Genomic DNA, 107,472 nt, shown 5'->3' on the forward strand with positions numbered 1-107,472 from the left:
ATCGCTTTTGTGATCAAAATTACTAATTTCCATACAGTTGCAATTACTTTTTCATTAGTAATACCATGGTCACATTTTGTTCTACGGCGGCCGTACGGCAAGTCGAAAACGGCCGTTTTATCAATTTTCATTCAAACCACCTATATGTATTTGGACAAAAAATGTTAAAACGGCTGTTTTCGACTCGCCGTATACGGCCGCCGTAGAACGAATGTGACCATGGCATAAGTTGGGAATATTTTTTGTTATCACCGGAGCGCTCAAAAAAATTGGCATATCTTTTTGTACGCCCTCTATTGGTGGAAAGAAATATAACAAGAATTTTTTTTTTTTCAATATCTATTTTTAATCAAGAAAAAAATAAAAGAATTAAATTTACATAAGAGCCAAGTAATATGATGAATAGCTGTAATGAAAACTGACATGGTAAGAAAATCAAGCATTTATCCCATGGAAAAAGAGAAAATAAGCCAAACATTGCCATCCTTATTTTGCCACACATGGAGATGTAACTGAGAACAAGGTTATATCATAACCTTGTTCATTGCTAATTACCCCATTACCCTTGTATTGGTAAAACACGTTCTATCGCATTAATGACAACTGCCTTGATTGCATTAGCCAGAATGGCTATATAACCGCGTTCGTCTATGGGATGAGTGAACGGCCGGACTCGCATCCTTGAAGCTCTTATGTTTTTCAAATTACCAAATCAAAATTCCTATTCTGGTGTGGCAATGAGATACATGTACTGGGGATTCGTATGATGACGAGTTATCCGCATTTTTCATATTATCTGCTCCCAAATTACTGACAAGTCTCGGCCATTTCCCGGGTCGTTTTTTGGGAGGAGAGTAAGAGACAGTCATAAAAATATCATCATCCAAATCGGGACCGTGGTCTTCAATGATCTCCTGCGCTGTTAACGAAGCTTGGGCCATTATTGGTGGGGACCAATAAGGCGGGAAATACAAAAAAAAATGAGTGCGTTGTGTATTAGCCTTAATAAAAATTGCCTTACCTTATTTTTCTTTGCCCGTTGAGAAAACTCCTACATCATGATACCCCTGAATCCAAGTGTAGATCTCCTCGAATAAAGAAAACAACAGTTTGAGGCTCAATATTTGGGTAAAGAAGCAGATTAAGGCAGATTGTAAATCGAAACGGGTGCCCGGATAGACGTGCCTAGACGCTTCGTTATACGATAGATCTATGTTGTTGTTGTTTTAGCGTATACGGCGCGTATCATTCAGCAGTAAATATTTCCGCCAGCATAAATTGCAGTAAATTTCTTATAATTTTTGTTGTACAATTCAATAAATATAAGGTATAGCGCTGCATTATTCGCGCAATTTTGGGGGAATCACAACAGACTGTCATCACTGATTACTTAACCACTTTAGATGTATTTTCTGGCCAAGCCTGGATCGGTACGTTTATCAGATTCTCAGTTACAGCATGGGGCGCATGCGTAGCCTTAGGTCCCCGATACCAGCCAAGCTAGTGTGATGTCTGTTGGCAAATCTTCATCCGAGTTTCTAAATATATAATATAAGTTACTGTAGTACGAAAATGATAGGTTCAAAGCAATGCAGACGTTCTGGTTCTTGTGCAGTTATCGTGTATTTGGTTAATTTTCACATATAAATAATAAATAAATTAATTAATAATGTAATCGAGACCTAAACATTTTATGATGATTTAGACCTATATGCATAAGTAATGTTCTTTTATCAACATTGATTTTAAGAAGGGCATTATAAAGCTTGTTTGTAGGAATTCACCACGACCATACGCATGATATGTATTTCACTAACCAACTGATGCGAGCGCGAAGCGCTAGCTGATTTTTTTTTATGTTCAGATCAGAAAAGGGACATTTTTAAGGACTGATTTTAAGAATTCATGGAGAGCAGACATATCTCACTAATGCTCTAATGCAAAGGTAAGTACGGATAGGAAGTGTTTTATATTAAGACCTTAAAATAGGTTAGCAATCTTAACAATCATGTTAACACTTAACACTCCTATCCGTGCTTACGTTTAACAACAATCATCTTAACACGACTTAACAATCATGTTAAGTCGTCATGAAAAAGAAGCATACTATTGTACGTAAAACAATAATAACTCGAAGTGCGAGGAAATATATTTGGTGTATATTGACTTGAAAACGGGAGGCTCAGCGACAATAAATTAGGACACAGTTGCAACTTTGTAGTTGTAGATCAATACTTTTATTAACCGTAATTAACCGAAGTGTAGGACAGACGAGTTGTCGCATGACAGACGCAGATGGCGCTATAACACTATAACACCAAATGGCGTAACCACTTTTTCCTTATGTAAACGAAAAGAATTTTGCAATGATCCAAGGCAAAAAGCTTTGTATAAGTATTGTCAAAATATAAAAGTGTAAACTCGCAAACAACTGCAAAGAAAATACGCAAACATTAGCGCAAAGACATACCCACAGATGGGACATCACACAAAACCGAAAATAATAACCAAAAAAAATAAATGCGCAGCATAACTTATCACAAGCACAAAAAATGAGCAGCAATTGGTAGTAGGCGAATTAGCTGGAGTGAGAAAAGGTATTCGTTTGGTAAGGTGAGGATCCTGACAGCAATAAACTATCAAATTGGAATCAAAATCTTTAAATAGAGCTGGCTTGCTGTTTTCGTTTGTTTGGTAGCTGAAAAAAAGCTAGACGCAGTAGCATGCATAAGTACACCCAAAAAGTTAAAGCTGCAAAAATGCATAAAAAAACAAAAGATATACACCAAAAAATAGTGTCCATCAGCAAAAGTCCATCAGTAAAGGGCAAGCTGGACAAGGCACAGGCAATGGGGAGGGGGGAAGGGACATAAAAGCAGGCCAAAGTCAATCACAAACGTAGTCGCTAAAATACGAAGGGGGGACACGACGGCGTAAGGGATACCGCCGGCCATTATCGGGGGTATTGATGTCAAGAGGCCCTGAGGGATCTGACTGACCAGAAAGTGAAAGGGGAGGACTAACATCAGGGTGAGAAAGTTCGTGGGGAATATCAGGGGGGTCAGGAGGGGGGCAAGGGACATCCGGCACATCAGTAACGTCAGAGGCATTAGGCAAGCATTGTGAGTCATCCGCCGAGCTGGGACTGGGGAACTCCTCATCACGGTGGTCGTCGTCATCGTCATCAGAAACCCTCGGTCGAGTAGGATGGGAGGTAGGAATCCCTGGGGGGACCTTCAAGCAATCCGAGCGCCGGACACGGTATGACGTAGAACGGAGTTGGCTCCCAACAAACTTGCGGATGTTGCACCAATCGTTGTCGACACTGCAGACAAGGTAGCGAGGTCTGGCCTGGGTCTTAGTTCGGTCCGAGCGCAGGTAGACAAGGTCACCAACATGAACAAGAGACTCACCCATCGAAGATAGGCGTTTGGGTGCCTTCGATGCCATACTGGGCCCATGGTTGGAGAGCCGTTTCTCATGTTGATTGGTAATAACGTCCATGTCATGCAACGGAATCTGTTCACTGGTGAATTGGTCACGCTGGGTCCAAAGCTCACGAGCAGAGAGACCAACGCCACGGATACGGCTGTTAAGACGAGCGGTGGCCAGAGCAAGTGCAAGTGGAGTAACAGGACCACCACGGGGATCATCACGAAGCAGCTCATCTTCCAGCTCACGGACAGCCTTCTCAGCGACAGGATTCTTGTTGATGTTCTTGGCACGGCCAACCTCCAAAGTGATGCCCTGACTGCGCAAAGACTCATCGTGTTGTAGAGCAGAAAATCCAGGTGCAGGGTCGGTGCGGACGATAGATGGAGGGCCATCAAGTGGCCTGAGAGGTGTGCATAGCTGAAGGAGGGCTGCGCGAAGAGTCTCCTTGCGTTCATCTGGGATCAAAGCGCTTACAGTGTAAGAAGTGACACTCTCCCTGAGGATGAAAATGAGTTGGCGAGAACGCTTGATGACATCCGCAGCAAAAGACACCCCAATGACACATGGAGGGTCACCTGTAGACTGGGGAGTAGCAACACGAGGAACATTCTGGAGGGAGAGACAGCTATGACATCCGACAGTCACCTGTTGAATTGCTGCATCAAGATCCAGGGCATAGAAAAACCGTGTGACAACCTGCTTGAGTTGGTGTGATGTGGGGTGACCAAGTTGAAGATGCAGGGCAGTAAGAATCCCCTGGAGTACATTGCGAGGAATGACGATACACTCCTGCTGTGGCAAGAATGCATGATCCCGGCGGACGACCAGTAATCCATCACGAGCGATGGTGGCAACCTGGAGATATCGCTTCACATCACGGATACCTGTCAACTTCTTCGACGGGCGAGTACCCTGAGTAAGGTGGGCATGGGCACGGCGGAGGGCTGGACAATCAGACTGAATCCTACCCCACGCGTGACGAGATGTGAAAGGGAGGCGTATCTTTCCTGAGAGGATGTCAGCAACAGAAGTAAGATGGACAACAGAGTCTTCCATCCGTGAAATGAAAGTACAGATCTGGCATCGAACATCATGGCATGGAGGAGCATTCCTACTCGCAAAGTCAGCTGGGACATTGGCGGAGCCCGCCAGGTGACGTAAGGAAACCTGGTATCTGCTAATGGTGGCCAAAAAGGTAGAAACCCGAGGACTGGCAGAAAACTCACCACGACACAATTTCTCATAAGCCTGAACACAAGGTTTGCTGTCAGTAAGAATGCAGACAGGGTGGTGAGACTGGATGATGTATGGGCTGAAATGCTTGGTGGCAGCAGCGATGGATAGTGCTTCTACTTCACAAGGTAACCATGTGATTTGACGACCACGGAGCTTCGCGCTGAAAAAACCTGCGACGAAAGGCGTCCTGTCTCTCGTGACGTACATGGTTGCGCCAAGACCATGGTTCTTCACGGATCCATCAGTGACAACCCATAGCTGATCAGAAGGCCGGGGAAGAGTAACCGTACGAGTAGACTTGATGCCGGACTGGGCTTTGTTGAAGGCATCATGAAGCTCATCCGTCCAGCAGATGCGGTCTTGAGATTTCATACCTGCAATCGAATCATCCAGGGGGCCCAGATAGGATGCGCAATTTGGGAGAACGCGAGCAAGCATCTTATAGGCTCCAATGAAAGACCGCATTCCCTTCACGGTTGAAGGGCGTGAGCACGTTGACAAAGTTGTTATCCTGTGAGGACTTGCTTTGAGGCTCCCTTCAGACCAAACCCATCCTAAAATAGTGGTTGTTTTTGGACAGACGGTAGTCTTAGATGGAGACAGGTGAAGACCATTGGAGGCTAGTGCATGTAACACCCTGGACCAGTTATGCAAAAGGGCCTGCCAGGTGTCAGCACCACAGTACAAGTCGTCTGCAAGCTTGACAACAACACCTTCAAACAATAGATCTCCAAGCACTCGACACATCAACTCCTCCAATGCCGTCTCTGATCCCGGCATACCCATAGCACAACGGGTGTAAACCCTGATGCCGCGGAAAGGGGTAGCAACACCACAATACTTCATTGAATCACGAGAGAGAGGTATTTGATAAAAGGCACTTGCAAGATCAGATGCAATAATGTACTTCCACTGACCTATCTTTCTCAGAGTGGAATCAACGTCTGGCAAAACTGAGGGCTGGGGCTTAGAGTAGCGCCCAACATCAGCAAAGGCTGTGACAAGACGAGAGCCGCCATTCGGCTTCTTCACAAGAAACGACGGGTTGACATATTCAACCGTAACACCAATATCCTCAGGGCGTGCAAAGACGCCAAGTTTCTCAAGGTCATCAAACTTACGCTGCAACTCAATAAGCTTCTCTTGGGAATACAAGGGAAGGCGACCCTTGCGTTGTGGGGGCTGAACAGGACCCATGTTCACGACGGCCTTGAATGGACCAGATGCACCATTGTAACCCTTAAATGAAGGGCTAAACACACAATCATGTACTGCATGAAGAGACTGAAAATCACCCCTTGCCTTTGGGGGGAGGATATTATCAGGATCCACAATAACAGACTGAGAAGGCTGTGATAATGACGGCCCTCCCTGCACCGCTGAGGGGAGGGCAGTCTGACTAGGAGGAATTTGCGCAACCTGATCGCCATCTGAGGCAACCACTGGACAAACCTGACAAAGATGTTCATTGCGACGGATAACACAAGGACCGCAAGAGAGGTTTGGGATGCGGATCCTACCAGCAACACTAGAGACAACACCTGGAGTCGGAAAGAATTCTGTGATCATTGGTGTAGGAGGGGAATCTGAGCGAGGCTCTAAGACAAGTGTCTCATCAGCAGAAAACTCAGGAGGTAGGGAAAACTCAAGGAATTCACCTGGCCAAATAGTAGTAGTTTGAGAAGGGGCACGAAGGACAAATGCGCGACGCACTGCATGACCAGCCTTAGGCTTACTACAGGAACCGTAACTGAACACAGTACCATCAGCCAAGGAAATCTCCCTCCTTGCTGGCCTGATGGCCACATCATTCCTTTCCATGAATGGAGTACCAGCCAAAACGTCAACATCAAGGTTCTCAATGACCAATCCTTCAAAATGGAACTCATGATTGCCACGACAAACGGTGAAACGGGTTTCACCACAAACCTGCAGCGGGGAGGACCCATCAGCCTGATGAGCTGACTGGGTGGTGGAGGACACGTTACAGCCTAATACTCGGGCCGTAGAAGCACGCATCATATTCCCAGTAGCACCACTGTCGAGGGTGATACGAACAGCATGATGATCATAAAATGCGTCAAAATAAGGAGACTGGCGAACTTGGACACGCAGTGTGGAAGAGGTACCTCCACGGCCAGGGTCTGGTGACAAACAAGCCTCGTCACATGACTCCTGGGGGTCAACCTCACCGTCAAAATCATCGGAACCACCATCATCGAAAATCTTGGCAACCTGCCTGGCCTTAGCCATGTACTGCCGATCGGAGTCTGGAAGGTAAGGACAGACACTCAAAAAATGGTCACTAGGACGGCCAGCCTGAACGCAGAGTGGACAAGATTTGGAAGGCCTGGGACGGAACTTCGCCGGGGTTCGAGACTGAGTACGCTTGGGAGCAGTCTGACTACGACCACGGGGCGGAAAAGCCGCTGTACGCATCGCCCTGGAACATTCAACTGACTCCAAAAGACTAGTAAGAGCCTGAGAAATTTCAGGTTTGAGGGATGCAAGTGTACGTGAACGGAGTTCTGTGCCGTACCTTTGCTTCACCACCTGGGGGAGGTCAGGGTGCAAAAGGCGAAGCCACTGCAGAACAATGAAATTCTCAATGGAAGGCGAAAGTTCTTCATCATCCAAGATGGGATCACCGTGATGGGTAATACCACTACCAACTGTCAACAAATTGTCCTCGACAAAGGCAAGTAATCTCTGATATAAATCTTCTGGCCGCTCATCAGATTCCAGCTTGATCTCGCAAAAATCCAAAAAATGAGCGCCTGTTGCCTGAAAGCCATAGTGAAGTCTAATAGTGGCCCAAATGTCGTTCAAAGAAGTGGAATTGCGGACAATAGAATTTCTAGCAATGACAGGACAAAAGTTAGCAATCTGACCTAGCATAAGATCAAGTAGGTTCGCTTTCTGTTGAGCAGTTTTGCGTAATTCTGAAGGAACAGAGGGATTGTCATCTATGAAACCCCTTGTAGGGTTAGCTTTTGTTTTCTTACCCCATGTTACCGACTCAGAAAGGAAGAAAGCAAAGTTAGGATCAAGATTCAAAGTGTACAAAAGATTCTGCCTCCATCCTTCAAAGGATGTAATGGATTCAATTTTACCCAAGCACCATTGCTTAGGTACTTTCGGCATACTACACGCCATTGTAAGGCTGTGGGACCGACACTACTTACGGCTAGATCTAACCAACTACTCGTTCACGGTAAACTTACTTTTACGGTGCAACCGGCTGTTTTCCTCTCAGCAAAGCCCTTCAAACGTGGCCTGAGAAAAAAAATCAGGCGTGAGTGAATCCCAATAGCGGCCAGCACGACAATAAATTAGGACACAGTTGCAACTTTGTAGTTGTAGATCAATACTTTTATTAACCGTAATTAACCGAAGTGTAGGACAGACGAGTTGTCGCATGACAGACGCAGATGGCGCTATAACACTATAACACCAGAGGCTCAGTACAACAGTATTATATATATTGTTAAACAGAGAATGCGTTCACTGGGAACAATGAAGACATAGGCCCTGAGCAAATTATGTTTCATAAAGCTATGAAAAGGTGTCCTTTATGTAATGTAACATAACATAATTATATAATGAACATTATTTTTTTCTTTCCCACAACGTTTCTCTTCCTTTCTCCCTCTTTTTCTCCTTTTCCCCGTTTTTTGTCTCACCTGCGAAGCAAAGTGAGACTATAGGCGCCGCTTTTCCGACGGCGGCGGCGTCAACATTAAATCTTAACCTGAGGTTAAGTTTTTTTAAATGACGTCATAACTTAGGAAGAATATAGACCTAGTAAATAAAACTTGGCCATAAGATTAATCAAGTATTACTGAACATCCTATTAGAGTTTCATGTCACATGACCAAGGTCAAAGGTCATTTAGGGTCAATGAACTTAGACCATGTTGGAGGATTCAACATCGAAATCTTAACCTGAGGTTAAGTTTTTGAAATGTCATCATAACTTAGAAAATATATGGACCTAGTTCATGAAACTTGGACATAAGGTTAATCAAGTATCACTGAACATCCTGCATGAGTTTCATGTCACATAACCAAGGTCAAAGGTCATTTAGGGTCAATGAACTTTGGCCGAATTGGGGATCTGTTGAATTCCCATCATAACTTTAAAAGTTTTTGGATCTGATTCATGAAACTTGGAAATAATAGTAATCAAGCATCACTGAAAATTTTGTGCAAGTTTCAGGTCTCATGATTAAGGTCAAAGGTCATTTAGCGTCAATGAACTTTGGCCGAATCGGGGGTATCTGTTGAATCACCATCATAACTTTGAAAGTTTATTGGTCTAGTTCATTAAACTTGGACATTAGAGTAATCAAGTATCACTGAACATCCTGTGCGCGTTTCAGGTCACATGACCAAGGTCAAAGGTCAATGAACTTTGGCCATGTCGGGGTTTTTTGTTTAAAAACCATCATATCTCTGTAAGTTTATTGGTCTAGTTCATAAAAAGTGGATATAAGAGTAACCATGTATCACTGAACATCTTGTGCGAGTTAGAGTAGTATTCAAAGTCAGCACTGCTGCTTTATTGAACCGCGCGTGATGCAGGTGAGACGGCCAGAGGCATTCCACTTGTTATCATTTTTTTGCGACATGCATAGAGCAATAATCATTTCAAACGTGAAAATAAGGCTTAAAACAAATATACCTGCTAGCATATCATCTAAGCATCGACTCAGTACTGGATCCTATTCCCACCATTTTTAAATAATAAAGCTGCACTTATATTATACCCGTGGTGAGTTAAACAACAAACGGTGATCGAAGCGGCGGAAAATAATCACCCGGCATTCGCTGCGTGACAGAAAGTTTTTTTTTTTAATTAGATTTGTTTTGTCCTTAAAGGGATGGTCGGGCTGAAAATATTCATATCTAAATAAATAGAGCAAAATTCACAAAGGAAAATGCTGGAAATTTCATCAAAGGGCGGATAACAAATAACGAAGTTATTGAATTTTGTCGATATTTTGTGAAAAAAGTAATATAAACATCGTCATGAATATTCATTCCCAACCAACGCTGATACCTGCAGCGGCTGCGTCGGCATCTCAAACACGTACAAGTTAGGATCCTTTTTTCCTTGTTTTCTTTTGCTTTTCAAATTTTACCTGGACGTAATGATTTTTTTTGTGGGTGAAAATCTTTTTTTTCTTCTTTTTTAGATGTCAAATTAGGGGACATCCCGATAGACCGCGGGTCCGATAGACCGCGGGTCCGATAGTCCGCGGGTCCGATAGTCCGCGGGTCCGATAGACCGCGGGTCCGTTAGACCGCGGGTCCGATAGTCCGCAGTGCGTGTAAAATTATGATCAGATATATCAAATGTCATCGAGAGGTCCAAAGGTCAAATGATACGAGACCATGGGGTTCTATCAGGTGCGGATCCATGGGGGGACGAGGGGGAACTGCCTCACCCAACCCGCCCCCCCCCCCCCCCGCTCAAAAAAGAGGGGGAGAGGGGAAAAGGAGAAAATAAAAAGAGAGAGGAAGATGGGAAAAGAAGATAATAGAAAAGAGAGTAAGAGGGCCGGGAAAGAACAGACAAAGAAAAAGGGAGAAGAACAGGGGGAAAGAAGAGAAAAAAGAGAGGAGGGAAAAGGAAGAGAAGAACAGAAAGCTAGGAGAAAGGAAAAGGAGGAAAAAGAAAAAAAAAGGAAGGAAGAGAAGAATATTTAAATAGAGAGGAAGATGGGAATAAAGATAAGAAAAAGAGAGATAGAGGAAGAGGGGAAAAGAAGAGAATAAAAAGAGAGAGAGTGGAAGGGGGAGGGAGAGAAGAAAAAAATAAATAAAAGAGAAAAAAAGGGGAAGGGAAAGAAAAAGAAAGAGGGATAAGTAATGGGGGAAAGAGAAAAAAAGAGGAAGAGGCAAAAGAAAGAGAAGAAAAAATAGGAAGAGAATAATATTAAAAAGAGAGAAAGATGGGAAGAAAGATAAAAAAAAGAGAGATGGAAATGAATGTCGAATGTCCCATTGGGGGATTTGAAATCTCATCTTTTTAGGTTGGAATATCAAAAGTTTTCAGTTTAATCGTTGAAATATGTATCGCCTTAATGACTAACTTTATCGCCTTAATGACTAACCAGTCCATAATATTTAACATTTCTGCTCGCGCTTCGCGCTCGTGGTAATTATCTAGTTACATACGCGTCCTGTTCAGGTTCACAAACATTGCCCAGAATGTTAAATTTTCAGGGCAATATACATGAAATTCAATTTTTAGCTTGCATATTGCTTATGAGATTATAACACATTTATGTTGCTTATAAAGTAAATCTAGGAAAATGACTGTTAGGACATGGGCGTTTGCCCACCCCCCCCCAACAAAAAAAGAGAGAATGAAGGCTAAGAAAAAATAGAGAGAAAAGGAAAGGGATTAGGATGAAATATACTATTATTTTCCAAATATTGTGTCAAAATCTATCACAACATTGTATTTTTTATAATAAAAGTGTCAACATATATATTTGCTTGCTCGCTTCGCTCACTGCAAACTTCTTATTAATTTTATGCGATACGCCATATCGAGCCCCCTCGAAATTGTTGGCTCATTACGGCACTTGGACAAATCAACTTTGAGCGGCCGATCGGGGAAAATATGGTGAAAAAAATGGCCCCTCCCCCTATTGGCGGAAGCTTGGTCCGCCCCTGACTTAGGCTTTCAGGATAAAATACAGGAAAATTCTTTTAAAAAAATCAGATCGCGCTTCTCGTTCTCATTATTTATTTAGGCCTTGTGAGATACCTCAATGTGTTTTTCAAGAATAAAATCTCAGATTTTCTTTAACGTCTACTCCCCCATTTCATTTATTTTTTTCTCTTGGTGCCCTCGCCCCCCCCCCCCTGCACCCATGCTGAATAAATACGCAACTGATGAGGATAATTAGTCGAGATTGCATATTTCCTAGAGGTTATCATTAATAATATTGAAGGGTATACTAAAACAAAAGTACAGAAACTACAGCTCCCGTTCACAATATTCTAGTACGGCCTACTCTGGTGAGAAGTTAGACCAAATTGAAACCCCCCAAAATCACTCGTGCTTCGCGCTCCCATTGATATTACATCATGGGCGGAAATCTCAGGGGCAGGGGGACGTGTCCGACCTGCTCAAAATAGTAGGGGGGCACAATATCAAATGTCCCCCTACTACTTTGGTCTTTGATAATTACAGAAATTCATCATTCGAAATCGAAATAAAACATGTATTTTGGGACGAGATGACCTTACTTTGGCGATGATAACCTTTATTTTTTGCTTGTCATATTTTCCCGCCCCTTGTCCCCATAGGCGGATCCAGGGGCTGAGCTCCCCCCCCCCTTGGCGGAGCAAAAAAAGAAAACAAAAAGGAAAGAAAGAAGGAAAAATGGAGGAGAAAAGGAAGAGAAGGACGACGAAGGCATAAAATAAGATGAGGGGAAGACTTGGAAAATAAAAAGAATCTTTCGTGCAACTATATAAAACTTTCGCTCGCGCTTCGCGCTGACATTGCCTATTAGGGGATTTACATATCTTGTTCAATATGGAGTTCGAATATCAAGTATGGAAGTGAATATACAACACATATTTCACCTCGGAAATCGAACTTTCCTTATTTTGTGTAATTTACAAATTGGTTTTTAAAAAGTGCTCTGTAAAAATGTCAATGTTATGGTTTGAATATTAACATTTGCTGCTTGCGCTATACGCGCTCGCAAATTTTTATATCAGGTACCTATATTTTCGTGTATTCCATAAAGATTTCAAAATATCCCTTTTCTGGTCTGATTGTTAAGGCGCATCTGCTAGAGCGCTGCACGCTCGCATTTTGATTGGCGAGTTATATAAATGTTTCAATATTGTTTATACTACAAACTACTTAAAATCCCCTTTTCATGACAGTTTATCAAAAATTATAGCTCGCGACTTGCGCTCGCATTAATGTTTAAAAATGTATAAACTGATGCATCCTATTCATAATCACAAAAGTGATATATCCAGTTTTATGACATGATATCATCAGATTTCGCGCCCTTATTAGGCATTAATTATGATATCAATTTAATAATTAAATTGTCCCTTTGTTTCTTCTTGCGCTTAGCAAGATGAATAGGAAGATAGTCATCATTTTCATATGATGGCATGTCGTAAGGATGTCCCGGTCCTCTGTCAAAACTCAAAGTAATAATAATATCAGCTCTTTTTTAAGTGGGATCCATATCCACCTTACAATTTTTCTACAAAGTGCTAGAAATATACAGCTGATATTGACTCCTTTTTTCAGATCGGACTATCAAAGTTTCATGATTTTCATGATTAAAGTTGTATTTAGAATGCCTAGATTCTAGGTCTAAATATGAAACATGCTCGCACATGTTCATTCAGTTCCCCATGTTGTTCTCTCATTTAAATAATTATCCAGTTTCAGATCACAATTTCAAAAATTTTCTGCTTGCGCTTTGTGCTCGCATTATTAATGTAGGAAGACCCCATATTACTCATCATTTTGATGATTTACAAAACATGAACAGAGTGGCCAACTTTTAGGTCTAAATCTCGATTTTTTTCTGCTCGCGCTTCGCACTCGCATCAATCGTTAAATTAAATAGCTATCCTGTTCACGATTACAAAAACTGATTGAAATTTTCCATTCTTTCTTTAAAAATGTTCAAAAATGTTCAGCTCGCGCTTCGCGCTCGCATTTTTTGATTGTTGAAATATGTGACGCCTTCATGGCTAAGTGCAAGCAGTCCTTAACAGGTACCAGTTTAAAACGTATAATTTTTTTTGCTCGCGCTTTGCTCTCGCATTATTAATACTCATATTTTTTAGGATTTACAAATCATGAATAGAGTGTCTCGTTCAGTAAATATTATAGGACTAAATCTATAAATTTTCCGCTCGCACTCCGCGCTTGCTTTAATTGTTTACTCATATACCTATTCTGCTTGAGTTAAAAAAAGTGCTTAGAATTTCCCTTCTTTGGGTGAAAATTTCAAAAAAATTCTGCTCGCGCTTCGCGCTCGCATTATTTGATTGATAAATGCTACTTTAACAGGTATCTTTTTCATCAGTTCATTTCCCCTCGCGCTTTGCGTTCGTAGTAATTATTAAGTTGCATACATGTCTTTTTCAGGATAACAAACATTGCCCAGAATCAGTTCAAATTTTAGGGAAAAAAATACATAAAATTTCCCCCAAAATTAGCTCGCGCTTCGTGCTCGCATTATATAAATGAGGATTATGATATTATGTATTAATTTATAAGAATAAAGCCAAGAAGTTCTAATGAGGACTACCCCTTCAAAGAAAAAAAAAATTATCTTCGAGCTGCCGATCGGGGAAAATATGGCTGAAACAAATTTCCGCCCCCCCCCCCCATTGCCGAAGACTGGAACCGCCCCTGTGTCCCCTACCTTTTGGTATTTATGTATTCATGGATTTTTTTTAAAAGAACACATTAAAAATTGGTCTTTATTTTTGTTTTAATGTGATTATTAGATAATTTAAGTTAGCCTGGCCGGGAGGGAGTGGGCGCCATTTTCGAAGAGTACACATGGGCGCCAAACATCAGGTCAAATTTGCTCCCCCTCCCTCCCCTCGAAATCCTGGATCCGCGCCTGGGTTCTATAACAATAACCCAATTAGGGCAATCACCCCCTGACAACTACTTCAAGGAAAATATTATCTCCATATTTTTACCGCCGTTGACTGTTACCCCCCTCCCCTCCCTGAAATTTACTCTCCAGACAATTACCCCAGATAATTATGAATATAATAATTGTGAAAATGCCTTAACGTGACGACATGGCGTGGTACTTTATCTTACCATGTCTTAATTAATCATTGGCGGCCGAAGGCAAAACATTAAGGGGGATCCACCTGAAATTTTGGGATGGACACAGGTAAAAAATTGACAAGCAAATCAACCAAAATTTTAGGAGGGACCACCAAAATATTTTGACAAGAAAAAAAAGGGTTATCAACCAAAATTAGGGGGAGGGGCAAAAATATTTTAGGGTGGTCTACCTCAATTTAGGGGGGGGGGGACGTAGAAAAGAAATTGACGACAAAAAAAAGTTCTCAACTAAAAATTTAGGGGGGACCGTCCTCCCACCTCAAATTTAGGGTGAAAGCCTCCCACCCCCCGCTTCCGCTGACTAAGTAATTAATAAGCTTATTATTTCATAGCGATATATTCTATCTTGTCAAGTCGATATGTCCACATGGCGAGATATGAAGTGTACAAGTCCCGGCAAGAATCCCGATATATCGCCATGTTGACATGTTACATATTTAAGTCGACTTGGCAAGATAAAGTATCTCGCCATGTCGTCAAGTAGATGGCATTTTAGAGGCTCCTTATGGCGTCTAGAGGGCATATTTCCGGGGGGGGGGGGTACCAGTCCCCGACGATAAAAATATGGAGATAATATTTTCCTTGAAGTAGATGTCAGGGGGCGATTGTCCTGTGGGTCATCGTTATAGAACCCCATGGACTCGTATCAATGACCTTTTGACCTCCTGATGACATGGATTTCACTATATTGTCCTGATCATAATTTTACACACACCGCGGACTATCGGACCCGCGGTCTATCGGGCCCGCGGTCTATCGGGCCCGCGGTCTATCGGACCCGCGGTCTGACGGACCCGCGGTCTATCGGACCCGCGGTCTATCGGGCTGTAACCTCAAATTATACCCTCGTATAGTGTGCCCCCTTTTGGAAATCCTGGATCCACCAGAAAAAAGGGGCTGCACAGTAAAAAAAATATACAACGCTGTTTACTATATGAATTAACCTTACAATAATTGTTTAAAGGTCAAGTCCACCTCAGAAAAATATTTATTTGAATCAATAGAGAAAAATCAGACAAGCACAATGCTGAAAATTTCATCAAAATCGGATGTAAAATAAAAAAGTTATGACATTCCAAATTTTCGCTTATTTTCAACAAAATAGTTGTATGAACGAGCCAGTTACATCCAAATGAGAGAGTCTTTTGTTTTTTATTGCTTGAATTATACAATATTTCAATTTTTACGAATTTGACGATTAGGACCTACTTGCCTGAAGCACAAAATGTTAAAATAATGGAATTCCACGTGTTCAGGGAGGAATGAAACTTCATTTCACATGACAATGACGAGAAAATAACAATATTTCATATTTCATATAATAAAATACAAAAGAAATAGTGAGTGAGTGAGTGATGTCATCAACTCTCTCATTTGGCTGTAACTGGCTCGTTTATATAACTATTTTGTTGAAAATAAGCGAAACTTTGAAATGCCAAAACTTTCTTATTTTACATCCGATTTTGATGAAATTTTCAGTGTTATGCTTGTTGAATATTTCTCTTTTTATTCAAATCAAGTTTTTGTTGGGGTGGACTTGTCCTATCTTAAGCAACAAAGATTAATTTTCATGTCTAATTTTCAGTAAATTAAACATGATTGTTTAAACGGTTATACAAATACTGTATGGTTCATATAGTAAACAGCGTTGTATAAAATCTTAAACAACATAGGGTTGGATAAAGCGTAGCCAAATCTATGGGCTACAATCAGCTCAAGAGTGTCATTTTCGCGTTCCATACTAGCTCGCGAGCGATACCTCTCCATTCATGCGATATCGAGCTGACAAAAGCCGTAGCTAGCTAGCGTATAGCTGGAGCGCTCGAGCCTACGGCCTACTGTGATTCAGTTCAAACACTCATTCGATGCATGAATGCACAAAGTTATGATACAAACAGCTTTCTGACCCGGACCCCTGGTTTGTGACAGTTACAGCCTCACGTCAGCGCCAGGACTTGTTCTTAAATCTGAAAACTCTTCACGAAGATGGTAAATCTTTATTAAGAATTAGGCCTAAGCCTTTAAGGTTGTGTTTGGTACGGTAGGCTAGACATGCTAGATGATAGACAGCTGGCAGCCGTCTGTTTCGAGGAGTTTTTTAACATTTTTTTTTATTCTCGTACCTGTATTTGGTGAGTAAAGCCAACGAAGTTCAGCTGAACAACCAACAAAACAGAGACCAAAGCTTTTGGTCTAGCTAGATGATAGATCTATAAATGTTAAATTCTGTGGCTTTTGTGCTTAGAATCTTAACTTTGAGTGGCATTATCATGATATATAGGGAACCACCGTTCACTTCATACAGCAGCGCTTTATTCAGTCACACGCACGGTTCCCTAATTCCACCTCCATTCACTTTGTACAAAAGTGCGCGTACACAAATCTACGAGTGGTTCCCAAAACCACGATTTGGCCCTTTGAGTTTGAGCTGCCAACTTGCTTGCTTGTCATGCTTTCTCGATATCTGCTTATTCACTCCTAGACAGCTGGCAGCCGTCTGTTTCGAAGAGTTTTGTAACATTTTTAAATTTTATTTCTCCTCGTACACAGATGGCTCGCTATCGTGCAGCCAGCATTAGGGGACTTGCAATGCAAAATCCCCCCGTCGGGGCTCTTCAATTTTTGTCTTTAATGTCAATAAATAAAAATTTTGAAAATTAAGTAGGCCTAGGGGGCCTATTAAAGCGACCAAAATGCAAATTTATATTCCCTCTTGGCATTAATTGCCCAAAAACGGAGAAAAATGAAGTTAAAAGGAACAAAAACAGTGACTTACCTCGGCTGTCGCGCAAATTCACTTCTCCGTTTTATCCGATCTTAAGTACATAAACATATGACCATTGAGTCCCTGTACAGATCGCGCTAGAACTTCGGTCTCTGTATTTGGTGAGTGAAGCTAACGGAGTTCAGCTGAATTGAACAACCAACAAAACAGAGACCGAAGCTTTTGGTCTAATTCACTCCATGTACCGTAACTAGGGCACTACCGTAGTAATTTAGTATTCAACCCGTTTTGAGAGTTTCCTCAAATACCGCAAAGGCACTAGTATTCAACCCGTTTTGAGAGATTTCTCAAATATACTAAAAAAATATAGAATTTACCTGAATTTCAGACCCATCTTATTTCAAAGAGCAAATACTGGTAATTCTTTTTCTGTTATTTTTTTCTTCAAGTCAACCAGTCAACTGTGTGCACGGGCGATCGAATTATACGATACGGCAACGGTTTTTGGAACTAGTATTCAACCTAGCGATGAAAGATGGCCCTGTTTCTCAATCTGCCCTTGTCTCATCCGAATATGGACTAGGGCCTAGGCCTAGACCATTTGAGATGAGACCAAACGGAATTAATCGAATCCAGAGACTTAGGCCTACATAGATCTAGATCTAATTTAGCAATCTAGGCCTAAACCCTTTTGAGATTTGCTGTCTATCCTCACTTGGTTGAATACTAGTGCCATTCAGTGCAAAAGGCCATCGCCGCATAATTCTATCCTCCGCCCATACAGTCGAAAGATTGAAAAAGAAAATACCGACAACAGATTACCCTGGAAATAACAAACGTATGAAATTAAGATAGATTCCATATTTCTAAGTATTTTGGAGAATATGTCAAAATCTTTTAATTATGCCAGGTTGAATACTAGTGCCCTTACGGTATATGGAAATATAGAATTTACCTGAATTTCAGACCCGTCTTATTTCCAAGAGCAATGCTGGTTATTTTCCCATTATTTTTTTTCTTCAACCAGTCACGGGCGATCGAATTATACGGCGATGATTTTTGGCACTAGTATTCAATCCTAGTGACCGATGAAAGATGGCCCCGTCTCTCAAGCTGCCCTTGTACCATCAGACTATGGACTACACCATTTTAGAAGAGACCAAAGAGGGAATTAATCAAAGCCAGAAGCTTACATAGATCTAATCTAGCAATCTAAACCCTTTTGTGCCTTTTGAGATTTGCTATCTATCCTCACTAGGTTGAATACTAGTGTTTGTACTAGCGTTGAGTGATCCTCCGTGCATACAGTCGACGGATTGATAAAGAAAATACCGACAACAGATTACCCTGGAAATAACAAAGGTATGTAATTGAGATAAGTTCCCTATTTCTAAATATTTTCGGGAATATTTCAAAATCTTTGAATTATGCTGGGTTGAATACTAGTGCCCATACGGTACCGTACCGTATGGCCTATGGGCACTTAACCCAGGAAGCGCGGGCGCCCAGGAGCTCACCGTGTATTTACCCATACTCACGGGACAAGGGTAGATTATGGTCAAAATATCTACATGTAGCAAGATAAATTATGAAAACAGAAATTATGCACTTACCACGATTATGGATGATGGTCTAACGAGTGGTAGTATCCTGACATCAAGGCACAGACTGGAACCTCAAAAAAACGAAAAGTTCTCTCCTACCCTAGTTCTACCCCAGTCTTGATCGGCCCATTTTGTTATGATTCATAACAAAAATGGCCGATCGAGACTGGGGTAGGAGAGAACCCTTTTTTTAGGCCCTACATTGCATCCATTCATTGTTGAACTACATATATACATGTAGGCAGGTAGGATGTGTGTAGATCTCCCGGGGGGGGGGGGCACTCGACCAAAAAAGTGGTGGGGGTGTGCCGCGGGCGAGACAAAAAACGGGGGCCTTGGAGCGGGCTTATAGTAAAAAGGAGGGTCCTCGGAACGACAAATGTTTGTGAAAACGGGGGTCCTTGGAACGGTTCGCCAGCGTGTGAGTGCATATGCATCCCTATGGAACGGTCATGCGTGCATGATTCAACTAGCGCGAAATCCGCCGGGTGAGCTCTGCGGCCGCTATTTACCAAAATTGCAGCTCATTGTAGCAGATCGATGTGATCGGAGTGGCGTAACAAAAAATATGCGAAGCGTTGGAGCGGATTTCTCTCTTTTTCTCAACAAGACAAAAATGCTATGCCTCGGAACGGAAATTTGAGTGTAAAAATGGGGGGTCCCCTCCGCGGCACATACCCACTATGCATTATATACTGAGTGCCACCCCCCCTGGGTAGATCAATAGGGCACTAGAATGGGAGTAATGTTAAAATTGGTCATTACATAACACATATGTATCTTTCATGCATTTCTTTGTGATAAAGTGAGTGTACCTCTACCTATAGTGTAGATGTTGAAGAAAAGCCAGGAAAGTAATTTGAAAAGAAACCTTCATGTACCATATAACCTTGACTATAGCCTACAAGGGGAACTCCTAGTGGATGAAATACCAACTCTTCAGCAGCAAATTATTTGCTCTTGTAGGGAAAGGCGGGGAAACTTCAGCATGGGGACAAGTTGAGCCACCAGCCCCAGGCAAATAATGAATGATTCAGAAATTGTGGTGGTGTCATGTATTGATGACTCATTGCATAACCCCCTTACCCCACCACATTGTTTTCAACTTTGAATCAAAAAGTACTTTTTAGAGGGTAAAATACAAATTTCAGGCAAAAATGTAAAAAAGGGTATAAAAAAGATAAGTATTTTTACCCACACAGGTCTTTAAATATAATAAAGAAAGAACAATATTGTTAGTCCAGGTATGGATCTTCGTTCTTGTCATAGTCTTTGACATGATGGATCTATAAGAAATGTGTGTATGCGAAATTATCGCATTAAAGGACAAGTCCACCCCAAACAAAAACTTGATTTGAAGAAAAAGAGAACAATTCAATAAGCATAATTTCATCAAAATCCGATGTAAAATAAAGTTATGGCATTTTAAATTTTCGCTTCATTTCACAAAACAGTTATATGCACATCTCGGTCGGTATGCAAATGAGGAACTGATGACATCACTATTTCCTTTGTATTTTATTATATGAAATATGCAATATTTTTATTTTCTTGTCATTGTCATGAAATGAAGTTTCATTCCTCCCTGAACACGTGGAATTCCATTATTTTGTGCTTCAGGCAAGGAGGTCCTAATCGTCAAATTCGTAAAAATGCTATAATTCAAACAATAAAACACAAAAGAAATGGTGAGTGAGTGACATCATTGATTCTCTCATTTGGATATAACTCGCTCGTTCATATAACTATTTTGTTGAAAATAAACGAAACTTTGAAATGTCATAACATATTTTACATCCGATTTTGATGAAATTTTCAGCCTTGTGCTTGTCTGATTTTTCTCTATTCAAATCAACATTTTTCTGAGGTGGACTTGACCTTTATGCAACACTTGTGATTGTATCATCAAAGTTAGTGTATTGGGATTTGTGTGTGACTTGTGTGAGTTATTTTTTTGCTTTCATTCCAGAACCTCACCAATAACGTTTGCTCGCTAGTCTTAAATGGGAGTCTTGCCATATTGGAATATTGACGAGAAGTTAATAAAACATATTATTGTTCTGTCAGTAATGAAAGTAGCGATTGAACTATGGATATTTTTCATTCATATTTCCTTTAATCTTAGTCTTTTCATTCCAAACAATCACTTTTTTAAAAATGATTATTTCACCTTTATCCAGTTTGCCATTTTCTTAAGTGACTGAAAACAAAGACTAGTCCCTTCATTCAGGGACATTAACCCTCTGCGATTTGTTTACATACATTTAACTTTCTTTGTCTTCGCTATGTATTGCACAATCTTGAGAAGCACATGTTTGGAAATCTGATATTCTTGTGGTGGGGGGGGTTACAAGATTGCCGCCCTTTTCATTCTGTGTTGGGTTTGGCTGCTACATGGCCGGGGGGGGGGGGCACTCAGTATATAATGCATAGTGGGTATGTGCCGCGAAGGGGACCCCCATTTTTACCGTCAAATTTCCGTTCCAAGGCATAGCATTTTTGTCTCACCTGCATAGCAGAGTGAGACTAGGCGCCGCTTTTACGACGGCGGCGGCGTCAACATCAAATCTTAACCCGAGGTTAAGTTTTTGAAATGACATCATAACTTACATGTATAAAATATATGGACCTAGTTCATGAAACTTGGACATAAAGTCAATCAATTATCACTGAACATCCTGCGCAAGTTTTATGTCACATGACCAATGTCAAAGGTCATTTAAATTTTAGGGTCAATGAACTTTGGCCGAATTGGGGGTATCTGTTGAATTCTAATCATAACTCGACCCAGGTGAGGTGAATGGGTACCCGGTAGGAAGAAATTCCTCGAATGCTCGAGCGCCAGATCAAGGTAGCCGTGCTAAAGCCGGGGTAATAATAGCAGGGCCCGCTGGGAGAACAGTTTTCGGAACTGAAGTGGCTATCCTGGGTAAATACATGTATGCCGCTATTATTATTATCATTATTATTATTAACTTTGAAAGTTTATGGATCTGTTTCATGAAACATGGACATAATAGTAATCAAGCATCACTGAACATTTGTGCAAGTTTCAGGTCTCATGATTAAGGTCAAAGGTCATTTAGGGTCAATGAACTTTGGCCGATTTGGGGGTATCTGTTGATTACCATCATAACTTTGATAGTTTATTGGTCTAGTTCGTTAAACTTGGACATTAGAGTAGTCAAGTATCACTGAACATCCTATTAGAGTTTCATGTCACATGACCAAGGTCAAAGGTCATTTAGGGTCAATGAACTTAGACCATGTTGGAGGAATCAACATCGAAATCTTAACCTGAGGTTAAGTTTTTGAAATGACATCATAACTTAGAAAGTATATGGACCTAGTTCATGAAACTTGGACATAAGGTTAATCAAGTATTACTGAACATCCTATTAGAGTTTCATGTCACATGACCAAGGTCAAAGGTCATTTAGGGTCAATGAACTTGACCATGTTGGAGGAATCAACATCGAAATCTTAACCTGAGGTTTAGTTTTTGAAATGTCATCATAACTTAGAAAATATATAGACCTAGTTCATGAAACTTGGACATCAAGTACATTAATCAAGTATCACTGAACATCCTGCATGAGTTTCACGTCACATGACCAGGGTCAAAGGTCATTTAGGGTCAATGACCTTTGGCCGAATTGGGGATATCTGTTGAATTCCCATCATAACTTTGAAAGTTTATGGAACTGATTCATGAAACTTGGACATAATAGTAACCAAGCATCACTGAACATTTTGTGCAAGTTTCAGGTCTCATGATTAAGGTCAGGGGTCATTTAGGGTCAATGAACTTTGGCCGAATCGGGGGTATCTGTTGAATTACCATCATAACTTTGAAAGTTTATTGGTCTAGTTCATTAAACTTGGACATTAGAGTAATCAAGTATCACTGAACATCCTGTGCGCGTTTCAGGTCACATGACCAAGGTCAAAGGTCAATGAACTTTGGCCGAATTGGGTTATCTGTTGAATTACCATCATAACTTTGAAAGTTTGTGGATCTGATTCATGAAACTTGGACATGAGAGTAATCAAGTATCACTTAACATCCTGTGCGAGTTTCAGGTCACATGATCAAGGTCAAAGGTCATGTAAGGTCAATGAACTTTGGCCATGTTGGGTTTTTTTGTCAAATAACCATCATATCTCTAAGTTTATTTGTCTAGTTCATAAAAAGTGGACATAAGAGTAACCATGTATCACTGAACATCTTGTGCGAGTTAAAGTAGTTTTCAAATTCAGCACTGCTGCTATATTGAACTGCGTGATGCAGGTGAGACGGCCAGAGGCACTCCACTTGTGGTGAAAAGCAGCCGCAGAGGACTGTCCGACCATCGCCTCTGCCTGAGTGCACCTGGCGGCCATGCCGCCGGGCTAGCTGCATCATACATGCATACCCATTCCGTAGGGATGCATACGCACTCACACGCTGGCTATCCGTTCCATTGACCCCCGTTTTCACAAACATTTGTAGTTCCGAAGCCCGTTCCGAGGACCCTCCTTTTTATAATAAGCCTGCTCCAAGGCCCCTGTTTTTTATCTCGCCCGCGGCACACCCCCACCACTTTTTTGGTCAAGTGCCCCCCCCCCCTCCCCGGGCTACATGGCCTCTCACTGTGTTGAGAAATTAGATCAGGGTAAATTTAATTGCAAAGAGAGGCTTTGGACGGCATTCGTGATGGATGAAGTCTTTTTTTAAAATGCATCATTTAAATAATTTCAACTTCATAACATTTGCAGGCTTGCATGTATATTGTATGATAAAATTTCTTGTCTCAGAATTGTACCAAAGTAGAACTTTGTTATCTTTTTACATTTTGTTTGGACACAAATACACAATATAGGTTGTATGTGGACATGGCGAGATACGTTAACTCGCCATCATGTTGACATATTTAAGGCTATTACATGTATATCGACAAGGCAAGATAAAGTATCTCGCCAAGGCAAGATAAAGTATCTCGCCATGTCAAGTCGATGGCACTTTAAAGACTAAGTATAAATAAGAACAAGTAGGAAAAATTAAAAAGATGAACATGACCTACTATAATTTGGCATTTTGACCCCATAGAAGACATTTGACCCAGTTATTCTCGAATAGCCCCAATGATCATGTACCATTTTTTAAACAACTCAAAGAACTGGAAAAGTAATTACTATGGGCCCCTTCCAAACTTCGTTTCGGATCATAAAGTACAAAATGTGAACATAATTAATGAAGAAATAAAAGTGAGATGAGCGAAAACTTAAACATTAATTTACTTATGGAACGAACGGGAAGGATGATTAGGTCTCTGCCAAACTCCGTTCAGCAGAGGGATCATAATGTACCAAATGCGAACATAATTAATGAAGAAATAAAGAAATCAAATCGACTTCAAAAAAAAATAATATTTCATGAAACAAATTAACAAACCAACAGGAAAAGTATATACTATAGGTAACTTCCAAACTTCTATCATCGGAGGGATCACAATCTCCCAAATGAGAACATAATTAATGAAGAGATAAAGAAATGAAAGCGAGATGAACAAAAACTTTTAACATTTTTTTAAAATAACAAAAAACAAACACAATGTTCCCAGCTTTTCAAGAAAGTAAAATCCCCCTTTTAACTTTTAAACCCATTCCCAGTTTCGCATATTTTCTAAGTTGCTGCGGTGAATTACATGTATTTTCAGCATTAAAAGTAATGTAAAACTAATTAGTACCACCATAAGTCATTCAATTGATGTTGTTTTGATACACAACAAAATACAATAGTCGGATTGGCTGCTGTGCTGGGTTAATATAGGCATTTCCCATGATATATGAATTTTTAATCGAATTCCCTGATTTATTCATGACAAGAAAAAAAGTATTTAAACAATCCATGATTTCAGTGATGGACTGTGAACCCTGCAAATACTTCATTCAGACGAGGAATCATAATATACCAAATGTGAACGTAATTATTTCGAAGATATGAAAGTGAGTTGAACAAAAAACTTACACATATTGTTTAAACAACTTGACGAACAAACAGGAAAGGTAATTGCTATAGTTCATTGCCAAACTTTGATCAGCTGAGTGATCATATAATGTAGGCCAACCAAATGCGAACATAATTGATGCAGAAGTACATGTAAATACATGTAAATGAGAGTATAAGTTGAATAAAAACATTTTAGTATCAAACATGAAAAGCAATTACTACGAGTAGGTCTCTGCTGAACTATGTTCATTTGAGACAAAAAATTAAACTATAGAAAGTCAACAACAATAGACAAGTGCAGTCACTATACAAGCACTGTAAGTGCTAAATAAGCACTTCATTTTTTACAGTGTAATATAATACAAAAGAAATAGAGAGTAAATGATGTAATGAGTTCCCTCATCTGCATACCGACTAAGTAGTTTTCGAAATCAAGCAAAACTTAAACATTATTTTCATCCAGTTTTTCTTATATACGATTTAGAAAAAATTTCAGTGTTATGATATAGTTGGATTGTTCTCTTCTTTTTAAAATAAACTTTGTTTGGGTGGATTGGTGATTAAAAAATTATAGATTCTGTCTTGAAAAGTGAGGGGGGGAGGCATTGTCCAGACCATACCCCTTTCCGTAAATGGGGGGGTTTAAATATCCCCAATTCCCCCCCCCTGGGAGAATGTCGTCAGAACTAAAGTGGCTATACCGTATAGGACAACGCTATCCCCCCACCCCCCCCCCCCCCCGCTGGGAGAATGTCGTCAGAACTAAAGTGGCTATACCGTATAGGACGACGCTATTATCATCATAACATGTGGGATTCCATTGTTTACACATAATTGTCTTAATTGTCAAATCCGTAAAAATTGAAATATTGTAAAATTAAAAAAGGGTAATGTGACAACATCGACTCTATCATTTGCATAGGAAGAGTTTAGTTGCAAAAGGGTTAGGTCCACTTTTTACCATTCCGAGAAAAACCATGTTTTTTTATTCTCACTAACTAAAATACTCTTATGATAAACAAAATTGTCATGATGTACTACCCTATCATGTCAACATGAAATTGGGTACCAAAGAAATCTACCTGTCTTCAGTTTATTTTTCTATATATTATTTTAAAAATTATCATCGTGGACCTAACCACCTTTTGCAACTAAAATGAAATGAATCGAAATATATTTTGATTAAAAAATTGATTTTTCTTTGCCACTTTTATTCACGTTTTCATGTGAATTTCAATTTTTTTGTTGTTTTCATCAGAACGACTAAAAATTAAGAGGTTTTGAGACAGAAAACAATGAAAATTATGAATGGAACCCCTTTTGACAAATGAGCTCTTCAGAAAATTTTGTGTGCAAAAAGGGGTTAGGTCCACTCCAAGAAAATCGCTTTTTTTATTCTCCCATATTGCAATCATGTTTTTAAGCAAAACTAAATTTCGGTGATACCCTACCATGAGAACATAAAATTGGGTATAAAAGAAATCCACCTGTCTTCTTACAAATATTCTTTTCAAAAAAAAAATCTGTGTGGACCTTTTGCAACTAAACTGAAATGGACCTAACCCCTTTTGAAAAAAAGTGATTTTTCTTTGCCATTTTAGATCACTTTTTAATGGGAATTTTAACTTTTCTTCGGTATCATCTCATAGAGCTAGATGTACTAAAAATCTATACATTGAGACAAAAAAAATCAAATTGGATAAAAAATGAATCTAACCCCTTTTGCAATTGAGCTTTTCATATCACTAGCTAATTTGAGCATCGAACTGTATTGTAAAAAATATAAGCAAAACTATGAAATATCATAACTATCTTATTTTACATCTAATTTTGATGAATTTTTCAGTGTTATTCTTGTTTCGTTATTCTCTATTTAATACAAAAAAAACTTTTTTAATCTGGGATGGACTAAACCTTTAGTGTGGGAAAGTGCATTTGGGCACATATAGGCTTATTGTCAAATTATATACATGTATGAGTCCAGAGTTAGGGGTAAAGGTTACCGGTAGTCAATTTTATTGTAAAAAAATGCATGTACATGTATGTTAGTAAATGTGAGTTGTACTTTCTTTACATGGTACATATATATATATATATATCATTTACATCCTTCCGTGACTTCTCCTTGAAGTTTCTTTTAAAAAACGTATATTTTCTTGATCTTTAGTGAAGATTTTACGGAGATGAAAACTGCTCAGCGCGGATATATTTTCGCCTTAAGAGGGCGCGCGATTTATATTCAAATCAAAGACACGACAAGGGAAAGTCTAGGCACCTACACTACTTCTACACGCAAATCGATGCAAGGCATTACGCGAAGTCCGTGAAGTGTCCAATCTTTTCATTGTATAGACTTTGGGATACCGTATACGTACATAGAGATACAATTAGTATACATCTCTAGATCTATGTATACGTATTATTGACGTTCGTTAAAGCCTGTACTGCTGGTGTCTTTCCAGGCACGTATATTATTTTCATTTTTTGTTTATTAGTCATCTGTTTAAATTCATTGCAAATAAATGTTATCATCACCAATAATAATCTTTAATCATGTGTGGTAAAATGTACCACAGTCTGGGGCACGCGCGACTGCTCCCTACATGAGTAGGCCTACTGTGGGATGGGTTGGACTGGAGCATAGAGGATGTGTGCACACAACAATAGACCCCAACTTCAGCCATGTGCATTCATCCATGCTTGGGTGCACAACTCAGCAGAGCTGCATTGTCAGGCCAGCCAAGGGATCTAATGATCACTTGAGGGTCGACTGGCAGAAGACGAGGACGTCTGTTAATACTACATTACAACCTACTTTGCTTCGCCGTTCGTCCTTCGAGTTTACATCACAAGCTACATATACACCAAGAATACATCACATCCTAGCATATATACATCCACAGCAAGGAGTATTATCACAGCAACATTCTACTAGTTTTTTTGTCCGGTAAGTATATCTATACTTTCCTCCTGCTAACCCACCTTCCACCCTTCCTTCCCCACAGGTAATCTATAACCAATATTTTTGAACAATTACCACAATGGCGCTTGCGAATCTTACTTTGCGCGAATTGGTATCCCATTGGATTTCAATTCATTCGTTTAATTTATTTTGAGTGTGTTTTGGGAGTGTTCTGCTTCCTTCATAAATTTTTGGAAGGGGGTAGATTGGATAATTTTGAGTGTGCTCAAAAGATCTAAAATACACTGTGCTTTTGATTTGTTATTGCTTGTGATATTAAGTGATATTCTGATTATTTTTCTGAATGCTTGTTGTGTTGCATGGGAGTGAGACTCCAGAAATAAATTTGTATCTTTGACATTTTGCAAAGCATATTAAAGTCAATCCTTGTATTTAATACGCAAATTGTTTTTTTGGATTTAAACTTGTACTAATTTTACTGTCCAATTTTAGTGGGATAATTGTATCAAATTTGTTTCTAGATTATCCCAGCTATCAATTTTGTTATATTTCCCAAATTGCGCAAAATTGCGAGATTTTGGAACTTTGATTTTCTAGTCTCTTTCCCATGTTTTGTTTGTGTAATTTTTGAGTGATTCTGAATGCTGAATTTTCATGCTCTTTGCTGTGTTCTGTTTGTGAATTTTTGCTTTGGGCGTGGCTCAGTTAGTGAATGAACCAAGCTGCATTGTGCCTGTTTTCTTTCACTTGTTTGGCTGAGCATTAGTTCAATAGTTTGTGGAATATTGTATAGTCACCACATTTTCCAATCTGAAATAATTATTGTTTTCTGGATTTACCATATAGGTGAATACTTTATTTCTACATTTTCCCAAAAAATTCCTTGGTCCTTTTGAATAAATTACCAGGTAGATACCTTTTTAGGATTTGGAATTGGGTTATTTGTTCTTGGGAAGATAATTATTATACAGTATTTCATAACATCTCAAGGCAGGACGAGCAAATTTATTTTCTGCTTAGAAATCCATATTATTGTATTTCAAATTGGTATTATCAGCCTGGAATTTTATATTCTATAGTATATTCCTTCACTGTGATTGTTTTAGGTCTTTAAACCAAGCAAATTTGCAAAGAATTTTCTGTTAGGTCAAATTGGGTTTCATGTTTTTGAATTATGTTTGTTTGAAATACCTATGATCAAACTGTGGAGGATACCACATGTTTTCTACAAGTCGATGGCAGACCTCATCCATTTGGTTTATAAAGAAAAAGTTTCTGTTTTAGACAAACCAATTTATGATGGCATCAATGGTAGTTGGGAAGTTTTTCTTCAACAATTTTCTCGGTATGCCGATAAGGCAGGTTGGACCGCCAGGCAGAGAATCAATAATTTGTATTTGTGTTTGCAGGGGCAAGCAGCTGAATTCTGTACAGCCATATTTGAAAGCAACCCCAAAATTGATTACTTTGATTTAGTTTTTTAATTGGGACACAAGTTTGGACAGGATCCACCGAATACATTCCCTCAAAATGTTCAAACCCATCAAAGAGGGCATAGTTCTTTTGTTAGCCCTTTTTCTTATCATTTTCCAGTCACATAACACAATCTCCTGTTCAGGTGACCCCTAATGTTTCGCTGAATTGTATTCCACCTAGTTTAAAGTCTTGTAATTATTCAAGACAGTCAAGGGGTCCTGATGAAGTTGAAGATTCTAACAAAGATTGTGCCACTGAGATGGCATCAATCAATAATACATTAGACAATATTCTTCATACATTTTCTGAACTTGAGTCAAACAATAGATCACAACTTGTGGCAAAATGTTTTCTACACTCAGTTCATTCATATTCCAAAACTCCCCTCTCTAATAATCACCCAAGCTGGGAAGGGTTGAAGATAGAGGCCGACCTTCAACCTCAATAACAGAAGGCCAGGGCTCTGTATTAAGCAAAAAGAAATTAGATCCACCCGAATCTGGTAGTCTGATCTCTGGCAATGGGGAGGGCTTTGACCACAGCTCTTGAAACTGAGGGCTCCCAATCCAATGGGGGGAGGGCTTTGACCCAACAGTTAAAATAAATGTGGCTTTGACCACAGCTCTTGAAACTGAGGGCTCCCAATCCAGTGGGGAGGGTTCTGACCCGAAAGTTGAATCAGAAGTGGCTTTGACCACAACTTTTGAAACTGAGGGCTCCCAATCCATACCTGACCAGGGACTGACTTCAACAGTAAGGGGGAAGTTTGATTTCAGTAACAAATTAGATGAAGGTGTTTCCTCATTTTCTAGTAAGGGTCCATCCTTATTTGTTAATACTTCTATTATTTCTGAATCTGCAAAGGAGCAGTGTGAAGATATTATTTCTGATCCTTTATTTTTAAGTCCTAAAGTGGTAGAAAGAGAAGCCACTCAAGCCAAAACAGAGTTGAGAGCTAACACTGTAAATAATAAGACTGTCAACTCTGATGACATTTCTGATACTTCAGAAATTGTCTTTCAATCCATGTCAGAAGTGTTTGATGAAAGTCAATGTAAGAGCAGGTTGAATTTGTTAGGATTAAATCCTAACCCACAGAACCATACAATCTATGGTGATAATGCTGCAGTCACTTGGCATCTAGATCTCAGGCGGAATTCCCTTCAATACATTTTGGTTTTGCGCGAGATCACCGTTGCTATCCTTTTAGGTTGTACGGTACCACCTTGGTACCACCGTGGAATTGCATAGATTTATTTTACCTGCATACTTTCAAGAAAATGTATTTTGGCATTGATGATTTTTCTTTACTATAATTTGAAAATACCTTGTTATTAATTTGCTCAAATTTGATAAGGTATTCACTGAAGAGAATTCTCGTAACATACTTTGTGTATTTATTACTCAGATACAAATTGTCTTGTATTCTTTGATTTTGATCAATTTTTTACTTCAGAATTTACACCATTGCTTAGTATTCATATTTTCTACCAAATTTGATTTAGATTTAAAAGCATGTGTTCTAATATTCACACCTGAAGATAGACTTCCAGTTGTGATTAGGAATCAAAATCCTACACTCCAACTCGTAAATGGCCTTCGTCATTTGCACAGGTGTCTCGAACACAATTAACTCAAAGTTTTGAGAACACAACCCCAAAATATCAGTCTCAGGGGAACGAAACCCAAGAAGAAGTAAAAGACAATCGTTCACTTAAACATTAAATGAATAAAAAGGCGGGGGTAGGGAATAATGAAAATTTCATTAAATATTTAGTGATTTTATTGATTTAAATTAAATCTTGTCTGTGAACATTGTTACTTTATCCCTTTAAAGTTTAAATAATTATATTGAGGAATGCTTTGGAAGTTAAGTTTCTTCTATCCAGGCTTAACATGCGCATATAACATACAGCACACCCTTTAGGTTTTATCAAAAGGGTAAAATGCTTTTGAATTCAAAATGATTCAGAGTTATTTCAATTGATGTTTGTAAGCAGATTCCTTAGGCCATTGTGTTCAAAGCTTTTATAGATAACTACTTCCCATAATTAAGCAGATACTTTAGATAATCAATTCAGTGCTTTCTGTAGATAGTTATTTCCATTAATCAACAGGTTCTTAAATCAATTGGAAGATCTGCAGAAAGCATCCCAAAATAAGCTTTTGATCAATTTCCATCAATAATACAAATGTATTTATTTTGTTGAAAGTTTCTTAAGCAGACACTCTGAATATTTGAGAGCAGGCTTGAGAAACATCAAATTCAACCCTGGTATGTATTCCATTTAATTGCAGAACATACATAATAGGTTGGAATTGCTATTGTTTATTGAAAGGTAGAGCAATCTAATTGTTTAAGGGTGACCCAACTTTTCAGACTAAAGGTGAAAGCATTGTAAATGGCTTACCTTTGGAGCAATTCCTCTTCCAGGGCAATGAGTTATGTAATTTGCATTCTTTCTCTAAGAATCTTCCAGGGCTGGGTTTTAGTTTATCTAAATTGTTCAGACAAGTTTGTCTGAATTAATCTTAATTGTTAATCAGGGGTGTTACTAGGGAGTTCCAATTCATTTGGTTTATTCAGTACATATCTATTTTGGGAGTACTTGTTATTTCCCATGTGCTTGTCCATGGTCAAAATACATGTACTTACCTCGGAATATTTTTTGTGCTGGTGAACTAACAATGTCTTTGTTAGAGTAGCTGCAAAATTGACATTCATTTTCTAAAGTCTGACATTTTTACTTTCACCTAGAATGTCATTGACACCATTGAATACAATTCTTCTTTATCATTGACATAAAGTCACTTAAAATAATGGGAAATATTATTTATCATTATGCTATGAATCATTAATTAACTTGAAAAGCTGACACTGTTTCAACATTTTTATGTAATTGGAGACAAGAATTACATGAATGTAAACACTTGTCAATCTATATATCTTTTTGATGAATAGGGATTAATTTGTGGTCTTTTCTTGAATTAGTTAATGAATAGAACTGTACCTTGAGCAAATTAGTTTCCAGTCCATTGCCTCCAAAATGTTTGAGTTCTTTACAAATTAGGTGAAAAATATAATGCTACTTAACATTTGGGCGCAATATTCGTGGGATTATTTAATGTAGGTTAGATGTGTGTGAGGTCTTGAATTTTTTGACTTCAGACTTTATCATTTTGCAGGGTTATTCATTTTTAAACTTCACCATAACCAGAATGGCTTTTTGTTTATTCTGGTTATAACCTACTTGGGAATCTGTTAACTTATAGATTTCTGCAAGGAAGATATGAAAATTGTTAACTAAGCAAATTGATAGAGTTCAATAAGGTTCTCTTTTTACTGGATAGATGACAAATATTAACAGATTCTCCTGAATCTGATTGCTTGTCTCTTGGCAATGAGTGCGGAGATCCATCAAAGGACTCCAGACACAATCCTGTCCGAGGACTAGCCCCAGAAATTGGGATTTGTATTTATTCAGTAATAATAATCAAGCCCCAAATTCTTACAAGTCTAAGAATTTATCTTTTTGGAAGGGGTTAAGAGTAAAGTCAATTTTATAGAAATGTTGTGAGACCTTTGGGTCAACCATTTTTCTGGCTGCTGCAAGCATTTGTTCATATGTACATTACAAATTTTAGGATGAGGTTAAACTTGTCAAGTGAAAGGTTCAATAATCAATTAAAGGATCCTTTCATAAATTCACATCGATGAGCTACACCATTAACCATCTGCTCAAAAAGCTTAACCTTTTTCTGGTTTAAAGGGAAAATGTACATGTACATATCGGCTTCTGTAGACAATGGTTCAGGTGTCGTTCCCTTACAGGAGTAAAGATTTCTAGATCTTGACTTGTGGGATGATAACCACCAACAAAGTCTTCATAAGCATTTCAATGAATATATGCATTCATGTATTCTCCTTTCCCTTGCAGGCGTAGGGCTTGACCTTCGCTCTTCTGGTAGTCCATTTCCCTTTCGGGTGTAAGGCTTGACCTTAGCTCTTCTGGTTGTCCATTTCCCTTGTGGGCGTAAGGCTTGACCTTAGCTCTTCTGGCAGTCCATTTTGATATTAATATATTTTTGCAAAACTTTAGAAATCCCTCTTGTAGTCTCGGTATTAGCATCAAGTTTATCATGTGGCAGCGTTTGTTTGATTAAAATACTTGTATCCAAAAGTCACATTGATAAGTCCCCCCTTGACCTTTTACCTGAGAAGTTGGATAGTTGTTTTATATAAAATAAATTTGGGCATATCAATATACCGATTAAATGGCATGTTCATCCTCTGACCCTTGCGACTCCAGACAGTTTCTTGCAAACCTCTGAGAGCGGCAGTGGATTAACATTTATCGTTCCCTCCTTTCACTGAGGACTGCTTACATGTAGATCCACATGTGTACATATGACATATGGCCGGACGACAACAGTCCAAAAATAAGGGAAGTAACGATGTTCTAAAGTCGGGGGGAGTGTGGTAAAATGTACCACAGTCTGGGGCACGTGCGACTGCTCCCTACATATAGTACTGTGGGATGGGTTGGAGCATAGAGGATTCATGTACTAAAGAGGCTGTGTGCACACAACAATAGACCCCAAGCCATGTGCATTCATCCATGCTTGGGTGCACAACTCAGCAGAGCTGCATTGTCAGGCCAGCCAAGGGATCACGTATGTTCACGGCCTCATATCAGTGGAGCGCGCCACTGAAAGGTCTTCTCGCTTATACCGTGTTTACACATGGACTCGGCTCGGGTGTTGAATCCGCGAGCCGGGTTGAACACTGCGAAGAAGGGATCAGAGATCGCGTTTATACGTACATATAAAAAGGCGAGTTCAACACGGCTCGCGGATCTCGAACGGAAGAAGAATTATGACGTCGAAAATTAAACGCGGGAAATTCACCGCCGGAATCGAATCTTGTCCGTGGGAACAACAACAATGCCAAAAGTGAAAGCGCGCGCAGTGACCTGGTCAAGAGAGTTCGACACGGCTTTCTGTTTACACACAAAAAAATTGCCGAGTCTGACTCGGCTCGCGGGTTGAAACCTATGATTTTGGCGGATCAAAAAAGCCGTGTTCGACACGGCTCGCGGATCACACTGATCGCGTTTACACAGCATAAAATTGCCGTGTTGAGCACGGCTCGCGTGTCGAACCCCCGAGCCGTGTCACTGTGTAAACGCGGTATTAGCCGTATTGTTAGAGACGTTCGTGAGCATCACTTTTTTCACTCTCTAAAATGTCTGCGACATTACAATCATAAAAACAATGGAATCGTTAAATTTTAGTGAGGCTATGAATGTTTATTATTTACGTTAACTATCAGTGTACCAACATATACCAAATTTACAAGCACTGTGTGGGTAGACTTCGAATTATCAGTCATTTCGATGCAATCCCAAAATTAATGAAAATATAACAGAAATTTGATATAACATTGCAAAATCCTTATTTTCGAATCCCCTTAAATTTTCATTTTCTTTAAAAGCATCTTAGTACATTTTTTAGAATTTTTCATAAATGATAATGGCGGACGATTTTGTGCTCCAGTTTTTTTAAGGAAAAGACAGGCATTTGAAATCAGGTAATTTTTTTTTATATTTTCAAAAGAAAATAGTTAGATTCGAACAACTTACTAATAGTTCTCCAAAAGAAGGGTTATATTCTATTTTTTTGTGTGTAAATGATACATGGCACTAAATTTTACGAGTATATCAATGCATGTTGGATAACCTTTTCCACGATGAGTTTCCTAATTGAGAGAAAATTCCAGTTCTTTCCTAGCACGCGAGCCGCAGAATGATAAATTTTAGCGTGCGCACACTGGCTGATCGCCGTGTCTGCGGGGACGGATATCTAGTCCCATACTGGTGTAAGATGATATTTTCTACGTACCTTTTCCCTTGTAATGATCACTTTGCACTTTAATGCTTAATTTTGACACTTAATCTGTGAAAATTGATGGCTAAACGATTTTGGAAAATGCTCGGAATAAACCTGACACATGAATGATTTCATTTTTGAGAACTATTATTTCTTTCCTGAATTACCAAAAGGCAAATTTAAGTCAAGATTGCATTATGTAACATACATTGACTGTATACATAGCGCATATATATGTTTGCGTAGGGGTGTCTATAATAATCTATATTGTGATGTAAATATAATGATCATGATGGGTGTCATAGCAGGGGCGGATCCACCTTTATAAAGGGGGGTTGGGGTGGTATGCGAGGGAGCGAAGCGACCGAGTCCAAGCGAGCGGACAGAGCGAGGGGGGAGGGTGTGGGAGGTGGGTGTCCCCCTTCCCACAGTAGAGAAAATTTTTGAAAATCTGTGTGTGAAAATGGCGTTTTCTTGCATCTAAAACTCCACTATTTTTGGTATAGAGGTCAAATGAACACATAGAAATACAGTGCGTCCCAAAAAAACTATACACTTTTGAAATGGCTGCCAAATAAAAAATGTAGCACTTTGGGGGAAAAGACTTATAGATATGGAAAGCCAATAAGTCAACTTTCAAATGACACCAAAAAGTTGGAAAATTATTCATGCTTGAGCGAGCACTGCCCACTGAAACAGAGGGTATGCAAATTAAGGTGGCTGGAATTAGCCTTCCAATTTCTTTCAGATTTTTTGTTTGGTACTTGCAAAGTTGAAGGTTATTTGGTGAGTTAAAGATCAGATGTTATCAGTTTGTTGTTTGTGAAAATTTCATACGTTATTAAATTGAAATTTAATGCATGAGTGATCATGAATTGCAATTTTTAGTGCAGCTTTATCATGTGGATCATGTGGATCTTAACAATGTGTTCATGACAGTCAGGAGAAGAGGGGGTAATATGACTTAGGTAGGTGAGGTAGGTTGATGGGCTCAAGGTCAACAGAACATTTAGCAACCACTCCCTCCATCTCTACCCCCTCCCCCCACTTCTCTCCTGGGAGACTAAGCTTGGCTAGGCTTGGCAGGAATTAGCCATACAGTTTTTTGAGAGGTTAGTCCTTTGGAACTTACAAAGCTAAGGGTGTTCTGCTATTCATGAGTGAGATAAGTTTTGGTTTTAATAGGCAAATTTCATGAATTACTCAATTGAAATGTACTGCATGAGTGAACAGGAATTGCAATTTTAGTGTAGCATATTCATCTTGTGGACATCAGAAGTGTGTTCATGAGAGTCAGAGTAATGTGATGGTACATGTACCTGTTACAAGCAAGAGGGCGAGGTATGCTAAGACTTGGTTAAAAGGGCATTCCTCTTCTTTTTGTCCTTTTACAAATTAAAAGTCATAGGTACCCTCCCCACTTCACCTCCATTTTCCAGCCCCCCCCCCCTCTCTCTCTCTCTCATCTCCTGGATTGTAGCCTTTTCAAAACTTAACTGCCAAGTGACCGGTGGCTGATGGTCAGTTTGAATGATTACCAAAAAAATTTAATGATTATGATGATTAATGAAATTATTGGAAAAATAATGAATGTTTTATTGATCACATTGCACATTGAATGAGTTAATTTACTGATAAATTGTTGATTGAATGATTGATAGGAAAAAGTTGATGCCCTAATTCAGAATTAATCATTAAACCAACATTCTGCTCTGTGACTTCACACGTACATAAAAATAGCCATCAGTCTCTCAACAGGAGGAGGGTGGGAAAGAGGGAGGGGGCGGGGCTGAATGTTCTGTTGACCCTTATTCCATCAACCTACTTCTCCCACTTAAGCCCTATCTCACCCCCGTTGAAATGCTGCCCCAAAAGAGATCCAAATGATAAAGCTGAAATGCTGCTCCAAAAGTGTAATTTGTGTTCACTCATGCATAAAAGTTCAATTTAATAACTTAAAAAATTTGCTTAAGCTATCAAAATTGATCAAGGTTGATCATTAATTTATCACAACGCCCTTAACTTTGCAAGTTCGAAATGATGTGCCTCTCAACAACTGAAATAAATTGGAAGGCTAATTCCAGCACACCCTAATTTTCATACCCTTTGTTTCAGTGGGCAGTGCTCGCTCAAGCATTAATATTTTTCCAACTTTTTGGTGTCATTTGAAAGTTGACTTCATTGGCTTTCCATATAGGAGAGTCTTTCCCCAAAGTGCTAGATTTTTTATTTGGCGGCCATTTCAAAAGTGTATAGTTTTTTTTGGGACGCGCTGTAGAATAAAATAAAATTACAAGTTTATAAAAAAGATTTTAAAAAATTGTCCGCGGATTTTTTTTTTTTTTTTGGGGGGGGGGTTGCAACCCCCCCTCTAGATCCGCTTCTGCACAGTCTGAGTTTTCTTTGTGTAAAAGAAACAAAATACTGCATGTATGTCATTGTATGCAATGGCAATTTCAATCAGTTTATATTTTTCTTTTGTTTAGTCAGCGTTTAGTCTTCAATGTACATAATTGGTTTGCAAGCGGTGTTAATACCAAAGAGCTTGATTCCGACACTTCGACTAAAATTGGATATGATACTTTATTAATAACGGTTATCCATTTAAAAACTGTTTATTTACTGCAGCCAACGAGTTCCTGACACAATTTACTTCTTTGAATACAAACTACATTATGAATGTCCACGGAACGGTTTTAAGATAAAAAAGAATTACCTTTTTTTCGCAAATGAATATACTTCAGTTGTAGCTGTAAAATTACTTTGTCTTAATCCTTTCCTCTTAATATATTAAGTCGTGCATCATAATTACAAAAGTGTTTTTAATGTCCAGTTTTTAAGCAATAATACTAAAAGATTTTCACGGGCTCATTAGGCTTATTACATTAATAGATAAGATGTCAATTTAATGATCACTGTCATTTTTTAGAATGGAATATTGACAAGTTCTATTTCGCGCTTTGGAAGAGAAATATGAACATAGTCATAATTTTCATTTGATGACATAACTTGTTCTAAGGATGTCCCGGTGCTATATGTCAAAGCTCAAAGGAATATATTGAAACATATCAGCTTATTTCAAACTGTGATCCATATCCGCCTATAACAATTTTCCCACAAAGTGCTTGAAATACAGAGCCTTAATTGTCCCTTTTACAGATCGGAATATCAAATATTTTAATCCCTTTTTTGATAAGATAAATTGTCTGTTCGCGCTTCGCGCTGGCAGTAATTATTTAGTTGGTGGATACACATTGAGGATCACAAACATTGCCCAGAATATTTAAATTTTAGGACAAATACTTGGAAAAATAGCTCGCTCTTTGCACTCGCACTACTTAAATAAAGATTATTATACATATAAAGCTTAGAAATGACATAAGACTCCCCCTTCAACATACAAACAAAAATGAGCGGCTGATCAGGAAAATTTGGCTGGAAAAAAAATCACCTCCCCCCATTGGCAAAGGCTGGATCTGCCCTTGTCTATTGATAGCTCTTGACGGGCCGGGGGGGATGGTACCCTTAATATTTTTGTTAAAGTTTTAACTCAATATATTGCTTTGACCGCCACCCCCTTCACACACGATTTTTATATCCCCGTCTACTAACAGCTCTTTATGGAGGGGGGGGCACCAATTTTTTTTATTGCAGCTCGATACTTGTATATTGCTCTCCCCCCCCCCCCCCCCCGATCAGATGATAGATAACGCCACTTGACGTACGTAATTTCAATTGCCATATGCCTTAAGATCCACTGACTATTCATCTAGCTTACACATTAAAAAAAACCGGAGAGTTGTCAAACTCAACAGAAATATACAAAGAAATAACAAAATGACATACTATAGAAAGAAAGTATCAAAAAAATTGAGAACTTGGTAGAATAAAATGTTGAAATTTTTTACCCCCACACTCGATCTATGAAGTATTAGACAATGATATGAAATTAGGCTAATCTGCCTTTATTTGTACACGATAATCTGAACTAAAGTCTTGATATGACCATTGACATATGGGTTATAAATTTTCATAGTTTGATCACACCATATCCATTTTAAATTCCTGGAAATTCCAGCAACAATACATGTTGTCATGGGTACGACACACATTTTCTTTATTGAAAAGTATCACGACACCAACGTTGAAACTGCAAAGGGCTTTAATGGCGAACCCGCTGGGTTGATACATAACCTATGTGTGATGAACATACGTGGGATCTAATGATCACTTGGAGGGTCGACTGGCAGAAGACGGTATTTTATACTACACACATCTTTACTTCGTCGTTCGCCCTTCGAGGTTTCTCGACAAGCTACAGTTTATCTACAAGCTACATCTACACCAGGAATACATCACATCCCAGCAATATCACCACAACCACATCGTGCAAGTTTAGTTACTTTGGCCTGTTTTCGGTTCTTGTTTTCATCGTGCTTTTGGTTATTATTTTCAATGTGCCCTGCACCATCATTTGCTTGGTAAGTATCACTAGTACTTTCCTTCTGTTAACCCCCTTTTCACCCTTCCTTCCCAACAGGTAATCCCATACCCATTATTCTTTCATTAATTACCACACATGTTTTTGAAGGTATTTCATTCATTGGTGCCCATAATTAGTAAATTAATCATAAGGATTGCGCATTCAAAGAATTTAGATACACTCATACAGTTATAAAATTACCAAGGAGCTGAATCAAGGTTGTGAAATTATTAGCGCCACCAACGGGCTTCCTTGTATTTCCGTGGAAGAGACAAGTGAAGTCACTTTCGAGGCCGAGGTAAGCGAAATTTGCTTTTTTTTTTAATGATTATTATTTTATTATTATTTTCATATTTCTTTAATCGATTGCTACTTACCGGCAAGAGCCCCGGTGCGTAGCGAGAATGAGTTTCGGCAAATATTACTTCAGCAATGAAGCGATGTTTGCCGACTACTTTGAAATCCAGGGTTAAAACCGGTCTATTGTACGAGGTTAGTACGGTACATACCGTACAATGTGTGAGTGAGGTAGGACTATGGTATGCCAATATTGTACAGAGCACACACTTTAAAAAATCATACCTATGGATGCTTCTGAACGCAGTCTAAGACTCTATATTCAGTTCCAAATTCTGTCTCCTTTTTAGGTTGGCCGGATCATGTCCTGGTGGGTCAGCATCAAATTTGAAGGTTCACATCTCCAATACTAATGACTTCTCAAATCCATTCTCGAAGCTGTGGACACAGGGTGCATTTACTAATTCATTACTTACCTGTAGGCTATTCCAAGGTTTCCTCATTCTTATGTACAAGGAATTCTTACGTTTCTCAGTTACTGACCTCGGAATGTACAATTTTTTATCATGACCCCTGGTAGGCCCCTGCACCTGTCCCAAATCTGGCACTACTTCCTGGTCATACCTGTGAAATAACTTGTATGTTTCGATCATGTCTCCTCGCTCACGGCGATAAGCTAATGTAGGAAGTTTTAGTTGAATCAATCTTTGAAATATCATTAAAATATCACTTTTGTAACCAAAATTACTAATTTCCATACACTATACAGTTGCAATTTATTTTTCAATGGTAACTTGGGAATAATTTTTGTATGCACCAGAGCACTCAAAAACTTGAATTTTTGGCATATTTTTATGTACGCCCTCTATTGGTGGAAAGTAATATGGCAAGAAACTTCATTTTTTGATCTCTATTTTAAATTAAGAAAAAAATGATTTAATGAATCAAATTTAAATAAGAGCCAAGTTGTATGAATGATAATAGGTGTAAACTGTCAGAGTAAAAAAATCAAGCATTTGCCCCAAAGAAAAAAAAATAAGCCAAACATTGCCACCCTTATTTTGCCACACATGGCCGGAGATATATTATAACTGAGAACAAGGTTATATCATAACCTTGTTCATTGAATGAGTGCATCAAACAGAGTATGCAGAGAAGTGAGAGAACATTGTTTTTAAATACATTATACAGCTTAAGACTGAAAATAAATAATTTTAAGGAAGACGAGACCTAAAGTGAAGCACTGCTTGTAAATTAAGGTTCCTCATTATGAATTCAAAGGATATTGGATAAACAACACAGAAATGGCAATATAATATAATATAACTAGAGTAGAGAGGCGGGGAGAGAAGAGGGACTCCTTTATGTACAAAAGGGACAAAAAAGGGGACATGAGGACAGAGACCAGCCAGGCCCGGGAAAGGGGGGGATGAAACGTATTGGTAAATTAGCATTAAATAATTAATAACACACAAAAAATAGGCTTTACGAATCACTTCCATAGTTACTCAGTAAATAACACTGTAGAATGTTGTTGTTCGTTTTGAGCCTTTTTCATGCCCTAGTCTCCTCGGTAGACACTTGGTGTTAGGAACTCAAAGGTAGAAAAAACTTCTAGGTAATTTTGTTGAGTTGAGTGGCTAGATATTAGGGCTGTAGAACTGACAGAATGTGTAATCGTAGCAAAGCGAATATCGTAGCTAAGTCCATGATTATATTCACCTCTACAGCTTTTCTTAGTGTTTGATTCTGCACCTGTGGCTATGGATTCTTGATCTAGATTAATTTTTAATCATCTTTCCATTGATTTATTTGAGTGACTAGTATGACTTGAGTTATTGCAATTTGCATTGGCATATGGTACCAGCGTAGCGGGGTGGGCCTACCGCCGCGGCGGTAGGCTCAGGCCATGTTTCAGTCAGGCTGAATCGCAGCTTCATCATCACACAGTGCTCAGCCATTGACGAATGCTTATTTTGGTATATATTTTTTAATGTTTTTGTTCCATTTCAGTAAATATGGATACTGGCTCTGACTGTTCTTTCCATTTATATTTCACAACTCACAACTTTGTTACTATGGCTAACTTAGATCTGATGTAAACTATAAAAAGTGACACTTTTGCTTTTTTTATGTAGATCTAGATCTAACAATAACACAATTATAGTTCTGCCAAAAGAATTTATTTAAAAAAAATGTATATTTAAGAAATAAACAATATTGTATCCAAACCAAGATCACCAATAGAGTTACTCACAAGAGATAGTCTATGCCCCAAAATCACCTTTTTTTAAGTGTGCAGGTAATAAAAAAAAATCAGTGTACTAGTATGATATCAATCAATCGTTATACACTCAAATGTGCTGCTATGTACTTTGAGCCAAAATCAATAAGTTTCATAATGTGTTTAAGTGTTGTGACTGTTTTTGTCAATATTAAGATTTTGTTCTATAATGTCTAAATCTATACAAAACCAAGATTTTTGTCTTAGGGACACAATTTGTGCTCGCTCGCTCTGCTGTTATATATTTTGGTCCTTTTTTTCGGCACATTGTTGACCATCCCGGCAAAAAGTTGAGAATCGTGCGATCGGCGTAGGATTTTCAATATCTACATGTTGGCAGGTATGCATTCGCGTGAAGGAATAGAACCTATTTCATTTCTTTATATACTCATCTTCTGCTCTGTTTTGCGACTGGATTTACCGAAATTAAAACTTTACAATCAAATCTGATGTGACCAAGGTAGGCACAATTGTAGGCCTCTAATTTCTGTTCTCTATTTTATAAAACATTTTAAGCTTCTGCACTTCGCGCAGTAAGAGGAATTATTTCAAATTCTTCAAACTTTCCCATTTTTCGGGCACTCATAATAGGTTTCTTTAAAAAACTATTTTTCTTAATCAGAGCAAGTCAATATTCAAGTTGATAAGAGTACTAGAGATGCAAGAGACACCTTCTTTTGATTTGAATTTGATGAGATCTCAAAAATTTCGCATTCCATGAGGGATGGGGGAATTCCCCCTCTCTGCACCCTCCCCCTTACTGCCCCCTCCAAAATTAAACCCTTGCTACACGGTTGCTACATTTATCATCGTGGATAAACCGCAACCCGACTTGTGGCTCTTTCTCGCCAAGGATTAAGTGTGTGCCATAGAGAATCATATCTCTAATGTTGTGTATGACAGAGAAATGTATTTTAAGGTAACATTTTATGTACTGATGTTGAAAATTATTCCTGTCCTATTTGCACTCACAAGTCTGTATTTTTCTTCATGTTCATGAAGAAACAAAAAGACCATGCAAAAGGGGATAGATAAGGTATCAAACTGTTCTATTCCTTGAGGTAATTGAAAAATATGATAAGATACATGTATGTATTTAGAATCATCATTGTCAGCATTTGGTAATAATGGGGAGACAGAAAATATCCTCATGTTTCATAAAAAAAGAGATAAAGTTATACATGCAGGCCTATCAAAAACTTAGAATAATATTGTTTGATTCTCGTCTCTTATTCTAAATTCATGTGTGCAATTCTATTTTTAAAAATCTTTTTCTTTTTTTTCTTCATTTGATGGTATCATGACATGAAATTGTCTTTTTGATTTTATTTTTGCAGACTGCAAAGCCACCTATTGAGATGTCTCACAAGTCTGCTATTCTAGCTGGTCAGCTTATCAAATACTCCGCTCTCTGCTACTGTGGAGCATACTGTGTCTCGGAATATATCTTTGATTTCACATTGGTAAAAAAAAACACCATATTAGGGGGCCATATTTTTTTGGCAATGAATAGAATTGTACCTTCGGAACTTTAAAATAAAATCTACTTAATCTATAGTCTACTGAATTATGTCATTCCTTTAGGATTTCAACAAGGATCGCATGTTCCTGGCAGCAATAAGCTAAGATTGTAAGAAACAGATGATTGTGTTATGTAGCAGTTGGCAGTTTCGTCATCATCACATCAGATCAAAACTCTTTGAGTTTCACACCAGACTTAATGTCAGAGCATCGTTTATTTCCAATTGGGATACAACATTTATCTTCTGTGGAATTATTTGCACGCCATCAATGAACTGTTTGCAGTTACTCCCCGAACATGATCTAAGTTCATTGACCCTAAATGACCTTTGACCTTGGTCATGTGACATGAAACTCAGGCAGGAAATTCAGTAATACTTGATTAACCTTATGGCCAATCTTCATGAACTAGGTCCATGTACTTTCTAAGTTATGCTGTCATTTAATAAAATTATCAGATCTGATATGATCTGATCTGATGAAGTGATCTGGTATGATATGATAATCCTTGAAGAAACTGCCACCTTATATAAATACCTATTTTTATGACCAATTAAAAACCCTATTTTAATGACCAATTGAAAATGCTTCAATGATTCAAAGGCGGTTAATTAAACATTCACGCTTGAATGAACATGTGGAATGTGATTAGCTCTTTTTTGCGTTATTGGAAAAATAAGCAATTTGTAACCATGGATATCTGTTACAAACCTCCTTGCATACATTTTTGTCTTGCCCACCAGAGGTGAAGGCCATTTTCAAAGGTCATTTTCAGGTCAACGTTAAAGTTTACATGCAAGACTCTTATGACACTAAACTAACTCCGCAACCGCAAGTCATTTTTCAACCAAACTTGGATGGTGGATGGACTTGGGGACCTGCATGGTATGCTGCAGTCGGAGGTCTTACGATAAGGTCAAAGGTCATTTTCAGGTCAACGTTAACGTTTTCATGCAAGAGTCTCTTTATGACATAAACTCCGCAACCGTAAGGTGCTTTTCAACCAAACTTGGATGGTAGATGAACTTGGGGGACCTGCATGTTATGCTGCAGTCAGAGGTCACATGGTAAGGTCAAAGGTCATTTTCAGGTCAACATTAAAGTTTATGTGCAAGGCTCTTATGACAAGTGTTATTCCGTCCCAGTCATATTACAATGAAGTTTGGAACCTGCTAATCACAATATTTCTGGTTATTTTCATAAGTGGGCAAGACACAAAATCGCTTTTGCCTTGTTTTTATTTGATTTTTATGAAAATCCCGATTTTTAAGAGAAGAAAGTTCAAGGCCTTGGCCCAACTCTGTGTCGCATCGAATGGTTATTTTGGTGTGCACGCTTTTTGGCTAGTGTTGCTCTGAAGCCATGTGCAAAGTTTCATGAAATAACTGTTGGCAGAAGTAACAAAAACCGTCCATGAAACAAACGCTTATTTCATATTTGTTAAAATTTTGACTTCCTCTCTCATAGACTTGAGTACATTATGGGTGCATATGTTTAAGAATAAGTAACCCCTTATTCAATATGGTGGAACTTTTTTCAAGGCTGACTTTAGCAATGTCATTTGGCAGTAATGTTTATCAACCTATAGACAGAATTCTGTGCAATAATGAAATTGATTTGTTTAGTTATGGATGAGTGAGCACGCATCATCAAAGTGGGGAAAATTGGTATTTTCAATGTCACAGACTCATTTTAAAGGGTAATAAAGTGAATATTGGGGGCAAAGTTGGTTTCAAATATGACTTTAATTGCTGTTTTTATCATCCATCATTTCTGTTACCACACACTTTCCGAGCTTTTCATGGTTAAGTGCGCACATTCGAAAACTTAGCATGTAAATCACAGCTCATTGTAAAGCAAATATCGTCATGATGGCCTTGGTGTGTGGGGGAGTGGGGTGGGGCGCAATGCACTCTTCGAAATGTTTGGGCCAATGAAACAAGTTTAAAAAGTAAAAGATATCTTCAAATAAATTTTACTAGCTAAATTCCACGTGTTCTTAATGATTGAGGTCTACTTTTATTCGCATAACTATTTCAAAGTTCTGCGCAAATCATTTTTCACTATAAAAGTCAGTGGTGCTCACTCAAGCGAAATATTTTTCGACAGGAAATTACGAAGATATTATTTTACAGGATTTCATCTAGGTGTAAACTTTTTTTTGATACTATAATTCAATTTCATCATATTTTATGATGGCTAACTTAGAATTTTTTATTTCAACATAGTTCATCTCATTTTGCATTGCTGTATGTAGTGTACAAATAATTCTTCTAGACACTGTATACTAAGAACACCACAAAGTGTTTCTACACCAAAAATCAGGACATGTGGAGCTTTATTTAGGGAGTTATATGAAAAAGTATGATTTTGCATACTAATTATGCATTAATGAGCATAATCAATAACAATTTGCATGAAATGAACTTGTAGTTTACAACCCAAACTACTTGGTGCCAATTTTTGGCACAATTTTGCAGTCAGTGGCTGAGATCTCACAGTGGGGGGGGGGGGGGGCTCGCATAACCAAGATATATCAATTGTTAGAATAGAATTCAGTATGTATGGATGCAGCAAGTACCAAATAATAAATAGAGATAAGAATCATCATTTCATTAAAAACAAAATATAAAAAACAACCATTTTGCCATTGAAATTTATGAGCAATGAGTGATGCAAGAGCTTTAGGACCCTGGTAGCTTTAAGACCCCTTTATTATTGTTATAGGCTCTTGACAGCTGCATTTACCTCACTACTAGTAATTTTTACTAAAGTGCACAAAAAAGGGTATCTTTGTTACCCCTCAAAGAATATTGCTTTGGTCTACTGAATTTTTCCATTTTACTCCATTTATCATCAACTTATCTTGCATTAACTTCCCCTTGATAAACTTTTCAAATTTATGTGAGAATTATGATCCCTTTAATTTTTCAGTGCACTGGTCCGTCTATGCTTCCAACAATCCAGGAAAGAGACATCGTTTTGACTGAACATATCAGCACACGGTTTTTCTTCAACATCAAGAGGTATGATATCTATTTTCATTTTTTGCCTTGTCATGCTTTCCAATTCAATCAGATCATGTATATTGTAGTCATAACTCCTTTTGCAGACAAGACCTATATTGGGATAATGGGACTTCTAGAGGCATTTTGGGGGGTAAAAATTAGGAACTAGTCTATTTCACACAATTTCAATGTGCCAGTTCTTAAGCCTATTTCACATGTTTTGACCACCTAATTTGCATAAACAAAAATGGCTGCCAATTTGACCATTTAGAATATTTTATAAAATTTGCTTTCACAGACATGGATAATGCTGTAATCAACATAAAAACAGATAATAACTGGCAAGTAATAGGAACGAGATGTGTGTTTAATAAAAACAGATATGTTACGTATAAGAAGAATTGTAAAAGCAATTACATTCATTTATTTAGTTATTTCCTTTTTGAGGATATCCATAGCCAAGAATGATAAAGAACATTCCAGAGCGTGTTTGTAATTTAAGCTTTTGTTCTGGAGGCCTCTTGCCTATTTAAAGGCCAAGGAGTTTTATTTTTGAATAGGGAAAAGCAGGCAATAGATTGCTACACAATAGCCAGCCTACAGTGAAAAGAACTGTAGGATTAACTATGTTATTGACATGTAAGTTTCACTGAGGTCATTCAAGAGTCTTCTGGAATTTGACTGCTCCTGAAAGGAGAATGTTTTTTTTAAGACAATACTAGAACCTTCCATAATAGTGAATACTAGAAGTCTCTAGAATAGTGAATAATTTGTATATAAACTGGCATTTCTTCAAGGACATCATCATATCAGATCACTTCATATCAGATCAGAGATAAGAGTTTCAGTCAGACTTTGTCAGAGCAGACTTTATTTCCACCTGGAAAATTTAACGTCTGGAATTATTTACCCGCCATCAATGAACTGTTTGCAGTTATTTTGAAAGAGGAATTCTCAGTTCTCATCGAGATCATCAACCTGTTTAATGAACGCTTTTCAACCAATGGATTGCTGAAATTGATTATTAATCATCATCAATATCGTCTTCACGGATATTTCAACTTGTTACTGTGACTGTTGTTATTCATCGTGCTTCAACATCGGTTTCATCGTCGCCATCATTGTGAACCTTAATAAGGAATCTTCGCCAGCCAACTTGGATTAAATACTGGATTTTACTTTGGATTTATTATCGCAATCTCAAGAGACGCAAGACCATTATCATTTATGATTTATTTGTGTACTAGCAGCAATTACCCGTGGCAGTACAGGGGGTAGGGGTCATTTTTCTTTATCAAAGTGTGTGTGGGGGGGGAGGGGGTGACATTCTTGTATGTACAGCTAGACTGCCTATTCACACTGAAAGCCGAGCAGTTTATTGATGAAATATATTTAGACAACTGATTCATAGCAGACTTCTCTTTCAATATAGATAGGAGGTTCAATTAAGCATCTTGGGTTGAACTGGAGGAAGAACTTCAATAATCATTACAGAGTGAAATCCAAATCTAACTATAAAATGGAAAATGTATTAGAACACGGTGTATTCAGTAAGCAGTCAAGAGGCAATTATTGTGATGTATCATAACATAGAAATGTTATGATTACATGTATTGGGTCAGAAATAAATATGTAAGTACATTGCACATGTACCTTACAATGTAAATTAGACTGCGGTTGTACTTTTTGTCTCACCTGCGAAGCAAGTGAGACTATAGGCGCCGCTTTTCCGACGGCGGCGGTGGCGTCAACATCAAATCTTAACCTGAGGTTAAGTTTTTGAAATGACATCATAACTTAGAAAGTATATGGACCTAGTTCATGAAACTTGGCCATAAGGTTAATCAAGTATTACTGAACATCCTTTTAGAGTTTCATGTCACATGACCAAGGTCAAAGGTCATTTAGGGTCAATGAACTTAGACCATGTTGGAGGAATCAACATCGAAATCTTAACCTGAGGTTAAGTTTTTGAAATGTCATCATAACTTAGAAAATATATAGACCTATTTCATGAAACTTGGACATAAGGTTAATCAAGTATCACTGAACATCCTGCATGAGTTTCACGTCACATGACCAAGGTCAAAGGTCATTTAGGGTCAATGAACTTTGGCCGAATTGGGGATATCTGTTGAATTCCCATCATAACTTTGAAAGTTTATGGATCTGATTCATAAAACTTGGACATAATAGTAATCAAGCATCACTGAATATTTTGTGCAAGTTTCAGGTCTCATGATTAAGGTCAAAGGTCATTTAGGGTCAATGAACTTTGGCCGAATCGGGGGTATCTGTTGAATTACCATCATAAATTTGAATGTTTATTAGTCTAGTTCATTAAACTTGGACATATGAGTAATCAAATATCACTGAACACCCTGTACGCATTTCAGGTCACATGACCAAGGTCAAAGGTCAATGAACTTTGGCCGAATTGGGTGTATCTGTTGAATTACTATCGTAACTTTGAAAATTTATGGATCTGATTCATGAAACTTGTACATAAGAGTAATCAAGTATCACTGAACATCCTGTGCGAGTTTCAGGTCACATGATCAAGGTCAAAGGTCATGTAAGGTCAATGAACTTTGGCTATGTTGGGGTTTTTTGTTGAATAACCATCATATCTCTGTAAGTTTATTGGTCTTGTTCATAAAAAGTTGACATAAGAGTAACCATGTATCACTGAACATCTTGTGTGAGTTAGAGTAGTATTCAAAGTCAGCACTGCTGCTATATTGAACCGCGTGATGCAGGTGAGACGGCCAGAGGCATTCCACTTGTTAAATCAAAGGTTGCTCAGTCATATATTAGTATGGCAGGATGTCGAAAAGAAGTAAGAGTGAGAGAAAGGGGGTGATAAAATGAGAGACAGAAACAGTGGTGGGAAAAATGAGTCAGACAGACAGTGAGGAAAATGAGAGACAGAGGGGAAAATGAAAGGGACCCACACGGGAAAATGAATGAGAGAAAGAGATAGACAGACAGTGGGAAAAATGAATGAGAGAGACAGAGAGTGGGGAAAATGAGAGAGACAGTTGGGAAAATGAATGTAAAGACAGTGGGAAAATCTACTTCAGATACGCCATACTTACCTATTCCCTTAAAAGCCATTCGATCGCCACGCTCGAATACACCCGGCAAAAAATTTCTCCTATAAAAGGAGAAAAAGTCTGCAACGCAGACTAGAGCCCCGCACGACAAGGAGGGAAACCCCGCCCTATATACTATAAGTACCTTGCGTGCGTGGCTCACTTCCTCTTTCTTTTGCCGGCGCCCGAACCTAACGGTTGTGTGGCGCTTACGCTCAGAGTTTCTATACACCCAAACAGTAAAAGACTTTTCCCAAAAGTAGACAGAGGTCTCAGAACCCACGTCTCAGGACAAAAAGTAGACAGAGGTCTCAGAACCAACGTCTCATTACAAAAGTAGACAGAGGTCTCAGAACCCACGTCTCATTACAAAAGTAGACAGAGGTCTCAGAACCCACGTCTCATCACAGAAGTAGGCAGAGGTCTCGGTACCCACGCCTCATCCGATCCCACAGCCATAACCAGACGGAGGTACGTTTCAGGCCCCACGTCTATATTATCCACCATAATGAGCCAAACAACTGGATCGAAAGACTCTCCCCGTCAGGGCCCCAATCAAGCCAGTAATAACACTTCCCAGAACAATACGAAAGAGGATGGAGCTATGAAAGATAATGGAGAAAAGAAAACCCCCAATATAGCCAGGTCTAAACGAGGTACAGGGTTCAAAATCCCCCTCAAAGGAAAAGTCAAGACCCCCTCCCAGGCCAAACCCAAGGGGAAGACAGCTAAAACCCCTACTCCGGACGAATTAACCCTCGGGACGTCCGTCACCTTACTGGGAAAGATACCGAAGGGGGCCGAGTTTTCTTTGGACGACTCGGATAAATTCGAGACGATTCCCGTCACCAAGAAAGCGAAGATGGGGGAATCAGGGAAGGACGTAAAAACGGGTTTTCATCCCCCTGACGACACGGACATTGCCTCGGCGGCATGGTTCATGAAGATGTTCCAGGCGGCGCAAAAATGTATGAACTTGTCGAATCAGCCGATTGCAGGCGACACCACCGCCCCTACCAGATCAGCGGCGCAGACCAAAACTCGGCCCGACAGCCCAGGCGCCCGACGCCGGACGGGCCGCTGAGGCGTGACGGAGTACCGGCGAAGCGGCCACGGCCAGGACAACAGGACATTGAAAGCGGTACTCTGGGGAGAAGCCCGAGTACCTGTCATGCTCCCTCTATTGATATAAATGAGGATGATTCAAACTCTGAATATAGCTACCATCGGCCCATAGCATCCCGCAAGCGAAAATGGGCAGACTCTTTGCTGTCTCAACTTTCCACTTCAGGATCAGAGAGACAGAGCATTGCTAGCGGTCGTTATGAGAAGGAGGGGGTTTCAGTGATTAGTGAGGGTTTTTCTTCAGCTATTTTTGCTTCCAGCCCCAGCTCTCGCCATGATAGCGTAGAAAGCAAGCCTGTTTCGGCTGCAGATTTGATTACGAAATACTGCCCCCAGCTTAAGGCAGAGACTACCGACTCAGAGGAATCTAAGCCTATTTTCTGTCTCGATTCAGAGCTTGGGAGACAATCTGTCAACTCAGCTGCAGTGAAGCTTGACAAACCCTTCTCATCCTGCCTGAATTACCTTAATGACAGGGGAAGGGACTTACGTCCTACCAACAGAGTGGTTAAGAAGCACTTTCGCTTTGGGGAACGAGACTTTAAGCACGCTTTCAAGACTCCCACAGTCCCAGATGCAGCCTTTTGTGTTGGTGATGCTAAGGCTAAGAGATCGCGCTACTCTAATCAGAATCCACTCGGGTCACGGAGATTTAAGCGTATGGAGAGTCAGTTGACCTCTATTGACCAGGCAGCCAGGGCATCTATGCGCCTAGCAACCTATCACACATATCTTTTGACAGCCTTTCGGGAATCTGAGAGACTAGGTATCTCCCCAGAGGATCGCAGAGACATATGGGAGTGTGTTATGAAGATTGCAGAACACCAGTTTGAGCAGGCGTCGAGAACGGCCATACTTTGCACGAGAGCAAGACGTTCACAGGTCATTGACGTACTTCAGATTGAAAAAAATGCTACTCGACTACTCGAAAGACTGCCAGCCTGGGGGGATGACCTTTTCAGTGGTCGTTTTCAGTGGTCGTTTTCAGGAAGTTTTAGAATCTTCCATCTCTGCCTCTTCCACGGCTGATAAGACAGTGTACAGGTTGTCTTCACATTCTTATGGCCAACGTTCCTCCTCACGTCAGCAGGCCTCTGGGCCGAGTAACCAGCAACGGCAGGCCCCCCCACAACGCGAGGTCAGGGATAGGAGGCCCCAGACCAATCAAAGGACCCCTAAGCCCTTTTGGGGTCGACGCAGATCGTCCCACGGTTCTCAGTACCCCCCTAAACACTTGTGACTCCTTGGCCGGACCGTTTTCCCCAGACTTACAAGCCCCCATAGCCCCCGTAGGAGGAAGACTCATTTTCTTTGCAAAAAATTGGAGCCTCATAACAAGAGACAAACTAATTCTCAGGATAGTGCGGGAGGGATACCGGGTCGAGATCGACCCAGATTATCGGGACGCGTTCGCACAACTAAGAACCACCTCTGCCTGAATTACCTTAATGACAGGGGAAGGGACTTACGTCCTACCAACAGAGTGGTTAAGAAGCACTTTCGCTTTGGGGAACGAGACTTTAAGCACGCTTTCAAGACTCCCACAGTCCCAGATACAGCCTTTTGTGTTGGTGATGCTAAGGCTAAGAGATCGCGCTACTCTAATCAGAATCCACTCGGGTCACGGAGATTTAAGCGTATGGAGAGTCAGTTGACCTCTATTGACCAGGCAGCCAGGGCATCTATGCGCCTAGCAACCTATCACACATATCTTTTGACAGCCTTTCGGGAATCTGAGAGACTAGGTATCTCCCCAGAGGATCGCAGAGACATATGGGAGTGTGTTATGAAGATTGCAGAACACCAGTTTGAGCAGGCGTCGAGAACGGCCATACTTTGCACGAGAGCAAGACGTTCACAGGTCATTGACGTACTTCAGATTGAAAAAAATGCTACTCGACTACTCGAAAGACTGCCAGCCTGGGGGGATGACCTTTTCAGTGGTCGTTTTCAGTGGTCGTTTTCAGGAAGTTTTAGAATCTTCCATCTCTGCCTCTTCCACGGCTGATAAGACAGTGTACAGGTTGTCTTCACATTCTTATGGCCAACGTTCCTCCTCACGTCAGCAGGCCTCTGGGCCGAGTAACCAGCAACAGCAGGCCCCCCACAACGCGAGGTCAGGGATAGGAGGCCCCAGACCAATCAAAGGACCCCTAAGCCCTTTTGGGGTCGACGCAGATCGTCCCACGGTTCTCAGTACCCCCCTAAACACTTGTGACTCCTTGGCCGGACCGTTTTCCCCAGACTTACAAGCCCCCATAGCCCCCGTAGGAGGAAGACTCATTTTCTTTGCAAAAAATTGGAGCCTCATAACAAGAGAAACTAATTCTCAGGATAGTGCGGGAGGGATACCGGGTCGAGATCGACCCAGATTATCGGGACGCGTTCGCACAACTAAGAACCACCTCTGCCCTCCCCCGCTCTCTCGAAAAGAGAGAGGCTCTCTTAAGGGAAATCAACGAACTGGAGAGAAAGCGTGCAATTTCCAAGGTGCCCTCCAGCCGAAAGATTGTTTTGTCAAATGTCTTCCTAATTCGGAAACGGTCCGGAAAATTCAGGATGATCCTGAATCTAAAGAAACTAAACAGGTTCATCGAAAACAAGCCATTCAAGATGGAATGCCTCTCCAAGATCCTGCCCCTGCTTCGCCCCCACGAGTGGGCGGCATCTATAGACTTATCGGACGCGTATCTTCACGTTCCAATAGCAAGGTCCTCTCAGCTCTCCTAGGTTTCACAATAGGAGGGGACACTTGCCAGTATCAGGCCCTCCCTTTCGGCCTTCGCTCTGCTCCTCGCATCTTTACAGGGCTCGTCAGGGTAATTGCTGCAGAGCTAAGAAGAAGAGGGGTAAAAATTTTTTGCTATCTCGACGATTGGTTGATCCTCGCCCCCTCAGAACAATCCCTTCACAGACACTTGAAGGTCACTATCGCGTTAACGACAAATTTAGGCCTTCTCATAAACTGGGAAAAATCAAGATTGACTCCAACTCAGACTCCGGATTTCCTTGGAGCATTTATAGACATCCCGCGTCAGCTGGCAGCCCCCCTTCCCCGGAATTCAATCAATTCCGGGTTCAGAGAACGAGAGCAGTCGCGGAGCAACTCCTGTCCAGTCGTTTCTCGACTGCGAAGACTTGGCAGAGTTTTCTGGGACTCTTAGCAAGCTTAGTGGATACAGTCCCCCTTTGCAGACTGAGGATGAGATTACTCCAGCTACATCTCCTCAAGTTTTTTCGCCCACCCATGGACGCCGAGAAAACCTACATCCCTCTATCTCCGGAGTCAATAGGGGCCATTCAGTGGTGGCTTCTTCCCTTGTCTCTGACATCAGGGAAGCCCTTCAGAGGTCCCCTTCCGTCAGTGGTCATCCTAACCGACGCCTCAAACCAAGGTTGGGGCGCAGTCATGGACTCGAAGAGGGTGTGGGGGGACTGGACTGGTCATCAGCTGAATTTTCACATAAACAGGTTGGAGATGATTGCGGTGCAGTTAGCCCTCCAACACTTTGCATCCGAGATAGTGGAAAAGTGTGTCCTGATAAAGTCAGACAACCAGACGGTGGTAACATATCTCAACAAAGAAGGGGGAACTCGGTCAAGGACCCTTTGCAGACTGACTCTAGAGATTTTGACATGGTGCGACAGTCGCAACATCACGGTGAAGGCATCCCACATTCCAGGAAAGGAGAATCACATAGCAGACTTCTTATCGAGGGGACGCTATCTCCTCTTGGAATGGATGCTCCACGAGGCTGTGGCCAAGGAGATATTCAATCAATTCGGCAACCCACAGATCTATTTGCCTCAACACTAAACAAGCAGATCACTACTTACTGCACCAAGCACAGGGATCCAATAGCAGTGGCGACGGACGCCTTCTCAATTCCATGGGACAATGTTTTCGGTTATGCTTTTCCTCCATTTGCAATCATCCCCAAGGTACTTCAGAAAGTAGAGGAGGAGGGAGCCACCATACTGCTAGTCGCCCCCTGGTGGCCCCGCCGACCATGGTTCTCAACGATAGTCGGCCTTCTGTGGGGGAGCCCAGTGATTCTACCGATGAGGCAGGACATCCTGAGTCAACCAGGGACCCAGCACTACTACCCCGAGCCCAACAAACTGAGGCTCACACTGTGGCCCATTACAGGGCAGCAGCAATCAAGGCTGGACTTTCTGAACGGGCTGCCAATTTCTCGGCAGAATGTTTACGGTCTTCCACACGATCAACCTATGACTCCAGACTCAGTCACTATGTTAGATGGTGTCAGCAGGCTAAGACTAATCCATGCAGGGCATCTGTAGGTGAGATTGCTGAATTTTTTATATCTTTGTATGACAAGAATTTGGCATGTAATACTATTCGAGGTTACAGGTCTGCCATAGCTGTCCTACATGAAGGCTTTGACAATGGTGAATCTGTTTCCTCCTCTATTTTTCTGTCAAGGTTATTAAAGTCCTTCTTTCTTAACAGACCCAGTAGAAGGCTTCTTGCTCCTGCTTGGAGCCTTCCCCAGGTGTTAGTCTCCCTCAGTCAGCCCCCTTTTGAGCCAATGCATAATGCATCTTTGCGGGATTTAACCATAAAAACTGTTTTCCTTCTGGCAGCGGCTTCTGGTCAGAGGCGTAGCTCTATCCATGCTCTTACCACAGCTCCTGGGCATATTCGTTGGGAGAAAAACAAGGTTAGACTTATTCCTCATGGTCGTTTTCTTGCCAAGAATCAACGGGAGTCCTCTCTCCCTCTTGAAATTGTTCTACCATCCATAAGTTCCTTTTCTTCAATTAGGGAGGATAGGTTTTGGTGCCCGGTAAGAGCATTAAAATGGTATCTTGATAAGACTAAACAATTTCGTGCTTCCGATCAACTTTTTGTTAGTTTTATTCCCCCTCACAGGGCCGTCTCGCCGGATACTATCTCTCGTTGGATTGTGGAGGCAGTGAAATCTGCTGGTGATCCAGTCATCATTCACCAGAAAGTTAGAGCCCATGACACAAGAGGATTGGCTGCTTCCTGGGCTTTATTCAAGGGCGTACCCATGGAGGATATAATGAAAGCGGCATATTGGTCCAACGCTAATACATTCACATCCTGCTACCTCTCGGATGTCCTCGGTGATGAATCCAAGTTTGCGAGGGCCACCCTGTCCGGTTCCCATCGCTAATCCAAGGTATGAGTTTAACTTTACAAGCTTGTCTTTAGTATCTTGTATAATAGATTTGATCTGTAGGGCCTCTTGGCTTTGGCCTTTGGCCTGACCACCTCCCATAGTTGTTTCCGTGGGAATCTGGCTTTTAAGGGAATAGGTAAGTATGGCGTATCTGAAGTAGATTATGTTGTTCAGTAGTGAACACCATATCTACGAAGTAGCCATACTTACCTATGCTACCCTCCCACCTCCCCTCTTTCTGTATCTGAGGTTCGTTTGCCTAAGAAAGAGGTAGTGAGCCACGCACGCAAGGTACTTATAGTATATAGGGCGGGGTTTCCCTCCTTGTCGTGCGGGGCTCTAGTCTGCGTTGCAGACTTTTTCTCCTTTTATAGGAGAAATTTTTTGCCGGGTGTATTCGAGCGTGGCGATCGAATGGCTTTTAAGGGAATAGGTAAGTATGGCTACTTCGTAGATATGGTGTTCACTACTGAACAACATAATCAGAGAGAGAGATGAAGAGGGAGATAGAGAAATTAAAGAATACAAAAGAGCGAGATAGAGAGAGAAAGAGAGAAAAGATTTTAGATGTTAATTGTGATAAAAAGATAAGATTTGTATGGCTTACATGGGCTTTTTAAATGTTTTTTTTTTACTGGTGGATCAAATAGTTATGCATTGAAATAATTGATAAAAATCTTAGAAAGTACACTGTAAATGTATATCTTATGGAATTATTGTGTCTTTTAAAAGTTATATGGGCATCTTCACTGATTATAATACAATATTTGATTTCATTCAAATAAATAACAATATTGATATGTGTATGTTAGATTATGTCTTTTTTCATGAAAATATAACACACAATGTATAAAATATAATAATGTTAATTAAAGGCAAGATATGCTATAACAGTATACAGATGAAAAGATCATAATATTTGAGATGGCATGTTATAATGCATAGGTCCTGTATGTCTGTTATAGATACACGGTATTGGCTGTTGAAGCGATAAACCATTTTTACACTGTTATATTCATATCTACATTTTTAATAAACATCTACATAATTTATGTACAACAGAGTTTTGTAGAATATATGTCAAACAAAATATGTGTAGCAAAAAAAGAAAAAATGCCAGTGTTGCCAATTTGCAGAAGAAAATCTGATCAAATTTGTCTTTAAATAAAAGGGTTAATAGCAAATCTATTTAAGACAATTTTAATTTTGGGTTTTGGAACTTAGTACTGAGTTGACTATCTGACTCAACCAAACAACTTCATCATATGTTGGAATTTAGATTTACTGCGGCATCAATCATTCAATATAAATATTACATTTTACGTCAAAATACTAACCATGCACTGAACTGTGTACAACACATAGAGATGTTAAGTATATATCTCTATGGTACAACAGAGCACTGGCACAATTTGATTTTGGAGCGTTGAGTAGCAGGTAGCCCAATCTGTTAAAATATAGGATTAAATACAAAGGATGTGTTAATGAAACTGGGCAGAAACATTAGATGTAGACCCTCACCCGTGACCCTCCAGCAAACCCCCAGTCAACACTTGTTTTCAAAAAGCCAAGTCAGAATAGGGTTAACCTCTTTGTGACAACTGCCCACATTTTGTACGGTAACCACTGAGGACATCGGCCGATTAACGGTATGTTGTTTACGTTTCAGCCATGCATATATGCATGCAGCCAGCGCATGAGCAAGTACGTACCGTATACCGTGCTTTGTATTTCGCTGACCCAAGAGAGGTAAAAGGGACTGGGAATACTTCGAAGCTATACTCAGGGCTGCGAAAAGGAATGCCAAAAAGTTACGAATTGTAAAAAAAAATTAAATAATGCGACCAAAATACCACAAACAACCCCCTCATGACAATCTATGAACAATTTAACCATGTTTAGAAATAATTCCAGCTCGATTGAGTGGAAAACCATGGAGAAAAGCTGCTTCAAACAAACGGAAGGACACAAGATTAGCCAAATTATAGTAAGGATGCTATATATATTACCTGTAATAAAAAGAGTAATATCTAAACCTAAATTTTACTTGTTAATTGTTGCATTATCGTAACACAGGCAAGTATTAGAAACGAGATGTGTGTTTAGGCCTGTACTATGTTAACATCTAAATCAATAAGACACAGGGGTCCTGATGTGTGACACTCACTTCCCAGTGAGATCAAACAATCTTCATTCTTATTGACATTTAAAAAGAAATTAAAATTAGAATCTAGCTAAATATTAGAAGAAAGGCAACTTTTGGTTTTGTAAGGGGGGGGGGGGTAGTTACGAATATGCTTAGGCAAGGTACATTATCAATGTGCTTTTTGTCTATGTCATGTATTCTGCAATCATATTCTGGAACTGGGATAACCTCTTTCAAGCTCCTTGTAGCTTTTGGGTTTTTCCCATATTTCTCTTACAACATAAGTTTTATAATTTATTCATTTAACTATTCACTTTATTATTGATTCAATTATTATATTTTGTTTGTTTGAATGTATATATTTTGTATCGTTTTTATCATGAGTAATAAAATCGATCATTCCAAAAAGTCATATTGAACATTTAATAAGGAATATACATGTACATTTTATGTAAATTAGTTTCAATAAGAATAGAAATTGATTTAATTTAAAGAGTTTGGTTTATGCTATTTGTACTTGAGTGTATGAAAAAGTGAAAGTGTATTGTCTGTAATCAGTGGCGTAACTACCAAAAAAAAAAATCGGCTGACCCCTGTTACACCCACAAATGTAATAATCGCCCACAAATGTAATAACGCCCACAAATGTAATAACACTTTACCCACAAATGTAATAACGCCCACAAATGTAATAACACTTTACCCACAAATGTAATAATTTTTGATCGCCCACAAATGTAATAACACTTTACCCACAAATGTAATAACGCCCACAAATGTAATAACACTTTACCCACAAATGTAATAATGACTTTACCCACAAATGTAATAAATTTGAAGTGATTTTCGGCGAATTCGTTCTAAACTAATATCCTATAGTAATGCGTTCAAAGAGCTTAAAAGTTCAAAGTCTTTTTTCCGGACCCGGTTAATGAAATATTACAGTACAAGTCCAAGTCTTTTTCCAGACCCGGTTTTTCAAAATTATAATATACGTCCAAAGTATTTTCACCAGACCCGGTTGTTTCAAAATTATGATATACGTCCAAAGTCTTTTTTCCAGACCCGGTTAATTCAAAAATTATAATGCAAGTCTAAAGTCTTTTATTCAGACCCGGTCGTTTCAAAAGTTATAATATACGTCGGTGAGGGGTAAAGACAACACTCGAAGCCCAAGCATTTTAAGTGGGTTTAATTTTGAAGATTGGTCTCAGCTGTCATTTTTTTTTCAATATTTCTTTATCTTTTAAATAACCGGGTCCAGACGAAAGACTAAGCATAATACTCGTGTTATTCCACAAGAATAAGAATATGAGTCTTTTGTTTTCAGGATTGTTTAAATCATTTTTAAATCACCGGGTCTGGAATAAAGACAACGCTCTAAACATGCGCTTTTCTACATGCATGGTCTTAATTTGGAGGATTGTTGGTTTTTAGATTCGTTGTTGGGGGTTGAGTTTTATTGATTTTTTATTCCTGAAATAATTGTGTCTGGAGGAAAGTCGATCTTCGACAATCGGTCTTCATGTTGTTCCAGAGTAATTAGATTATTGGGTATTCGTTTTAGAATATTTGTAAAAATTATTTTATTTTTCAAATAGTAACCAAGTCTGGAGAAAGGATGTCTGCTTTACCCACGCGTTAGTAGGGGTAGTAGTATTATCTAAAAAAAAGACATATTTTTACTGGGTGAAACTTTGGAAATTTGGTCTTAGATTTGAAGTTTTTCAGTTACTTTTTTTAATAGCCGGGTCTGGAGGAAAGAGTACGTTTTAAAACTCGTGTTATTCCACGAGAATAAGAATATAAGGTCTTATGTTAGAAGATTTTTTTCGTAACTGTTTTAGGTCTGGAATAAAGACAACACTCTAAACCTCTTTTAAAACAGGTTCTTAGGTTGAAGGTTTGTTTGGTCTTAGACTTTGATTTTTTTAATTCTTACTATTAGCGCTTTTTTGAAGAAAAAAATGGTCGGGCTGAAAGACTATGCTATATCCAGCATTAATAAGATTATGGGGGTCTTTATACTGTTTTTAAACTGTTATTCATAATGTTTAAATAACAGGTAACCGGGTCTGGAGAAAAGACTACGCTTGATTCTCAATTTACTCTTAGTGCATATATTCACAATATACACCGTATAAGTTGAAACAACAACAAAGACATTAATTCCACCAGTTTTAATTAACTGGGTCTGGAGAAAAGACTAAGCTCGATTCCCATTTTTTCCTCAGGAATATATCATTATTGTATCTTAGTTTGGACTTATATTATAAATTTTGAAATAACTGGGTCTGGAAAAAGACTTTGAACTTATTAAAATTCTTGAACAACCGGGTCTGGAAAAATAACTTTGGATTTATATTATAATTTTTGAAACAGCCGGGTCTGGAAAAAAGACTTTGGACTTATATCACAATTTTTGAAAAAACCGGGTCTGGAAAAAAAGACTTTTATTATATTTTGAAACAACCGGGTCTGGAAAAAAGACTTTGGACTTGTACTTTGATGTTTTATTAACCCGGTCTGAAAAAAGACTTTGCACTTTTGTGCTATATGAACGCATTACTATAGGATTTTAGTTTAGAACGGATTCGCCAAAGATCCCTTCAAATTTATTACATTTGTGGGTAAAGTCATTATTACATTTGTGGGCGATCAAAAATTATTACATTTGTGGGTAAAGTGTTATTACATTTGTGGGCGTTATTACATTTGTGGGTAAAGTGTTATTACATTTGTGGGCGTTATTACATTTGTGGGTGCAACAACCCCCCCCCCAAAAAAAAAAGGGGAAAAGGAGAAAAAGAGGGAGAGAGGAAGAGAATTGTAATGGGAAAGAAGAAATTATTGTTTATTATGATGTCATATTATACTTATGTTTTATTACATAAATGTTTTTTTTTTAATTTTTATGAAACATAATTTGATTAGGGCCTATATTGTTCCTGGTGCTCGCAAAAATGTTGTCTGTTAATCTTTAACGAGATATATAATCCTGTTGTACGAAATCCTCCTGTTTACAATATACAATTTAGTATGCTTCTTTTTTGTGACTAAAAGTGTTTGCCACATTTTATATAAAACATTTCATGTCCGTGCTTATGTTCACACTAGTGGATTGGTATATGTCTGCTCAACGAATTGCTAGAATCAGTCCTTGAAATGTCCCTTTTTTAGGTCTGAATTTCTTTAATTTTCAGCTCGAGTTTCGCGCTCGCATCTCGCGCTCGCATCATTTGGTTAATGAAATACGCATAATCTCCGTTTGGGGTCAATATATACAAAAATTTCAGCTCACGCTTCGCGCTCGCATTGTTTAGCGAGACAGGTACATGTAGGTATCATGATAACAAAAAGTTAATTGTAATATAATGTCCCTTTTTTGGTCTGAATATCAAAAGTTTTAAGCTTGCGCTCGCATTATTTGATCATTGAGATACATATCTGTTTAATATATGGCACTGTCCTTAAAATGTTGCATTTTTGTTGGTGCCCCACCCCAATGTCCTGACCCAAGGTACGCCACTGTCTGTAATGTTTCTTTTGTATTACATTTTGAGATATTGTAATTTAAAATATGCAAAGTCAAAAGTTGGAATGCAATGTCATTTATAGTTTATTTTTCCAGTACAGAGATGAAATCGTGCTTTTTCATTGAAAAGTTAACAAACTAAGAAAGTTCCATCCTAAACCAAACAAACAGTCCTCAAATTGACAACCCCTGAAATAAAATTGAAAAAAAAATCATAAAAATGCTTTAGAAACGTTTGGAATGTGTACTAATTACAATTTAGGTGAAAAGGATACAAAATACATATTACCAAAAAGATGTGACCCCCCCCCCTACATGTATTTAAAGAAAGTGGACAAATCTGTAATGTCCATAACACTTAAAATGTAAACAGCATATTATGCCATAATTTTGGCTCTCAAGGGTACATGCCTCCTTTGTCTCTATAAATTTAACTTTAATCATCAATTTCATCCACTTTAAATTCATGGTGAAACAAACAGACTTTTCAATGAATGTATAGGTATACAAAAATCTTATACAAAACCCCCCTGTAATATCCTGACATTGATTGAAACTTGCACTGTTTATAATTCATGGTCCTATGTATGTGAGTGATTCATGATATGAGTTCAAATAAACATAAGTTTTGTTATCTTAATGACCTTTTTATGTTAAAAACTGTCTGAAATGTAATGCCCATGTGTGCAAAATAATCTGATCTAATCCGATACTGGATTCTATTTTTCATTTTGTTAGCATTTCTATTTTATTGCTGAGCACTTTCATGGTTTTTTATACTGCTGATTGTACAGTTTTTATGTAATATTTATTTAATTTTTAGACTAGACCAATTCTGGGAAAAGAGGCCTATATAAACTTTAAGAAGCATTTTGGGGTAAAAGGTGGAAACCGGACTATTTCACACAATTCAAATATGCTGAATCTGATAAGATCGGTTCCCAAGCTAATTTCTCATGTTTTGACCACCTAATTTGCATAAACAAAATGGCTGCCAAATTGACAGTTCAGAATATTATTTCGACAATGTTCTTTAATTATATTTGCTTTCAAAGACATGAATACAGCACAATCCTGCATACATACGTGGTGTACCTTTCTGGAAAATTTGTTATTTTTGCTTGTGGCTAATTAATTATGCAAATTTATGCATATTTTGGATGATTATGCTATAATTTGATAATTTCAGCTCAAATGTTTATATTTTCGGTACAAATAGCATTTGCATCATTACAAATAATTGTACGATCCTTAGAATATAATATCACAGTGAATAATAATGTATTTTATTGTTTTTTAATTTCTCATGTATTTCTTTGTATTTTGTACCTTTTTTGTACATGTTTGTTATGGGATCTGTCAAGGTATTGATTATCAATGGAAGAAAATAATTATCTTCAATGATTTAATTATGTATTCACTTTTTTACACTTTTTATTCGTATATATCCATGGGCATAAACAGATGCACCCACTCCCACACCCACATCTGCATACAAAGGTAAATTCCTGCAGGGAGTGCCTTCCCGTTTAAAAGCACACTGGTGGAGATCCAACGAATTTTAGGAACCGATCAGTATTCAAGCGTGTGTCACTATTAATTGCTTATATATTTATTATAAAATGGGATCTTGAATTTCTATATCAATCACTTTATTAATATTTACAATTTCAGATGATGAATTATTAAGTTTGAATCATGACAGTACTGTAATTCTCAACTCTTAATAGTCAATCAGTTGCATTTAATATCCTTTGGAGTAGTTATGTTTCCCTACCAACAGAATCTGATCACATACATGTACATGTATATATATTTAGTGTGTTTTTCTTTAGCAAAATGAAGTGAAAACAGTCTGCTGAAATGAGATGTCTTGTGTGTTTCTCCTTTTTGCTTGTCAAATAGTCCCAATTTTGAAAAAAATTATCAGAACTGAACCCGCATATAAACCATCTAATATCTCATTTTACCTATCAATTAGACCGTTTTCCATGTTTTAAAGTCCTAAAGTTCCACAACGAATAAGTCACTGCATCTCCTTTCAATAACAAATTTTGATCATTGGACTTCATTAACAGATTACTTGTGCATCTCCATAATATATCTTTTCCAATGCAGTACTGCACCTGTCCTATCAAGGTTTGTCGCTTCATCCAACTTAGAGGCATCCAGCTTCCCCCAGCTTGATATACACCTTTACCTTAGTGGTGTTGAATTATCAATGTCAGCTCGATTTGGTGTTCCATATTTCATTGATAGGACAGCCTCATATTATAAAAGTCATCTCTAATTGTTGAAATCAAACTAATTTAGTACAAGTATTCTGTGGAGGCAGTTTGTATCAAAGTCATCGTGTTTGTGTTCTTGAGATATGTCCGACTCTCATGTCTTAGATCCATAGAGAAACATAAACTTTTGTCTTGAGAGAGAATCTGCTCTCTGACCAGATCTTGTTTCAGGTGTTAAAATGCTCGGAGTGCACCTCTTTAATACCGCAGTGAATCGTGTAATGTCCTTTTGTCCATTTATCATACTTCTCATATTCACACATCTTCATATCTTCATAAGATAGACTATTTCTAATGGATAACGAAGATATCTTTCAGAGGATGGTGGGTACCTGACATGTTTGGCGTTCCTGTAGGTGATTATTAATCCACTTCTTTTGATCAGTATTAAACTATTAAACAGCATCCAATAGCGTACAAAGCTCTGATAGGCATGTGAGTCTGATATATCACCGTCTATGTCGAGAATTTTCTTCAATTGTAGAGCCAGGATATCTCTTTCTATGAGAAAAACAGTTGCCTAAGTTATTTTTAACTTGTCAACCAGTTTTGATACCACTGAACATGTCATTGTTTTTGGAAGACTGACAGTCTGCTTTGGAATTGATGATTCTGCACTCCAATGGCTTTCCTCTTACCTTGCCAACAGAGCTGTATGAAGCTAAATTCATCACTGGCGTGTAGTATCCTGTGACTACCCTTTGCTATGGAGTTCCTTGGGAGTCTGTCCTTGGTCCCTTACTCTTCAAACTGTACATCACTCCTCTTGGCTCTATAATGTGGCTTCATGGTCTTGGTATACACTTCTATGCTGATGTCATCCAGCTGTATACCTCACTTTTGATCCAAAAGTTAAAGATACAGAGGTTCGTGCAGCTGCTGTTGTTGGTGCTGTCATTGAGGATTCGATTTTGGATGAAGGTCTACTTCCTGCAGAGCTTAACAAAAAAAGCAAAGTATCTTGTTCTGTCATCTCCATATATGCGTAATTATTAGATGTATGACTCTAACTCCAGTCTTAATAATTCAGGAAGCTATATATCCCCAGTATACAAGGCCAGATCTCTTGGCGTAGTCTTTGATAGAACAATGAGCATGAAGAAATGCACATCAGATGTCTGCCAATCTGCATTTTACCAGTTCCACAATATTGCTGAGATCAGACATTGTCTTAGATGAGGTGGTGCAGAAAATATCATCCATGACCGGATAACCTCTAGACTGGACTTCTGCAACTGTCTACGTGCTGGTTTACCTTCATCAAGCATCCCTAGCACTTTAACCATAGGACGCAGTGTGACAATTTATTCTAAATTGGGCAGTGACTGGGCTGGAAGCCTCCTCGTTTTGCCCATGTTTTTACCATGGAGCTAATTTGTGTTTAGCCCCATGTTTTTATTATTTCCTCTTCTGTATTCAGTATCGTTTGTCAAAGAATCTTCCAAGGCAAGGATTGGATAGAAGTTGTGGTTTTCAGTTATTACTTTGATGGTTGACTTGGGGAAAATGTATCGTTGCCAAATAAATGAATAAATCGGTAATGACCAAAAATATTAGTAAGCGATCCAGTGATACAGACCCTTTGCATTTATCACAAATTGTTCTTTGGTTAACTGCCATGATTGTAGTTCTGATGGAGCTGAATCAAATGATATTATTCTGCTACAAGGATGTTCAAAATGTACTGATACTTATATCAGATTTATAAACTACGCTGCTTAACCCTATCTAGGCCGGGGTATTTTGGGAGTTCATATGGCCGGGGGGGGGGGCCTCCCAGGCCCCCCCTTAAGATGTTGACCGCGCGATCGCGCCGAAAATTGGCACGCGGGTTGCCTGGGACATAATCTACAAGATTGTATAATAATTTATTTCATGCGAATCGCTATTTAGTGATTATGCTAATTTATGCGTAATTAGTATGCGAAAGCATACTTTTTCCTCTAACTCCCTAAATAAAGCTCCAAATGTACAAATTTTTAGCATAGAAACTCTTTGTGGTGTTCTTAGCAAGTGTAAATTAAAAAAATTGCGATATCAAATCATTATCTTATGTATTATATTGTTTTTTGCAATTTCTTATGTATTTCTTTGTTTTTCTGACCTTTTGTTTTTCATTATTTTTTCAATGAAATTTGTTGGGGACTCTTCTTTGATCATAAAAAGCATAAAATGAATACATTTAGACTAGCAAAACTAAAAATAATCATACATTTATGAATTTTGGTTGAAAACACAATTTGCATTTACTTTGTACACGAAATCACGTTTTTGAGCAATTTTCGGTCTGACATGCACTTACATAATGTTGCGTAATTTCGGAACCACGTACCCGGGTGACGCAAAATTGGTCTCAAAATTTGCGCAAGACTTGAAAGTAAAAAGTCAGCAAGCGGAGTGGTCAAAAAATTTCGCGCAGCAAAAATATCGCGCGATTTGTTGAGGGGGGCCTCCAAGGCCCCCCCCCCGGCCTAGATGGGGTTAAATCATACATTTATTTGATTATTACATCTGTTATAAAACATGAAATGTCTTTTTCAAGAAAAAAAATAATTTCATCATGATTACAGTTCTTCCAACTCCCAAACTGTTCTTTTCGTACGGGTTCATTGAATTTGGTAATTGGCATGATTATAGGATAGGCATCAAAGTGTTTTCATATTGGAAATGTCTACTATACCTTGAAGTATATTACTTTCTATATACAGGTGTGGGTGTGGGAGCGTGGGAGCATGTGTGTGTATTTGTTCCTGAGTATAATTAACATTTGTGGCAAAAGAAGTTTATCAAATTATTCAATCATTGAATTGATATTAGTTTTTTAAAGATCCCATATCAAACAAATCCAAAGCAAATGGCAGAAAATACAGGAACATAAAGAAATATCAAAGAACAATAAAATACATAGAAAAATTGACCTAAATATTATATTCAAGGGCCAAACAATTATAATGATACAATGCTATTTGTACCCAAAATAATAAACTTTTAGGTGTAATTATCAAATTATAGCATTTTATTGCAAAATATGCATAAATTTGCATAATTAATTAGATGCAAACAGAAATAGCAAATTTTCCCGAAAGGTGCATGTTATGTGTGCAGGATTTTGCAGTATCCATGTCGATGAAAGCGAGTATTATAAAATAATATTGTAGAAATAGGATTTTAAATGGTCAATTTGGCAGCCATTTTGTTTATGCAAATTAGGTGGTCAAGACATGAAAAATTGGCTTGGGAACCGGTCTTATTAGATTCAGCACATTCAAATTAGGTGAAATAGACCGGTTCCCAACTTTTACCCCAAAATGCTCCTTGAATTCAAATTCTCCCAAAATTGGTCTTGTCTATTTGGGAAAATGAATTGATTGAATTGAGTCATTATCTTCACAGTCATCTTCATTACTATTATAATCATCATCATCACTTTGATTTACATTGTAATTATTTTTAGGGGTGACATTGTGATCTTCAAATCTCCCTCAGACCCGAAGCAGTTCTTGTGTAAAAGAGTTCAAGGTTTAGAAAGTGATGAAATACCAGAAGAGACTTCATGGAAATTTCTCAAGACCACAAAATATGTAAGTTTGCATGGTAATTTGGAACTTTGTACTCATCTATGTGTTTAATCATTTGTCATCATGTCCAGTCATCATCTGAGAACAGATGTACACAGTTCATGTATAAAGTGTATGATCTACGGCGGATCGGACCACTTCGTGTACTTTGTTTGCTGCTTGTCATATCAATTGAACAATGACTTGTTCGGAACACAATAGGCTTTTCTATATTCCCAGTACACTGAGGATGTTACTTAAAGTAGAAATATATTGAAAATCGTAAAACTGGAGAATCATATATCACAATAAAGGAGAAAATAACGAGAACACGATGGTGTACATCATTTATCACGAGACGGATGAAACTCAGTTAATTGATAGTTTAAAGTTCTCTCTCTGAATGCTTCAAACACGCAGAATTACGTCCGCGAAATTGGGGATTTTTTTATGACGTCACTGTCTGTACGAGAGGCGTGATTGGCTCTCCCACGTGAAGCTCCACTTGCATGCAAAACCTGTTGCAAGGGTACATTTTCTCCACATTGTCACTGAATACTTCGATCCCGAAATGATCGAAAGAAAACCCAGAATTTTATTTAGATTTGGATTTTCAAATTGATGATTTTGAGATGAAGAGAATGATGATGAAGTGAAACAACACAGCGATGAAGTGAAACAACACAGCGACCTAGTTGGAGGTAAATTGGGGGAATTACGCCGATGATGATGATGAAAATTCAACATGCAACACAATCACAAATAAAGTCATGTACATGCCGATTCGCTACCAATTCATGCTGCTCGAAGTGCCAGCTACACCGCGCGGGCCAAATTGAATTCATGCTGAACATGAATAACCACATCCAGACAGTCTATCATAAGAAGGAAAATGATATAACTGTACTTACAAACAAGTGAATAATCCGAACCTGAAGGCAAATCAACTCAACGAATAGTAGCAGACGATATGGCATATGCACTGACGATAAACTTCGAATTCATGTGGCTGGATAGATTGTCACTCGTTCTGTTAGATGTAACTTTTATCTCATTAATTTGACAAAATTACAAAACTCGGGGAATTATTTATCTATATAAAAATATAGCAACATCTCCTATCATTTTTTGAATTACGATAAAACCTGTTTTGAAGGAAAACGTTGAGGTAAATTGAAATTAGATGTAAAAGATCATCCCATCATGCGTAGCATTATGTGATCGTAAACAAACCATCACAACAACACATGCCGTATTGTTTGCTCGCCTTGGCTGAGACTGAGCACGTACGTGAATCCCTCCAACTCAGTGTAAAAAGTGGGCGGAGCTAAATCGGATTTTCGCGCCTAGCAACCCCGTTAGCAACGCCTGTAAGCATCGTTCTGCTTACTCTCCATAATGTCTGCGATATTAAAATCCTAAAAACCATAGAATCGTTAAAATTTAGTAAGGCTATGAATGTTTATCATTTACATTGACTATCGGTGTACAAACTCATGCCGAATTTACCAGCAAGTGACGGTTATATTACGAATTATCAGCCATTTTAATGAGTGATACAAAAAGCCAAAATTTATGAGAATATAGTGTAAATTTTGTATAGCATTTAAAAATCCTTAATTTAGATATTTTCATAATTTTTCATTGTTTTAAAAAACATCTTATTACATTTAGTATAATTTTCCCTAACTGATAACGTTGATAGATTACTGTTTCTCAGCTTTATGAGGAAATGGCAGGCCTTCAAAATCAGGTTAATTTTTGTTATATTTCTAAAAGAAAATTGTTAGATTCGAACTACTATACCAACTGTTTGCCCGAAGGAGGGTTATCATCTCATAATGTTGTGTAAATGATACATTACAATATATTTTAGGAGTGTAGTAATCCATGTTAGATAACATTTTTTAGCATGAGTTTCGTAATGAAGAGAAAAATCAAGTTCATTCTTAGCACGCGAGCCGCAGAATGATAATTTTCAGCGCGCGCAGACATGGCTGATCCCCTGGTGTGTCGCGCGGGATTATCTAGTCCCATACTGGTGTCGGGTGGTATATTCCACGTACCTTGTCCCCTTGCAGTGATCACTGTTGAGTTATATAGTGCTTCATTTTGGTACTCAATCTGTGAAATACCGATATCGAAAAAAGCTCGGAATATACCTGACACATATTAATGATTTCATTTTCGAGAATTATTATTTCTTTCCTGCATGAATTACAAAACGTCAATCTTATAGGTCAAGAATCATGATAGAAATTGTCAAGATTTGGAAAATAATTATGTTAAGTTTGCCCAATGTCATCAGTATCTCACTGTAGGTTAAACAGAAAATATAGAACTGTATTTTTTTGTAAATTCCACGGCCGCCTCACGAACTTAAAGAGATGGTATATACAGAAGAAGAGGAAGGGCCGGGAGCCGGGTTCAGGTGTCTCAAGCGGATCGGGAGAAAGGGGGGGGGGTCCTTTTCCCACTCTCTTTCAAATAACCTTATTTTCTAATATTAATTCCTGTTGTTTATCGTGGAATTTTACCTTTTATCATAATTATAATTATATACAATATGAGGATCCTACTATAAGTTTTCAAGCTGTCCTGTTCAAGATTACTGATTTTTTTTTCTGTGTCCCATTAGCCCCTTTTTCCGACATCTTCTCGGTGTCTCTGCTACCAAGATTGATATATATAGGGAGTGGAGGGAGGGGGGGGGCGGGCATAAGTTATCATCACTCACTTTCGCCCCAGACAAGTGCCTGTTGCAAGGGCTTCTCTTTTCCTCCTATCTCCCTGTTCTCTCTTTCTTTGTTTTTGTGTTTGTGACATTTTATATCTCAAAGATCAGCTCTCCCAATCTAAATTTCAACCGTCTCATATTATTCCTTCCCTTCTGTTATGGTCAAGCTCTCCTCCAATAAAACTAACCTATTAATATTTGCCCCTCTTATTTCTACCGGCCTGCAATCTCATTGGCCCTTTTCAGTATCCCTCATCGACCCCTCCCCATTGCAACTCACCATGATTTTAAGTCATTATCACGAGAGCATGGATAGGAATATTGCAGATCTATAAAATTGCTATTACTTTGATTTTAAAATAATTTGAGTACCTCCCCCCCCCCCCCCCCCGGCGGCCACGCAGGTCGGTTTCATATGTCGCATGATGGTAAAGGTGGCCGTGGAACTTACAAAATATACACTTGTTCTATATTTTCTGTTTAACATATACCGTGAGATATGACATTGGGCAAACTTAACAAGATATTTCCCAAACCTTGATAATGTTGTGATTTTTAACTATATAAGTCAATGTTACACATTCTTGACACTAGGCAGTTTGACTTTTTGTAATTCAGGAAAGAAATAATAATTACCGAAAATGAAATAATTTATGTGTCAGGTATATTCCAAGCATTTTTAGATATTGATAAACTATAAATTTCACAGATTGAGTATCAAAAATAAATCAAACACTAAAAACTGCACAGTGGTCATCGCAAGGGGAAAAGGTACGTGGAATATACAACCCGACGCGGTATCGGACTGGATAATCCGAACGGACAGTCAGGGCGATCAGCCCTGTCTGCACACGCTAAAATTTATTATTCTGCGGCTCGCGTGCTAAGAATGAACCTAATTTTTCTCTTCGTTACGAAACTCATACTGAAAAATGTTATCCAACATGGATTGCTACACTCGTAAGTTTTATTGTTATGTATCATTTACACAACATTATGAGATGATAACCCTTCTTCGGGAGAACAATGGTATAGTAGCTCGAATCTAACGATTTTCTTTTAGAAATATAACAAAAATTAACCTGATTTCGAAAGCCCGACATTTCCTTTTAAGCGATGGAGAAAATAGCCTACCAACGTTATCAGTTCGGGAAAATTATAGTTAAAGTAATAAGATGTTTTTTAACACAATGAAAAATTGTGAAGATATTGAAAATAACGATTTTGAAATGGTATATGAAATTTACGCAATATTTTCATAAATTTTGGCTTATTGTATCACTCATCAAAATTACTGGTAATTCGAAATCTTATCCACACTTGCTTGTAAATCTGATATAGGTTGATACACTGATAGTCAATGTAAATGATAAGTATTCATAGCCTTACTAAATTTTAACGATTCCATTAGTTTTTAGGATTTTAATATCGCATACATTTTGGAGAGTGAGCAAGACGGTGCTCACATGCGTCGCTAACAAGATTGCTAGGCGACCTACCGCGAGAGGGCTTTTATAATGGCAGGCTCCGCTGAGTTGATACATAGCCTATAGGTGGTTCACGTACGTGTGAGAGAATAGATCTATGCACGTGTTGCACAGCTCTCAATCAGCAAGGAAGGAATACGTGCATGTTTGTGATGGTTTGTTTGCAATGACATACAAGCTACGCATGTTGGGGGGGATTTAAAAGTGATTTTAGTTTATCTCAACGTTTTCCTTCAAAGAGGTTTTATTGTAATACAAAAAATAATAAGAGATGTTACTATATTTTTATATATATAAATAATTCCCCGAGTTTCGCAATTTTGTCAAATTAATGAGTTACAAATTACATCTAACAGAACGAGTGACAATCTATCCCAGCCACATGGAGTTTATCGTCGGTGCATATCGTCTGCTGCTATTTGTTGAGTTGATTTGCTTTCATGTTCGGATTATTCACTTGTTTGTAAGTACAGTTATATCATTATTTTCCTTCTTATGATAGACTCTGTCTGGATGTGGTTATTCATTTTCATGGATTTAATTTGGCCCGCGCGGTGTACGTAGAGCTACCACTTGTAGCAGCTGCTGCATGAGTTGGTAGCGAATCGGCATGTACATGACTTTACTTGTGATCGTCAGGCAAGTTGAATTTTCATCATAATCATTGGCATTGTTCCCCCATTATTTACCTCCAACTGCCTCACTGTGTTGTTCACTTCATCATCATTCTCTTCATCTTTAAAATCATCAATTTGAAAATCCAAATCTAGATAAAATTCTGGGTTTTCTTTCATTTCGTGATAGAAGTATTCAGTGACAGTGTGGAGAAAACGTACCCACGCAACAGGTTTTGCATGCAAGTGGAGGTTCACGTGGGAGAGCCAATCACGCCTCTCGTACAGACAGTGACGTCATCAAATTCCAGTCAATTCAGAGACCGATGCGAGGCATATTTCGGAGGGGCATTTTAGCGTTTTTTAATCGGCGATTTTCACCTTTTTGTATTATTTTCGGTATTTTTGAATGACCCACTGATCATCCCCACATCATTACCTTTCCATTGATATATAATAAGACCACATTCATAATCAATATATTTCTCCTTTAACAACATGATGCGAAGATTGATGTGCACAATTGAAGAAGAGGATGTCAAGCAACATGACAAAGGGGTAGAGAAAGGGGGAAAGAGAGAGGAGAAAAAGAGTGTTGTTGAAAAAGAGATTTAGTAAGAAGAAAATTATATACCACTTAAGAAAAAAAGTATGAAAAATATTAATCTAAAATCACATCCATGACCATGCTTATAAATAACACACGAGTCTATGAGATGTGTGTTTTAAAACGTGTTTAAAATGCATTTTGAAACATGCGTTTTAAAACGTGCCAACCCTGCTATTGATGTCAAAGGTCAAGGTCACACTGTCATGTTACCCTTCGGAAGTCCTTGTAACGTGATAACTTCAGTTTAAGTTAACCTAGGCTCATATGATTTGGTGTGTATGATACTAGCATGGATCGCAGGAAGCCTATCAATCTTAGGTCAAAAGGTAAAAGGTCAAGGTCATACTGACATATTTTCATCTTACCGTTTTGCAGTCCTTGTAAGTGCGATAAATTCAGTTTAATTTAACCTAGGCTTTATATATCATTTGGTGTGTATGATACTAGCATGGATTCCAGGAAGCCTATCGATTTTGAGTTCAAAAGGTCAAAGGTCAAGATCACAGTGACAAGTTTCATCTTACCATTCTGAAGTCCTTGTTAACGTGATAACTTGAGTTGAACTCAACCTTGGCTCATGTGATACTAGCATAGATTCCAGCATTTCTAATGATTTTGAAGTCAGAAGGTCAAGGGTGAAGTCGCCACCTACCACTTTTTGATTCGCCAACCAGAGGTGAATGTGAGACTTATACCCTTTTCATAAACCCATCCTCCAATTAGCCGCCTAAGAGTAATGCTGATAATTCAATAAAAATTGCCTTCACAAACTCTGAAAATAAGCCGCATTCTTTTTACAAGTGCCCGTCCTGAAAAAGGCAGATAATCGTCATGACAACTGGACACGCCCCCTCCGATGCGGTTGTGTTGGAAAAGGGTGACCTTGTGATCGCACCATGGCGATTATCCGCATTATTTGGAAATGCGTTTATAAACTCAAAATCTTGTCCCGATGCTGCTATTATGCGGATAATAGCAGCATCAAAATAATGCGGATAACTCTGGTCTTCCAATTTTATGACCAGATTATGCTGCTATTAGCCGCATAATTGGGTTTATGAAAGGGGTATATAAGGGATCCAAATCTTGTGTGTCTGTCCGTCACAAACCTAATGACACATTACTCCCCAACCTTAAGTCGCTTTTCAACCAAACTTGGATGGTAGATGGACTTGGGGGACCTGCATGTTATGCAGCAGTCAGAGGTCACATGGTAAAGGTCAAAGGTCATTTTCAGGTCAGCGTTAAAGTTTACATGCAAGACTCTAGTGTCACCTAACTCTGCAACCGTTAATCACTTTTCAACCAAACTTGGATGGTAGATGTACTTAAGCGACCTGCATGTTATGCTGCAGTAGGAGGTCACATTGTAAGGTCAGAGGTCATTTTCAGGTCAACATTAAAGTTAATGTGCAAGGCTCTTATGAAAAGTGTTATTCCATCCCAGTCATTTCACAATGAAATTTTGATACAATTCTGTTGCGTGCCCTCGCAAATCACGATATTTCTGGTTATTTTCATAAATGGGCGAGACACAAAATCGCTTTTGCCTTGTCTTGCTTGACCAATAACTCCATTTTCTGCGTTACATGCGGGTGTATCATGTGCTCGCCTTAGCGACACTCTTGTTAAAGTGTTAGTAAATCCTCTTACATAATACAGCATTCCCAGAAAGGAGGAAACCCTTCTTTTGTCTCGCGTGCATAGCAGAGTGAGACTATAGGCACCGCTTTTCCGACGGCGGTGGCATCGTCAACATCAAATCTTAACCGAATGTTAAGTTTTTAAATGTCATCATAACTTAAAAAGTATATGGGCCTAGTTCATGAAACTTGGACTTAATGGTTATCAACTATTACTGAACATCCTGCCAGAGACTGATGTCACATGACCAAGGCCAAAGGTCATTTAGGGTCAATGTTGATTTGCCATCATAACTTTGAGAGTTTACAAGTATCATTGCTTGAGATACATGTCACATGACCAAGGTGAAAGGTCATTTAGGGTCAATGAAGTATTTTATTACTAGTATCATATGAATTGTGAGGTTTTAGTCTCAAGGTCTGCATAGCAGAGTGAGACTATAGGCACCGCTTTTCCGACGGCGGCAGCGTCAACACCAATTCTTAACCAAAGGTTAAGTTTTTGAAATGACAGCATAACTTAGAAAGTATATGGGCCTAGTTCATGAAACTTAACCATAAGGTTAATCAAGTATTACTGAACATCCTGCTTGATTTTCACATCACATGGTCAAAGTCAAAAGTCATTTAGGTTCAATGAACTTTGGCCAAATTAGGGGTATCTGTTGAATTACCATCATAACTATAAATGTTTATTGGTCTGGTTCATATAACTTTGACATTACATCACCTAAACAGGAATCTGAGAATACATTCAAAATAAATTTCCCTCCAAGTTGTGATTATTTGGTTGGACAAAGTCTGCAAAAGTACAACTGTGATCCTGCACTGCCACACACAGGCAGGCCATGCCACGTGGTGGAGCAGCTAGTACATGTATGCTGACTTTGCTTTTGTGTGTAGATAAGAATTTCACGCAAACTTGCTTGCAATTTGAATTGAGGGAAGTTGTTAACTTTGTTTTTTCTCTCTTCTGTATTTTTGCTTGTGAAATATGGGAGAACTTTATAAACTTCAATCTCACAATGAAAAAGGGCACAGCCAGTTTTGAAAAAGGGTACATCGTCCAGCTTGAAAAAAGGGCACGGCCTTTTTGGCCGTGAATTGTTCATTTTTTTAAGGGCATCACGGCCACTTATAGGGGCATCAATGGCATGGCCATCAATTAATTTAATTTCATTTGAGTTGTGTATATCACTATTTTGTAAAAAAATAAGTAAAACTTTAAATGAGAAATATATTGATTATGAATGTGGTCTTATTATATATCAATAGAAATGTAAAGATGTGGGGATCATCAGTGGGTCATTCAAAAATACCGAAAATAATACAAAAAGGTGAAAATCGCCAATTAAAAAATGCTAAAATGCCCCTCCGAAATATGCTTCGCATCGGTCTCTGAATTGACTGGAATTTGATGACGTTTAATACTATCTGTACGAGAGGCGTGATTGGCTCTCCCACGTGACTTGCATGCAAAACCTGTTGCGTGGGTACGTTTTCTCCACACTGTCACTGAATACTTCAATCATGAAATGAAAGAAAACCCAGAATTTTATCTAGATTTGGATTTTCAAATTGATGATTTTAAAGATGAAGAGAATGATGATAAAGTGAACAACAGAGTGACGTAGTTGGAGGTAAATTGGGGGAACTATGCCGATGATGATGATGAAAATTCAACTTGCCTGACGATCACAAGTCATGTACATGCCGATTTGCTACCAACTCATGCAGCTGCTGCTACACCGTGCGGGCCAAATTGAATTCATGCTGAACATGAATAACCACATCCAGACAGAGTCTATCATAAGAAGGAAAATAATGATATAACTGTACTTACAAACAAGTGAATAATCGGAACCTGAAGGCAAATCAACTCAACGAATAGTAGCACACGATATGGCATATGCACTGACGATAAACTTCATGTGGCTGGGATAGATTGTCACTTGTTCTGTTAGATGTAATTTGTAACTCATTAATTTGACAAAATTACGAAACTCGGGGAATTATTTATATATGTAAAAATATAGTAACATCTCTTATTATTTTTTGAATTACGATAAAACCTTTTTTGAAGGAAAACGTTGAGGTAAACTAAAATTACATGTAAAAGATCATCCCCGAACATGCGTAGCTTGTATGTCATTGCAAACAAACCATCTCAAACATGCACGTATTCCTTCCTTGCTCGCCTTGCTGATTGAGAGCTGTGCAACACGTGCATAGATCTATTCTCTCAGCCAAGGCGAGCAAACAGTACGTGATGGTTTGTTTACGATCACATACTGCTATGCATGATGGAGAAGACTTCTAATTGTAATTTACCTCAACGTTTTCCTTCAAAACAGGTTTTATCGTAATTCAAAAAATGATACGAGATGTTACTATATTTTCATATAGATAAATAATTCCCCGAGTTTCGTAATTTTGTTAAATTAATGAGATAAAAGTTACATCTAACAGAACGAGTGACAATCTATCCCAGCCACATGAAGTTTATCGTCAGTGCATATGCCATATCGTGTGCTACTATTCGTTGAGTTGATTTGCCTTCAGGTTCGGATTATTCACTTGTTTGTAAGTACAGACTACAGTTATATCATTATTTTCCTTCTTATGATAGACTATGTCTGGATGTGGTTATTCATGTTCAGCATGAATTCAATTTGGCCCGCACGGTGTAGCTAGCACTCCAGCAGCATGAATTGGTAGCGAATCAGCATGTACATGACTTGTGATCGTCAGGCAAGTTGAATTTTCATCATCATCATCGGCATAGTTCCCCCAATTTACCTCCAACTACGTCACTCTGTTGTTCACTTTATCATCATTTTCTCTTCATCTTTAAAATCATCAGTTTGAAAATCCGAATCTAGATAAAATTCTGGGATTTCTTTCATTTCGGGATCGAATTATTCAGTGACAATGTGGAGAAAACGTACCCTCGCAGCAGGTTTTGCATGCAAGTGGAGCTTCACGTGGGAGAGCCAATCACGCCTCTCGTGCAGACAGTGACGTCATCAAAAATCCCCAATTTCGCGGACGTAATTCTGCGTGTTGGAAGCACTCAGAGAGAGAACTTTAAACTATCAATTAACTGAGTTTCATCGGTCTCCATGATAAATGATGTACAAACCATCGTGTTCTCCTTATTTTCTCCTTTATTGTGATAAATGATTCTCCATTTTTACGATTTTCAATATATTTCTACTTTAAAGTTGTCATATTTTACACCCGATTTTGATGAAATTTTGGTGTTTTGTTTGATTTTTCTCTATTTATTCAAATCAACATTTTTCTGGTGTGGACTTGACCTTTCATCATATTGTTGAATGACTACTTTACGCTTTTCATTAAAAAGGAAGAATTTAGGAGCAATGCTCCCTTTCAGATTGAAAATAAGTTCATTGTTTTATACATGCTGTCCAGTACAACACACAAGACAAGTGTCCCGTACGACACAGTATTTGGTTTATGATATATTGACAGAAATATTCAGCCAGTAGCGGTTTCTAACATAATAAATGTCTTTAGTTTGATAGGATTATCATTATCATCAGACAAATTATAATTGAAGAAGTCAATGAGACATAAAGTAAGAAAGTTTGGCTTCAATTTAGAGATGTCTGTATGACACGTCATGTACGTCACATTTTGAGTGTCCTGTACGTCACAATGTTCACAAATTTTAATTTGGTTTATTGTCTCACCTGCGAAGCAAAGTGAGACTATAGGCGCCGCTTTTCCGACGGCGGCGGCGGCGTCAACATCAAATCTTAACCTGAGGTTAAGTTTTTGAAATGTCATAACTTAGAAAGTATATGGACCTAGTTAATAAAACTTGGCCATAAGGTTAATCAAGTATTACTGAACATCCTATTAGAGTTTCATGTCACATGACCAAGGTCAAAGGTCATTTAGGGACAATGAACGTAGACCATGTTGGAGGAATCAACATCAAAATCTTAACCTGAGGTTAAGTTTTTGAAATGTCATCATAACTTAGAAAATATATGGACCTAGTTCATGAAACTTGGACATAAGGTTAATCAAGTATCACTGAACATCCTGCATGAGTTTTATGTCACATGACCAAGGTCAAAGGTCATTTAGGGTCAATGAACTTTGGCCGAATTGGGGATATCTGTTGAAATCCCATCATAACTTTGAAAGTTTATGGATCTGATTCATGAAACTTAATCATAATAGTAATCAAGCATCACTGAAAATTTTGTGCAAGTTTCAGGTCTCATGATTAAGGTCAAAGGGTCAATGAACTTTGGCCGAATCGGGGGTATCTGTTGAATTACCATCATAACTTTGAAAGTTTATTGGTCTAGTTCATTAAACTTGGACATTAGAGTAATCAAGTATCACTAAACATCCTGCACGCGTTTCAGGTCACATGATCAAGGTCAAAGGTCATGTAAGGTCAATGAACTTTGGCCATGTTGGGGTTTTTTGTTGAATAACCATCATACATGTATCTCTGTAAGTTTATTGGTCTAGTTCATAAAAAGTGGACATAAGAGTAACCATGCATCACTGAACATCTTGTGCAAGTTAGAGTAGTATTCAAAGTCAGCACTGCTGCTATATTGAACCGCGTGATGCAGGTGAGACGGCCAGAGGCATTCCACTTGTTTTGCTTATAGATATGTGTTTGTTCTTGGGTAATCGAATGTCAATTTGAGTTCAGTTTTTGTCTCACCTGCATAGCAGAGTGAGACTATAGATAGGCGCCTATGGCGGCGGCGGCGTCAACACCAAATCTTAACCGAAGGTTAAGTTTTTGAAATGACAGCATAACTTAGAAAGTATATGGACCTAGTTCACGAAACTTGGCCATGAGGTTAATCAAGTATTATGGAACATCCTGCCTGATTTGTTGAATTTGTTGTATTTGTTAAATTACCATCATAATTTTGAAAGTATGAAAATTAAAATCCATAATTTATTGTTCGAAATAGACATTAAATGATATACTATACTCTGAAAATTTGCTTTGCCCAATTGATCGTTGGCCCGGCAGCCACTGTGCAGCTCCAGATCGACGAGGCTCTATCCCTTTAATCCAAACAGGGTAGCAGCAACTCCCATCTTTAAACGTCTTTTGGTCTGATCGCGGCCGGGTATGTTGGTCTATGTTGGTCTAGTTGGCAAGGTATGTTGGTCTAGTTCATAAAACTTGGAGATAAGAGTAATCAAGTATCACTGAACATCCTGTGCGCATTTTAGGTCACATGACAAAGGTCAATGAACCTTGGCCATAATGGGGTATCTACATGTATTGAATTATCATCATAACTTTAAAAGTTTATGGATCTGACTCATGAAACTTGGACATAAGAGTAATCAAGTATCACTGAACATCCTGTGCAAGTTTCAGGTCACTTGATCAAGGTCAAAGGTCATGTAAGGTCAATGAACTTTGGCCACGCTGGGGGTATTTATTGAATTACCTTGTGTATTGGTCTAGTTCATAAATAAGTTAACCAAGTATCACTGAATATCTTGAGCGAGTTATAGTAGTTTTCAAAGTAAGCACTGCTGCAATATTAAATCGCGTAATGCAGGTGAGACTGCCAGAGGTGTTCCACTTGTATATAAGGATTAATTTCCTTGAAATTACAGAGGATACTATCAAGGAGACACTGATAAGGAGTATTATCTCTATAATAGGCCATGATCAGGATTTTTTCAAAAGAAAGATTTTCAAATCTTTAGAAAATATTGTTAGTCCGTGAACATGAGCTAATCTACATGTACTAGTTTTAAAGAGAATAAAAAAGAAACTAAATCAAACATCAAAGTTTGCGCTATCCAAGTGAAGCCCCTTTCACAATGGTGCGACTGCTTACAATCGTTGCGATTGTGTGCAACACATTGTACAAAACATATTGTGACCAAAATGATCGCAAACGATTGCAAAACCATTATAGGAGCGCCTTGAGCACCTGACAAGGTGGATATGTGCGCAATATAAATACATGTACCCTTTATTATATATTCCTTGTCTTTTCTCCTCTCATTTCATGTTTTTTTTTCTTTTCTTTCCCCTTTCTTTCTGTTTTTTTGCTCCGCTAATAGTGGGCCCTGGGCCCCTCACACCCTGGATCCACCTATTATTAATTAGAACAAATAAAGATAACATGCGGTCCACGGGGGGGGGGGGTAGTTTTCAGGGGCGACTGACAAGGGCTTTCTATTCTAGAAGGTGACATTCTATTCATTTGACATAGACCCCGCAGACTATCGGACCCATGGGCAGGATGTCCCCTGTATTATACAGGATGTGCATTCAAGTCATGTTAAGTATTGGTTTTCTTAACACTCTGGTAGTACCTGATGATCACCTTGACTTACTGGAATATTTTTTGTTTTTCTTGTAAAGTAACGGAATTAGCACTATCGTATCTATGAAGGGGCATGTGCTAGCCCATTTTGTTCCATTAGCATGTCGATATCTTAGCTGTACATGTAGTTCATAGTTTTGAACATTGAAAGCCTTCCGATTCGTAATTACACTCCAAATCAGGATGATTACTTGTCAGCAAGCTCCCATTCAATATAACATTCAGAATAAAGGCTTATACGGTTAAATTGGCATTAGATAGTAAGTATATTGATGGAACATACAATGTAGCTGAATGCCTTGCAAATGATTAATGGGCAATCATTTCTTGCCAGAGGAGTACAAAATGATGTTGCAGAATGATCCAAACAAAATTGTCATCTAGATTTATTTTGCCAAAAATGTCACTGCCAAGAACCAGTTCTAATGAGGTCTATGAGGCCCTACTCATTACGTTTTCTAAAACTAGTAATACTTTTTTCTTTACCTGCTCCTTCTACACAAACGACATGCCTCTAGCACACAATGTTATGGGCATTATGTTTACTTGCCCTCGAAATGGGTGATTAGATTCAAATTTTTGGGGGACCACTTTCATTGACGAGTGGATACAAGGCGCGACCATGGGGTCTCGAAAAGCACCCTAAACAAGGGAAACAAGTCTTTTCCAGATTATGAAGATGCAGCCCTTGACAAGTATTTGGCTTGTGCAACCCTTCAGGTATTGGAAATGTATCCCTTTTTCAGTATTTTAAACATCGTTTTTTATTTTAAAAATTTTGACAACCTAGAAGTATTGCTGAAATTGGCAATGGATAGAGAGGATAGCCTCCATCCTATTTTAAGTTCATTTTATCTTGAAAAATTATGTTAATTCATGGTAGAGATACTTATTTACATAATATTGACTGGCCTTGAGGGGAACATCAAATATGTCTCCCGCAACAGGTCAATTCCAGCCAAATGTTGCATTTTTCCATTTTCAAAAATTTCTTTTCTGAGCAATTTTGTTTGTACTGTTTATAAGTATACAGTTTAAGGTTTACAAAAACACACTTATATTTACTATACCCTCATTCATTCATAAAATATGCAATGTGCACTCTGTTGCATTTTGGTACTAAGATTTCATAGAAAGTGTACAACTTTCACCCATCCCTGGCTCCTGGCAAGCAAAGGGTGCTGATGAAAAATTCCACTGTCCATGTGACCTCCAAGCAATAATTTACAATTAGCTGTATTGTTTTACAAGCTGCAGTGAAACTGTGAGGCACAAAATACATTTCAAGTTGTGTATGTTTGATGTCCCATAAGTCACAGTTTTGAGCATTAAGTTTCCCTCATATGCTGCCATAGACTCCTGGAGACAAGTATTGGACTTTTTTATCTACCATAGTACATGCTTGCATCAACAAATCAAGCTGCATCTGTATTGGACTTGAAATAGCTATACTGGGGGGACATACATTTAAGTCCCATAAGTCACATGTCCCATAAGTCACACATACAGTTCGTAAACCATGCCACCTTAAAGCTGTCCATGACATCAAAGAGTGAGATGAGAATGCTTAAAAGCTGGAGAACAGTATGCTGACTGTCAAAAAAAAACAGTCTGAATATCATAGGCAGTGCATTGAACAAAAAAAAGTTTGCATTGTGTGCCCAGTCCAGAAAGAAGGAGAAAACTGAATATGATCGCTAAAATGCAAAGCTGAGTGCAGGTAAATTGGGTTTGTTTCACCCTAGCTTTTATTCATTTTTTTAGGTCCAGATCACTCTCTTGGTTTTCTTGTCCCCTTGGAGTATGCATCCACTGTTTTACATATGATGTGAACTTGGTATATACATGTAGTTCCATGGAAACTATTAAAACCTATGTCAATGTCCCATCAGTCACAAATTTTGTAGTTGAGCGACCCTCTGGATCCTGTCAAAATAAGAGCACCAGTCCTCAGATGCATTTAAGGCTACCATGAGCAGAGCTATTAAAGCCCCTGTAAATGCCAAAAAATTGTTCAGAAGCTTGCAATCAAGTTTTCTCAGAATCATTCCTGCCGCCTGCCAATAGAAAGGAACATGCGCATTTAAAGAGGACCGAAGTGTGATGTCACAATGTCATGAACATCGAATCGGCCGGTTCTAAACCTAGTCGCAGCTGCATGATCGTCTTACACATTTGTATTTGCAAAAATGGTGATGTGTGTTGTCCCTGGTTGTTACCATCATTCTGAGAGTCGTAAAAGGGCACTGGTTCATAAAGCTTTTCGTAACTTAAGAGCGACTTTAAGAACGACCAATGATCCTTGTGGTAAATGTCATCATAAATTGGCAATGTTTTAGCATATAAGAAAGGATCACTAGTCATTCTTAAAGTTGCTCCTAACTTACAACAGCTTTCTGAAACGGCCCCAGGTTATTTTCTTTAGAACCAGGCCGCCATTACACCATGACAACTGACATCATCACTTTGGTACTCTATAAATGATGATGTCCTTACAGACATTCAGAATTTCTATGAAAGAGATGACATAAATGTATCAACCCAAGCAGCTGGCAAAAAAAAGAAGTTGTGATAGGGTGCACCCCCATGATATATTTTAACCAACATTTTTTGTATTGCCTGAAGTGTATAGTTAATGAATCCTGGTGTTCCCTTTGTCAAATCGTGTCCCATGGGGTTCCAAATTGGCAATTTTTGGCGGCCACCTTGGATTTTTCATGAAAATCAATTATTTTCATATTTTTTGCACAGACAATGGTAAAATCTTCCATGTAAATGAATACACTTTTTACTATATACAAGTATACATATACATGCAGTTTAGATAGTAGAAATCAATTGCAACCGTTTTCTAGACAGTCCAGTTAATACATTTCTTTAAAGAATTTATGCCAAAATTTTGATATTTTTTGTCAAAAATTTGTCTGTGCACTGATATCCAATTATCCATCTGTTTTTTTTTTCATAAACATCAACAACTAATGAAAAATATTAGCATTTGACACAAAAGAGAATATCTTAACAAGAATATTGATATAATTCATGGCAGCATTAATGCCTTAATGTTCTTACATGTATACACTGTAAAGGTCTTTTTTTTCCATACTGTATGTGACAGACAGAGAAAGGCAACATTTATTTGTCTCATCTGTAACAAATATGTCCTATCATTATGTCCCATCAGTCACAATGGGAAAGTGTGTACATTCTTTCTAATTGTTAATTTTTCATCTGTTTGCTAAATATTTATGATTGTAATTGTTTATTGATTATTTTGTACTTATTTGATTACAGTTCTTAAAGCTTGATGACAAGTTAGGAAGCTTTTTTTTTGGTTAATGTTCCCTTTATATAAATGAAGTGCATGAAAAGATGTTTCTGCCCTTTGTTGAATTTATTTCTGACACAATGGCATGAATTATTAAAGGTGTCATCTTATTAGGGAATATTTATTCATGCTGAAATTAAGTTTGACTTAAAAAGTCATCGAGAGGAAATGTAAATTCCATGAAATGAGATAGGGTCCCATCAGTCACATTCACTTGTCCCATAAGTCACACACGATTGCACACAACTACTGAAACAAATGAAATGAATCAAGTCCAATTCAAGTACTGTTAGTGAGCACTATCACTGGTTAATCTCCAAGCCCAAATCTAAAAACATTGTCATAAAACTGAGATAGATATGGCACTTTGAACAAAAGAGCTCAATTTGTGTGGTCCATCGATGTCCCATAAGTCACAATGACATTTCTGAAGATATAGCACCCTATGCAACCAAGCTGAAAGCATACATTTTTGCATATAGTGAGTTTCAGTATTCTTCTTACAGTTTAATAAAGTAAATCCATGTTTGTGCAGCTACTATTTCAGATATGCACCTCAGTTATGTAGAAAAAAGTATCAAATGTCCCATAAGTCACAATGGAATTGACTCCCGCAACAGAATCATATTGGCCAGAGAATAGACGAGGGCAATATGCTTCTTTTAAGGGCAACATATTTTATGTTTCCCGAAAGAAGAGCCAGTCAATATTATTATGTGTAATTCAAGCTATTATTTGGAACAATTTATATGCCTGTTTGCTTATCATTACTTATGATTTCAGGTTATTCACGAAATACTGAAGTAAACCTTAATAATCAGTTGTGACGTAAATTGTTACCTTGCGACTGCAAGGTAATGCATCATTGTGTATGGCATGGACATAAAATTAATGCGTAGAAATGTACAATTCGTTGGTTCATAAACTGGTTCTAGCCAGATTTTTCAAATACTGAAATTAGCGATTAAAATCGGCTCCTACTGCGCAAGCGCATTAGCAGAAATATAGCCAATATTGCTCTCTGTTTTGTACAGGATTCGTATGGGCAAAGCCCGGGGAGGGCAACATGGCAAATGTTTACCTAGTTGGGCTCGGATTGAAAGTAGCGAGCGAAATATAACTTTTATTTATCTGCTAAAATGCCTTGTATCTTTACTTTATTTGATATTAAACAGTGCGCATCAAAAAAAAGTTTACACTTTGAAAAAGCCGTGGGAATTAAATATACAACATGTGGGTAATTTTTTCACATATAATCTTGGGTTTGAGTCTCATCTATTCAATGAAAGTAAAAGTTTTGACAGAATGTTACTCTTGAGTGAGCACTGTCCATTTTTGTAAAGCTCGCAGAAATCTGTTTGCGCAGAAAAGCTCGTCGTCACGCTGTGTCAAGGGGAAAGGGCGAAATCAAACTTAGCCTACATAACATTTCTTCTACTTTTCCCTTGCACTTTTAGTCAATTGAATAAAACGGATACATTCAAACATTTTGTAACAGTTATGCCACCCAAATTGAAATTTTAACACTTAGTAAGCACTACCTTTACCATTTTTGTGCCAGCTGGATCTGAGGTTTTATCATTTAAAGTGGGTTTACATTTCATTTTTCATTCAATACTTGTTTCTCCACAATTTTTCCAAGCTTGACAATGATTAACAAAATGGAAATCACTGTAGATTCACATCTACAGTAGATTCACAAGGTCTGAGCTTGTGTTAAGTATTAAGAGAAGAATACATAAACAAGCTTTATAGAGGCATTTCTTAAGTCATAAATGCCTGAAAATAAAATGTTTCTTCATAAATGTCAGAGGCATAATTCTGTTACCATTATTTGTTATTCCATTACCATGTACTACCCCAAAAGAAAGATCAATCATAGACATTTTTGTCTCACCTGCGAAGCAAAGTGAGACTATAGGCGCCGCTTTTCCGACGGCGGCGGCGGCGGCGGCGTCAACATCAAATCTGAACCTGAGGTTAATTTTTTGAAATGACGTCATAACTTAGAAAGTATATGGACCTAGTTAATAAAACTTGGCCATAAGGTTAATCAAGTATTACTGAACATCCTATTAGAGTTTCATGTCACATGACCAAGGGCAAAGGTCATTTAGGGTCAATGAACTTAGACCATGTTGGAGGATTCAACATCGAAATCTTAACCTGAGGTTAAGTTTTTGAAATGTCATCATAACTTAGAAAATATATGGACCTAGTTCATGAAACTTGGACATAAGGTTAATCAAGTATCACTGAACATCCTGCATGAGTTTCACGTCACATGACCAAGGTCAAAGGTCATTTAGGGTCAATGAACTTTGGCCGAATTGGGGATATCTGTTGAATTCCAATCATAACTTTGAAAGTTTATGGATCTGATTCATGAAACTTGGACATAATAGTAATCAAGCATCACTGAAAATTTTGTGCAAGTTTCAGGTCTCATGATTTCGGTCAAAGGGTCAATGAACTTTGGCCGAATCGGGGGTATCTGTTGAATTACCATCATAACTTTGAATGTTTATTGGTCTAGTTCATTAAACTTGGACATTAGAGTAATCAAGTATCACTGAACATCCTGTTCGAGTTTCAGGTCACATGATCAAGGTCAAAGGTCATGTAAGGTCAATGAACTTTGGCCATGTTGGGTTTTTTGTTGAAAAACCATCATATCTCTGTAAGTTTATTGGTCTAGTTCATAAAAAGTGGACATAAGAGTAACCATGTATCACTGAACATCTTGTGCGAGTGAGATTAGTATTCAAAGTCAGCACTGCTGCTATATTGAACCGCGTGATGCAGGTGAGACGGCCAGAGGCATTCCACTTGTTTATGATATTTGTTACAAATTTGCTTTCAAAATAAAGTTGACATTATAATAAATTGAGTTAGACTTTAGCTTGGAGCTAGTGTGTTGTAAATTTCAGAGAAACCTTTCCTAAACTTTGTGTTGAAAACTCACTAATTTCTCTGGTAATTCCGTTACCATTGCACATATCTGTCTTTCACATCTTAACGTATGAGGGGTTTTCTGAAAACTTGGTTCAGAATATAGCACAAGTGGCCATGCATATTATTAAGTAGAGAAAAGTGGAAAATATGAGATATCTGAATGCTTTGAGCAAAAATAAGAGCCCAAATTCTGTGATTTGTAATTCCGTTACCATGGAATTGCCCAAACATGTACATGTGCATGATCCAAAAACAGTAAAAATGTGTTTTACTTGATATATTAATTGTGTTTTAATACTTGTCAGGTTCCACGAGGTCATGTGTGGCTTCAAGGTGATAATATAAATAATTCAACTGATTCCAGAGAATTTGGACCTGTACCCATTGGTCTTATCCGGGGCAGAGCTGTATGTAGGGTAAGCAATTTATTGTTGACCGGGGGGGATCATGACATTTTTTTTGAAGTTGTTGAATTAATTACTGAATCATGAAGTGTAAATGTAAAAGGGATACAAGCAGAGACAACCACAAAATAGAATCATTCAAGGGTCTTTTTTTGTTAGTTAAGTGTGTGTTAAATTGTTTGTACATTGGCAGGCACATATATGTGATGACGGAAAATGAAAAATGGCGATCTCTGTTGCATCCAATTTTTTTCCCCGAGTTGGATGAAGCCAAGAAAATTTGTTAGTTTTACCATTTGATACTTTGGAGCCTATAGCACAATGAGTGTGTTTTTGGGGGCTAGCGCTGCCATCCCAGCCTGGCCAGCTAATGGTGTTCGCTGGCACCAGCTGGCTGGGGCAGAAGCAAGTGTAGTTTTTGTCTCACCTGCAAAGCAGAGTGAGACTATAGGCGCCGCTTTTCCGACGGCGGCGTCAACACCAAATCTTAACCGAAGGTTAAGTTTTTGAAATGACAGCATAACTTAGAAAGTATATGGACCTAGTTTATGAAACTTAGACATAATGTTAATCAAGTATTAATGAATATCCTGCCTGAGTTTTGAGTCACATGACAAAGGTCAAAGGTCATTTAGGGTCAATGAACTTAGACCATGTTGGGGGAATCAACATCAAAATATTAACCTAAAGTTAAGTTTTTGAAATGTCATCATAACTTAGAAAATATATGGACCTAGTTCATGAAACTTGGACATAAGGTTAATCAAGTATTGCTGAACATCTTGCCTGGGTTTTGAGTCACATGACCAAGGTCAAAGGTCATTTAGGGCCAATGAACTTTGGCCAAATTGGGGGTATTTGTTGAATTACCATCATAAATTTGAAAGTCTATTGGTCTAGTTCATAAAACTTGAACACAAGAGTAATCAAGTATCACTGAACATCCTGTGCAAATTTTGGGTCACATAATCAAGGTCAAAGGTCATTTAAGGTCAATGAACTTTGGCCAAATTCGGGATATTTGTTGAATAAACATAACTTTGAAAGTATGTTGGTCTAGTTCATAAGTCTTGGGCATAAGAGTAATCAAGTATCACTTAACATCCTGTGTGCATTTCAGGTCACATGACTAAGGTCAAAAGTCAATGAACTTTGGTCATAATGGTATCTGTTGAATTACCATCATAACTTTGAAAGTTTATGGATCTGAGTCAACTTGTGCGAGTTTCATGTCACATGACCTTTCAAAGTTTATAGTGTATAAAATGTGGATATAGGGGTAATCAAGTATCACTGACAAGTTTTAGGTCACATGATCAAGGTCAAATGTCAATGAACGAAAAAAAAAATGGTGTATTTTGTGAATAATAATTTTTAGTAGTTTTCAGCTGCTATATTGAATCGCATGATGCAGGTGAGACCGCCAGAGGCATTCCACTTGGGGTAATGACCTGTCACTGCCGATGCAAGATTTTAAAATATTTATTTGAAAACTACACCCATAGAAATGGAGGTTAGAAGAGACACTGATGTGATGCTTTTATTGATGTTTATGTGAACTGAATTGGCTTGAATTAATTTTGTTTAAATTCTTACCTAGTTTTTTCATTGTTAATTCACAAATACATGTATGCCAGAATTACCCATAAAATTTGATTAAATTTAAGTAGGAAAGACCTGATAGATATACTCATGTAGAGAGCATGTAGAAGTATTCTAGGAATCCCTGTCTCCTGCTTGAACAACCACATAATTTACCTTCAAATGTAGGTTTTATGCAACATGACCAATATCATCTTTTTTGCCCTCCAATTTTTGTTTCTTGTTAGGATTCTTTATACAAATGTGCATTAAATATTGCAGTATAAATGAGTTCTAATATTATATGCAATTCTTGTCATTTACAGGTTTGGCCTTGGAGTAGTATGGGTTGGCTAGAAAGGTGACTTCCTGCCATTTATTTTGATCCTGAGGCCAGAATCACTTGGGCATAATTTTAAGATGAGTCTGAAGATAACTTCTAGCAAGGTGAATCTAGTCTGGTTTGGTTCTGTGATATCAGTGAACAAACAGAAGATACACCCTGTAACCTTGTGATGTGATGAAAATGCTGAAAGTATGGGCTAGATTCATTGAAATGAGTATGAATAGAATATTTACAGGATTGCTAGTCTACTGATAGACATGTGACCTTGTGCTCTACATCATTTGACCAACTAGAACTTACATTTCACAAGTTTTTGTGGCATGAATAAGCTGGAATCACCAAAATATCATCCAAGCTGTGCCTGAAAAGAACTTTATGGAATGAGATGATTTTTAGCTAATGAAACCAAGATTTATTTTGTTCAAAATGTCACATCAAGTGGAACCAATTACATACAAGGGACTCCTTTAATAGATACTTAATGTATCGACCAATCTCTTTTTAATAGAACCTCATAATCATTGAGGCAATTTCTATCAAGTTGCATCTAGTCTTGATAGAAATTGCTTCAATCTATGATTATGAGGTTCTATTAAAAAGTGCATGAATGTTCTTCTGTTTGTTTGGAGTCAATCAGACAGTGAAAACCATTGTAGGACCATGCCAATCAGTCCAATGTAAATCTTCATTTTTTTTGTTCTTTTGTAACATATGAAAATAGCGCAATACTATCAGAGTGAAATGTTGGTTTTATTGTAGCATTCTTTGTAAAATTTGTCTATAGCTATTATTTCCTAATAAAATGAAAATATCTAAAGTAATTCCAGTTTTCAAATGTGGTGCTAATAATGATGTAATTGCAGACCCATATCTGTTCTCCATGTCTTTTCTAAAATTCTTGAAAAGTGTTTTTACTTCAGGCTATATGACTTTCTTGAAAAATGTTATATCATTTCAGAACATCGGTATGGCTTTAGACCAGGGCATTCCACGTCTTCTGCACTTCTTGAGTTTATCCATAAAGTTAGCAATTGTTTTATTAAGAAAAAAATTATGTTGGGTTTATTGATTTGTCAAAGGCCTTTGATACTCTTGATCATTTTATTTTGTTACACACAAACTCAGTAATTATGGTATAAGGGGTGTGTTATAAGATTGGTGTCAAAGCTATTTAATTGATGGCCCTCAAAAGTTCTACAACCAAGAACTCAAAAACAAGGAGGAAAGGAAAAGTGTAGGATATGATCTTTTTACCGAATATAATGTAAAAACATATTTCAAAGTTAGATGAAAAGGGACTTATATTAAGCAGTTTTTTGAGCACATGCGCCATACTTTGCCTTTTTTTTTACTCTTCACGCTATTGCCGCAAAGAATTCTGTTCACAGACCACAAAAAGTAGAATGGAAAGAGAGAAGGGTGATATTCTCTGTATATCACAAAATTTAATTTTTGTATTAAAAATGTCAAAATTTTTGCTCGCTCGCAAATGTTTATGAAGATAATTCCTGCCCGATGCACAATATCTGGCCCTCTCAAAATTGTTGCCTCTCATTACACCATTACGCCTGTTCATACCATATGACCGGGGAATATTTGGCTCTTGACACCCCCCCCCCTGGCCACCGACCCCTGGTACACCAGTCAATCTAGCCAGAATAGGGGGGAAATAACCCACCACTAATTGCAACATGGGATATACCACTGCAGTTCTTTCCAGATAGGTCCCCTAAACAACATACTAAAAGTCCCCAAAAATCCAAGCTGTGGAAATCTATGAAATATGCATATTATGCAAATTAGCCATAAAAATAAGCGAAACAGTCCAAAACTACATATTAAATGTTCAATTTGAGCGAAAATTCATGATAAATAACTGTATTCAATATTTTTTATCAAAAACGCCAACAAATCTTCATTTGCATATTATGCAAAAAAAAAAAAAAAATGTCAAGATATTGTGATTGTTCTCATATAGACTGCATGAAAGTATTTCATCTGTGTTGACATCTATATGCTACTATCACCAAGCATGAGGATTCATCCCAAAGTCTGAAAATTAATTTGCATATTATGCAAATTAGCCATTAAAAAATTAGAAAATAAGGAAAATAATCCAAAGATTGAATGTCAAAAGCAAGTACTTTGAACAAAATTTCTTGATGAATAAATGCTTTTATTTCATAAAGCTAGCAAATCTGCCTTATTTGCATATTATGCAAATGGAAAAATATATTGAAAATGTCAAGAAATTTTGATTTTCTCACATTGACTGCAGTGAAAACATTTCAGTTGCTCAAATCAATATGCTGTTATCACTTATATGATTTGTATTCAGGGGAAAATACTGGAAATGTGTTCTTCGCTTCCTAAAGCCATGTTGTTAGTCTGACAAGATGATGGGATTGGCAAGAACAAAGCACAATATTTGAAATTGGTGTGTAGTTTGTTAGGGTTGACAACCCTTTCTTACATGGATGGGAACGACAAAGACTTTCTTGAAATTTCACTGTATAAAGAGAGGCCATGAAAAGCAAACTTATGGCAGGTAGGATCTAATGAGTAGTCTCATTAAGAAGTGTAGCAGAGATTCCATCTGGCCTAGTAGCTTCATGCAGGTTGTTTTCTTTTAACACTTCAGTAGTTTGGCTACACCTGCTTGACTAAACAATATGTGATCTGGCCATGTCTAGGTCAGGACTGGGTTCCAGGACTTGCAGAGCAGCATCATCATCATGGTCAGTGGTGAATACTAAGACTAAAAATCTTTTGTCTTTTCCACTATTCCAATGTAGACATAGCGCATGATATGAAGGGCTAATTGTTGCCTGGATCATTGTCAATCCGGTCAACAAATCATGTATTATAGGCTTGTCAACAAACTACTTTTATGGTCCTCTTTAATGCATTGTAGCAATTCTGAACTTTACCTTACTGATGCTTTTGGAGCATCAGTAACCTGCGCAAACCTTCCTAGCCTTCCTATAAAACTCTTGTCTCCTTCCGACACAACTTATTCCATTGTCTCATTGAGGCAACTTGTGTCGGAAGAAGAATTGGTTAACGGTGTGTTCTTGTTAAACCCTCTTGATTAGCATTCAGTTTCCTATGCTCGACTTGTCGGATTTCAGTACAGAGTTGTATGATTGTTCAAAGACATCTGCATGACACTGTTAAAATCAGCATTCCTCCAGAAGAACAGCTGTAGTCGTACCATAATTACTGAAAGGTTTATTCCTCTGTACACCCTCACAGTATATCCATGAGTAACACATTGTGGCAAATAAATCCTGGAATGGGTACACACTGTCTAATCAATGTTGGATCGTATTTAATGGTGATGTTCAGGGTGTTCCATTATTTTGTGTACTCTTGGCTTAGTCCTTTATCTATTAAAGTTTACTTGTTTGTTCATTGTGTCACTGAGGAATTTCTGTTTACCAGAAATATCAGGTAATCGACATTATTACTTGCATACGATTTGCTTAGAAACTATAGCTACATGTACAATATTTGGAGATGGTTGCCATTTATCAAAGAGGAAAAAACAGAAAATGGATGCTTCATCCTGAAGCAGCAACTGGATTTAACAAGAATGTCTAATCATGATTCCTGTATCTGAAAAAATGTCTATATAGACTTTAAGCCTTTATCAATGTCCCTCCAATGGGCAAATGCTCATTGGTACTCTAATTAACCATGCCCAGAGATCTTGTGATCCAAGCAAGTAGGGGAAGGCGGGGTAAGTTGTAACAGTTTTTGCTTATTGCATGTTAGAATTGATATAATTAGTAATCTTGTCGAAATAAGTACCTTGCCTTGAAATTTAATTCTTCTGAAATATTTTCCACCTATATATAACTTTCTATCCCCACACTGAAAGTCATCGTGACCTTTGAAAAAAACGATGTCAAATGGCTCAACTTGCCCCATATATGGGGTAAGTTTGAGCCACCTTCTGGGGTAAGTTGAGCCACAAAAACTATGTACAAAATGTATGGGGGAGAACCAGCATGTCAATTTTTTGTTTAAAGTCTTTTCACTTACTAATTCTCTATAAATACTAACATCTTGTAAAAGGAAAAGAGCAGTCATGTAAATTTGCTCCTTTCAGCCTGCATTTCAATCGATTTTTATGGTTTGTTTGTTACCATAGGAATTACCATGGCTCAACTTTCCCCATGCTGTTTGGCTCAACTTACCCCAGTCCGAACTTAGTGCGATAATTTTGTATCCACACATTTATTATGCATCCATCATATAAAAGACTATGACACAAATGAAGATCCATACCTGGAATAATAATGTTGTTATCATGTCTTTATTATATTTAAAGACGTGTGTGTTTATAAAGCACTAATCTATTTCACACTCTTTTTTACTTTTTTGGCTAAAATTCATATTTTTCCCTCTAAAAAACTACTTTTTGTTTCAAAGTTGAAAACAATGTGGTGGGGTTAGGGATTATGCTGTGGGTCATCAATACATGACACCACCACAATGTCTGACTCATTCATTGTTGGCCTGGGGCTGGTGGCTCAACTTGCCCCTATGCTCAACTTACCCCGCCTTCCCCTACTCATATTCAACACAGAGACAAGTGGTATGCTACAAGGATCAAATATTCAAAGTTAACGAGCTGTTATTTGCACTGGCTTAACATCTTGTGCTGATCACTTGACAATCCAGAAGCTTGCTAGCTTGGACTATACTAGCAAGAAATGCAAAGACTCTACAAAGTCAAGAAGAAAGCAAGACTTTGATAGAAATAATGAAGCATGCAAGCAGTGAGATCCATGTACATGTAGGACTGACTCGTCATTGCACAATATGAGTGGGGTAACTGCTCATAAAAAAGTCAGTATCAACCAAGCAAGAAGTGTAGGGAAGGTCATCATGGTTACACATGTATGTGTTTCCTTGAATATTTATAACATGTCGGATTCTTATTCGCATAATATGTAAATAACACTTCAGATATTAAGCTGATAATTAATCTATTAGGCATTCTTAGTGATCACATATTGATCTAGACTAAAATGTATTCATAACTGTTTGTGTGAGAAAATCATATTTTCTGGGGGGTTTTCCATATAAGGATGCTGATATATGTGCAATGGGGGTAGATTTAATTACAATATTTTTTGTCTTGCCCACCAGAGGTGAAGGCGAGACTTAGGGATCCAAATGTCGTCCGTCCGTCCTTCCGTCACAAACCTTTAATGACACAATGACATCAAACTCCACAGTCGCTTTTCAACCAAACTTGGATGGTAGATGGACTTGGGGCACCTGCATGTATGTTGTAGTCGAAGGTCACATGGTTAGGTCAAAGGTCATTTTGAGGTCAACGTTAAATTTACATGCAAGACTCTCTTATGACACCTAACTCCGCAACCGTAAGTTACTTTTCAACAAAACTTGGTTGGTAGATGTACTTAAGCGACCTGCATGTTATGCTGCAGTCAGAGGTCACCTGGTAAGTTCAAAGGTCATTTTCAGGTCAACATTGAAGTTTACGTGCAAGGCTCTTATGACAAGTGTTATTCCATCTCAGTCATTTCACAATGAAGTTTCGATATAATTCTCTTGCATGCCTTCGCAAATCACGATATTTCTGGTTATTTTCATGTGGGCGAGACACAAAATTGCTTTTCCCTTGTTTTTATTATGGCTTATTTGCATAAAAATCCAATTTTTTTTATTGTCCTATGGTTGTATATTTTAGGACTTTTAATTTTGTGTTTAGGAGAAGTTCCTGTAAGGCTTGCCGCATTCCAATTTCAATAGATAATCTATTTGCAAGTTTTGAGGGATGTATTACCAGTGTGTTTTCTTGAATATTTATAACTTGCTAGATACTTATTTGCATAATATGCAAATTACACTACAGACACTAAGCTGAATATAAATGGATTCAACATCCTTAGTGATAGCAGCATGTAAATTTCAAACTTAATGAAATGTTTTCAAGCAGTCAATGTGAGAAAAATCACAATATCTTGACATTTTTTCATACAAGGATGCTTAGTTGCCGTATTATGCAAATGAGGTAGATTTCTTGGCACTTTTGATTAAAAACATTGAATACAACTGTATTCAGTAACTATTAAACAATTTATCATACAAAAAAATAACTAAGTAATTATTAAATTACTATGAAATAACAATTTATCATGAATTTTTGCTCAAATTAAATTGTTGTGGACTCTAAATTTCAATCTTTGGACTATATTCCACATTTTTCTAACTTTTTATGGCTAATTTGCATAACATGCAAATTTCATAAATTTCCACCACTTGGATTTTTGGGGACTTTTAGTTTGTTGTTTAGAGGACCTTCCTGGAAAGCATTGCAATGGAATATCCAGTGTTGCAATTAGCGGTGGGTCAAACCCTTTATTGACCGGACTTTTATGATATTTTAAATGTTACACGTGATGACTCTGGAAGGATTCTTCTAGTTATTTTTAAAGTGCATGTGTACAGCCCAAACATTGACGATATGCACTTTGTTAAGTATATATATAGTCCAGGATTTTTATCCTGGACAGGGCCTAACCTTGTTTTTTTTATATATTCAATATTTTTTTGTTTCTTGTCAATTCGAAGGTGTTTGAACCTGAATGATGCCACTCGTGTAACCTTGAGCATTTTCCGCAAATTGGCAAAATCCAATATGGCTGCCAAAATATGCAAATTGCCCATTGAAATCCTTAAATTGTCTGCACATGCTATGAAATGCATAAAATCATGTGGCAGGAGTGAAATACTCTCTGAAAAAATAATTTGACAAAATATTTATTTTCCTGATATTCAAAATGGCTGCCATAGGCCCTCGTATACTCTATTATGTACAATATGAATAGGAAAAACTAATTTTCACACAAATGAGCACTAAACCGCTAAAGATTGTGATGTATGAATGAAGTAATATATGCAAATCATCATTACTAATGAGATATATCATTTATGTCATATATGGGAACATTGCTGTATTTTTATATATCTAAAATAGCCGCCACTGGCCCAAACAGTATTGCGTACAATGGCAATGGTGGCTAAAATAATTTCACACTAAAATGCATATTATTAAGATTTAATGAGTGGAATACTGACTAAAAACATAATTGTTACGAAATATACTGTATTATTAATATGCCATGTATGTGATGAATGTGGTATTTTGATATTCAAAATGGCTGCCAAAGGCCCTTTTAGTATCATGCACATTGAGAATGAGGAGCAAAGAAATCACAAGAGAGAGCACTAAAATGCATATATACATGTGATAAATTAATGGGATGCTGTCTAAAAACGTTTTTTCTAATGAAATATATCATTCAGGTTTCAAGTTTGTGTTGAATACTGTATTCTGACTTTCAAAATGGCCGCCATAGACATTAACCGTATTATGTACAATGCAAAGTGGGAAACCAATACTCACAGGAGTGACCACCATAAATGCACGTAATAGTGATCTATGAGTAAAATACTGTCTGAAAGCATAATTTCTATTAAGATACATCATTTATTCTGCCAGTTAGGTGATAAATAATGTTATTGGAAAGTCAAAATGGCCGCTACAGGCCCTTAGGGTATTATGCACAATATGAATGGGAACAAATTATTTCAACGGAATTTGGCTTTGCTTGGCTAAAATGGAGATGTATGAGTGAAATATGGTCAGAAAACATGATTTATGACAAAATATATCGTATCTTATGTAATTTAGGTGATAAATACTGTATTTCAACACTCAAAATGGCTGTCATATGCCCTTTTTGTGAAAACTATTTGTCTCCACTCAAATTGTATACTATACAATAAGGGCCTATGATGGCCATTTTCAATTTAAAAATGCAGCATTTATCACCTTAATTACACAACATTATGATATATCTCGTTAGGAACCATGGTTTAGGCAATATTTCATCCTTACATCACAATTAACAATTATATGCAATATTTAGAGTCAAGCAAAGCCAAATTCTGTCAAAATTATATGTCCCATGTTACAATGTAAACAGGTTGGAGAGGTCGGACGTGTTTTAAAAGTGCTCTGACATTTTGCGCAATTTTACCGTGTTTCCTGACATTTTGTGAAAACGTTTTATATGGTTGCATCAGAAACTGGATAGTGAATATCAAGGATATACTCATTTTTCAATTGGATTACTTATTAGGATACTATCAAACATTTTTAACTTGAAATTTTGATCATTTTGGAGAGGAAAGTGTCAATAGACTTCTAAAACTAGCATGAATTTGAATATATGAATGATATCATCGAAGTAAAACTTCAAAGTTTTGATGATATCATCGAAGTAAAACTTCAAAAAGATAAGAAAACTCTAATAGGTGTCATCTACAGACCTCCTCAAACTTCTTGTATAGAAGATTTTTTACTTGCTACTAATGAACTTTTGCAAAACGGAGAATTGATAAATAACAATTGTATCATCAGTAGTGATTTCAATATTAATCTCTTGACCAGTAATCACTCTGTAACAAACGATTTCCTTGAATTAATGTTAACTTCTATTTTTTTGCCGATTATTTCTAGACCAACCCGTATTACTGATCATTCTGCTACGCTTATAGATAATATATTCTGTAACTCTCATCCTCTTCCGAAAGCTGGCATTGTAACGACAGACATTTCCGATCATTTTCTTATTTTTACCCATATCCAAACAATGCAATCACTCGCAAAAATGGAAAAGAAATATAGGATCTGTCGCAACTTCTTTAGTGACAAATATTGAACGCCTCCAAGAAAATTTAAGCTCTGTTGATTGGTCTGACGTTTATAACTCGAAAGAGAATGTCGATGACTCATTTGACATATTTTTGAAATGTTTCAATGATTGCTTAGATTCTTGTGTTCCTTTAAAGAAATATCGAATTTACAACTATAAACGTGTTCCAAAGCTACCATGGGTTTCAAAATTGATATTAAGGTCTATCAATCGGAAAAATAATCTGTATGTTTCTTATATATCAAATCCAAATGATGTTTCACGGAATAGATACACGTCTTATAAAAATACCTTAACAACTACTCTCCGAATAGCAAAAAAGAGGTTTTATTCAGAAAAATTACAATCATATAAAAACGACCTTAAAAATACATGGAAAACAATAAATGGGGCTCTAAACAAAATTAACCAATCTAGTGCTGTTAATAAATTATGTGTAGATGGAAATATGGTTGAAGATACTCATTCTATGGCAAATGAATTTAATTCATATTTCTCTCAAATTGGACCAAAGTTAGCTGGAAATATTATCCCTGTAGAAAATTCGTTTAAGGACTTTTTGGACAAACAAAATGATAATTCAATATTTCTTACTCCAGTTCATAGAGAATTACTTGAGATTGTATTTAATTTGAAAGCAGGAAAGACACCAGGATATGATGGCATTACAAATAGAGTATTGAAAAACATTATACATTCTCTTGCTGATCCCCTGCTTCATATATTTAATTTATCATTGCAGCTTGGCCAGGTCCCAAAGAAGATGAAAATAGCTAAAGTTATACCCATTTTCAAGAAGGGAGACCAATTTATCGCCCAATATCTTTGTTAACTTCGTTCTCAAAAATTCTTGAAAGGATCATTTATAAAAGGACAGTTGCTTTCCCTTAAGAAATATAGTATTATATGTGATAATCAATTCAGTTTTAGAGAAAAACATAATACAACTCATGCTATATTGACATTAATAAATAAAATATCTACTTCTTTTGATAATTCTGATCATACTGTAGGATTATTCCTTGACTTCTCAAAAGCGTTTGACACAATAGATCATGAAATACTGTTATGTAAGCTATCAAATTACGGTATCAGAGGGACAGCTTTACAATGGTTTAGGAGTTATCTTACTGATAGAATTCAGTTTGTTACAGTAAATGAATCAGAATCTCCAACAAGGCCAGTTTCCTGTGAAATTCCACAAGGTAGTATTCTTGGCCCTTTGTTATTTATACTTTATGTTAATGATATGAAAAATTCATCTCATGTTCTCTCATTTATTCTCTTTGCTGATGATTCCAATATTTTCTATACACATCATGATCCACATGTACTTGTGAGCACTATGAATACAGAATTTAAAAAAGTAACAAACTGGATTAAAGCCAACAAATTGTCACTGAATCTGCAAAAAACTAATTATATGCTTTTTAGTCATTCATTGCAACATCTACCGCATCAAATACTTTTAGATAGTACTGAAATCAAAGAAGTGCAAACAACAAAATTTTTAGGTCTTACTATTGATAACAAGCTTACGTGGAATGCTCATATCAACAATACTTGCAAAACTGTGTCAAGAAATATTGGAGTCATCAATAAGCTTAAATACGTTCTTCCAGCACAAGCGCTATCCATGTTGTATTGTGCATTAATTCTACCATATCTTAATTATGGAATTCTGGCATGGGGTAATGCCTCTCAAACGAGACTAAATAAAGTCTTGCTACTAATTCTACCATATCCTAATTATGGAATTCTGGCATGGGGTAATGCCTCTCAAACGAGACTAAATAAAGTCTTGTACTGAGAATAATATGCAATATGTCCTTTAGAGCTCATAGGGATGAATTGTTTCGTCAGAAACGTATCCTTAAAATCAATGACCTGTACTGCTTGCAACTATTCCAATTCATGTATCAGCTAGATAGAAATAGTGTACCTAATGTCCTACAAAAGAAATTTATGAGAAACAATAGTTTACATTCATATAATACGAGACAATCAAATGACTATCACTTACCTAAAAGTAAAACAGTATTTTCTAGCAAAACTGTATTTTTCACAAGACCAAAACTCTGGAATTCTCTGGACAGAGAAATGAAAGAGACAGCTAATCTTATACGATTTAAATTACTCATCAAAAAATTTCTACTGAATTCTTTTTGATTCAATCAAATATTTGTGAACTTCATACTTATCCATGGCAGTATTGATTATTTTTTGAAGTCAATATTTAATTTTGTATATAGTGTAAATACATTTGTGTTACAGTATATATATATATATAATAATAATAATAACAATATTTATAAAGCGCAACATATCCATCTCTAAGAGATGCTCAAGGCGCATATATATACAGTATATATAATTTTATAGAATTTTGCTGATTATTTTACTCTATTTGTGTTTTGATAGGGGGTCTACATTTTACAAGCTCTGCTTTTGAGTAGGCCCCTCCACTTTTTTTCATTTCATTGCTACGTTTCAATCCGCATATGTTATGCATTTTTTTATTGTAAACATGATTACAAAATGTACTTTGATGATTGTGGAATATGAACATATCAATAAATAAAATAAAACAATAAATAAATACTTTTAGGACTTATGGCAGCCATTTTCAATTTCAAAGTACAGCATTTATTACCTCCACGACCAATATATGATGTGCTTAGTTAGAAATCATGTCTAAAACAATAGTTTTACTCGCACATCAGTTATTTGCATTTTATGATTCTCATTCTTGTGAACATTAGTTCACATGTTATTTGCATGTTACATAATTTAGTTAGGGCTTGTAGATATTTTGAATGTCAAAATACAGTATTTATCACCTATATGGCAAAAGAAATGCTATAACTAAAAAGAATATGTTATCAAATAACATTTTACTCATATAACAGGATTATATGGATGTCATAGTCAAGCAAATCCAAATTCTTACAAAATTATGTGCCCCATTCACATTGTAGATAATACTGTTAGGACCTATAAGGACCATATACCTCATGCATGGCAAAACAAATAATTTGTCTGGCTATAAAACATGTTGTCAGACAATATTTTACTAGTAGATCACAATTACATGCATTTTATGTTTGTGTGAAAATTAGTTTCTACATTCGCATTGTAAATAAATATAGAGCCTATGGTGGCCATTTTGAATACCAAAATACAGCATTTATCACATAACAGTCAGTCGGCAAGCCCTGAAAAAGTAGCTTCTTTTATCCAAGTGATATTCATGACTCTAGGGTTTTTGCATTATTAATGAGCTTGGTGCGAACCAAAACACCTCTTTTTATTCTGCCATTGCTGCTCTAAATATTAACCAAATTTCATGTTTTTGGTATCTTTGTAAAGAAGAAGAATCATTCTTTCAGGTCATGTGTTTGGAATTTTTTTAAAATGTTGTAATATAGGGAAAACTTTTGATATAAAACATGAAACAAAATGATTTTTTTCATGCAAGAAATGTTGTTTTCACACTTGATTTCTGTTTGAGCACAAATGATTTTTAGATCATAATAAAGCTGAAGATCTATGCTTTAATATGATATAATTTGTATAAGAAGATGTATCTTAGATGGGTCAGCAGCCAGCTTTTCATAGGCCAAGTACATTTAGCAGCTCAAAAACAAGAATACTGCACTCTGATTGGTCACAGAGACCACACACCCACGCAAATTCCAATGTTCCCCACACTAGGCATCTGCAAGGTCACACTCACCATGTGGTAATCTCTTCAAATAACCCGCGCCTGTTGTTGTCAAAACATTCAGCCAATCAAAACTCTGGATTTTATGTTACTCAGAAATTTTAGAAATCTCGTCTTGCATCTTGATGGAAAAAGCTGGCTGCTGACCCATCTAAAAGATGCCACATATCAAGAGTGACATTGTAAGAAAGTATAGAGTTTGAGCTTAGTGATGATATAAATAATGTTGGTGCCTAAAACACAAAATGTTGCACAATTTGCAAGTGAAACAGAGGAAGAAAATTCTATTTGATGTACCTTTTCTGGTAAAAAAATTCACTTATTTATCAAAATATTTTATTCAAAAGAAATAACCAATATGAACGAGTAACATTTAATCTTCCCAATGGTACAAATATAATCAATTTTACTCCAGGAGAAAGTGGTTACCGGTAAATTCTTTGAGAAAGAAAGTCTCACAATTCACGAGATTTTGCAGGGACATGAATTCAACCACGAGAGGACTTGGATAAATCTTGCCCATTTGCTCATTAACACAGGGGCTTGCCGACTGACTGATAAATGGCATATTAACAATGAGTTTAGTCAGTATTCCACTCGTTTATCTTAATAATATGCATGTTAGTGCTCACTCTTGTCATTTTTGGGGGCTCCGTCCATTGCCATTGTACATAATACTCTTTGGGCTAGTGGCGGCTATTTTAGATATCAAAATACACCCATATATGACATAATAAATGATATATCTCCTTAGTAATGATGATTTGTATATACACTGTATTACTTTGTTCATACATCGCGATTTTTGCGGTTTAGTGCTCATTTTTGTGAAAATTAGTTTTCCCTATTCATATTGTACATGATAAAGTATACAATGGCCTATGGCAGCCATTTTGAATATCAGGAAAATAAATATTTTGTCAACAAGGAGGGCATAGAATGCCACGTGTTGAATTTTAATTATGCAATAAAACAGCTTGGGTAAAGCGTTACTTAGACACAGATAATAATGGGAAATGGAAACTATTTTTGAAAAGTTTACTTGACAGGTTTGATGTTTTTCTTTCAATGTAATATGAAGTCTGTTGATTTACATAAATTTGACAATGTATTTTGGAAAGACGTTCTTGATGCATGGACTTTTATAATACTACATCCCTGTAAAATTTAAAGAAATTATCTCTCAAACTCTTTGGCTTAACTCACATATCAAAGTGGATAAAAAAATAATTTCATACAGAAACTGGTTCCACGCTGGTATGCGATATGTCAAAGATGTTTTAAATGTAGACGGTTCATTTATGTCATATGAACAAATATGTGATGAATTTGGAAATTGTGTTATTTTTCTCTTTTACATGCTATACTATTTAGAATGGAAAAAGTTGATAAGAAATGTCCATGGGTGGTATTCTGAGATCAATTTTATCTCAGATAAAATAAAATATTTATCTCCGTTAAAATCAGTGAGATAAAACACCCTTAAAATCTCTCTGATTTGGTATTCTGAGAACAATTTTATCTCTGTAAGACATACCTACTTTTTAATCAATATCCAATTAAAAACGCGCTTTTATAGCTCTCTCGTGTCACTCGCCAAATTGAAATCCATTTCGCCAGGTGTGGCAAAGGGGTGAGATTGCGTAATTTATTGACTTCAAATACGCTTGCACTATACATGTATGCTTGCGCGTCTTTACAGAGATTTCTTTTTAACAAAAAGGACAATACACATCTTTTTTTAAAGTCTATATCGCATCTTTTCAAGCATCATTTCAAAGACAATATTCGTCAAGACAAGTCTTCTGAAATACTTTCTGATTGTACAGGAATTACATTAAGGTGTTATTCTCAATAAATATATAACTTTTCTTCATTTTCATGTCAATATTTGGGGTTAATTAATTAAGGTTTTATTAGAATATCCATATATCGCAGCCATTTAGACTGAATTGCACTGGATTTACAAAATATAACAATAAAATGATAACATGGTATAGCAATGGAACATTATAAATACATTATTTACAAATAAAAATACAAAAACTTTGGGTAACTTAACAGATTAAGGAAAGGGTGACCAAAGTGTAGAGATAAAGGGAAGGGGGGATACATTAGAGTAGGGAAAGAGGGTAGGGGAGGATGAGGACAGAAGAGATGAGTGTGAGAGTGGTAATACACAGATGTAATTCTGATTTAAATTGAGAAGAGTACATGTATATCAAAATCTAAATATAATTATGGTCATGATATGTAAATTAAGTGTCGATCCCCCCCCCCCCATTATAAGTGTGTATTGAAACGTATATGGTACACAGGATTATGGTAATAATTGACTAAGAACATTAATACAGCAAATTGGATGATAAAACATACTAGTAATCAAACAAAACATTACTGAGAATTTGAATAATAGGGGTGTGAAGTTTACATGAAATAACTAAAGCAAAAATCTTGAAAAATGTACCGCATATTAAACTTAAACAAGGAAAAGAACATAAACAGTTGAATTTTGGAAAGGAAAAAAAATAAATGCAATCAATCAAAAGAAAATATCAACTGAAAAAAGAGGCGGGTATGGAAGGAAGTATCATAAACTGACCATTGTGTAGACAATGATAAATTAAGTATATTGTCATTAAAATGTCAATAGGTTTAATATGCAAGTACCAATGGCATCAAGCTCATGGTCACATCTAAGAGTCATTTAAAAGCCTCACGAGGAACGGCAAAGCACTATTGCGGTATCGCTCTGTTCTTGCTCTGACTTCGCGATACTTTTTAGTGTACCGGAGTTGCCTATGTTGTAGTTTGGGTGGAGGCAACCAGTCAGGATGTCAGGGAAGTTGCAAATTTCAAACAAAGTTCGATTCGACGGTCACTCAAGGTGGTTAGGCCAAGTGTAGAAAGCGCACTGTCATACGAATGGTACTGCCCTTGTAAGATGATTCAGATAGTGCGTTTCTGAATACGCTCTATCGAATAGGCTTGTTGGAGGGTTAATGCAGAGTGCCACAACGGTGCACAATACTCCAGAAGAGGCCTAATGTAACATTGATGCACAGTCACAAGATCGGCATTTGAAGCACCAAATAGTTTCAACGAGCGGATAACATAGTTTTCGTGCAGCTTTGGATGTAATGTATTGAATGTGATGATTCCATCTAAGATCTTTCTGGACGATCACTCCGAGGAGTTTTACATTATCACATTCTTGTATCTGATTCCCACTTATTTCTACCTTGACAGGAGGGGGTGGGTTACGACCAAAGCACACTGCCATGACCTGGCACTTCATTGGATTAAGTCTCATATTGGTTCTTTCACACCAATCCTGGAGCGAGTTGACTACCTCTGGAATTGAGCTGGGTGATGTGATCTGACGATTTTCTGCAATGGTCAGATCATCGACGTACTTCCATCAAGGTAGTGAAGAGTTTTCAAGTGCATCGTTGACAAGGGCCAAGAAAATTAGGGGTCCCTATCGCGTTCCCTGGGGAACACCCACTCCAGTAACTAGAGGTGGGGATAATTGTCCTTTATATCGTGTTTGTTGACTGCGCTGAGAGATGAAACTGCAAATCCAGGGAAGCAGTTGTGGTCTCGCTCCCAATTCAAAGAGTTTTCTCACAGCAATGGTATGGTCTAAAAGGTCAAATGCCTTGGAGAAATTGGTCAGTACAACCGTGGATACTGTACCCAGCTTATTGGCATTCACATGCAGAAAATTAAGCAGGTCCACAAGGTAATGTGTAGTTGAAGTCCCTTCACGATTTCCGAACTGCCCTGCATCCATATTTGGCCGGATATCCTTCAGGAGCCATCTATACACGAACAACTCGGCCACTTTTGCGAAATGACTTGTAAGTGCGATAGGCCTCAGTTTGTCGAGGTCAGGTGGCGAAGTTTTAGGAATGGGCACGACAACTGACTGCTTCCATTGCACTGGGACACCATCCGCGAAAGAGCGGTTAAGAATCTCGGTAGAAGGATACTCAGTTCCAGAGCAAATTCACGGATTATTCTGCCGGAGATTCCATCTGGACCTGCACTCTTTCCCACTTTGGTTTTCTTAAGTTCTAGGTAAACGTGCCAAGGAGGTAGGCGCGCTGTCACGTGGAAGTGGGAAGTAGGCAGGGAGAGATGCTGAGTCCAAGGGAGGAACATCAACTGCAACGTTTACAAAATGGAAATTAATGATGGCAGCTGCGGTCGCGTCGTCATTCGGATCAACATCTGGAATGAAAATCGATGGTTCTTCAGATGTGTTTCCTGGCATAATCTTAATGTAACGGTACCATGATCTCGGGTTTTCATGCTTTAAATGTTGAACACGATCACAGTAAAACTGGGCAGATGCCTAGAAATATTGGTGAAATCAACGTCGCGGAGATAAAATAGCCTCTATCCTCTTTTAAGTTTATTTTTTTCTTCAAAGCAACTTGGGCGCAAGCACATCAGCCGTGTTGCAATACCCAGGTACGCGATGGCTATGTCTACGCAGGCGCTCATCTGTTGCGTATCATCTATAGATACGCAGTGTCATCTCAAAATACCAATTTCATTTTAAGAGATAAAATAAAATATTTTAAAGATAAAATGATCTCAGAATACCGCCCCATGACATCAATCACGATGATCACATTGTAGATGAAAGATTAGGTCATTTTAGGAAAATTAAAAAGGTCAAGAAATTGTGCGTTATTATACTTTTTTAGAAAGAAACATGTCCCTTTCGATGACGTACCAAGATTTCAAATGCCATGAGTGATATTTTTCAGACTATCCATAAATTTGAAACTCTCACTTTCCTCTTATCTATGTCATCAATTGATAATAAACTTCCAATTTAAATTTAATTTCAGAAGAATTTCAACACAAGATTTTTTATTTAAAATTGGATTAAAAGATTCTCCTTTTTGGAATTTCTGTTAAAACCACGTTCAAACAATTGCTCATCTATTTCTTAGATGTGAATACATATGTAATTTCATTTTGGATCGAAGTTCACGAGTGGACTTTGCCAAGCATATTAGAAGTACACAATTCAGTGACATAGAAATTTGTTTTGGAGTTAATAACTTTCATCTTACCAATATTTCATTCATTCATGTAAATACAGGAATATCAAACCCACTTTTGCTCATTTTATGCTTGGTTTGGAAAAAATCGAAACAACCAAGAGAATTGTTTTCAAAACGTAATTTTATAAACCATGCAACAAAGAAAATGGAAAATTTTGTATAGAAAATGAAC

At 37.7% G+C, this 107,472-nt stretch overlaps 1 protein-coding gene across 5 annotated transcripts; it reads left to right on the forward strand.

The window, feature by feature from the left end:
- The first annotated feature begins 16,312 nt into the window (after nt 1-16,312).
- On the forward strand, nt 16,313-90,937 carry LOC121420973 (mitochondrial inner membrane protease subunit 1-like). 5 transcript variants are annotated; one of them, XM_041615535.1, is made up of 7 exons: nt 16,313-16,533; nt 18,297-18,631; nt 43,555-43,680; nt 46,673-46,764; nt 67,561-67,687; nt 87,705-87,815; nt 89,711-90,937. In XM_041615535.1, exons 3-7 carry the CDS (start codon nt 43,576-43,578, stop codon nt 89,747-89,749), a joined length of 474 nt encoding a protein of 157 aa, XP_041471469.1. In that variant the 5' UTR covers nt 16,313-16,533; nt 18,297-18,631; nt 43,555-43,575; the 3' UTR covers nt 89,750-90,937. The 5 variants fall into 5 exon arrangements, with proteins under 5 accessions (XP_041471469.1, XP_041471468.1, XP_041471466.1 ...); XM_041615534.1 differs by lacking the exon at nt 18,297-18,631; XM_041615532.1 differs by lacking the exons at nt 16,313-16,533; nt 18,297-18,631 and adding an exon at nt 39,043-39,634.
- The last annotated feature ends 16,535 nt before the right edge of the window (nt 90,938-107,472 follow it).

Source organism: Lytechinus variegatus, chromosome 9, assembly GCF_018143015.1.
Source record: "Lytechinus variegatus isolate NC3 chromosome 9, Lvar_3.0, whole genome shotgun sequence".
In the NCBI taxonomy this organism is placed as follows: Eukaryota; Metazoa; Echinodermata; class Echinoidea; order Temnopleuroida; family Toxopneustidae; genus Lytechinus; species Lytechinus variegatus.

Excerpts from the sequence above, each read along its gene's own strand:
- LOC121420973 (XM_041615532.1), top strand. The coding sequence starts at position 39,350 with ATGTGTGATGAACATACGTGGGATCTAATGATCACTTGGAGGGTCGAC. Across the intron at positions 43,681-46,672 it reads ATATCTTTGATTTCACATTG|TGCACTGGTCCGTCTATGCT; the intron begins GTAAAAAAAAAC and ends TTAATTTTTCAG. Across the intron at positions 46,765-67,560 it reads TTTTTCTTCAACATCAAGAG|GGGTGACATTGTGATCTTCA; the intron begins GTATGATATCTA and ends AATTATTTTTAG.